This window comes from Beta vulgaris, chromosome 8 (assembly GCF_026745355.1).
Source record: "Beta vulgaris subsp. vulgaris cultivar EL10 chromosome 8, EL10.2, whole genome shotgun sequence".
Lineage (NCBI taxonomy): Eukaryota > Viridiplantae > Streptophyta > Magnoliopsida > Caryophyllales > Amaranthaceae > Beta > Beta vulgaris.
Window position 1 is genome coordinate 56,930,260 of NC_079209.1, and position 142,820 is coordinate 57,073,079.

At 34.7% G+C, this 142,820-nt stretch overlaps 15 protein-coding genes across 42 annotated transcripts; 9 read left to right on the forward strand and 6 right to left on the reverse strand.

Annotated features, from left to right (window-relative positions):
* Positions 1–3,063: 3,063 nt before the first annotated feature.
* LOC104902087 (protein kinase PINOID 2) lies at positions 3,064–5,931 on the reverse strand. The gene is made up of 2 exons (XM_010689753.4): positions 5,052–5,931; positions 3,064–4,234 (listed from the first exon to the last, which is right to left on the reverse strand). The coding sequence occupies exons 1-2, from the start codon at positions 5,660–5,662 to the stop codon at positions 3,268–3,270; spliced, it is 1,578 nt and encodes a 525-aa protein (XP_010688055.2). The 5' UTR covers positions 5,663–5,931; the 3' UTR covers positions 3,064–3,267.
* Positions 5,932–18,199: 12,268 nt separating this feature from the next.
* LOC104902088 (uncharacterized) lies at positions 18,200–20,653 on the forward strand. 2 transcript variants are annotated; one of them, XM_048635230.2, is made up of 3 exons: positions 18,780–19,030; positions 19,808–19,956; positions 20,368–20,653. In XM_048635230.2, exons 1-3 carry the CDS (start codon positions 18,902–18,904, stop codon positions 20,408–20,410), a joined length of 321 nt encoding a protein of 106 aa, XP_048491187.1. In that variant the 5' UTR covers positions 18,780–18,901; the 3' UTR covers positions 20,411–20,653. The 2 variants fall into 2 exon arrangements, with proteins under 2 accessions (XP_057247323.1, XP_048491187.1); XM_057391340.1 differs by lacking the exon at positions 19,808–19,956 and having other exon boundaries at positions 18,200–19,030.
* Positions 20,654–22,715: 2,062 nt separating this feature from the next.
* On the forward strand, positions 22,716–23,387 carry LOC130589949 (uncharacterized). The gene has a single exon (XM_057391607.1). It carries the CDS (start codon positions 22,716–22,718, stop codon positions 23,385–23,387), a length of 672 nt encoding a protein of 223 aa, XP_057247590.1.
* A 1,971-nt stretch (positions 23,388–25,358) lies between these two features.
* On the forward strand, positions 25,359–34,228 carry LOC109133528 (uncharacterized). 4 transcript variants are annotated; one of them, XM_019251431.3, is made up of 3 exons: positions 30,613–30,855; positions 32,445–32,581; positions 32,680–34,228. In XM_019251431.3, exon 3 carries the CDS (start codon positions 32,710–32,712, stop codon positions 33,724–33,726), a length of 1,017 nt encoding a protein of 338 aa, XP_019106976.2. In that variant the 5' UTR covers positions 30,613–30,855; positions 32,445–32,581; positions 32,680–32,709; the 3' UTR covers positions 33,727–34,228. The 4 variants fall into 4 exon arrangements, with proteins under 4 accessions (XP_048490243.1, XP_019106976.2, XP_048490242.1 ...); XM_048634285.2 differs by having other exon boundaries at positions 32,445–32,502; XM_048634286.2 differs by lacking the exons at positions 30,613–30,855; positions 32,445–32,581 and adding an exon at positions 25,359–25,375.
* Positions 34,229–35,128: 900 nt separating this feature from the next.
* LOC104902091 (pentatricopeptide repeat-containing protein At1g19720) lies at positions 35,129–40,884 on the forward strand. 4 transcript variants are annotated; one of them, XM_010689762.4, is made up of 4 exons: positions 35,129–37,507; positions 37,587–37,970; positions 39,630–39,715; positions 40,484–40,884. In XM_010689762.4, exon 1 carries the CDS (start codon positions 35,308–35,310, stop codon positions 37,471–37,473), a length of 2,166 nt encoding a protein of 721 aa, XP_010688064.2. In that variant the 5' UTR covers positions 35,129–35,307; the 3' UTR covers positions 37,474–37,507; positions 37,587–37,970; positions 39,630–39,715; positions 40,484–40,884. The 4 variants fall into 4 exon arrangements, with proteins under 4 accessions (XP_010688064.2, XP_010688065.2, XP_048490239.1 ...); XM_010689763.4 differs by having other exon boundaries at positions 35,129–37,371; XM_048634282.2 differs by having other exon boundaries at positions 35,129–37,970; positions 40,444–40,884.
* A 1,754-nt stretch (positions 40,885–42,638) lies between these two features.
* Positions 42,639–49,020, forward strand: LOC104902092 (deSI-like protein At4g17486). Of its 2 annotated transcripts, none has more exons than XM_010689765.4 (4): positions 42,639–43,100; positions 47,479–47,766; positions 48,410–48,490; positions 48,595–49,020. In XM_010689765.4, exons 1-4 carry the CDS (start codon positions 42,962–42,964, stop codon positions 48,735–48,737), a joined length of 651 nt encoding a protein of 216 aa, XP_010688067.1. In that variant the 5' UTR covers positions 42,639–42,961; the 3' UTR covers positions 48,738–49,020. The 2 variants fall into 2 exon arrangements, with proteins under 2 accessions (XP_010688067.1, XP_010688066.1); XM_010689764.4 differs by having other exon boundaries at positions 42,640–43,100; positions 48,592–49,020.
* Positions 49,021–49,985: 965 nt separating this feature from the next.
* On the reverse strand, positions 49,986–56,909 carry LOC104902093 (uncharacterized). 6 transcript variants are annotated; one of them, XM_010689768.4, is made up of 10 exons: positions 56,727–56,909; positions 56,289–56,340; positions 55,193–55,319; positions 54,312–54,348; positions 54,147–54,216; positions 53,076–53,180; positions 51,206–51,356; positions 51,022–51,101; positions 50,433–50,526; positions 49,986–50,338 (listed from the first exon to the last, which is right to left on the reverse strand). In XM_010689768.4, the coding sequence occupies exons 2-10, from the start codon at positions 56,317–56,319 to the stop codon at positions 50,260–50,262; spliced, it is 774 nt and encodes a 257-aa protein (XP_010688070.2). In that variant the 5' UTR covers positions 56,320–56,340; positions 56,727–56,909; the 3' UTR covers positions 49,986–50,259. The 6 variants fall into 6 exon arrangements, with proteins under 6 accessions (XP_010688070.2, XP_010688073.2, XP_010688068.2 ...); XM_010689771.3 differs by having other exon boundaries at positions 55,193–55,307; positions 56,727–56,879; XM_010689766.4 differs by lacking the exon at positions 56,727–56,909 and adding an exon at positions 56,577–56,712.
* Positions 56,910–62,454: 5,545 nt separating this feature from the next.
* Positions 62,455–66,438, reverse strand: LOC130589950 (uncharacterized). The gene has a single exon (XM_057391608.1). The coding sequence runs from the start codon at positions 66,436–66,438 to the stop codon at positions 62,455–62,457; it is 3,984 nt and encodes a 1,327-aa protein (XP_057247591.1).
* A 5,102-nt stretch (positions 66,439–71,540) lies between these two features.
* On the forward strand, positions 71,541–74,751 carry LOC104902095 (uncharacterized). The gene is made up of 3 exons (XM_010689774.4): positions 71,541–71,857; positions 72,033–73,282; positions 74,331–74,751. The coding sequence occupies exons 2-3, from the start codon at positions 72,060–72,062 to the stop codon at positions 74,338–74,340; spliced, it is 1,233 nt and encodes a 410-aa protein (XP_010688076.1). The 5' UTR covers positions 71,541–71,857; positions 72,033–72,059; the 3' UTR covers positions 74,341–74,751.
* Positions 74,752–76,652: 1,901 nt separating this feature from the next.
* On the forward strand, positions 76,653–77,072 carry LOC104902096 (vegetative cell wall protein gp1). The gene has a single exon (XM_010689775.2). It carries the CDS (start codon positions 76,653–76,655, stop codon positions 77,070–77,072), a length of 420 nt encoding a protein of 139 aa, XP_010688077.1.
* Positions 77,073–77,623: 551 nt separating this feature from the next.
* On the reverse strand, positions 77,624–81,595 carry LOC104902098 (probable receptor-like protein kinase At5g20050). Of its 2 annotated transcripts, none has more exons than XM_019251439.3 (2): positions 80,207–81,595; positions 77,624–78,019 (listed from the first exon to the last, which is right to left on the reverse strand). In XM_019251439.3, the coding sequence occupies exon 1, from the start codon at positions 81,593–81,595 to the stop codon at positions 80,252–80,254; it is 1,344 nt and encodes a 447-aa protein (XP_019106984.2). In that variant the 3' UTR covers positions 77,624–78,019; positions 80,207–80,251. The 2 variants fall into 2 exon arrangements, with proteins under 2 accessions (XP_019106984.2, XP_010688079.2); XM_010689777.4 differs by having other exon boundaries at positions 77,624–78,048.
* On the reverse strand, positions 81,558–86,826 carry LOC104902097 (probable receptor-like protein kinase At5g20050). Of its 4 annotated transcripts, none has more exons than XR_007268758.1 (3): positions 83,032–86,826; positions 82,114–82,193; positions 81,558–81,693 (listed from the first exon to the last, which is right to left on the reverse strand). XR_007268758.1 is itself a non-coding variant. In XM_048634423.1 (2 exons), the coding sequence occupies exons 1-2, from the start codon at positions 84,281–84,283 to the stop codon at positions 82,174–82,176; spliced, it is 1,272 nt and encodes a 423-aa protein (XP_048490380.1). In that variant the 5' UTR covers positions 84,284–86,826; the 3' UTR covers positions 82,082–82,173. The 4 variants fall into 4 exon arrangements, 2 of the variants coding, with proteins under 2 accessions (XP_048490380.1, XP_048490376.1); XR_007268757.1 differs by lacking the exon at positions 81,558–81,693 and adding an exon at positions 81,889–82,002; XM_048634423.1 differs by lacking the exon at positions 81,558–81,693 and having other exon boundaries at positions 82,082–82,193.
* A 2,956-nt stretch (positions 86,827–89,782) lies between these two features.
* Positions 89,783–98,684, forward strand: LOC104902100 (protein arginine N-methyltransferase PRMT10). The gene is made up of 8 exons (XM_010689778.4): positions 89,783–90,089; positions 92,045–92,237; positions 92,329–92,434; positions 93,609–93,798; positions 95,181–95,366; positions 95,456–95,539; positions 97,519–97,746; positions 98,276–98,684. Exons 1-7 carry the CDS (start codon positions 89,883–89,885, stop codon positions 97,693–97,695), a joined length of 1,143 nt encoding a protein of 380 aa, XP_010688080.2. The 5' UTR covers positions 89,783–89,882; the 3' UTR covers positions 97,696–97,746; positions 98,276–98,684.
* A 1,801-nt stretch (positions 98,685–100,485) lies between these two features.
* LOC104902101 (B3 domain-containing protein Os01g0234100) lies at positions 100,486–105,382 on the reverse strand. Of its 3 annotated transcripts, none has more exons than XM_057391149.1 (10): positions 105,071–105,382; positions 104,840–104,950; positions 103,851–103,888; positions 103,643–103,732; positions 103,402–103,491; positions 102,993–103,073; positions 102,673–102,823; positions 102,353–102,559; positions 101,771–101,861; positions 100,486–101,533 (listed from the first exon to the last, which is right to left on the reverse strand). In XM_057391149.1, exons 1-10 carry the CDS (start codon positions 105,071–105,073, stop codon positions 100,869–100,871), a joined length of 1,527 nt encoding a protein of 508 aa, XP_057247132.1. In that variant the 5' UTR covers positions 105,074–105,382; the 3' UTR covers positions 100,486–100,868. The 3 variants fall into 3 exon arrangements, with proteins under 3 accessions (XP_057247132.1, XP_010688081.2, XP_057247131.1); XM_010689779.3 differs by having other exon boundaries at positions 102,993–103,076; XM_057391148.1 differs by having other exon boundaries at positions 102,993–103,076; positions 104,840–104,946; positions 105,070–105,382.
* An 18,138-nt stretch (positions 105,383–123,520) lies between these two features.
* LOC104902102 (hypothetical protein) lies at positions 123,521–133,438 on the forward strand. Of its 9 annotated transcripts, none has more exons than XR_007268739.2 (7): positions 123,522–124,112; positions 124,749–125,194; positions 125,685–126,346; positions 127,230–127,509; positions 132,462–132,563; positions 132,630–132,704; positions 133,125–133,438. XR_007268739.2 is itself a non-coding variant. In XM_010689783.4 (3 exons), the coding sequence occupies exons 2-3, from the start codon at positions 124,793–124,795 to the stop codon at positions 126,522–126,524; spliced, it is 1,242 nt and encodes a 413-aa protein (XP_010688085.2). In that variant the 5' UTR covers positions 123,521–124,112; positions 124,749–124,792; the 3' UTR covers positions 126,525–126,750. The 9 variants fall into 9 exon arrangements, 1 of the variants encoding a protein (XP_010688085.2); XR_007268740.2 differs by having other exon boundaries at positions 132,638–132,704; XR_791308.4 differs by having other exon boundaries at positions 127,230–127,481.
* Positions 133,439–142,820: the final 9,382 nt, after the last annotated feature.

Genomic DNA, 142,820 nt, shown 5'->3' on the forward strand with positions numbered 1-142,820 from the left:
ATTTTCTACATTCATTATTTGTTCTTTCTCACATCCGTTATAACATAGCGATATGTGCTTGTAAAGATAAATTTGAGCAATTCAATCTCAATTTTTGAATACTAAAACTTGTTAATATGTTTCTTGATAGTTGCAATTTTTTGACTTTTATATTTATCATTAAAAACTTCGACCATTGAAATAATATGTTTCTATTATTTAAAATTACAAAAGTTGATATTTTGAAAATATACATTGACATCACTAAACTAACAAAATTTCACATAATTACCCATTTATAAAAATAAAATAGACACTTACCAGTCAATTCTAGTGCAATTTTTTCTACCTTTTCATAAACCTTCAAGATTTTAAGTCAATTTTGAACGAATTTTATTATATACAATTAATGTTGCGTATTTATTTTAAATATGATTAATGATATGTGATCATAAAAGTTGTCCATGGTGGTCAAAAAATCAATGAAATAAATGTAAGAATATCACTCTCTAGGTAAGCTGAGGTAGGAGGTTTCATGTGATTGAGATAATGAAAGAGTGCATTTGATGGATATGTAATTCGATGGGCCACGACTCACGAGCAACATATGATGCCATAAATTTTCTTCACAAAACTGAAATGTACAAATATCATTGCATCTAAGAAACAATTACAACCTAAGACTTGTTATAGAGGTGGAAAATAATGAAACTTTAATTTTAGGAAGGACGACTTATCAAACTTAACGTCAAAAATTCGACAAGGGACCTCAATACAACATATATTTCCATATTACAAACAATTAAACCATACTTTATCTTCCATGTTAATCTTTTTGCTTACAAGAGATCCTACTATGTTCTTTTGATTTTCCTTTACATGCTGTATAACAATATCCATCGTGTCAACTCTATGATGCGTAAGTTAATTAATTATTTCACAAAAGTTGGATTTATATGGTCATGTAACATTATTAACGTGGTATAATAACTTATAGTTCAACAATTAAAAGAACTTCTTCCCTTATTTCTTTTATATTGGGGGTTTTTAGGTTGTGATTTCATGAATGAATTTAATATCATTATATAGAAAAAACAAATTTTGTTTGAGGTAATCTCGTGTAAAATCTTTCAATACAGGTTTTTCATCTCCTTTTATGTAATGTACGGGGTTTTAAGCATATTTTAAATGAAACAATAAAGTAAAAAAATTTAAATATAAATTTTCAGATATATAGCAATGTAGTTCTCATGCTAACTGTATGGGTAGTATCCCAAGTCTATTGTCGGACGCAGCCAGGTGTCCGACATGAAACTCTTCGAGACGCAAACTTATCAGAATGGGCCAAGCCGTCCCTGTTAGTGGATCGGGATGGTGCTCGCGCCCACCAAAAAGGGCAAGATTAGGGAATCTTCCCTCTTGTGAAGACTCACCTTAGTCTTACACGTGTCAAAGGATTATGCATCCTGTTAGATAAACAGTACTCCTATAAATGGCCAAATGGTACTGTTCTGCAGGTACATTCTCTCACATACTAAAATTAGCTTATATATCTCTCTCTAGCTTTCTCTCTCTAAATCCTTGGCGGACATCTACTAACTTGAGCGTTGGAGGGGGTTTCCTAGCTCGCATCCCCCGAGGATAGCTCACGTTTGTTCTCTTGCAGCTCACCACTCTCAAACAACCCTGGCCTCGATTACTGACTGACTTCTCCCAGGTCCGCCACCATTTCAATACCGAAACACTAACATTGTTTCATTCCAAAATTCGAACTAAACACCTCCACATCAAGCATTGGAACCCTTTCCCAAAAAAGTTACCATAGTAATTAAAGAACATAAAATTTGACCCTACCAAAATGAAAAATGACAATAAAATTTGTCAAAAAAACAAACTCATGATGAAAAAAGTGGAAGAACAATCAGAGAAAGGTGGGAAGGGCCATGATGGGCCTGTGTTAGCCAGCCTCTCTTTCTCTTATATCAATGAAAGAAAACGAAGGAAAGGCTGGGATACCAAAGTGCCTAGATGAGTTAAAAGATAGAACAAATTAACAAAAAGAAAAAACCCTTTGGTCATAATATACACCAACTTTACAGAAAATTTAATTTATATCCTCACATTTATTATTTATATACTCTTATGTTTGTTTAGATACTTTATAGTGTTTTATAGAGTTTATATTATTTTTTTGCATTTGTTTATTGCAATCACATTTTTTCTTTTTTCCCCTACTTGAGTAGAATCATAATTGTGACCACATGATGCAATGAAACCTCATGGGGAAACCATTGACGCAATTATGGACCTTCTTCCACCTTTTACCTTTTCTTTAATCAAACAATTGTAAATTTTCCAACATATTTTGATGAGAGATTAAACAAATATATTAAGTGATGATCTAGAGGAGGAATCATGGCTAATGTACAGCTTGTATCATAGAAATCAATATACTCTTTTGAAATTAATTACAACAAAAATAATAAAAGATTTTTTCCTTATCGCTATTTTTTTTAAATTTTGCGATTGCAATTTTCATATAATATAAGTTGCATTATTAGAATAACATTGTATGTAAAATGATAGTATGGACTTTTACCAGTCGTAGGCATGTATTGTAAATACTATATATATTAAATGTCAGGGTTAACCTAATCAGGTTAACACAATTATTCTCCACACTTGTACGTGCATAATGAACTTAAAATTACTTATTGTTATACTAATCATGTTCTTTAAAAAAATTGACAAAAAGAAAGTACAATTTTTTTCTTTTTCTTCTGAATTTCATATTTCTATTTTTAATTTTCATTTCATATTTCTATTCTTAGTCGTTTTTCAAAAGATTGAAGAAAAAGAAAACAACATATCATAAGATGTTTGAGAGAAACTAGCTAGTTGTATAATTTCTGAAAATGTTTTGGTTTAAGATTGACTATTTTTTTACATGCCATGCATTACAATAAAGCAAGTGGTTCACAGAGTAAATTAAAGAATAAACACAACTATAAATGAGTCAACACATCATAATTACGAGTCACTAAGATAATATGAGAACTGATTTTGGACCAAGTAAGAAAAATATATAATAATAATAAGTTAGATAAATGAGAAAGAATTGAGGAGATGATCTCTCTCTTTAATCTATGATTATACATATGATGATAAACATAGTGGTGATATAGAGCTACTAATCCACTACCATTAATCAACTTATATTATCATCTATTAAGACCCTATAATAAAGTAAACTAATTATTTACAGTTCCAAAAAAAAAAGTAAGTATCTTAAAAGTAATCAAAATGATGATGAGGAATTTGATATGGTTCTTGCCTCTCTTTCTTGCTTAGTGCTTTTGGCATATTGAGACCTCTTTGATAACTACTACTACAATTACTACTAGCACTTTTTCTTATCTTGTCATTGTGAACTTGTTCCTTAGGCACCAAAGGTGGTTTAACTGACCTAATTAAGGCCCAATTAACACCCTTGAAGAACTCATGTCTTTTGATCTCATTTGAACCAGTTAAGCTCCCAATCCTTTTTTTAGGGTTTTTCACTAGAAGCTTACAAATAAGATCTTGAACTTTCATCATTTCTTCATATTCTTTCGCGCTATTTAGACTCACCCTAGGAAACGTTACTGGTTGTTTCAAAATATTGATGAGTGTTTTCTCATTGTTTTCACCCTTAAAAGGTGTCCTTCCATATAACATCTCATAAAGGAACACTCCAAAGGTCCACCAATCGACAGCACTTCCATGACCGAGTCCAGATATGACCTCCGGAGCCAAGTACTCGTGGGTACCCACGAAGGACTTGGACCGAGCATTAATAGGCTCGGCCACTAACTCCGTGTCAAAGATTTCATTATCATTACCATTACCATCACCACCACCATCATCGGAATCGCTATTAATGCGATCACCATTGGCTTTTTCTCTTATTGTGGTTGTGTTTTTAGGGGATTTCTTCTTCCTTCTCTTGTTATTGGAAAAACAAGACAAGACAGGCTGTATGGGAGTAACACAAGAAGGGGTGGAACACCTTCCATAAGTGTTCTTCTCAATGGAAGCTGGCAGCTTTTGTTTTAACAACTTTGGGACCACGTCACACTTGAGTGAAAGATCAAAGTCAGAAAGCATAATGTGACCATCCTCTCTTACTAGTACATTTTCTGGCTTAAGATCCCTATATATGATTCCCATCATGTGTAGATACTCCAAGGCTAAAAGTGTCTCCGCAGCATAAAACCTATTTAAAAATAAAAATATGTCAATGGTACTTTCCCAAAAAAAAAAAAAAAAGAATGTAACACAATAAAGTATTGAGTAATTATTTCTTCTACAATGTTTTTAATCATCAAGAACCAAAACAATGAACCAACTATAAAAACAATAAAATTTATAAAATGTACTTAATTAAGACGACTACACCGTCCGAATTTACTCATCATGTTGTTAATAAATTACATTTTTGTTATACAAATTAATTCTTATGCTAATTATGATACATGATATACAAATTTCATGCATGCCTCATAGGTAATCACAATATATTCTCAAATTATAATTATTTTGCTTAAACAAGATCATGACATTACATATATATAGTGAGAAAGACTATTCATGCTAATAAAACAAAAACACCAAAAAGCATCACATGCATGAAACTATGCATCTAATGCACATAGTAACAATTCAAGCATCATGTATGTAAATATGTACTTTAATGCATAACTTGAAATACATAGTAACAATTCTCAAACCTTACTATGATCAACATCATCAATAACACGTACAATTAGTACTATCAACTAATTGTAACAAGAATGTCTTGACCTAGTGATTAAGATTGAGAAGCTGTAAACGATAGGTCACATGCTCGAACCCCCTCCCCTTCTTTGTACTGCCTTCGTGGCTCATATGGATAAAAAATAAACTATCAACTAATTGTCAATTTTTACATATAAACTTACATCACATATAGACATCCAACCCCCAAATCAAAATCATTTTTTAGATAAATTAGATAATAGGTAATAACACAATAATGGAAAAAAAAAACTTACTTAGAAGAAGTGATATGAAAAGTCCTATTAGGTTGGCGAAGTCTAAGAGCATACAAATCACCACCAGAGCAAAATTCCATGACTAAACAAGAATAATGAGAAGCTTGAAAATCAGCATATAAAGTAGGCAAAAAAGGATGATCCAACATCCCTAATATATCCTTTTCCATATCTGCCCTAATAAGCTTATTCCTTATAGCTAAAGCCTCTCTATCAACCACCTTCATGGCATAATAGCACGGCGGTGCGGCGGCGGTGGCGGTGGTGGCAGGACTTCTTATTTGGCATAAGTAAACATTGCCTAAATCACCTCCTCCTACACGTTTAATGATACGGAAGTGCTCGAGGCCGACACGGCCTCCGGCCACCTGCCTCCGCAACCCCTTTATCGCCTCCCAAGCCGCTTGTTGCGCCTTGTGAGGCTTTGTAGACGGAGAAGAAAGAGATATATTGCTTGAAAAACTGCTTCGCCTACTTAAACTTAGACTACTAAGGTTTAAGTTTAGGTTTAGGTTTAGGTTTAGACTCATCCAACTATGGCTAGAATCTGGCATTGTTATGGAGGATGAACAACTACTTTCTTCATCATATCCATATGAGTCTGCTGCCATTGATTTTTTTTGTTTTTAACTATATAGTATATATGTATGTAATTAATAATATTCAGGTGAGAGAAACTGAAAGATAGATTTGGTGAAGAAGAGAAGTTAAAGAGAGAGTATAGTGGTGGGAGTTTTGTTTTCTTTTTCTTGTGGAGTGGTGAAGTGGGTGTTTATATATAGACATGAGTTTGTAATAGAGGATACTCAACTAACATTACTTGGTTTCTAAATTATTACATATCTTACCTTGCTTTTTGGGAAATTTGGAATAATAAAAAGTTAGTTTTGGGTGTCTTTTCATATTATTAATATAAGATTTAAGTAACTTTGTTCTTTAATGATTTGAAATTTGTAGGTAAGGTATTTTTTTGGTAATTGAGTCTTTACATGATCTATTACGAGTTCTATTTATATGTTAAGTTTCACATTTTTTCGTAATTAAGAGCTTTACATTTCACCTGCCACTTGATTTTTCTTATCGTACCTCATTATATACGGTCAAAGTTTATAAATTTTGAATTTTTTTTTGCAAAAAAGGTTCAATATTATTTATACATCATTACATGAGAGATATTATTTAATTTTTGTTATATATTTCTGAAATATTGGAATATATATATGCTTATTTCGTTTCTTTTAAAATTACAATATACTAGAGTTTAGCTTGTCGAGTCGGACTTGAAAATTAATTATGTCAAAATTGTACTGATTTATAGATTCTAATAGTACTACTTACTAGTTATTAGTGTTCATTGATGATTGTAGGAATGGGAGAAAACACGATTATAACTTATAAGGAGCCTTTTTTTGGTTTTCAAATTTAACAAGGATTAAAAGTATAAAGTTGGCATGCTTTAAGCAGTAGTAGTTGAGAGATATGCTATTATCTACCACATTATATCACCATATTGCCCAATTATCTTCCACACTATCATATAAAGTGTGTGATCTTGTATCTACATTCCTACCTAGCTTGCTAAGCTTAGAGTGGTCCTCAATTTGATGGTGGTGGTGGTTTTAATGTCTTGTTGGACATCATTTTTACTAGCTAGTTAATCATAGGTTTCGTTGTGTATATATATTGCTATGATTATTTGATGACACTTTTTTGAGTAGGTATAGATCAATTGAGATGAGAAGTTCAATCAAAGATTCCTTATATATGTGGTGTTCTTGTATTTACTAAAAAATTTATGTCCTACAATCAATTTTTTATCAAAAAATCTACACTACCACATCGGTGCAAAAGTTTCTGATTATATCCTATCGTAATCTCTTTTTGTTAATAAATTATGTTAAAGAGATGTTGTATACTCTTGGTATAAATTTTGGATTTGATATTATCTGATGGTTGATATCGCTATACTCGATTGCTAATGAAATTGAAAGATTTAAAAAGAACTCTAATTCAATCCATGTATGGCTTATTTTCTTGACATTTTCAGTTATAGCATCTGAAGTACAATCCTTATTTAACAGTTAGGGGATAGCTTTGTAGTCATCAATGCGATATTATCCTATTCCTTAGTGAAATTGCTACACTAGCTTATAGTAGATATTCAACGGCGCTCTATTGACTTTTTACTAATTCCGATTTAACATATTTTTTGAGAATAAATCAAATTGCTAATTGACTAGCTAATAACGGGCTATATATTTATTTATAATAAGTCAATAACTCCCTCAAGAAGATAGTATATCCTAATCTTGAATATTTGCTAACTTGTATATACATAGATTAAGCATCTATTTGAATATCCTCACTGTTTTTTTTTTTTTTTTAAAAGAGAGATTGTCACATTTAAATGTTGTGGTCAAACTATTTCATTACTTTTGCTCTTTTAATCTCTCTTTTCAGACACTATTTTGTACTTGATATTTTAGAAATACATTATTATTCAACATAACATAACATAGTTAATTTCATTGAACTATAGTATCTTCTGGACAGCTGACGGTCAAAGGGGTTTGTCGCTTGTGCTAAAAGTTGCGACATTGGTTACCAAGAAATGTTATTCTTTTAGGCCGATGAATAATTAAAAATAGGATAAAAGAGGTTTTAAAGCTAAAACCTTCTCTTGAAGAAAGAGCATATGATGGATGGACTGATGGACCATATCCTAAACAAATTTGTTCATACCTTTTTGTATCTTTAGTTTACTAAGGCTACTTTTTAATTATCACCGAAACAATTTACATTAAACTAATTGTACTAGTAAAAAGCTAAGCATATCCCTCAACACGTAAAGTTAGGAAAGAAATTTCATAGTGATTTCCATTTTTCAACACAAATTCGATCAAGAAATCTAAGAATATGAATTAGCTAGGTTCATAAATTTTCACTTTGTTGATGTCTGATATCTTAATCGATAAAAAAAAAAATTATGAAGCGGTATGAAGATTTATAGATAAATTTCTTTGATACTTATAACACTGGTTTATAACATATAGTACACGCAACTCCTGTAAAGTATTGGGCTATATAAAAACCCAACTCATAAGAAAACTCTAGCCTTTCAAACTAAAAACTAGAAACTAGAAATTTTAAAATCGGTGTGATAAGATTGAAAACCTCAACCATCATTGAGAGGTGAAAGCTCTTCCAAATCGAGCTCTTGCTTTATGCTTAGAATATTGCCTACATACTTACCCTCTATTGAACTCTAACAATTGAAAAGACTACTACTTAGGTATTCACTGTGTAGGTTATGAACTAAAAACAATTTTATGTAATTAAGTAGATAGAGAAAGAAAATTGAAAAATTGTTTATACATTTGATAAGAAGAAAGGTATTTATCATCACAAAAAAGAAAATCGATAAAGAAATAAACTAATCCCCCTAAAAAATAATCAAACATAGCATAACGACAATTTTCTAACTTACATACATAATACACCACTACATAGGAAAATATCAAATTTCGGCTAGTTCGGTCGTAAATCCTTCTAATAAACTACCTAATTGTATATCGAAATTTCATATTCACACTACATTGTGTAAATAATAACTCCTCTAATTGAGAGAAACAACATACTAACTAATGAAATACAATAAAACTAATTCTAATCAATAAACAAAAATTAAATTTTGGTATTTGAAATAATGAAATGTGGGAGAAGCATCGTATGATTTTAGATTCCATAGAAAGCACATGTAGTGCCCGTGCCACATTTATAAGCACCTCTTTCTATCTCACAAATATTTAGGTGCCTTTTTGTGCGTGGTTTAGTAAATATACCCTTTGTGATTTACCTTTTTATGTGCATGTGAACCCATTAGAGAGACTTCTGTAAAAAAAATACAAAAGACCTTCCAAATCTGTGACTCAGGATTTGCCCCAGGTTTTCCACCAATAGATCTCTACTCTTCTTATATTAATATTATTAGTATTATATTATTAATGCATTTTATTATTAACTAATCTAAGATTAGAGGTACATGTTTTATCTTTTCATGCATGATAATAGTAGGAATTAACTAGCTAACTTCACTAGCTAAGTAAGTAATCTAGCTTGTAGTATCATGATCATATGATCCTAGATCTGTTGAGCTAATTTGAAGCAAAGTGCATTTTCATTTTTGTATGTATAAACTATTCATGGTCTATTATTGTCAAAATTATTGTGGAGTAGATGTGTTAATGATATTAAGGTCCCTCATGGAAATTAAAGATTCATTAGCACTAATTGGCACGTAGTTAATCCACCTAAATTGGAGTTATTGCGGATGTAAATTCTTTTAGGTATACTTTTTTGTATATAACATCATGACTTGCCCTAATTGGAGATTTGAATTCTTTTAGGTATACTTGTTTGTATTGTTGGAGTTTATAAGAATTTATAGTAGAAACTCATGAAAGTTTGCTTCAAAAGAATATGAAGAGTCTATTTTATCTTTTGTCTCACATTGAAAGAATGTAACGGAAGAGTATGATTTATAACCATTACTCTTCATCTACCCTTTGAGTTGAGTAGCAATAAGGCTTTTAGTGGGTATGTGGTGATGTGTGGTTATCATGCGCCGCCAACCCAGTCCGGGCCTTGGGTCTTGGGGAATAAACTTAACTATCTTTTTAGGTCAATTATTTGTCAGCATTTAATGGTCGTTTTTAATCAATAATTATACTGCCCGTTTTTTTCACGTTATCAGCTATAATCTGATCGCGTTAGTTTCCCATTTTTCTTATAAATACTATAACATTGTTTTGGTATTCCTGGAGGACACAATCACAGTTGTCAGATAAGTTTATCTTAGTTGTTACCAGCTTTCATTCCTACATGTATAACATTAATCAACACAAGAGGATAATTAAACCAATGAATTTGAAAAGTTGAAATGATGATACACAAAAGAGCTCAATTACATGGTTGAGCTTAACTACCAATGAATTAAGTAGTAGGGAGGGTTTTTTTTTTTAAAAAAAATGTACAAATATGAATTAGAATGTTGGTTCACATTGTGGGAGATAGTTAGGGGACCATATCACATAAATCTGATGAGAGCGTCAGAGTAAGTTATGTTAAGTGGGTTGGATCGATGAGGTAAAACTTTGATTCTACATAACTGAAAACTAATTTTAAACCGACTAAAATAATGCACATAAATATTCTTCAAGGACTTATCGTGGAGTAGTTAAGATTTTAAATGTATGGGATCATATTTCACGAGAGGAAATTTACATCTCAAGTTATGAGGTCATGTGCATCATTAATGTCTTGACACATTAGTCATTCATGTAAACTCTTTGGCACATAGAATAATGTCACAAGGACATTGATGTCGATCACTAATCATGAATAACAAATTGCACGATATCAACAAAATTAGCTAACATCCAATTGACATTCCTTGTACATAAGCGCATTTCTTTACAAAGTAATATGATTGTATCATCAAAATAGTTTTTAGCTAGTTGATTTAGTCCATCCACGAATTATTGCTAACCAATTATTGAAGGAGAAGAATATTTGCATGAACCTTATATCAAAATTAATTTGGAAAACAAAAAAAAAAAAAAAAAAAAAAAAAACAAGACGAAATCATGTCAAATAAGGTCATGGTCTCATGCATGTATAGGACGTTTTGGTTTTAGCAAGAGCAAAAGAATAGGTAGATGGATTGAGGTACATGCAACTGTATAAGGACCCAACATTGTCCCCCTAAAAAGTTTTAGGGTTCTTAAATTCAAAAATACCCTGAATTTTGTGTTTGAATCTTTATCGTAAATGATAAAATGTCTTTCAGAAAAAATCATCTCAATACTCCCCCTTTGTTGTGCATGATCTTATCACCTCTTTTCTTTTGGTTGCAATTTCTGGCAGCACACCCAGCAAAAATTTCGCTGCACTACAACTCCTTTGGACTACTCACTGGCAGCCCATCACTCTACAGTTCAACCCATACAATATACACCTACCTCTTTCTAAAAGGATTTTAACAGGGTTGTGTAATTATAAATTCTTGTATCAGACAGTTTGACGATCATATCAATTACTAATGTATGAAAATTCAAACAAAAAGCCTCCAACGTTAAAAGGAAATATCTTAAGGTTAATGGAATACAACAAATAATTATTCATAACATAATAACATGTACGATTAATCACATATCATGAATTGCGTCTCTCTACTAATCTATGATTGGTTATGAATAAGGTACTAATTCTAAGATTGATGATAAGACAAGTCTCTCTACTACTCTAAGACCGGCAATGATCTATATATTTTACAATATTAACATCTAGTCTTCCCTCTGGAATAGGAGTTATTCACCGTTAAATTATTTTTATTATACCCTCACTTAAATTACGGGATAGGAATTTGCGTAGCACAACTGTTTTCTTCAACGATTTGGTAACAAACATATATTTTGTCCTACTTATTTATTTGATTACCTATACAACTCAATCTTATTGGTTGACGTCAATTATTCTAGCTCTTTTTAAAAAAACAAAAAGTTTATTTAAATCTAATGGTGTGAACCAATAATATTGAATGGCACATACAATGATACAAAAAAGTGTGATAGAAGATCGACTCTTCCTGAATTTTTTTTGGGATTTTTTAGGTTTTATTGTTAATATACTTCGTCATAGCAAAAAAAATTGAAAACAACACAAAGGAAAATGACATAGGTGCATTGTAATCCGCTTATGAATTTTCTCTTTTTTGTCCATGATATCACAACAAGAGAATTGATCATGTAAGATGAGGTTTCCAGTCGTTAATGAGCTATTTTTCATCGCAAAAGGCCTTTTTCGACGAGAAACGTGTACGGTCGTCACTTGTCGCAAAAACTTCATAACCAGTTCTAGGGGGTCGTAGTAATTAATCTTTTGGACGAGATTGAATTATCGTCGTTATCGACCAATATCTATGACCATAATTCTGGTCGTAACTCTTATTTTTGGAAATCCAGAGTACCATATACTTTAGCGATTAATTTGCTTCTTGCCGTTATTGGATATCTTTTGCGACTAGATTTGTGATAGCTGTTATATATTTAAAAAATAGAGATAACTTCATTTACGACCAGATCTTGTCATAGTTCTTATGATCTAATAGTCATATTATCTTTTTGTTAATTTGAGCATATACTCAAATTGTACATAAGTATACCACAAGTCCACAACCCACATCGAATTTGAACCCACAACCTGTGTGCACTTGCACAATGCTTAACCTATTAAGCAAGTAGGTTACGTGGGAGCATAAATTGTCAAGGCAGTAAGAATAATAACATAACTTTAATATGAAAGCAAATGAGCTCATTGTGCCTAGTGTATCACACATCATCAATGGTAAAGTATAAACATCTTACCTATTTCCATTTAAAGCTCTTGTTATAATTGATCCTCTGAAATCTAAAGTGTCCTACAACTTCATCACACATCTATATAGACATGTGAAAAGTGTCCTATAACTTCCTCACATATTGCCTTCCAGTCCTTGAATAATGAATACTATTGAAATGTAATTATTAAACTGCATAATCTTTGTGTTTTTGAAACTTCAAAAGTGCTCTGGTACTTGAATAAAGTTAAATGTGGATTGCAATTGATGGTTGCAGTTTTTATTTTATTCAATCTATTTTTTAAAACTTGATGTTTACCACATAAGGTGATAGAGAAAAGTGATGAAGAGAGGAGCTTCAAAAATTGTTCCATATATATAATTACTGTGAGTAAGATATCTATTCTAATATATTAAAAGGTGTTCTTAACGAATGAGTCATGCCGACTAGGTTGTTTTACTACATGTGATCCGTAAAAAAAATAGAATTGCATTGTATAGGATTTTATCCTATGATTTCAAGTTTATATGCTAAAATTTTAACCACGCACTAAACCAAATGATATAGTCGTGCGACAAACTAGTTAGTGTTAATAATATGCATCACTCATTATTCACATAGTGCACGACTGTGTATATATAATTGTTAGGAAATCATATGTGAAACTACATCGACTCTATAGTCGATTTAATACATGATTGCATAAGATTTTTTTTTTTTTGGGTGGGCTGTGAAATCATTGTTTGCTTAACGTGTGACCATATATATATGAACAACTTAAAAGCTTGGCTTTTTTTTTGGCACAAGTATACCGATTTATAAGTATACTGGTGGTATGAGTAATTTAACCGAACATAAGGGTTTGTTTTCTTCGGCATAAAACAACTGAACTGAACTGAATTGAACTGAACTGAAATGAACAATGATATATATATGAGAGTTAAAGTATTGTCCAGAGCTGAACTGAACTAAATTGAACTGAACTAAACTGAAAATAAGTTGGGGAGAACAGGCCTAAGTTTGATCAAATGAATTATAGATAAGAAGCTACCTTTGAAAAGTAGGAAATGTGTTTTTGACAGTGAGTAAGAGTGAAAAGCTACATATAGGAAAATGAGACATAAAAGAATGTCACCAAGCTTTTGTATTCTATCTAATCTGCATGTATTCCAGCTTCCACTCAAATTATGCACTGAGAGCAAAAGTTTGAACAGTGCTGACAACCCCACAACATGAATATTTATCTTAACTAATATTTATATTAACTATAACCCTAAAATATATTTGTGGTAACAACTAACAATTATACAGAAGTATCTTAAAACATTACATAAAATAAAAGAAAAAGAAGCATGAACTTCAGTGAAAGTGAGCAATTTTCAGATGAGGGACATAGATGCTAATACAGGGAACTATGCATATATCTAATCTTGTTTGGTGTCCACTATTTGGATGCATGTAATTATGGGCAGCTTCAAGTAATGGGGTCCAAATGCATTCATGTCTTTGCGCCCCTACATCATCAATTCTATCTTTGACATATTATAAGTATATATTTATCACATTTGTAGATGACCTTATTAAATTGTTGGCATATGTATCAAGATATTCTTCTTTTTTCTGGATCTTCATAAGTATGGTAAACTAATGGTAGTATGTGTAAATATTGATCTCAAAAGATGAGAATTAAGGTTGGTCTAGTTGGTTGGAGGCGCTGAGCCCTTTTATGATTTCTATAACAAATATTAGATCTTTGCGCTTTATAAAGTGGGTTATGTGGTTCAAACTTTTCCACTTGTAAGATCTTGATCTTATCTTAAAAAGAAGATATCATACAGATATATATTATTATTATACATATAAATAGGGGTGTAAATGATGCTAGTTGAGCTCGAGTTTGGATAAGCTTGACTCAAACTTGAAAACTCAAAGTCAATCTCCATTCGATTAAAAAACTCACGAGTTTGGAGAAGGTGGTTTGTGACAAAAAAATAGTATTCTTAAAAGGTGGTTTTTGATAAATTTTCCAAAAAAAGAAAATTATCATGAAGATATATACTACTATTATACTAACAACTAAGAACCTTTGAAATGAAATGTGAGAGTTTAACCATCAATCCACTACAATTTTAATGTTTAATATTTTAAATTAAAACATAACAAAGTCTTATAATTATATGTGATTATGAAGGCATAAACATTGCATTTTGATTTCTAACACTTTTATTAAAGTAATAACATTCTCTTATCCCAATTCCATTGACATTGTTATTGTTATATATCCCCAATTTGTTGGAAGTTTTTTAAAAAACAATTTATCATGCCATAACGTCTATTTTCCAATTTCACACTAGAAAGAAAATTACGAAAAACTAATAAAATCAATTATAAAAATTCTTAATAATAATAATAATATATTTGATAATTGTAATTTTCTAGAAATCACCGGGCCAAAAATACTAGTTAGATATGAAAAAACAATATGACATTCCTCCATATTACTTATTATGGCATACGTGGATTCTTATTAATTCTATTTAAAAACCCAAAGAAAAAAATGAAATTAATTTCCTCATGTGAGGATTTTTGGTTTTGTAGAGTCTATCATTTAAGCTTGATGTGTCTAGTTGGTCGGGAACATAACAAGACTATGAAAACATTAAGTTATTCATCAAGAAGTAACATCAACAGAAAAAGTTGGTTGGTACATGTATGTGAAGTCTAGTAAAGGTTCAATGCAATCAAATTCTTGTCTACGTCTTTCAATTTTTAAAGCATTCTTTATTCTTACTTTGATTAAACATTACATGTCTTATCTTAGCTACTTTGAGAAATTAATCAATAAGTTCTATTAAACGAACACTAATTAGAAAATAATGGAAAAAAAGAATTTCGAGAACTTCTCAAACATGTTATTATCAATAACTAGTTTTTGGATCTGATTTTTGGCTTCACGGGTAAAACCAAGAATTAAAATTGTAACAATTATCTCTTGATCATTTATTTTTAGTTATCAAAGTTAAGTATATATTTAGTTTTAAAAAGTGAATTGAAATATTCCTTCCCTTACTTATTTATGTTTCTTGTTGGAATCTTAACACTATTTAAAATAATATAATTTTTTTAAAATTTTTCTTCATATATGAGAAAAACATAATCATTTGAAGTTTTATTTAATTAATCTCAATTAGTATTATGATAATATCAAGTATTTGTAACAGTGAAGGTTCAATGCAATCTTAGTGTTTTCCCTTAGCTAAATGAAGTATCTTTTAAATGGAAGATTCATTTTCGTTGGAGGCAAATACTTTTCATTTGAAAGCCTGTGGATATGTAAAGGCCCATAATTTAGATGTTTTGGCCCATTTCATAGCTTTTTATCAAAGAAAGAAAGTTTGTAAACACATGTTGGCAAAAGAAGTCCTCATCTTCGTAGCTTTCTTTGATATTCTTTTCCTACTTATGTTCAGCTTTTTAAAATTAACTTCAACCATAAAAAATCAGTTAAATTTTGTTGCTAATCCAGCTCTTATTGTTAGTAATGTCATTTTTCTATCAAGAAAATGGAATGTTACTCTCCTTAATGACTTAGTCCTGTCCACCCATATAGTTCACTTGATATTAGGGATTTATCCTACCCCATATGTTCCTTGTTGGGGGTTTACTAGCTCTGGTGAATTTTCGGTTGGAACAACTATTTGGCTAGCTCATGGAATTAAGACTACCACTATCCCTTTGCATTTTAATTGGATATGGAAAAATAATGAATCCCCTAAAGTACAAATTTTTCTATCGCAATGTCTACAAAATGGTCTGCCATTGAAATTAAATTTAGTTAACCGCCAAATCACTAATGACGCTCTTTGCTCCCTTTGCAAATCTGATAATGAGACTCTTAACCATTTATTTTTTACATGCTCTACAATTGGTCATTATTTGAATTCAAATTCTATACGACCAAAAACACGGCATATAGTGCCTCAAGATCTTGTACAAAGCCTAGCATCTCTCTGTAATTGTTCTGTTACAATTTGTGGAGCATTTGGAAGGAATGCAATTCAATAGTCTTTGAGGAAAATTTGCTTAATTTAAATCGTATTTATTACATAGCCTAACATCTGTACTTGGAATGGACTGCTCGAACTATTATGGATTTTTTCTTTACTATTACTTCACTTCCTTGTCGCAGGTTCCCTACTTACATTGCACTAGCTGGCAGCCTCATCCCTCTGGATGCTTCAAGCTAAACTTTGATGGTTCTGTTATTGGCTGCTCAGCTGATGCCGGTGTTGCCATTCATAACTTTGCCGACCTTCTTTTGGCCGCACAAGCTTATCGATTTGGCCAAAACTTAGCTTTCGTTGGTGAAGCATGGGGATTAAGAAATTGACTTATACTTGTCATTCATCAGCATATTCAAGATCTATATATTGAAGGAGACAATCAAGTAGTTATAAGAGTGCTGCAAGGGGATTATACTTGTCCTTGGACTATCCAAACACTCATTGACGACATTCAGCAGTTGCTTCGTCAGTTTAGATTATACACTATTAAGCATATATTTTGGAAAGCTATTCAGGTAGCAAATCTACTATAAAAAAGGTCATAATATTTCTACTGCATCGATTAACGTGGATGTTTTAAAAGCACCTTCGTTAAATAAAATTGTTCTTCTAGATTTGTTAGGACTTAGGAGTCTTCCTTGAGAGAAGGGTGTCCTAATTTTCCTTATGTATCAAAAAAATATAACAACCCAAACTATTATAATATTGTGTGCTAAGAAAATATCTAAGAAGAGGATTAAGGCTCTGTTCTTTTGCACTGAATTAATAAAATTCAGTTCAGTTCATTTCAGACAAATTCATTTCAGTTTAGTTTAGTTTAGGAAAATCCAGTTCAGTTAGTTTCCTCTCACGTATAGTTTTCATTCACTTCAGTTTTGTTAGTTTACTCTCACAATTTTCATTTACTTCAGTTCAGAAAAATTAAGTTCAATCTAAAAGAACAAAGGAAGTAAGAAGGGCAAAAAGGATGAAAGTAGAAAGTTTACAGTAAGGTGTTAATATTACATTTGACTTTGAGTCTTACCCAACAAAATGAAGTTAAACTTGGCAAGAATTTGGGCTTATATGACACCTAATCTTATGCAATCTTTTAAGGGCATGGAACCGACTGAACATCTTAAGCATTAGGGGAATTTGTGTTCCTGTGTGGTCCCCTTTTCACCCTAGATGGTCATCAGGTCATGTTGGGTAAACTGTGATATTGCATTAATGTCGGTTAAATGATCGCATCATGTTAAATTCGTATTGGGTTCACCGATAAATAGATTAAATATCCTCAATTCTAACCCAATTCGTTTATCAAACAGGTTATTCAACCTAATTTGGGTTAGTTTATTCAACTCTAACCCAACTTGTTTATCAAACGATATTGCCAGATCAACCCGTTTAGTTAAACGAGTTAAAAACCTTAACCTAAACCCACTAATTTTATGTCTGTTTCGGATCAAGCTAGCAGGTCATGTCAATTACAATGATAACAAATTCACCTTCCAATATTCCGCAAGATTGAATCCTCATGAAAGTATAAATGTGGAGTATATCCAACTACCTTACCAAGTGTTACTACCTCCTCCATTTTTTTATCCACAACACTTTTTTGAAAGGAAAATAATTAATTACTTACAACACTTTTTATTTTTGCTTTTCGTTTCTCTCCAATCACATAGGCCCTTTCTTTTTTTTTGGAAAAATTGTCAAGAATAAGTCAACCTTTGCGTTGACCGCTTTTAACAAGTCAACCTTCATTTATTCCAGTAGCAAGTAAAGCTTGTACATGAATTAGCTTTTAACAAGTTTTTTTACTTATGACCTGAACAACCCCTACAATTTTGTTCAGTTTTAACAGGTGTGTATTCTAGAACTCATTAAATTGTTCTCTAGAACATATTTGCACTGCTTGAATTTTATAAAAGTTCCGTGAGAAACTTAAAACTGAACAAAATTGTAGGGGTTGTTCAGGTCATAAGTAAAAAAACTCGTTAAAAGTTAATTCATGTACAAGCTTTACTTGCTACTGGAATAAATGAAGGTTGACTTGTCAAAAGCGGTCAACGCAAAGGTTGACTTATTCTTGACAATTTTTCCTTTTTTTTTTCCACTCTACCTTTCTTATAACCAAAAACTGTATTGGAGTCGATGAAAAAAAAAAAAGTGTTGCGAATATAAAAAAAAACAAAAGAAAGTGTAAAGTTTATATTATTTAGGCCCAATATGAAGGGACAGCCCATGTATAATATCCAATAATAAAAGTGCCACATTTAACTAAGACCTTCACTCCCGCCAAACCACCATCTATATCGCTCAATTCTCAAACAGCTTTTTTCCGTGGTACAAAAGTTGAAGCCTCCCAAGTGTTTGATAAAAGGTCTCACTGAAAAACAAAATAAACATGAGACTTCCCCAACCATTTCTTGCTGCCATTAAAGCTGGAGCTACTGTTGGTGGTGGACTTATCATTCTCTCACTCGCCGCTTCTTCTACCATCAAGGTCCTTCAATTTGCCACTGAAGCAAAAAGGGTACTCTAATATTTTCCCCTTAGTTTCTTAATCTTGTTAATGATTGAATTCTTATGTAAATATATACACACATGTTATAGAAATAGACCTCCTCTGTCTCGAAAGTCGAAATACTTGTTTTATGATGGGTTGACCGCACTTTTTATAATAAGAGTGAAAAAGTAGATAGAAAAAAGGTTGGTGGATGGACGTAAGTTAGCGTGATAGTTATATGATATACAAATACTTATGTTGTTTTTTTTTACTTGCAACATAGCTACTTGACATGCACTTTGATGAGAAAATTAGATAATGTAAACGGACAAATTAATCAAAGTAATTTAAGACTTAACATCCTAACTAATCCCTCTTATCAATGTTTAAGTTATTTTGATTAATTTGTTCATATACCTTCTCTAATCTTCTCCTTAAATTGTGAGTCAATAAGCTATATTGCAAGTAAGAAGAAACAGAGGAAGTATATGTTATAGAGAAGATCCCTTTGTCTCGAAATATATGCTCCATGGTGGATTGACGCACTTTTTATAATAAGAGTGAAAAAGTAGATAGAAAAAAGTTGGTGGGTGAACGTTAGTTAGCGTGGTACTTTACTTTAATGAATAAATAGAGAGAACAGCATAACTAGAGGAGCAAGTATTTTGAGACAGAGCGATTACTAGAGTAGTGATCTAGCCCGAATGTGGCTGTTGATTTTGATTTAGGCAATTGAATTGTTAGCGTTTGCATAGTTCATTGTTTCTTGTAGTGATTGAAGATTGTTGAATGTTTGTTGTACAGAAAAGCTTAGCAAAACCGTGCCAAGTTTGTAGAGGAAAAGGGTTCCATATATGCAAACTTTGCAAAGGGAATGCTACTATACAATGGTCTCCTTTGTATGATCCCATTCACATCAATCCATGTCAATGTCCCACTTGTGATGGTCATTGGTTAGTCTTCTTGGTTCCTTAATTAGATTGTTCCTTACTTTTACTGCTTTCTCAATCATAACTTGCAAAAAAAATTCAATTCTTTAGTTTTAATGTCTTTTTGCACCAACTTTTTATGCCTATTCATCATGTGAAACTTATAAGAATCTCATCTCAAAGATGGACAAAATATTTTAATTTCTTCAGAAACCGCGGTTTTATGTAGTTAGAAAAACTCGAAAACCTCTCTTTCCATGTCGAAAATATGGAAAATTGCTCGTTTAGTCATGATATGAAGAAGTATATGGCATCTTGATGATGCTCACATTCAATAGGATCATGCTATTTTAAATGGAATGTGACACTGGGGGGATTTGTGGGTTAGCATTTTTATCAAATGGTGATGATTTTTGTGCTTTATTTGCATTTCAGCATACAACGGTGTCTCAACTGTTTGGGGAAAGAATCTTACTGATGCTGAAAAACGTGAGTGATGCAAGTGGGATTGTGTGCTTTCCAGTGTCTATGTGCTTGCAAGTTAGCTTTATATTAATGGATTCCAATGCTCGAAACTTGTATTGTTGTACAGCTTCAATGGTATGTACCATCTAAAGATCAAGCTAAGAGTAAATATATCCTGCTATTGGACTCTAATTTGCTTGAATTGCGAAATGTACATATTTGAATTCTTTTCTTATTTGGTGATTTGTATCTTTGAGTTCAAAATGTTCACATTGTGGTTATGGATAAAAAAAAATTAGAAGTTATGAGTTAGCAATATGAAAAGACACATGGACCTAAACAGGAAGCACTTGTAATTTCAGTGTTAGCTAGGACTATGTGACAATAACTTTATTCGTGGGTTTTGCAACACAAGATCCCGCTCGATTGTATTATAGTCATTGTTGGATATATATTTCTAGTTTCATTTTTAGTTAGATCAAAATAATATCATTCCTTAGTAGTCCTCTTTCCACATACATAAGGATTGTGTTTATCACGCTATGGGAGTTGGACATATACGAGACTGTTTCATTTCATTTGATACCTAAGTGATGATGACAGTGAGTTTAAAGCAAGGAAAAGAGGGTGCCTAGGATTGATATTAGATCGGGCTGACTTGAGGTATGTCACGACCCAATATGGAAAAAGCATATTGTGACATGGGACACGAAGCAAACACGACAAGATATTGTGCAAGGTATGTCAAGACCCAGAAAAAGCATATTGTGACATGGGGCACGAAGCAAACACGACATGATATTGTGCATGTTGGATCATTGATCATACTAAGTCCATATTTTTTTATGGAAATCAGGATATGAAATATTCTTCAATTTACATATTTAAGCACTCACACGAGGCACACTGAGCTTGTGTTGTGGTTGGGCCTTGATTTATGTGTAGCATGCACGACACAACCAGCTTGAAACGAGCACGATGAAATGCCATCTTTTAGTTCTTCGATTTGGCACCTTTTTGTCTTCATGAATAACCGATAATGTTTGTACACTATAGCCATGACAAGATAGGTAAGTGAAAATCATTTATTCATGCATATTTGGAAAAGCCAGTGCAAGTATCTGACGTTTGAAAGAAACTTGCTCCAGATTCTAGGTCTCGTTCTCTTTGATTCTATCGCTTTCATGTTTCCTTTCAAAATTCGCCTAACATAGGTGGCATCTTGTACATAAAAATGGAAAGGAAATGAGAGCAAAATCACACAGAAGAAATTTGGTAGTTTATTGGTTCGGTTAGTTATCTGATTTCTCTGCATAGTTTTGTTGGGCTCGGAAAATTTCATATTAGCAAAGAAGGAATTAAATATCAGTTAGCAAGAATCATGGGATTGGCATTGACTTTGGGTATAACTGTTGGAGGAAAATAAGGAGGAAGTTAGAGATAATCAAGGCACTACCTATCTTCAAGAGAGTTTGGAAGCATCTTTGAAGGATATCCCACCTATATATATATGTAGTTCAATGTAACCCTAGTTTCTCTTCTACTACTTCTCTCTCCACGCACACATTCATGTTCTTTATTCTCTACTCTAATATTTTCCATAGTGGCACAAGAAAGCTTGATATTGTATTCTACCCTTGTATTGACGCCGTCGGCATATTAGTGGATTGGTGATCAAGAGCATCACCCGCGGTTTTTCCCAAATTTGGGTTTTCCGCGTCAACAATTCATTTGTCTTTTTATTATTTTATTTCCTTTACATATTTAATTTATCCGTTAATGTTGATTGCCATAGTGTAAAGATCTCGTTGTTGGTTCCCTTTTCCTTTTGCGTACTTGGTACAAAATTGGCATAAACAATTTGGCGCCCACCGTGGGGCCACAGCAAGATCTCTATACATCCTTTGGCAATCACGTTTTTTCGTTTCATCTTATCTACGTAAGTTTTCCGTACTTTTCCATCCTTTCGTGTTTTCAATGGCAGGACAACGGGTCACCACCCAAGAGGTCATTGATGAGCTCAACCGCGTCAAGGCGGAGATGGCGATATTGAAAGAAAGTTATGTCGCGTCCTGTATGGAGAATCAAAGCCTGAAATCTGCTCAAAAGTCCAAAGGCTCTAAGCGCCGCAACATAGACGACGCCGTCATCGAGCATGACGCCGTCATCGGGCATGACGCGTCATCGGCGTGACGCCGACATCGAGCAGCGTCTTCAGCGACTAGAAGACATGATCGCCAAATCCCCGGCGTCCCTCGTCCTATGGAGAAAGCGACGCCGGCAGCTATGCGGACTCACCTTTTGCTGATTTTATTGCCATGGTCGAGGTTCCAAAGCGGTTCTCCGTCCCAACCATGAAGATGTACGACGGCACTACAGATCCAAATGACCACGTCGCCCAATACAAACAACTGATGATGACCATCTCAATTCCTCGTAGCATGCGCGAGGCATGCATGTGTAAAGGATTCGGATCGACGTTGACTGGACCAGCCCTGCAGTGGTTCATCCACCTTGGCAACGGCGCTATCTCTTCCTTTGCTCAATTGATTAATATTTTTAATTTACAGTTTGCTAGTAGTCGTAAGATGGAAAAACAGGCTAGTGACTTACATAGAATCGTGCAAAAATCTGATGAATCCTTGAAAGAGTTTGTTCACAGGTTTAACAGGGAAAAGGTGTCAATTCCAAATTGCGACGTTAAGACGGCGATTGAAGCTTTCCGACGGGGACTGGATGAAGACTCAGATTTGTACAAAGAGCTTACTAAGTATCCATGTCCAACGTTTGAGGATGCTCAAGCCAAAGCCTCGGCCCAGATCCGATTGGAGGAAGACATGCAGTCAAGAAAGGAATTCTATGACGTCGACAGCAGGAAGTCGACGCCAAACGAAGAAAGTTTTTGGCGTCCAAAGCCTTATGATCGTCCACAACAAGTTTATAGCGTCCGTCAGACTCATCAAGCCAACGATTGGCAAAAACGATCCTAACTAGACGTCGCCCAAAAAGTGATGTCGACGTCCACAATTGCGACGGCGTCTGGCAACTGGACGTCGTCCAAAAAGTGACGTCGACGTCAACAATTGCGACGGCGTCTGGCAAGTGGACGTCGTTAATTATTTCATATCTCAAGGAGGTAAGCATGTTCCCTGAAGTTGGAACGTCGTCCATCTAAAACTCTATTACTTTTAATCGTATTATGTTGAGAACAAAAGGGACGCCAACTACATGTAAGTAACCAACAAGTTTGAGTTATTTCATTTCATTTTATTCTCAACATATTATATTTTCATATTTTAAGCGTTATTTCTTTATATTATACTAACTTGAGCATCCTAGGACCGTTGGGGAAGCCAACGACATCTCACCCTTGTTGTATGAAGACAGGTACGGGGACGAGGATTAGTTGACAATCAACTTTGACACAATCGAACTCCACAATGTTCACATTCACCTGACGCCATCATCAGCGTCAATGACGCCATCATCAGCGTCAATGACGCCATCATCGGCGTCGACGACGTCATCACAATTGACGCCGACCCTTATTATGACGGCGACAGTTTTAAGCTGGGGCATCAAGGTTCGACGGCGTTCAGGTGAATACAACGTGACTTCTATACAAAAAGGGACACACACCTTAAGAAGTCATCACAACAACATACAAAACACCACAAGCAATTAATTAGAAGAGGCAAATTAGCCCTTCTTAACAATTAACACTGCAAGTGGTTTCAAACATCAAAGGTACCTACACACATACGTACACACATTCATACAAACATAAGGGCCCTACACTTGACGACATATCCTGGATGACAACGTTTAGTTTTAAAACTAAACCTCTAGTCACGATGGAAAAGTCGTATACATACGCACATACATACTTACAAACATACATTTGATTACACACGGTAAACATATGCAACGACTTTTACACACAAAAAACTAACACTGAAAATTAATTTATCTCCATGGCATCTTTGTCTTCTGCAACAGGGGCATATTCAACAGTTGTCGCCGTCTCAGCAGCGGCAGTGACGCCGTTAGGAAGCAGGTCGTCAAGAGTTCTAAAAACAGCCAGGAGTTTATGGACGTCGTCATCTGGCGTCCTGACGCGTCTGATGTCCATGACGCCGTCTGACGTCCCTTGACGATTTTGGCGTCATCAAGGATGACGGCGACAGTAGTCATCACATCACGTGACGGCGGCAGACGACATAGTGTTCTCTGATAACGACGTCGGCGTCCGAAATGAACAAACTTGAAGCCATTTGAAGGAGAAGATTAAGGGAATAGTGTAATTGATGCCACTTCCCAAGACGGTTGAGCAAGTGTCATCAATTAGGGGCAATTGTTGGGCCCGGAAAATTTCATATTAGCAAAGAAGGAATTAAATATCAGTTAACAAGAATCATGGGATTGGCATTGACTTTGGGTATAACTGTTGGAGGAAAATAAGGAGGAAGTTAGAGATAATCAAGGCACTACCTATCTTCAAGGGAGTTTGGAAGCATCTTTGAAGGATATCCCACCTATATATATAGTAGTTCAATGTAACCTAGTTTTCTTCTACTACTTCTCTCTCCCGCACACATTCATGTTCTTTATTCTCTACTCTAATATTTTCCATAGTGGCACAAGAAAGCTTGATATTGTATTCTACCCTTGTATGACGCCGTCGGCATATTAGTGGATTGGTGATCAAGAGCATCACCCGCGGTTTTTCCCAATTTGGGTTTTCCGCGTCAACAATTCATTTGTCTTTTTATTATTTTATTTCCTTTACATATTTAATTTATCCGTTAATGTTGATTGCCATAGTGTAAAGATCTCGTTGTTGGTTCCCTTTTCCTTTTGCGTACTTGGTACAAAATTGGCATAAACAAGTTTGATGTTTACTCCTTCGGAATTTTGATGTGGGAACTCTGGACGGGGGAGGAACCATATGCAGGCATGCGTTCAGGAGACATAATAGGTATGTATGCTTTCTTTACTCTTACTTTGCCATGCTGAACATGAATGTCATACAGAAGATATTTGAAGAGCAACATTATGTTCTGTTTCATGCTGCAACTGATCGCCAAAACTTCAACATACAAAAATTTTAACGGTTTATTAGGTAAAACCATGCTACAGATGTAGAATTTGCTAATGATCTATATCTAGCATCAAGTCATATTTAACAAGCTAGTATCCTGTTGGAGCGTCTAACCCATACTTGGCTGCTCCCATAAGGAACAGATGGAGTACTGAACTGCACTCTTATTCTTCTCATCATTATTTCTTTACCATCATTTCTTGAATCAATGCACTCTTCTCATCTCTCAGCTGGGAAAATCAAAGGAACTCTGCAACCTGAAATCCCAAGCTGGTGCGACCCCATATGGAGATCGCTAGTGGAGAAGTGTTGGTCGGCTGATCCTAAGTCTAGACCATCTTTCTCTGATATAGCTAAAGAATTACGGGCCATTTCAGCCAAGATGAATATCAAGTAAAATAGAAAAAACACAAGCAAAATTCCTCTACTCTGTAAATATCTTAGCATGACAGTACCATGAAGTCAGGAACAGGGTGCCTGAGACGCTGCTTTTGCCATCCGGTGCCAAATTATGTGGTTTAACGGCTTTTAGGAACTTAAGCTTCAAGTAGACATTTGAGTTTGTGTTTTGCACCAGTCTGTAAGTAGGGAATTCCTGTTGAAACTTCCAGTGGACAACGTGTGCTCGCTCTCCAACGGGCTATGTGTTAATTGACCAAATGATCAATTTTAGGAAAGGCTTGTGCATATGATCTCTGAGTTCTTGATTCTTTATTTTTTTTCCAACTGTGAACAGTGTGAATCTTGCCTCTATTTTTGTTTATAAATGAGGCTATTCAAAACTTGGCGCCTCTATTGTTGTTTATAATCCATTAAGGCTCATCATAATCCAATCATCCATGCATGGAATATGGCATGGAGTTGAACACTGATTGCCTTATTGGCATGGCATTATATGCCTGCCGCAAAGGGTTTAATTCGGATTATTAATTCAATTTTCCAGCTAAACTAAAGTTGGAGATATATAACACAAAACACAGTACAAACTTAATGCCTAAAGCCCGGAGATTGATACATATATCATTATAACTGTCTATCTTTAGTGGGTGGATTACTCACTGGGTAAACAAAGTTTTTCCCCTAAGCCCAAATGCTAGGCAAACTCTGAAGTTCTTAACGTCCTGAACCTTGAGACTACCTTAAAAATATGGACTTTCAATTCTAGGTACTTCAGTACAATCTCCATGACGAATGCCTAAATGACTCAAGGAAATCTTAAACATATACTCTTCCTTATGAAATGTATCAACTTATGATATGTACAATCTTGCAAAAGGGACTAATAGGAAACTTGGTTTAAATTTCTGATCATATGTAAACAACTTTGGTTAATTTTGTTAATCATATATCTTACGATGAACTACCTTTTATAAAATCATTTTTCGAAATTTTACCTTATAATTTTCTTTAATAAATTTGAAAATACTTTTTATCACCAAATATGTTGTCATAACCTCATGGGGGTACAGTGTAATTTGTCAGCACATTGACTCAAGTTTTTCATGTTCACTATGTATGATTGTACATTTGTACTTGTACGTGTATGTCACTTGCTCTTTGTATACTTCTTTTTTTCTTCGGTTTTTTCACCAGGTACCCCTGTACTTTAACAAAATTCATGGGGTACCCCTAACTTTAAACTAATGCACAAGGTACCCTTATTGTTTCAATAAAATGCACCAAATGCCCTTAATGACTAACGGCGTTAAGTTTCCGTTAGTCATTAATCCTAATTAGCCTTCTAACTCTAATTAAGCCTTCTAACCCTAACACCTCCACACCCACCCCCAACCTAAACCCTAACCCTAACTACCACCCACACACTACATCCTCTTCTACCTTCCCCGGCCCCTCCCCCACCCACTCACCACCACCTGCAACACCCCTCCCCTCCTTTACCCACCCTTCACAGCAACCACCCTTCCCCCACCCCCCCGCATCACCCCTCCCCTCCCACACCCCCACGGCAGCCACCCTCCCCCATCCCTCGTAGCCCTATCCCCTCCCCCATTCCCGTCGATTTCCCCCACCCCCGCGAACGCTGTTCTTAATTTCTCTCTCCTTCTTCTTCATTGATTTTCTTGATTTCAAAAACTGATTTCAAAACTGATTTCGAAAATGATTTCAAAAGGTTTTCGCAAATTTTCGCAAAAGGTTTTCGAAAACCATTTTCAAAAACCTTTTCGAAAATGGTTCTTGATTTCGAAAATGTTTTCGAAAACCATTTTCAAAAACCTTTTCGAAAATGGTTCTTGATTTCGAAAATGTTTTCGAAAACCATTTTCAAAAACCTTTTCGAAAATGATTTTCGAAAATGTTTTCGAAATTGATTTTCGAAAATGATTTTGAAATTGTTTTTTGAAAACAGGTTTTGAAATCAAGAATGGTGGTGGTTGCTGCTAGGGGAGGGGGGTACGCTGTCGGGGGTGGGGTGGGCGCGAGAGGGAGGTGGTTGCCGGCAACGGAGAGGGGTTGCCGGCGAGGGGGAGGGGGCTGGGTGGGGGGCTGGGGTTGTTGGAGGGGTGGTGGGTTAGGGGAGAGGAAGGGAGGTGGTGGTGGTTTGGTGGTGGTTGGGGGTTAGGGTTTCAAGTTATGAAGCTAGGGTTTAGTTAGTTAATTAGGGCTTAATTAGGGCTTAATTAGGGTTTAATTAGGATTAAAGGAGTTAATTAACCCTAATGACTAACGGAAACTTGACACCGTTAGTCATTAAGGGTATTTGGTGCATTTAACTTAAATAATAAGGGTACCTTGTGCATTAGTTTAAAGTTAGGGGTACCCCATGAATTTTGTTAAAGTACAGGGGTACCTGGTGAAAAAACCGAATTTTCTTTTATCGCTCTTTATTTTTCCTTGGTTTTTCATATTAGACTTCCCCAATCCCCATAGTGAAAAATAGAAAGAAAAACATCATATCACCTATATTATAGGAATGGTAACATGTCGGACTTGGACCGGATTATGCATAATCCGACTTCGACCTTACAAGAAGTAGGATTTTAAATTCGACTCCGACACTCGACTCCGAAAATTCGAATCCGACTTAAATCTGGACATCTGACTATGAATCTCACCCGACATGAAATTCGAACATCCGACTCCGAACTCTGTCTAACTTATTTTTCTGCCTATTTTTTATAATAGAATAGTCTTCTATAATACAATAAATCTAATCATTACAATTTATTCTAATAATCATATGGAAATCTTATATAGTACAAATAATCTAAAGATTGCTATTATTTTTAACAATCATTTTTTTCATGGGAAATTCCTATATGATACAATTGGCTGAAAGTTGCAACCATGTTATACATAAATAATACTCCCTCCGTCCCATAATATAAGTCCCCTTTCCTTATAAGGTGTCCCAAAATATAAGTCTTATTTCTATTTTCAATCAATAATTATGCCCAAAATATCCTCATGAAAATAATATAATTTCCAAAATGTCCTCATAATTTCAGCTTTCAATGCACCATCATTAATGACAAAATGGAATCTTTTACCCCATTGAACTACTCTACACATTAAACCATACAACATTAATGTCAGTTTTTATTTTTTATTAAAAAGAAAAACACAATGCAAGTGTTTCCCAATAAAAATGATTATTTTTATTCAAATAAAAGAAGATTCCACTTTACCTTAATTCCCGCGTAAAAACAGAATCAAGACTTATATTATGGGACGGAGGGAGTACATTAACATAAGTAAGAAAAAAAATTGATTGACTCAAAGTCAGAGTCAGATTCGGATTCAGATTATTTTATGAGATCCGACTCCGACCCTCTTCCAACTCGAATTCGGAGTCGGATCACTTTTTTGTCGGAGTTGACTCGGATTTTTTCTTTCAGATCGGAATGAACTAGAATCGGATTCAATCTGAGTTGCCATCCCTATATATATATATATAGATAGTCAACGCTAAAAACATAGGTCAATACAATGAAAAATGTTACTAGTGAAAATGGATGTGGGGCTCGCTTACATGATTAGATGGTAATTGAGTTTGGGTGTTGTTGCGAGGGATCGACTAAACTAAATGTTAAAAGCTGGTCTTATGTTAAAATATTTAAGAATGCTAGGATGCATCACCTCTAAGTTAGTGTCATCTAGTTTCGGAGAACTTTGGAAGAACCACAGATGTTCCCATTAAATTTCAAACGACTCGTTGTCCTTAAAGTATTATGTACTCAATACTATGATGATTGATGTGTAAGTCAAATTACAACAATAGCAACCAAAAACACAACATACCAAGCTTGTGTTGGTGAAGGTGGTGAGGAATTCACATTGTGACTTAGAGGTAGGGATTCCCTCATATCCTCCTACCCTCAAGCGTTGACCTGTGTAGTTGGGCTGATTTACCTAAACGAAATGCAATCCAATATGGTCCTTCTTCTTATCGAGGGGTCCCCAGTGGAGCCCCAAAAAAAAACTAGAAACACAACATAAAATGAAAGTGTTCTTAGTACTAACACATCTACTTCTTAATTATGTGTGTCAATAAGTGTTCAGATCTTTCTGCGATTGAGGGAGTAGCAAGTAGATGTGGAAATATGTTATTCTTAATAATTGTGAAAAAGAAAAATTCACAAGAGATAGCTCAACTATTACCCTTTTTTTTATGAGTCTCCATTATGGATTATTCTCTACAGGTTTCAAGTTTACTATCTTGTGATTTTCATAGGTCACGAGTTACTTATAATTGATTTAGAAAGTAATCTATAATTAGGGATCCTCTTGTGAATTTCTCCTTCTTTTTTTTTCAGCCCAAAAGCTAACCCCTACAAGGCTACTAGCCTGTAGGAAACACACACATTGGCTGGTAAGACATGCATAGCATGTTAAGAAAATACCCCAAGTAAGGATCGAACCGTTGACCTCAAAGGAGCGTCTTGCCACTTGAGCTAACTCCTATTCTTTGTGAATTTCTCCTTCTGAAAATGGGAACTATTTAAATACTTGATTGAAAATCAAACAGAGTAGGCCGTTGAAGTACTCTCAAGCCTTAATTTCTCCGAAATTTTCAAATTCAAAAAAAGTAAAAAAAAACCCTCCCATTTCCACATCAGCACAAAAAGTTGCTTATAAATAAAGTCGGCCTACACTCATCCACCTTTTGTCCATTTTCTCTCTCTTACACCATTTTCTCTTTCTCTCTCTTCTTTCTCTCTCCTCACGGAGAAGAGTTTGTAGAACCAGTGCAACGAAGCATCTCTTCTTTCTCTCTCCTACTACTAGTTGCAGATCAAACAATCTTCAACAATTTGATTTCATTTATTTCGGAAGAATTCAAGTCGTCGTTCGAAAAACCCTAGCTGATTCAAATTAAACCATCTTTAGTTTATCTGGTAATAATTCCTGATTCTAAGAACCCTAATTCTGAACTGATTTCTGTAATTTTGTTTGCAAATGAATTATCTTTTTTTCTCTTCGATAGATCTTTAATTAGGGTTTTGTTCTTTAGTTGTTTGGTCTGGTAGTTGTTGGTTTTAGGCGGTGGACGGTGGTGTTCTGCCGCTGTTGATTGATTGTTGTTTTGAATGAACGAAATGTAAGTTTGAGTAATTTGTATGGTGAAGATGTTTTTAAACTGATAAATTTGCTTCCTAATTGTTGTTTAGCTTTCTTTATTATGTATGTTTAGGTTTTTATTCTTTATGTGGAGATTATTTGTAGTGGATATGTTTGCTTTGATAATATTAGTTTATTCTTTGGTAGTTCGTCGTTGGCGAATTGGTTTGGGTTTTTTCTTGCTTGGTTGTGCTGGAAATTGAAGCAATTTGATTAAGCGAGGAGGCGTAATAAAATGATGGTGATTCGTGGATTTGGTTGTGAATTTTAGTAGAGCTTGGGAACATTGGGGCGTTTAGTTGTATGAAAGCGCTTCGGCGTGCTATCTATCAAGGAAGCGAAAGTTCTACACGATATGTTGCTAAGAGGGCTTAACAAAACTATCAAGGATTTGATCATTTGAAGAATTAAGTGGCTGAAAGATACACCTTTGGTTGGTTACTGCTACAGCAACCTAGTATGGACCATGTCACCATGCCATGATTAGGGTTGGAAAGGCCGAGATGTATGCAGACATTTCCTCTATTTAAAAGTTCACGCTGAATGCTGTGTTTGAGGTTGTCTGGTTTATGTTTTAGCTCAAATTCTCAGCCGGTGTTTATTGTTGTGTCTATGGTGTATTGACATTATAAGAGAAGGTCATGAGAAATGTAATTTGGAATGCCTGCTAATGGAACTATCCAAAAATTTGATGTCATATTAGAGATGTACATGATGGTGCTGCTGTGGGTTCAGCAACAGCCAGTTGGTATAATGACTCATTAGCTAAGGATGTTGGGTGAATGATGAGATTTTCTGTTCGACTCTTGTGGGGGATGTTACCAGAATTCGGCATGTCTTAGTGCTCTTGAGGCCTAGGGTGTCAGTTGCTAACATTTCCTGACTGATGCAATCGGGGTGTCCAGCTCCCTGTGGGGCTTTTTCATGAGGATGTGCATGGTGTTGACATGTTTGGAAGAGGAGTTAACAGTTAGCATTATGTATCTATAGAGATCATACCAAGCTTCAATGATAAATGGGATGATATATAGTTTCTTGAATTTAATTTTTCTTGTCATCATGCATATGTTACGCTTAAATATCATACTGGTATTGTTGCTTTATCTGCAGATCTGCAATGTTGTTTGAACTAAAATGGCTAGTTTAGTTGGCAAGACCTCTTTCTTCATGACATCATGAAGCTTACCCTCCTTTTCCCTTTCCCCTAATGGCTTGGTTGAGTGCTATGCTTATCAATGTGTGCATACTATTTAAGTACTGTTGAGGTCTCGTTTCCTTGAACAATCCTGTAATACCAGATAAGTAGTATATATATATTTCTGCAACATATGGGTCTGCTTTGCTCATTTATGGTTTCCCCATGTAGGGACTAGGGATCATCATGTAATTGGCAGATTTATGGAGTTGATTAGAGCAAGTATTTGGTGAGACTGTCTTAGAGTAACTCATTGTGAGACATCAAGTTAACCATCCAAGAAAGGGGAAATTTTCCCTCAGAATGTTGTGGGAATAGTCTCATACTAGACTTTTTATTTTAACTACTGCTGTTCTATACTTGGGTTAACCTAATCATTTGCATTTGGTCTCTCCATGTGATCTAGGTATCAGAATTTATTTTTTAGCATTTCAACATGCCTAAGACAAGAAGAGATCGTTCTGTTTCTTTTGAGAGGTCTAGAAAGTCACCAGTCCCTTGCAGCTCAAATTTTACATGTGAATCTAAAGCCAAATTTCCTCCAGCAACAGAGGAAGACTTAAAAGAATGGGAGGATGCCAGGTGCTCTGTTTGTATGGAGCATCCTCACAATGCTGTGCTCCTTGTTTGTTCAGCATCTGACAAGGGTTGCCGTCCTTACATGTGTGACACCAGCTATCGACACTCCAATTGTCTTGACCAGTTTCGCAAGTCTTTTGTAGAAGCTCCAACAGAAATACCATCAGAAGAAGGTGCTGAGGCCCCCGTGCAGTCGGTAGACATCGTGGCCGTAGAAACAGTGGTAAGCTCACAGGAAGAAGGGAAATCTCAAGGTTCTAATGCTGCAGACATTGCCAGCATGCATAAACTACAGCAGAAACTTGTTTGTCCTCTATGTCGTGGACAAATTAGTGGGTGGGTTGTTGCAGAGTCAGCTCGTGATTTTATGAATGCCAAAATCAGGAGCTGTGCCTGTGAGACCTGTGAGTTTACTGGCAACTACACTGATCTGAGAAAGCATGCAAGGGTAGACCACCCTCAAGTAAGGCCTTCCGAGGCTGATCCAGAGAGGCAACGTAATTGGAGACGACTTGAGAGGCAAAGGGATATAGCTGATGTGCTTAGTACCATCCAATCTTCCTTTGGTGAAGATCAAGATGATGATACCACTTACCCTGCAGACGACGAGCGTGGTTGGTTCACCATATTTTTCTTCCTTCGGGTTTTTGCTCCATCACCTAGCCCTAGGAGCAGTAGCTGGTCTGGTACATCTAGGGCACGAACTCGAGCACGACCGGGTGGTAGGAGAAGATCTGCTAGGCTACAGAGAGATAATCTTGAGGCTGCACCAAACCCTGCTTCTGTAGAGGTCGAGGATTCCTCTGATGGTGCTTCCGTCACTTGGACCCGCCGTGTGAGAAGACGCCAAAACCCCCCTGATGAGGAAACTTGAGTGCCTACTTGAAAGTTCCATTGGTGCATTCTCTCTCTGGATGGCTCTCAAAAACTGGCTTTGGGCATATTCTTCTTGCTGAGTATCTTTGTTGCAGATTAGCATGTGCCATGTCTTAGTGTAAAATCGACCGTCAGTTCGAGGGACATCCGTACATGGCTTGGGAAGTTCCATTGCTTCACTTTCATATTGGTCCAGAACTGTATTGAAGAACTTTGTTAGTATCCGCTGAATTATCGGTGTATCGTATATGAGTGAGCGGGGTTGTAATTTTCTTCTCGAAAATGTACCAATTTGAGATGCATAGTAATCTATATATGGTTTGCAGTTGCAACCCTGTTTTTCTCTCTTTTTCTTTACTTGTTATTTTCCCCCCTATATTTATTGGTGGTTGAAACTTCCTGTTACTAGTTTTATCCATTTTCCAGTCTCCTTTGATGGAGATATATATATATGTGTATATTACTTCATCTTTCAATAATTAAAGATCATTATTATTGCATCTCTGTAAGGACTAAGGAGTTGCCAATTGTCATGTGCTTTGTCTTGATTGCTGACCTACGTAAGGAGACCTTAAATGATTGATGGGACAATGTGGTTTAAGAATCAAGAATGTCTCCAAGTGTGTTTAATACCTTTCTTTCATTAAGTTTTTAATCGCCTATAAAAGCTTGAGAATAAAGAATAATGTAGGAAGGATAAAACTTATTTTATAAGTGAATGATTTATCCACTACAATTAAATACGAATAATTTAATATGGTAGAAGTCAACTGATCATTAATAATTATTTTTTAATAGTCCAATAGGAGGTGGGTATTCTATATACTGGGTAGAATGTAGATGTAGTTATGTCCGAGTATCGAGGGCTATCAAAAATGTAACTTTGATGTGTCAACACCAGAATTCATAGGTATAATTTCACAATCAAACCACGAAAAAGATTTTTGGGCATGTGCCTACAAATACAAATTCTTAGGCGTTTCTAAAAGCGCTTAGAATTATGGGTTTATAAACACATCTTCTTGCACATTTGTCATTATTAGAGTATAAAATTATTTCTCGTGCTCCAATCAAAACTTAAGCTGATGGTTGGAATCGCATAAATAATTTTATACTATCAGTTATATGATTCTTATACTATTATATGGCGTTTTGAGTGAATGTCATTAATGTACAAGCCAATTTCAAGTTGGATCAGTTTCAATTTAAGTCAATCAAGGATCAAGTCCATTTTAATTTTGGCTTCGTTAGATTGATTCCGATCACACAGAATTTTGAGGTTACTTCGAAGTTTGAGTCTTTATTTTCATGTCCAAATGAAATTTCGAGTTGGGTCAATTTCGCCATGTCTAAATTTTCCATGCCACGTGAACCCCTATAATTTGGATTTGATTTTGGAGGCAAGTGAAGTATTATCATTATACACAACAAAACTTCCCGAACGTTTTCAACCTCTCATGCTCTTATGGAGCAATAAACCTCAGCTCTATAATCTGTCAAAAATTCCCAAACTTTTTCCCCTTAACTCGCAATTTCAACACTTCTTCTCTTCTAATCATTTCCAATAATTTTGTTTGCAATGTCATTACTTCCTTTCACTCCATTTCATAACACTTCTTTCATCATTTCTCTTCACTGTAAGCTCAATTTAGCGCCAAAATTCAAAATTGATGCTTCAGTACCTCAAATTCTGGGTTTTACAAATTTCCCACATCCTAAAAACCAAATTTTCTTGAGAAATCAACATGATAATGGTTTTCGCAATTCCAATCATCAAGTTGGGGAAGATGAATTTGTTGAATGTTTCTCTCTTTTGAACCAAGTTAACACGAACTACAGTAAATCTTACGATTGTAAACAAATTCATGGGCGAATTGTTAAAGTGGGTGCTTTAAAGGTTGATGCTTTTATAGGAAATATGCTAGTGGTTGCGTATGCAAAGAGTCTTTATTTGTTGAATGATGCACAAAAGCTGTTTGATGAAATTCCTAAGAGAACAGTATCCTCACATGCTGCTTTGATCAACTCGTATTGTCGAGCCGAGAAGTGGGTTGATCTTTTTTCAGTTTTTGAGATGATGGTAAATAATGGAATGTTGCCTGATAGATATCTTTTACCAACTATTTTAAAAGCTTGTTCTGTGATGAAAGATGGAAGAATTGGTAGAATGGTTCATGGGTATGCTATGAGGAGGGGGCTTGATGAGGATGTGTTTGTTGGGAATGCTCTTATTGATATGTATACAAATTGTGGGGTATTGAGATTGTCAAACAGTGTTTTCGACATGATGATGGTTAGGGATGTGGTTTCTTGGACTGCCCTTATTGTAGCTTATATGGTTAATGGTCTTGTTGGAGAGGCGATGGACACGTTTTGCAGGATGGAGTTGGAAGGTGTGGAAGCCGATTTGATTTCGTGGAATGCGCTTCTCTCTGGCCTTGCCATGAATGGAGAAATTGAATTGGCTCTGGAAATTCTAGAAGAGATGCAAAGGAAAGGGGTGAGGCCACTAGAGAACACTTGGAATGGAATAATCTCAGGCTTTAATCAGAACGAATTTTATAGAGATGCTTTAGATGCATTTTTTAAGATGATTTGGACTTTCTTAACACCTAATGTCTTGACAATTGTCAGCATTCTACCAGCTTGTGCGGGCATGAAGGATCTAGATTTAGGAAAAGCTATTCATGGACATGCTATTAAACTTGGCCTTCATGGGGATCCTCATGTTGATGGATCATTAATTGGTATGTATTGGAAATGCGGAAGGATTGATGATGCCGAAAATATTTTCATCAGGATAAAGCACAAAAGCACTTTTATATGCAATGAGATGGTCGCAGCTTACATGAGTGAGGGAAATGTGGTATCAGCTCTTACACTTTTTGAATCCATGAAAGACTCTGGTCCAACACCTGATGTTATTACTTATAACACAATGCTTGCTGCCTGTTTTAGAGATGGCAGAACTGAGGAAGTATATCAATTGCTGTATGAAATGTCTGAGATGGGTCTGCTACCAAATGTTGTCACGTTCAACATTTTAATATCTGGTTATCAGCAATCTGGCCTTAGTCATGAAGCTCTGAATTTTTTTCAGGCCATGCAATCGCCTCATTGTGGTAACTTTCTTTCACAAATATTACGGTATTCAATTCAACCAAATCCTGTCGCTGTTACTGGTGCTCTTGCAGCTTGCGCTGATTTAGGTTCATCACGCCATGGGAAGGAACTTCATGCTTATATAATCAGGAAAGGGTTTGACTCTAATATATTTGTTTCAAGTGCACTGGTTGATATGTATGCAAAATGCAGTGATATAAACTCAGCAATAGAAGTTTTCTGGAGAGCAAGAAACAGGAATACAGTTACTTGGAACACATTGATGGCAGGTTACATCAACAGAAGGCAGGAACATGAGGCACTCAATCTCTTTGATAGAATGCTGAAAGAAGGAATTGAACCAAGCCCTGTTACTTTTATGATACTCTTTCCTGCCTGTGAAGAATTAGGAGCTGTTAGATTAGGAAGAGAGATGTATGGATACCTTCTGAAGAATCAGTTTGATGACTGCGATAATCACCTTCCAAGTCCTTTGATAGACATGTATGCTAAATGTGGCACCATATGGGAGGCTGAAAGGGTATTTGATCCCAAACTACAATTTGAGAATAAATTTAAAGGCAATTTTTTAATGAAATGCATTCAATATACTTCTTTTGTACCTATTTGTGGACACTTTTAGAACCTGTAGAAGAAATATTGGAGCTGCTCAAAAGGTGGTATTACATGTAACAGAACATAACATCAATGATGAACATTTTTTTTATATCTCTAACATTTGGCGTCTTTTTGTAGTATGAGATATAATGATGTGAATGGTTTCACAAAGCATTTATGTTCAGAGATGCCCATAACAACAAGACATTGATGAAGGAAAATCAGACAAGGCTGTACCGGTATTGAAATTGAGATAAGAAAGAAGGATGCATGTGATATTAATGGCTACTGGAGGGAAGGAAAGAAGAGGATTGAAAAAACAATACTACAACCACAATATCTCTGAAAACCTCCATCAAAGCGAATTCTCATTGCTTCCTTTGGTAATTCTCTTTAAGCTCCAAAATCATAAGGACGCTGCTTGCTCCGGTAATTCTCTTTGAATGTAACAAAAGCCAGGGAGTGGTGAGTCAAATTGGAAGAACTTTTGTAACTGCAATCTTGATTCTGCTTGGCTCACAGGTAATTCTTTCTTCCTTAATTTAAATATTGAACGAGATTTTTTCGGTCTAATGCTGCATAGCACACATTTATTTGAGCTGTCCTTTTATACATGCACTTTGTTCCCAGAGACTTCTTTGGCGTATAATGGTAGCCTAGGTGCACTGTTGAGGAGCTAAATACCAATGAACTTATTCAATGATGGAAGTGTTAATACGCAGTATATGGTCCATTTTTTATGAAATTTGTTAAGACTTAAGAATCAAAGTGCTGCTATTATATTTTAATCTATTATGGTAATTTCTAATATATTTAGATGCTCAAAGTGTAGTGTCGTAAGGATCTGTAAAGGCTAGGAGGGTCACCTTAACTCTCAAGGATAATGGCTGTGGATTAGAGAAGAAATCTTCTACTTATGAATGGAGGAGGAAGAGAAGGGGATTTATTCAGAAAATTGTAGAGAAGCAATACCTTGGGAGAGGGTTTACCACTCGCATGTAAAAATTTGTATTGTCCTGATTACCATGATAGCAATACAGATCTATCTTATGTCCTTGTTCTATGTGTGCTCATCCTTAATCAGTGCACCATAAACTGAGTTGTGAAAATTGAACCACTGTGAGTCTGTGACATGGTCAGTGCCATGATCAGTGATCACTGCCTAGATGAAGCAACACTATTGCTTAAACAGTTCTGAACGGAAAGTCTAAAATTCTTTTAGGGCGTATTAAATATAGGATTCTTTAGTTCCACATATACTTGTTCAGTTCAAAATTAGTTGCAACATTCACTATTACATACTGTTGCTGCTCTTGTATGTAGTGGCTATCTTTTGTTTCTTCTGCAGCTGTTACTGCTATGTGTATGACTGCTCTTTTTTTCTCTCTCTTAAGGAGTTGGTTACTATTGGTATACTTGTGGCAGGTGTTGTTGTTTCTGTAGTTTTTCTCAGTGTTGTTTCTTTGACCAGCACCCACCAAAAGTACATAACTTACCTGCTTTTTAAGGCTTGATGGTTCTGGAGTTGGACATGGGCCAGGGTGGGATGAGAGGCATGGTGGTGGGCTATGATCAGTGCGTGGACATCGTTTTCAAAAATTAGCAGGAGCCCGGCACGATAGGCTGGCCAACTCATTTTTAATCAAAAAGGGAAAAAGTAAAATTCTTTAGGGGCCTGTCCATGCCTCCTTTTGGAGAATTGGGATGAGTCCAGAGCGACAGACGCGGCAAGACTTTTCCTTGGCCTGTGCAAGGTCCTGACTGTGCCGAACTGTAAATGGTTGTGGAAATTTTTTGACTTTTTATCTGCTTTTTTGTTTAGCTTTGTAATCTGTTGTCTAATAATTTTCTGTAGATGCTGAAGGGTGTTCCTATGTGTCAGTTCAATCTTTTTGGCAACAAGAAATTTTTACTGTTCAATTGGCGTAACCAAAACTAGGAGTTCTCTGTTTCTTAGATTTCTTGCAGAGATGGAAAGAATGGATAGCTTGTTTCCTATTTGGCATAATTATGTCAGTATAATGTGCAATTTGCAAAGTTGACTTCTTTGAGTTGCTGTAGCCTGTAATTGTTTTATTGAGTTCTCAATGTTTGAGCATCTGCTAACTATGTAGCTTCTAATTAAATTTTAGTTGTTTATAATTATCCATTGAAGTTTAATTTTGATGTCATATTGTGCAGCCAAAAGTCATTTTTCCTTGGAGGCTAAATCTTTGAGGGAGACATGGAGTGCTTAAGCATGTTGGCAAAAAAATCAGGCGATCTTGGTATGAACTGAAAGATACTCCCTCTCTCCCATTTTATTTATCTTGTGTTGCCTTTATGGAAGTTGATGTTAAAAATCTTTGACCATATATTCTCGCCAATATATGATTAAATCATCATCACGTGGGGATGGGGTATTGTGAGATTCATTCTAATATGTATCATCAGACTATCAACTTTTTAAAACTGATGTTTACTTGCACGCAGTAAAAGATGTAAATGGTCAAAGGTGTGTAGGGAAGACTGTGAATGTTACCTCTAGAAAGATTAAAATGGTTCTGGAGAGTACATTTTATTTCTCTGCAATATTGTAGTATATGCTTCACTCTAATGATAGATCACAACTTGGAGACCAAGCAATGTGGTCTCTCTTGAGAGAACCAATACCTTCGATTTACACCTGGGATGAGCATATATGTTGTTTGCTTTTGGATTCTTTCAGAATCCTAGATGATGTTGCTGTTATGTTTAGTATTAAGCAGTGTAGCAATTATGTTGCTGTTTATCTGCAGAACTTGCTGTGTTATTCAAACTGAAAATGGTAAAAACAATAGATTGTACCAGGTTTCATTTGGTTTGTCGTGGGTTGAAATAATAGAAATCACAGCAACCTACAGCTGAAAAGCTTTGCATATCAGCAAACCTAAGACTAGAAGAGATCACTCTCTCTCTATGAGCTTGACCTTTGATCGTTCTGTCATTTTTTTCTTGCTCAATCTGTTTGTTGCAGTTTAGCATGGATCTTAGTATTATGATGTTACCTTTCTCAGGCATTTGAGGTAACCCGAAGGCCTACCGGAGACTAGAGAATCCCATAATCTGCCCTTTTGGGACTTCGAATCAATGATTTCGGGCAACTTCTGTGCTTCTTCTGTCAAACTGGGTTCGATATTCAAGCAGCTCTTTGTTAAGATCCAGTTGATGCCATCCTATGCATTACAGATGCATTATCATTTATCAAATCGTCCTCCAATTGGCAGCATGTACAACAAATAGTCCCAATTATCATCTTTAATCTATTACTTCTATTTGAGTGCAGTAATTTCATTCTTTTCTCCTATTCTTTTAATGTATCTAAATTCATCTAACTATTACTCTTTGACATTTTAAGTGTAATCATAGTTATAGTACGAATGAAGTATATATATGATAATTTTGCCAAATGCATCCATTTAAAGTGGTCACTTTGTTAGTTGCAGCCCTTTCATTTCAATATCTTCAATTGCAACCTCAAATAAAGTAAACACTTTTAAGTTGCAACCCGAAAGGTGTGAAGATAAGTTGGGTTTAGGTTGCAACTCAAAAGTGTTCGGTTTATTTGAGGTTGCAATTTGAAGAGATTGCAATCAAAGGGCTGCAGATTGCAATCAAAGGGCTGCAGATTGCAATCAAAGGGCTGCAATTAACAAATTGGTTACTTTGAACGACTGCATTTGTCAAAAAATCTATAATAAAATAACAAGGTTTGAAATTAATACACGCATCACTTGCATATAAGACTAGTATATTCATGTTGACACAGTACTTTGGACTTCCTTGCCGTCTTGTTAGCCGCCAAAAGGTTTGACTGGAGAATTGGTAGGAAAATGTGGTCCAAAGAATCTTTCTAATTAACCTAGTTGTATTAATGAATGAAGACTATTTTGCACTGCAGAAAGTTAGGGGAAAAGGCGAGTTTAGGACTTCATTTTAAGCCACTTGCAACTTATTAGGGTGGGGTTCCAACTTCAAAGGATTAGCCGACTAGATTGGTCTACGATTTCTTGACGTTGAATTTTAGTTGTGTTAACATTATCAGCAAGATAAGTTGAATCATACTATGCAATATTATTTTCATAGATTTTAAAGCATTCATGATATAAATGTTTTGAAATACTAGTAACTCAAGAATTTGTAATACAATGAATGAGTGGAACATTTTAGTAGTACTTGAGCAATTCATGCTATGAACTTATTAGGTCTGATCAGGTGTATTATGTCCAAATAAGTATAAAGTTGTATCAGGGCTGATTAAATCTAGTAAGTTTAAGTGAATAGAATGCACCCTAAGTGCATGAATAAAATTAATGGTAGAATTTGGATATTAGCTAACTACACTTATTACCAAATTAAGAGATATGCTTAGTTATACACTTCTAATAATTTTAGCAAACATAAGTGTGTAAAAAGAAGAAATGGAGAAGAGTTTTAGGAGACAGTAAAATCTAATCAATTATTTTTACTAATTAATCCCTGTTTTTCAACTAACACTCATAATATTTGGGTCAAATTTTAATCATTTAAAATCCTTGATACACACTAATAAAAAATTTAAATAAAACGGATTTATTAAAGAAATTTGTTTGAATAATCTAATATATATTAAAAAAATATTATCGAAACCGATCTTATAAAACATGTGTCTTATATTAAAAAAAACAAAAGATTTTATATTTAATACTTCATTCATTTTAAAATAGTTGCACCGTTTGCTTTTTCACATTTGTCAAGATGGTTTTTTTAACGTTAATATCTCTAATTGCGTATAAGTAAAAATTATAAAAAGTTGATATTTGAAATTCTCGTGTTGAGAAGAATTTTACAAGATCCCACTTGACCATGTTTTTTCTCATATAATAGTGAAAGAAAGCTTGTCAAAATTGATCGATAAATAGTGACCAGATGCTAAATGGTGCAATTATTTTAAAACGGATGAAGTATTCAAGAGTCTACCCTAAAGATTTTGGCACAAGATGAGCAATCTCTTGTCAAATGTGTACAAATACAAAGGCCAATACAAAAAAAATCACATTTTTGGCTGGCATTTGGGAAGCCTGGGTCCCAAAATTACATAATTGGTAGTCCAAGGCCCAGGCACGTTCAAGCATTCCTTGAAGATTTAAGATTTGTACCCAAAACTGTTTATTTCTTCTTCTTCTTTCTTTTTTTATTTTTTATTTTTTATTTCAATCTTATTATTATATTTGGAATTTGTAAACAATTTCTCTCCTTTCTGCTTTCTCTTTCTCTTTCTCTCTCCTCCACACCCATCTGCAGGGCTGGCTGATCTCAGAAGCTCTGTATTGTTACTGGGTTGTCGGAGAATTGTAGAATTTACATTCCCAGAATTCAAAGTTTTATTCTTGGAGAAGATTTTTCATTGAATTTTGAGGAATTTTATTTAGGAGATTTTATTAAAAGAAAGGAGGGAAAAAAGAAAAAAGGGGGGTTCTTCAAAACAAAAACAAAAAAGGGGGAAAAATTCAAATATGGGTAATGAAGAATCAAGAACTGGTAAAAATAATGGAGGAATTGAAACTCCGGTGGTGTTAAATGTGTATGATCTTACCCCTCTTAATCATTACACCTATTGGTTTGGTTTTGGAATTTTTCATTCGGGCATTGAAGGTTATTTCTTTTCTTTTTTTTGGCTATTATTTGAACTTTTTTTTGATTGATTTGGTTATTTATTTTTGTTTTTGTATTGATTTTTTGTATTTTTCTGATCTGGGTGTTATTTATTATGATCTTTTAGTATGGTGATTTTGTCTCTAATTTGACAATATGATGGTGATTGTGTTGCTTGGGAGGGAAGTTGATTTGGTTTTTGGCTAAATTGGTGTTGCAGTTGTTTGAGTTTCCTTATGTTGTCAAATTGATTTTATAGTTGAACTGTGTAAGAGGATATTAGTATTTTGTTGGGGAGTTGTAGATTTGTGTATTGATAAGAACATTCACTATTTATTGAAGGGTGAAGCTCGATCTCGAACTATGTTCAGAAGAGATACCATGAATGTGATGGCAGAGATTGCCCTACTAGTGAGTAGATTTTCTATAGTAGTCATTTTGGATGGTACATCTTTTTTGGTATGTCCAGATAACAAGTTGGAGCCGAACTGAAACATTCTGGAGTGATAAAGATAGTCATTAAAAGATTATGTTGCATGATGTTCACTAAAATAACCTAATGTTGGTAATATAGTGGAGGTACCATTTAATAGGCTCAGTTGAAGTTGTTGACACAATGAGGATGGAAGAAGAGCTATGTATTTATGATGCTTATCTTTGGGATGATTGTAGGCCAGTAGTTACCAGAATATGCATATAAATGAGTGAATTTTGTATTGGGATACATTGGTAAGAAATGTGGATTAACATCAATTCAAGTTAGGGTTAGGAGCCGCTTTAGTGAATTTGAAAGAGATACTGGGCCAACAATTTCAATGTTAAGGTGTACACTTCACATATATAGGTATAATAAATGAAAGGATTGTGGTTTTTCTAAAAAAGTTATGGCAGTTAACATTAGACTTAGCCTATCACGCTCGCAAGGTTGAGGGCTCCCTGTTTTTATACTCATTATCAGGAAACAATATCTTGGCCATTCCGTTATTGAACGGCCACTTTGTAACGGACATAAGAGTGGGTGTTCCGTTATGTAACGGTGATTTGTATTTCACACCTGCAGCGCTCATCATTGGCTGTGGTCCAAAAGTTTTACACTTAGGATTTTTATGGTGATAGTATCGTATTCAACCGGGGATTGTGGCTGAAATTTTTTCTATGACTCGGAGATCAATTTTCAACTTTGTGCTTTTATGTGGATCTCTTATGTGAAAAGCTCTGACTGGAAATATTGATGATATGTGTTCATTGAGGGATGGAGGACAGGACGGAGAGTCGAAGTCATGCATTTCTGTCATATTTCTGTTGCAAGTTCATATGATGAAGCAGGTGATCTTGCATTGAGGTGAAAATTAAGGAATATGGAAGGACAAAAGGACGCTTTATAAGCAGACTAGAAAAGGAAAGTTTTGAATAAGCTGATAGTTTCTAACCATTATGAGCTTCCATGATATGATAAAATGCAAAGAATTGCTTTTTATCTGTGACACAAATGTTTAGATATGCTGTTAATCCGAAGAGTTATATATAAACAAATATAAAACTCTAATTCTGCGAGTGTTTCCCTAAATCCATGTTTAAGCTTAGATTTAAGTGTAACAAACTCAGAATGATTTATAAACTCCTATTCATTACCTCAACCTTCCTTTTCTAGTCCCAGTTAAATCTTGTCAGGATTCTATCCAGGAGAAACCAGTCCATTATCTACTTTTCTAGTGGTATCTAGTGTATAATGTATTTCCTATGTACACGTTCTTGACACTTAAGAAAGTGGATCTAATAGTAGTCTTTTCGATTAGATATGTAGTAACGAATACCATCCAAGAGAAAAATAGTAGCCAAGATCTTCACGTAATCATGCAACTTATATCACTCCCAAGAGCAAATCCTGACAACATCCAGTACTAGGCAGTAGACAAGAATCAGAAGTTAGACCAAACAGACTCTATACACCGAGACTTCTGTTAGACCAAACGGACTCTGTACACTGAGACTCTAACGTTAAGAACATGCTATGGACATGTTGCATGTTGGCAAACGCATCTCAATGCCCTTTGGCGTTTTCACTTGCTCCCACGTATGCCAACCCATATCACCTTGTGTGTCCCAACCTCCTTGTCGGGCTTACTTCTAACACTACAATAAAGCACTCTATGCTTGTAATCGAGTTCAAATGTCAAGTAGCTCATATAGCTGAAACAGCTATGTTAAATGTGGAATGAGTCCCTGCAGACTAAACACACTTTTTTGAATACTTAACACTTGCAAACACATATATAGCCTTTGTTTGAAATGATCAGTAAATTTCTGAGATGTTGTCAATATAAAGTTGTCAACTTTCAAGAAGAACAATTTCACAACACTATGAAATTTGTAGCAGCCTCGCTGAGAGCGTATCTGACATTTTCTGTGATGACATGTGGAGTCATAAGTTGGCAAACCTGGCATAAGTCTCTTGGGAAATGCAATACCATCAGCAAGGTAACTTGGTGTTGTCTCTAGGTAATTTTCCTTAGTCCCCCACCCAACTCCCAAATGCTTGGCCTACAAATTTTGATAAGTTGTCCCTTGAGAGGTATGGCTGAGTAGGGTCCTCACTATATCTGTGAACATTTACAAAAAAGGAAAAAACAAAGAGAGACAAGTGAATAGAAATGTGCACTGGGTTTCAAAATTTAGTGGGAAGTGATTTAGTTAATGTTTTAGGAGTATTTCACTATATTGTTGCCTTCAATCTCAAATCAAGATTTGCTTAATATCTTTCTTCCTTCACATGTTCAGGAGTTTCTTTTTTCCTTTTTTCTTTTGGGGTGGACTGTGGGGTGGAAGGAAGAGGCAAGCATTGTTGTGATTGTAAAGGTTGGTGTATCTGGAGTTGATCTTGTCTCAGAATGAGGCTTCAAGTAAGATTTCATGGGATCTAGATTATCTGATTACATACTAAATGCTCTTAATTGCTTCATTGTTCCCACATCTTGGCTTCGTTGTCTGTACTTTGATGGGTATGAATTGCTGAAACTTCCTGATTGGGCTATAATATAATAGTATCTTAGACCGAATCATGATGCAAACAAGATACCCCAAGTTTGCATTGCTTACCATTGTAATTCCCCAGCCAAATCTAGAATGATTATCCTTATCTTACCCACCTCTTCAGATCTTTTTCTGCTCCCCTGGAAGGCTGGGCCCAAAAAGGAAGAAAATTCTCTAAGACTCTGAAGTTATGAATGATAAGTTCTTTTAATAAGCAATCTTTTGAGGTGGGAAAAAGCTTTTCCTAGAATAATATGTGCAGATGTATGTGCAAGATAGTTGGGGGGATCAATGAAGTAGATATTTCTTCATAAATTTATTGGCAACCTCCAAATTAGAAGCATTATGACAAGTGAAATGCCATAAATTAATTTTATATCGTATTCTTCAAGTTAATTGGTATTATATCAATTCAGAAAAAGATGATTGTGTCTTGGACATTGATGTTTCCTGGTTCTGATTGATTTATACCATCATGTATATAAAAGGTGTGGTTGAGGTTCACTTCAGGGACTAAGGGAACGGCTTGCCCTTAATGGTTCTGGGAAAAAGTAATTTTGCTGTAGCACAGTTGATGCACCTTAGGGCACTTTAGGCTCCTGAGACACCAATGATGAACCTTTTAGATGCCTACTTATATTATTGTAGCTCTGAGTCGTTTAATTGAATAGATGTGACCATTTGTATCTATATGCATCAGGATCCCAATTCATGAATCTCTCGGTTCGAAAAATAAAAATAAGAGGATCGAACCATTTCTTCTGACTCTTTTTAATTCGATAGTGATGTGCCCCAGTTTTTCTTTTATATTCATAAGGATGTCCCAAAGTCTTTCTTATACTCCCACGTACACCATATTTCCTTTTAAATACTTTCTGAGATGTGCCTAGATGTTGCAAATTCCCTGCATTTCTAGAATTAGTGTGATTTCCTACAACACAATTTATAATCATGGATATAATGTGTTCATATAGGTTTAGGTTTCCAAAGTCAGGACAGAATTATCCTATTTCTTGTTTTAACTAGATTTCTTAATACATGTGTTTTGTCATCTTTGGCAAATGTTTTTAGTGGACTAAGTATTTGATATGGTTAAATTAGCACTATTTGTAGCCATAGGTAATGATATGGGTTAATTTTCTTTATGGTAACTTCTTTTTGCTTTTAAATTTGGAAATTTGTAACTTACATGGCCTCGGCAAACACCTTTGTCTCTACTCTATTGCTTCATGCCTAAGATACAACACTCGTCTTACCTTAGTGCACTCTGTGTTTTTAAGACATTCACTTATACTTTCACTTCCTCTTAAATTCTTAATTAAACCTCGTGTGCCTTTCGTGCAAACAGTCCATGGCATGGAGTATGGATTTGGAGCCCATGATTTCCCAGCTAGTGGGGTTTTTGAAGTGGAACCAAGGTGCTGTCCAGGTTTTATTTATAGATCTTCTATCTCACTAGGTCGGACAAGTATGTCCCAATCAGAGTTCCGGACTTTCATTGAGAGAATCGCCTCTGAGTATCATGGAGATACTTATCATCTCATCACCAAAAACTGCAACCATTTCACAGATGACATTGCCTCTAGATTGACTGACAACAGAATCCCTGGATGGGTCAACCGTCTTGCCCGAGCTGGTATGCCACTGTTCCTTGAACTTCCTTTTTTTAGATCTGGTTTTGCTTCCTTATAATGAGATGTAGCAACTTGAGTTGAAAAGTCCTCATGTAGCTACTGAAAGGTTACTTATGCATGTTTCCTATGTTTAAATATAGGTTTCTTTATACTGCATTATTTCTGTTTTTGATTTCTCTTATTGCATTCTCCTGAATCACAATTTTGTGATATTTGATATCTTTCGGGCATGTTAGACATGTGTTGTTTAGTTGTTCCAACTTCAAACTATTTTTCAAGTAGTGGCTAGCAAATAAAGATCGAGATATATGACTAGTAAAATGTAAGTACTTGGCTGCTTCATAGGCTTACAAGCTGAAATTTTGGTTTCTTTTTCTGATATATACACATTTTGTTGCTGCAACAACATGAATGACTACTGATACGTGAGTACGTGACCATCAGGTGAATGGTTCCAAACATAGATTTAATACCCTTGAGGGGTTAAGTAATTTCAACTTTGGTGCTGAGTTTTTCCAGGCTCGAGAATATGAATACAAAAGGAAACTCACACTATTCTAGCTTAGAAACATGTTACTAGTATTATTGCAACACTGTCATATTCAGAATGAGCTGATATATAAAATGCAATTTGGGTGGTTTTAGGTAACGTATGTAGCTGCCTGCTTCCTGAAAGCCTGCAAGTAACAACTGTTAAACAGTTGCCTGAGTACCATGAATGCTTAGGTAAGTACTATAGTTTACAGAAACATTCTTTCGTCATTAATTTGACCACCATTATCAGTTTTTCTTTATTTTGAACCTACGGGTTGTTTTTGTTGGCTTAGAAGATGGAACGGAGTCCTCCTCGGTAGACAGTCCTCATGAACACACTGAAAGTGAAGATACTGATCAAGATAAGGTTCTGCTGCTATCACCAAAACCCGGATATGCTGATGTTGCCTTCATTAGGGAAGTAGAAGAACATAGGTGAAATAGTTCAGTTAGCTTCTTCTTAGAAGGCCGCTTCTCGCTCTTGCTAGCGCAGAGACCTCTATTTGAGGAGCTCATGTAGTCCCTCCATTTTCGTTGTTTCCTGAAATTATCATCCTCTCTTTTTTGTATATTTTTGGCCTCTTATCTTCTTATTGGAATTAGTGAATTGTATCATTATTTCTGATTGTTAGTGCTTTTGCCAAAAACTGAGGCTGGGCAACAGATGGTGAAATTGTAATATATTGCTTTGAGGGCTTTCTGAACTTTCTGCCCTCTTGTGAGTTGTGATGCATGATGATTTTAATTCCTATTTGTTCATGCAAATTTTAGGAAAAACAATGTTGTGGGACATAAAAAGAAAGAAACTACTTCCTTCGTTTTTTTTTTACTTGCAACACTTTCCTAAAAGGGAAATAATTAATTACTTGCAGCATTTTCTACTTTTGCTTTTCCTTTCTCTCTATCTCTCTCCAATCATATGGGGCCCTCCTTTTTTTCTCTCAAACTCTCTCCTACCCAAATTTTGCATTGAAATTGATAAAAAAAAAGTGTTGCAAGTAAAAAAAACGGAGCAAGTATTCTATTTTATATTAAAGTTGAATGTATGTGTGAGGGAAATTTAGTGGTCCCATTCCAAATATAAAAACAAAAAAAATGAGTAAACTAATAAAGAACATCCCAAAAAGAAATACGGACAAACTAATAAAGACCGCGGGACACGGGTATCTTTCGTCAATATGAAATGTTGCCTCTATCTCGAAATACTAGTAACCGGCAAATTCTACTGTACTAAAAATTGTAATTTGCAATAGTACTTAACGTTTTAACCCATATTCAATGATATCATTCAATTTTGTCCACTGTCTCATGTTGTTGGCAGGGATAGGTAAACGATGCACATATATATTTGCAAAATGTTTTTATCTCAAAATGACATTTTCCTTTTATGAAAGCAACTTTAGTACCTAAAAGCTCTTCCCTCAAAAAGGTAGTTACCATATGCTAAATCATGATATTAGTACATTATCAGCTATCTACAGACGAGCCATTACTGGCGTATTGCATAATCCTAGACCAGTGCTTCACCCCCCCTTCACAACAGTTAGTATCTAACTACCACCATTGCCATAAGTATTAGTAAAGGATGATAATTTAAATTTTAGACCAGTTAATATCAAGGGAAAATGCTAATTCAAGATATTAAATGAAGCTATAAAACTCGCTATGATAGCCACAAATCAACATCTACCCCAAAGCACAAACAATTACATTTTAATTAAACAATTGAGAACCTTCACAACTTTTTCTCTAACCAATAAAAAATGCATCACCAAAATACCAGTCAAGCTGGCAATTGAAAGTGCAAAATATGGTTAGTTCATCATCATCGTCGAATCCAGATACGAACTAACAACATATGAAACTAAGATATATAATCTCCACCATAAAAGAGTAACCTAAATCTTATAAATGAATTCCCCCTGCTCTTTTATCAGTTTTCCGCCGCATGCATGTGGTTATTAAGCATCAAGATTTAATTTTGTTTTGAGCCAACTACAGATATCCTGTATCTCTTCAGGATGAGTGTAGTGGCCAAGCCTGCAAATCAACAGAAGGTACAGTTTCAACATGCTAAATATTGGCCACCAGAAATTTAAATGAAATGAAAAATGCAAGATGCTTGCATCTTTACCCAGCATAGGATTTGAATGTGACATCACCGAACCCACTGGAATTGAGCACTCGTGAAGACTTCTCGCCAAACTTGTATTGAACGACATCGTCAACTGCAATTACAAAATACTTTACGTTTATAATCTATACTAGTGGAGTTGGTTGATGTGTTAGTGTTTTAAGCTTTTAATCACCATATGATTCAAAATGTATTTGGTTTGGAGAAAAACATTTTTCCAGAATAAGGGAAAGGATAAAAAATAGTTCTCCCAAGAATTGAGACATTTTACAGTTACTTTCCACATAAAGAAATGCCACATTGTCCTCCCTATTCCTAATTTTCGCTCCTCTTTCTCTCCTCCCATCCATTTCCCTATTTCCATTCTTCCCCAACTTACCTTGCAAGGAACCAAACCAAAACAAATTTATAATTGTGGTCTCCCCTAATGTTTTGTGTCCAGACTCCAACCATTATTTGCTACTGGGAATATTATGTCCATTGTCCAATCAAACGGATAAAAACCTTGATAGACCAGAGTTCATTTACCATTTCCTTGCAACCAAGAGTGCTCAAAAGAGCCTAAAAGCTTTGAGTACTACTTCTGTACCTTTTCCATGACAAAGCAATATGGGTATGGATGCAGCACGATTTGTAGCCTCATTAGCAGCTAGCTTGTTGCTTAAGCTCCTGAAAAAAGGCCCAAAAGAGGGTTAGCGTGAAGTGAGGATATTCCTAAAAGGATGACAGTAACAGGTGATATATCACATATATGTAAAGGAGAGGAGCCAAACTTAGCACAAGGAAGCCAGCCACTTAGCCCAAGAACAGCACTCAATTTGACTGGGAACTCCTTGTCGTTAGCATATTTCCCAGAAACATGGCATATTGCAGTATGAAGGGCCACTGCTGCACCCATACTGAACCCACCAACAGCAAGCTTAACTGCATTGTAGAGCACCAGACATGTTAACTCTACAGTTCAACAACTCATGCTCATTCTTAATAAAACAGCTTTATTACATCATCTCAAAGGTAACAAGGATATATAGGCATTTCAATACATCAAAACAACGAAATGATGATACAAAAGGCATTTGAGAAATATTTAAATGACAGCAGGGTCTTTTTGGGGAGAGACAGGGGGTTTAGAATATGCGAAAGCAGTTAAAGATAACATCAAGCAAAAACTGAAGAAAAGAAAGATACTCTGTCAATAATAATGTTGGCATACTACTGTATAATGTCTGAGAAAAATATAACTCCCTATACTTGATTTTCTCATTCCATATTCCATTCAGGGCTATTTTAGAACTCACACCAGATGCCACTTGATATAAATTGGCAATCTAACAAGGCTAGTTTGGTTTCTACTATTTAATTGGTTAATCGGTCAATAATTGTAATTTCACATAATAATCCATCCCTTAGAAGACAAATGTCAACAAATTACTAAATTCAATTCAGGGTAGTAAAAGGACCACAAACGTGAACCTAATAAATCCGTGAAGTAGATTTAAGAAGAAATCTCTTATAGCAGCAGGGCATTGACAAAAGAGCAAGGTAAGATCATTGCCTGCTCTCTATCAATCACTGAAAAAAGGACCTGAAAGATGGCATAGAGGAAAGTGTACAGCAATGTGTTCACCAATTTTTCCTTTTATCATGCTCAATCTAGTGAGTAGACAGAGCTTCTTCCTTTCTCCACTTGGTGGCTGATTTTTAAAAAAAAGGGATTGCAGACAATGGCTAAGGGACCGTGGCTCCAACACAAGAGTTTACAGGTCACCAAAACTGATGTAAAATCCTTGCAACTGAAGAGCTACAGGACTGGATACAGTTCATCTATTAGCTTTAGAAAATGAAAGGCTAGAAACAGTCAGCAATACTAAAATAAATAAACAATTTTCAGGAAAGGTATCAAATAAGGTGATTAGGTAAGAATAGATGGATTAGAAGAAACAAAAGAAATCCAGCTACTGAGGTTTAGTCACCAAATTCTATTCTTCGCTCAAGTCTCACCTAAATCCATTCCTTACTCTCTTCGCCACCTCTAGCCAGCTGCATAAGCCATGATCTATGATGCTCTAACAGGTATCTTTCATCCATCATTTTCTCTCCCAACACCACTTTTATCATTCCTTTAGTGGCAAAAGATGTATTAGCCAAACCTAGTTAAAGTCGAGGACCAGTATATCTAGACATCTCAAAACCTCAGGAATCAATAAAAATCTGTATCAAGTGGTGCTCGTTGTATCATAATGTTGTTTAATTTCTCCCACAACAATTGAAAAGCTGCCATATCTGATCAACCAGACAGCATAGAGAACTAGAGAGATACAAGTCTTATTGATGTCAAGTAATCATTGGATTATTCAGCAATGGGCTCATTGACCTCACCTGCGATTGGCCAGGTAGATTGATCGAATCTACAGTTACGCAGATGGCTCTTTGAATTCTTAAAAAACAACTATGATAAAGGGTTAATTTAGCCATTCGCATAGTCAAGCTAAAAAAAAATCGTGTGAAAATTAGGAATGTAGAAGTACAGGCTCCCGAACATATGCTATCTGAATATTAATAGACTCCCTTATAACTCTTTATGGCAGAGAGAAGCACCCAAATAATGTCAGAAAGGACACAAAGCAAGATAGAGAAACCTACTGTCTGTGGGTTCAGTAGACAACAAATTCACCACATGTGCTGCTGTAGCATCCAGTCCCTCCTGATCATCTGGAGCATCTTCAGATAAGTCTTGAACATCAAACCCTGATTTAATTCGCATTGCAACCGATTATGTCAGCATTGCAAAACTGCAAAAAGTCAGCTGTGGTCCATAACAGCTAATTAGCAATCTCTTATCAATTGACACATAGACAGAATGCATTAAAAATCATTTGCTAAACTGGTCATGCAAGTATACACATAGAATCCATGAGCAACTAAGCAAGGTAAAGACATTGTGCAACTCACTGCACATAAATACATAATGCACAGCAAACTGGAGCGCAAAAGGGCCAAATATTATCTAAAAACAGACACACACTTCAAATACTTAAAAAGTGATAGTTCCAATGATTATTGATTTTGTGCATGACTTCATTACATTAAAAGAGATTTATGCATTACATAATTAAAAGGTAACAAATATGAAAATCAGTTTCTCTGAACTAGCAACAAGCACCACCAGTAATCAGTGATTTATTCATATTCTAACAGATTAATGCACCTGATGAAAAAAGTTCATTAACTGTGAAATTCCATAACCATCTAAACATGTTGCAATCATACACTAAAAGCGCAGTACATAGTAATTAGTCTACATATTTGGCACATTCATAAATTTGGATGCTACTGCTTGTCCCTCCTTGATCTTATAAACTACGCTGCAGTGTATTTCAATGATTATGTAACTATACAATATACATTAACATGTACACTCCAATAATTTCAATTTTAACAGAAGGTAGTATAACGTACAAACCACCACTCATAGCTACAAGTGCATACACCATATGCGCAAAGATATAATTACCACCCCATGAGGATATCAGAAATGCTACACATGTAAATAAATAAATGAAGTATGCATCTGCTCCATCTAGAAGCTGTTTCTCAAGGAGTTTCCCCTTCCAAACAAATAATCCTTTCTGGTATTTGAGAACACTCACTGAGAGGCTATTGCACATGGAAAAAACACTATGTAACAATAAGATCAGGGGTATTTAAACTCACAAGCTGTAGACGGAAAGCCACCAAATAAACTAATAGGTCGTGAAGGAGCAGTGGGACAGATCCATTTAATCTGTAATACAAACATTTACCACAAAAAAAAAGACCAATCAAGATACAAGCAAAGCATGAGTTAACATAAAACCATGTTCAATTTTAAATTCTCACATTAGGCAGAGAAAGGGTCTCCAAAATTTGTGACCAGCTGCCAGAAGAAACAGATAACAACGTTAGACAACGATTCATCATCTAGAACATAAAATGAACCCACACAACCAAACACCCAATATGATAACCAAGCCACACCATCTAGAACTGATGTCGTCTTGTCATTCATGTTCTTGAGTTGGAGTTTTGGTGCATGAAAATAGACCATAATCCTCAACATAGGTAGCCCTTTTTAGCTTGAAAGAGTAATTAGGCATTTAAAAGATGACACCTTTTATCCATTGCTATTGTTATCCCCATTCTAGTTTGTTGAAGTTCATGATTTATTTGAGTGGTGAAGCCCATATCCTAATCCTTCTAATATTATCGTAAATCCTTGTTCGTCATCTTGTTCTCTTTAGTTAATCATTACATAGCATAAGAAAAACCCGAATTTCAATCACCATTGCCCTAACTTAGCTTATTTAACATTAGCTTATTGGTGTTTAATCTTGTCTCTCTGTGGATTCGACCCTTGCTCGTCCTTTCTATTTAATTAGAGAGAACGAGTTAGGTTTATCTTTGTTAGGCGCGACAACGGCCTATCAATCATCTAGAAGACTAGAACATTAAACGAATCCACAAAACCGAACACCCAGTGTGATAACCAAGCCACACCCACCAAAAAGAAAAGAGAGTAAACATGGCACCGCATACTGTTGTTACTTCTAAAACTAGTTTTAGCATGTTAAAATACGTGAAAGCAAAAAAATTAGTGGAAGCAAGTCTTGGCACTAGAGGAATCAAGACATGGACCATAAGAGAAATGTGAAAAGATATAAAAGCGAAAATTCAACAATGCCTATGAGAAATAAGATAGCATTTATATCCAGAAATAGTACCTTCCACCATTATCACCAAGGCCATGTAGCCACACTACAGTAGCCTGGTGCTTGCCTTTGGGCCTAACCACATAAGTCCGTCCAAATTCGAAAGCCTTTCTTGCAGCATTACCACCTATAAGTGGAACTAACCAAAAAATCAGTAGATGACTACATTTACTTCGCTAATCTATGTGAAAAGATTATAGGTTCATCTAATAGTATATCTCATGTCAGTCAAAAGAAGCTTGATGCTTCAAAAACTCCCTACATTCGGTAAACAACCAGTTGAAACAAAAAGATAACGGAGACACAACTGAAGATTTCCCAAGAAACAAAGACACCAGCTTTACTACTCTGACACTCCCAATACCATATCCAACATGTAGCCAAGACATAAAATTACAGTGCTTGGGCATTCTCATTGAAATTTGAAACAGAATAACAACTTAAAAGGCCTTCATGTGACAATGTCGAATAAGTATACAAGTATCACAATTCAAAGAGTCCGTGTAACATAGTACACATGTTATATCTCCCTATGTCATTTTTGTATCTTCAAGAGCATTTATGCCACACGCTAGAGAAGTTCTCTTAGGTAGCTTCCTATAAAACTTATTGGGCAAGTGTTGGACACATCCCAACAGGACAGGACAACTAAAGATTGACACCAATTTTCCATTCTTGTCCCCGTCTATATTCTTGTTATTCCCGTATCCCTCTCAATGTGACCTAGTCATAAAGTATATCTCCACCACTCAATTAAGATGGAAAAAATAGCTAAACTTGTTTGTCACAAAGCTTAATGTAAGATTCTAACTATAAATATACAATTGCATTGGCAATACCAAAAGAGGAGGTATTCATGCATCAGAAATATATATGTGTCCTTATATCCCATCATTCTCAAATATTCGTAATCTTTCGACAGAAGGAGTAGTTTTTAAAATGAACACAACACCCACTCAGATATCTTCATATCTAAAGATATCATCACAATAGTTTGCTTCATCAAGTTCTGCTTCCAAATTAGAAAATTCACGTTTTCCAACAATTAACTCCGAAAATTCAAAAATTGGTATAATAATTGAAGATAAAAAGAGTCCAAGCAACTAACCTGAACCTGCAGAAGTGCCACTGAAGCTCATACTTGTAATCCTATATATTTTCTGCAGAATTAAACCAACATAAAAGTTAAAAAAAAAAAAAAAAAAAGAAATTCATAATCATACAATTACACCATAATCAAACAATCGAAGATAAAGATCAATGCAACAACAATCTCAGAAGTCAACGACCAAAAAAATCGTAAAAAGACCAGAAAATTTCACCCCGAAAAAATTAGAAATTGTACTTTATGGAACTCAAAAATCTAGTAGATGCGCATCTAGATTGAGTGAATTACACGAAATGGGATCGAAAAGTGGTGGTGAGGATGCAAAGCAATCGAATTAAAGTGATACATTAGAATGACGAAGATTGTAAAAATAAAATCAAAAGAGGGGAAATAAAATGCGGAAAATTAGGGTTTAAGAGAAGATGATTGAAGACAAACCTGAAGAAAGGAAGGACGGAGAAACGAAAGAGAGTGAAGAAAAATCTGCGTGTATGTGAGCGTGTGAGTTAGTGTGACTGTGTTACTGTGTATGTGTGTGTCTTTCTCTTTCTCTTTCTCTTTCTGAGTTTGCCAAGTTTGTGGCGTGGTGTACGTACGTGTGTGCTTGTCCTTTTCTAACGTTCGTTTTCATTCCTCATTCAATGGTATTCCACTATTTCCACATGAAGTAGACAATGGTTGTTTCTAAATTTTGTTTATCCATATGACCCACGAATGCGATACAAAGTACAAAGAAAGGGAGGGGGATCCGAACATGTGATCAATTATTTACAACACCTCAATCTTAATCACTAGGCCAAAACAAAACATCATTGGTAATGGTTGTTTCTATATGGTAGTATGAGAATCCATTTCTTGGGATCTATTCGGGAAAAGTAATTTGTTTGCTATAACTTATCAGCTTTTTGTGTTGAGGTAGTTGTTAGCTTTTAGCTGTAAAATTAATTGGCTAAAGTATAAGTGTTCGGTAATCATAATTGTTGATTAAATTTTGACGTTTAAATAATATGTAAAACTGGTAGTTTTTGACAAAAGATATTCAAAAGTTAATAATTTTATCTTTAGACAAAAGCTATTTCAAAAAACTATTTTGGTGAACATTAATATAATTTTTCACAAAACTTCGAATTTGTATCGAATAGATTCTTACTGCCTGTTTAGTAGTTGGTTATAAACGATGGTCTGGTAATGGGAATAAATTTGAATGTAAATTTGTGAATAAAATCATTATTTATTCCCATAACAATGCTAATTTATCCTAAAGTGTCTATTTTTCTTTTTAAATTTTTTTTCTCATCCAATACCACCTTTTTTTTTTTAGGGGAAACAAGTAGTGCATTAACTCCATCAGTACATAAGGAGATACAACACTGGGGCAATGAAATTTCCATCGTTGTTCATAACCAAATGGCACTACTTTGGCAAGGTAATGAGCTACAGCATTCCCATCCCGCCTTACATGAGAAAAATTAATAACATTAAACCACGAACAAAGACTAACAATATCACCAAGAATAGCGTCCAAATCCGAGTGAAACAAAACTGCCGAGGATAAGCGAGATACAAGCACCTGGGCATCTGTTTCAATAATCACCTCCTTCAAGCCATGATGCTTCGCCCAAAGAACCGCCATGAATATTGCTTTGGCCTCAGCTACATCGGGTGGCCACCACGCCCTGGTTCTTCACCAACCCGCCTGGAGGAACGACCATTTGTTAGGACTAGGCGTGGCTTGCTTTCGAGAGCCACCTTTGTAGGTGTTATGAGTGGTAATGAAAATTGTTTTCCCTTGGATAAAAAAGCACAAGCTTATGGATGAGATTCTTTACCCATGGAGAAAGAAACACAAACTTGGGAATTGTAGTTGCCTCTCCATGGAGATTTTATTTAGGTGTGTCCACAAAAAATCGAAAAATCGTATCGAGAAATTAAAAATCGGTGAAAATGGATGGTAATCGTACCAAAACAATAGGGATAAAACGGATTGGTTATCGAACCGGTAAAAAATTACGGTTAAATGGTACAGTTATGGTTATGATTTTTTTATAAAATGATTAACCGAAAAACCGAATATATTTATTTTATTTTATTTTTATTCAATTTTTAATGATAATTAGGTAATTAATTGTTAGTAAGTAGTATTATTTTCTTAAAATAAGAAATCAGTACTGCTAATTGCTAACTGCTTCTACCAAGGCCCAAAAGTTTGTAAACTATCTGCCATTATCATCCTTGAAGGTTGTTTATAAACTATTTGCCTTTTTCATCATTAAAGGTTGTAACTTGTAATAGTAGTGTATTCTTTATTTTAACTATCTGCCTTCTTTTACTTGAAGGTTGTAGTACCTAGTCTTTAGTTATATGCAATGGCATATGCTTGAAGGTTGTAAACTAAACTATTTGCCTAGGTGTATTAATGTTTATTGTTTTAAGTTGGTAGTGAACTTTGTGGTATGGTATTAAACATTAATGCTATATTATTTATGTTGAGAAAAAGTAAAAATTCAATATATAAATTAAGCACAATAAATTAATGAAACTTGAAGAACGGTTAATAATTAACCGAAAAATCGTACCGAATAATCAGTTAAATGTTAAGCAGTTACCGGTTTGAACGGTGACGGTTCACGAAAATGGCAAACCAAAACTTCTGGTTATCAAATCGAATATTTTTTGGGGGCGGTTAACTACCCATGAACACCCCTAATTTTAAGGGCGTTTTCCTTGTAACATTATACTTAAAATTCATTCACATTACCACCATTTTTATTAACGATTATCAAAGTGGGTCGTTAATGTTTTTTAATGGTATTGAATAATAAACCTTGATTTTGTTTTTAATTTGGTTTATAGATGGATAATTCTCGTGTTTAAGTGATTCTCTTACCTTTTGTGAAATTTCTTTCTTCCATCATTTTTAGATGGATTAGTCTTGTGTTTGAGTGTTCATAAGTAGGGATGGCAATGGGTCTCGGACCCGACCCAGACCCGCTAGGACCCGACCCATTTATAAGGGTCTGGGTCCAGAAATTTTAGACCCAATGGGTCCGGGTCGGGTCCGGGTCCCGAAGAGCATGGGTCAGGTCTGGGTTCGGGTCCGCATATGCTAGACCCAGACCCGCCCCGCGGACCCATTTACATATTAGAATTTTTTTCTTTTTTTACGTAAACTCTAAAATTTTATGAGTTGTGATTTTGTGAAGTCATTAGTGTTGTAACTCCACTAAGACATGTAACTTTATAAGTTGTAACATTTTAATATATTATGAGTTAATTCTTAAAATTTTATTTAGAGAATGCTTTAACCATGGATACAAGAACCTATGTATATTAGGGCGAAATTTTTTAATTACATATATTAAAAAATGTGATGAAAACTTAAAACTAAAAAGTACCTATTTAGGACCCAGTAAGGACCCATGGACCCGCTAGACCCAGCGGGTCTGGGTCTGGATCTGAAAAATCTAGACCCGACGGGTCTGGGTCGGGTCTGGGTCTGTGAAAAATAATCGGGTCTGGGTCTGGGTCTAGGCGGACCCGCCCCATTGCCATCCCTATTCATAAGTGCACCCAATAATTAAAGATATGGAGACGTATTCTAGTTGTGTACGTGTTGATATTAGGAAAATATTGTACAATTTACAAGTTTATAATTTATTACAAACCTCATAGTCCATTAATAAACTAATAGCAAACTTATAGCTAGGCCATATTTCATCACAACATAATGTAACAAATACATGAGTATTATTCTAATAATACACAAACAGGTTCAGTTCAACAACAAAGAATACAACAACAACACTTAAGCACTGGTTTTTTTTTAAAAAAAACAAAAACCAGTTAAGCATTTAAGTCTAATCCATAATTTACATAATACAAGGCATATTACAATTCAAATATATTTGGATCCAATCTGATACGAAAATTCAATTTTTGAAAAATCTCAACTCGAATCCGACTCAAATTACTAATTTTGATTAGGTTGGATGGAATTTCGGGTTGATATCTAGAAAAAAAAAGTCCTTCTCCTTACAATTAAAAACAAAAAAAAATTACACTTATTTTTTTTAAAGTAAGAGAAGCTCATAATATTTTAAAAATATACTAAAGTTCATAATAAGTTTTGAAAAGTTTGAGAAAACTAAGAAAAAATAAGGAAAAATAAAATAAGATAAGTTTTAGAAAAATAAGCTAAATAGTAAATAAAGACCGTTAATGCATATATAATGTTAATTGTTAGGCCAAGTGTGCCTAGTGTGGTTAATAAAAACTAGAAATAGCAAGATGTTATGTCATGCCTTATCTAACCAATATTAAAATTATTAGTTAGATCGATAAACTCTATGGTCACCCAAGTACAATTTTATAGATTAAAAAAAAAAAGGTATGAAACTATGAACGGTCTTTTAGAAAGATTTAAACATTTGTAAAAAGCTTAGTAAAATAAAAGGAACATCTTGACAAATATAATAATAAACCAATCGATGATTATTATTATTATTATTATTATTATTATTATTATTATTATTATTATTATTATTATTATTATTATTATTATTATTATTATTATTATTATTATTATTATTATTATGATAATAATTATTATTATATTACTTTTATTATAGCTAATAAACTCGAGATAATACCCAATTGAAGTCGTAAATCAATTCATTATAAAACATAGCTTGAATTGAAAATAAAAGTATTAATATATTACAATCCATATCAATTCGATCGAGTTCAGTTCGAATCAATATTAACTCATGCAAGAATTAGTTTAGCCCGATTACAAGTCAGGTTTGCGAACTTGGACCGACTTCAACTATATTCAAGTCATTCTAGAATATTAGCCATTTGATTTTATTCTAGGTCACATACTTTCGAATCAAATCAAATCACATCACAAGTTAAATAACTCGATTCATGTAAATCGTGCCACTTTTGTCTAGTTTATTTCAACTCAAGTAGATTTCCACAAGAGTAAGCAAAGATCAATGTAAACAAGCAGGAAACCACTGAATTGTAAGAAAAAAAAAAGGAGGAAACAAGAAAGTTATACCAATAAAGAAAAGAAAAGCTTGTCCAAAGTTAAACTAATGGAGTGATGGACCATTTTTTTTGCTTTTATAAAGTCACCTTACCCTCATAATAATACTAAAAAATACACTATCTAAAAAGTTCCACGTAAAGTAACATGATCAATAGTTGTACACCACCATTTTATACTTCTATAAAGTCTTCATTTTTCCACTTATCTTAGTTCAGTCATTCATTTACTTGTTCACAAAAAAATGAATTCAATCAATGTAGAAAAAATCCAAGCTTTAAAAAGATACAAACAAGATCAATATAAGAAAACCCTAATTTTTTACCCATTAGTAGGTTTTGCATGTGTTATATTTTGCACAAGTCCATTTTGGTTTCCTGCTTTATATTCATATATCAAGGTTTTTATGTGTGTTTCTATTCCTAGAATTATGGGTTTTTTCTTGAGTGCTAAGTCTCTATTTATAGTGGGGAATTTGATTGTTATTTTTCTTCTTGGGGAGTTTAAAATCAAGCCTACTAGTAGGAAAATCAATGTTAGTGGGTGTAAAAAGGTGAAAAAATTAAGGGTAAAAAAGTTGCCGGAAATTACAGTTAAAGAGGCGGTTACGGTGGTTGAAGAGGCGGTTACGGTGGTTGAAGAGGCGGTTGCGGTGGTTGAAGAGGCGGTTGTGGTGGTTGATGCGGCGGAGGGGCAACGCGGAGGTGGTGGTGAGGAGGAGAAAGTGGTGGTTGCGACGACGACGACGGCGGAGGCGAAGGAATTAATTCCTGTTTTGTCAACAGAAGAATTGAATAGAAGAGCTGATGATTTTATTGCAATGGTAAATAAGCAAATTAGGCTTGAAGCTGTTGAGATGTAGTTCTTCTTATTTTTGTCAATTTTGTAGATTATTGATAAAGTTATGCACAAAAGTTGCAAATGAAATATAGTGGTATGTATGATCTAATTATCTAAGATAGGATAGTGTTCTTAAATGAGAGATGCTGATCCAAAGAGAGAAGAATGTCCTAAGGAAAGACATGTCATATGATCATGTCTATGTTTTTCTTTTTTATGGATTCTTCACTTTTGTTTTTTCCAATCTTTTTTTTTTTTTTTGACGGGCAAAATCAATTACACATTCAAATTACTTAAATCAAACATTACATCCCCCAATACTCCCGGGGGAACTTCTTCAATCCACACTCTCATCTCACTGTACTCCCTGCTTAGGTGAGCAAGTTTATGAGCAGCTCGATTTCCATTCCTACCAACATGATTAAAAATTAACCTACGACAAACACACACAAGATTTAAAATGTCCGCTACAATATTACCAAAGCTAGTATTTTCCTTCATCCCTTTTTTAAGATGGTTGATAAGCTTCAGGTTGTCACTCTCCACAACAAGGTCTCGAAGGCCCGCTTCAATGGCGATTTCTACAGCATGACGAAGGGCGACAGCCTCCGCTTCATCCACTGCCATTCCTCCATTTCCCAACCACACCGTGGCTGCCATAACTTCCCCCAGCCAGTCTCTCATAATCCCCCCACAACCGATTGTACCATCTTCAAACACCGCTGCGTCCGAGTTGACCTTGAACCATCCATCACTCGGGGCTTTCCATCGGTTTTCTCCACCTCTACATACCAGCGAGGCCACCTTGTCGTTGTCCTGTGCTTCCTGAAATTCTCCCACCCTACATTGCGCTCGTTCCACTACTGTCATAGCATCGAGTTTCCGGTTTTCAAATACCCACGAGTTTCGTGCCAGCCAAATACCCCATAGGAGGCTCCAAAAGAGCGCCCACCATGCTTCATCCGTATACTTAAGGATCAAACATGCTACCCACTCCATGATAGAAGTGCCCATACCCTCCTTGAACACGAGTCTTAAAGGAGAGATCTTCCATACTACCTGAGCAGAGGGGCACAAAACCAGTGCATGAAAGGGCGTCTCCACATCACTTCCACACATAGGACATATATTATCCACCACACAGCCCCTTCGTGAGAGATTGTCGCGCATTGGTAGCCCGTTATGCAGTGCTTTCCACCCAAAATGCCGCACTTTATTTGGGACAAGTGCAGACCATAGTTTTTTCCAGACCTGCTTTGTAACATCAGTTGACGCCGTGGCTTTGTTAGTTTTCCTTTGTGCTAACTCCACATAATAAGCGCTTCGGACCGAGAATTCTCCATTTTTCGTGTGAGACCAACACCATTTATCTTCACAGTGTCGTATCGGCAAAGGGATACGCATAATTTCATCCACTTCCCATTTTGATAGCCACCTCTCAAGTTCCCCCTTTTGCCAACCCCGCTCTCCTATAAACTCGTTCACCATTTGTGGCCTATTATCTCTCCTTTCTTGTGGTATAACACGGTATCTAGGCAGTGTAGGTACCCAGGGGTCATCCCATATATCAATGTGCAGACCATTCCCCACCACTTTCCGGATGCCCTTGTCAAGTAAATCGCGAGCCGATAGGATGGATTTCCACGTGAAACTCGCCATTGGACTTACCTTTACCTTCATTAAAGTTGTGTTAGGGAAATATTTGTTCTTTAACACCTTTGCCATTAACGACTCCGGGTATTTTAGGACTCTCCACGCTTGCTTCGCTAACATAGCTTTATTGAACACCACAAGGTTTCGCATACCTAGCCCCCCTTCATTCTTCGAACCATACATTTTTTCCCAAGCCACCCAAGCCATTTTCTTTTCTTCCTTCTTCTGCCCCCAGAAAAAACTTCTACATAATTTTTCAATCTCATTCAGGATACTCACCGGTATGTTGAAACATTGCATCGCATATGTGGGGATGGCTTGTGCGACTGCTTTAATTAACACCTCTCTCCCCGCTTGTGATAAAAAACTTTCTTTCCACCCCTTTAGCTTTTTCAGAACTCTTTCTTGAATACACTGAAAAACTCGCTTCTTTGAGCTACCAATGTAGGTTGGTAATCCCAAATACTTTTCATGCTCTTCCACCGCCTTAAAAGTTAACTTCATCTGAAGGGTATCTTGCTTCTCTTGCTCAATGTTTCGGCTGAAAGAAACTTGCGATTTTTCCATATTCAATTTTTGCCCTGACGCTGCCTCATAGGTGCCCAGAATGTCTAATATCTTTTCAACTTCCTCTTCATTCGCTCTAGTGAACAGTAAGCTGTCATCTGCAAAGAATAGGTGCGAGATCGAATTGACTCTCTTCCCTATCTTTAACCCATGGATTTCTCTCTTGGCCTCCGCATCTCGTAAGAGAGAGGAGAGTCCCTCCGCACATATAATAAATAAGAACGGAGAGAGGGGGTCCCCTTGCCTGAGCCCCCTTGATGGAGTAAAACGTCGAGCTGGTTGTCCATTCACAAGAAGAGAGAAGGATGATGTTTTCACACATGAGATAATGAGATGCACAAAATTCACCGGAAAACCCAACTTAAGCATCATTTGTTCCAGGAAATCCCACTCCACTCTATCATACGCCTTACTCATGTCCAGCTTAAGTCCCATATACCCAGTTTTGCCCTTTTTCTTCTTTCTCAAAAAATGAAAACACTCATAGGCCACAAGAATATTATCTGTTATCAATCTCCCCGGTACAAAACCACTCTGTGACTCATGAATAACAACAGGCAAAACTCTTTTTAATCTATTTGCTAGGACTTTTGACACCAACTTATACAGTACATTGCAGAGGCTAATAGGTCTAAAATCAACAGGGGATTCACACACTTTCTTTTTTGGAATTAAGACTATATGCGTATGGTTTAAAGGCCTCACATCCCCACCATGGTTTAAGATATCTAAAACCTTCTCAGTTACATCTAACCCAACAATATCCCAGAACTTTTGATAAAAAAGAGCACACATACCATCGGGACCTGGAGCTTTTGTAGGATGCATCTGTGATAGGGCCTCCTGAACTTCCTCACGTGTATACTCCGCCTTTAACATCTCTTGTAAACCTGTCGGCACCTTCTCTTTAATAATTTCTAAAACCGGGTCCATCTCCACACAATCATTAGCACTAAAGAGGGTCTCAAAGTGTTGGGTGAGCACTTCCGCAATCTCAGTTTCCTCCTCATATTCTATGCCCCCCGCATCTGTAATTTTTGTAATGGAATTCCGAGTTTGACGTTGTTTTGCTTTGGCATGGAAAAATTTTGTATTGCGGTCTCCATACTTAAGCCAATCTTGTCTACTTCTTTGTCTCCAATACACCTCTTCCCGACTTTCCATTTCATCCATACGAGCATCTATCATGCGCATTTGGGCGATGGCTTCCGGTGTTTGTGGACCCTCCATCAAGGATCGCATTTGGTCCTGGTATCCACGCATTTCTTTCGCAAAATGCCCGAACTTTCCTTTACTCCATTCTCGCAGTTTTGTTGCTGTTCGTACCAAGTTTTCTTTAGCATCTGCTCCCTTACACCACGCTGCCTTTATGATATCGTCACATGCACCGTCTTTGGTCCACATCTCCTCAAATCGAAAAATGCGAGTTTTTTTCCGGTCCCGCGGAGTAGTTAAGCTTGTTCGAAGGGTCATCAATATGGGCAGATGGTCCGATCTTCGCTTCTCCAAATGTGTCACAAAAGATCCCCCAAAGATATCTTTCCACTCTTGATTCGCGCAACAACGATCCAACCTCTCTTGAAGATTTTTTTCTCCCCCTTGGTTGTTCGTCCAGGTGAAGGGGTGGCCCACATAATGCATATCATCAAGCTGACACACGTCCATGGCATTTCTGAGAATTGCCGCATCTTCATATCGAAATTCACTTCCTCCCTGTTTCTCATTGGACCACATCATCAGGTTAAGATCTCCTCCACACAGCCATGGAACTCCAGTCCCATCATGAAGGTTAACCATCAACTCACCTGTTTTCACCTTATTAACTTCCTCGGGCCATCCATAAATACCGGTAAAGCGCCATTCTGGCATTATCGCACTCGCTATAAGCGCATCAATATGATGGAGCGAGAAATGTTGGACCTTTACCTCCCACTCCTCATGCCACAATAAGGCTAAGCCACCCCGCCTTCCTCGTCCCTCCCCTTCACAATCTACAGCCACCATTCCTTTAAAATTCAATTTTCTACGAACACGTTCCATTTCACCTTGCTTTAGTTTCGTTTCCTGCAAAAAGATCAACATAGGATGCTCATTTATCACAACACGCCGCAGCGCATTGACTGCCGGGACGCTTCCCAAACCCCGACAGTTCCATAGTAGGATGTGCTTCATTGGTCACCAAGGGCCCAAGTAGTGGGGCCCGCCACATTATTGGTACATTCTTCAGCTGTTTGTATCCTACTCAAAGTCGTCGCATTATGCTTTGGTCTTTTATTCTCCCCTTCGACCTCACGCTGTATCTCCTCCTCATCTCCTCTTTCCTTCCTCCTAGTCCCTGTCAGAAGCATATCCACTTTTTTTCCCCCACTCCCTTTTTTACCAATCCGCTTCCACCCCTTCGCCTTCATCGTGTCCTGCATGATTAAATCCATTCCATCAAATTGGCTATGATCCTCCTTATCACCCTCTTGCCCCTGCATATTAAGCACTTGTCGCAGAATCTCTTTTTTCCCTTCACTGATTTGGTCTCTCTTAGCCTCTATATTATATCTCTCCAGATCTTCTTCAGCGTCTAGTGATACTACCGTGGCTCCATCTGGCTTCCCTTCACTGCCCCCTGAGCTATCTGCTCCCTTCACATCCAACACACTCAGGGCCCTTTTACTACCATGGGTTTCATCAAGTCTCGCGTCACTATGCGGGGTCTCACTTTTAAGCATCCGATTATCCCACCTTCCTTCTTTAAGGTCGCCATTATCCGCATACTTCCCTCCTTCCTTCACTACAACCTGTTCACACTCAACATTTAGTATTTCACCTCCGTGCTCCCTCGCGCACTTTGAGGCCAACCCTTCTACTTCCCTCCCTCCCTTTTGAACACCCTCACTGCTTCCCGTTTGTGCAAGCTCTCGAGGAACATGTATTGCCAGAGAATGTTCCTCCCTTCTCCACCTTGTCTCCTTGGTCACAGTCGTCATAGCTTCCTTATTTTTTCCGTCATCCCGTTGCATTATCACTTGCTCTTCACGCACCCTCCCCAGAGATGAGAACGACAAAGCTTTTCGGCATTTGGCGAACGTTGATGCCTCCTCCTGCATTTTTAATCTCCCTCTACGAGGAGATGCACGAAGCCATACCCCCCACTGTTTTTCCATACTTCGGTTTTCCTCGAGGGCCGATTCACAATCCCTTTCAATATGACCAATGATACCACAGAAATAACAGAAAGTAGGGAGCCTTTCATATTTAAATTCAATTAAAGAGATGCCCCCAGCCTTGTTTTTAATGCGCTGAATTCTTCGCAACGGTTTTCTAATATCGAGTATTATTCGAACTCGCGCAGACTTATCCCACGCGATCCCATCTGTTTCAACCTCCATAACTTCCCCTAGGGCATTAGCAATTGTTCTCACATGTTTTTCAGATCTACTGTCTAATGGCAAATTGTAAATTCTAACCCAAAAGGGGCAGTGAGTTAATTGAATATTCGAAGGTTGCACACTACCTTCAATTTCCTTTAGTAATACTAGATGTTGATCGAAAGTCCAGGGACTCCCGTCAAGCACTTTAGCTTTATCTCTAGCATGAACAAACTGAATAACAAACAAACTGTTTTCAATCGAACGAAAAATCACACCTTTAGAAACTGCCCAGATTTGTGTCATGGTTCGTTTGAAAGCATCAAAATTATACGGTCGGTCCGTCAAAACCTTCCCAACAATAGCCAACGATAAATCCTTTGCGTAATTGTCATCCTCCTCTTCGTTTAGGGTAACAATTTGATCCTCCTCCTCTGTAATGTTTAAATTAGCACACCGTTCTACAAGATCATCAGCCATGCCGGCTGTAATCTTGCCCACCCAGGGGTCACGATGCTTGAAAAATCAAGTAAAACACTCAAACCCTAGCAAGCACGGGGAAACCCTAGCAGAGCATGGGAGAGACTCCTTTCAATGTTAACATTGAAAATCCAATCTTAAATAACGAATTTTGACCATTTCTTTTTTTACTTATTGGAGTTTGGAGCATATATGACTATGAGTATTATTAATGTTGTAACGTTACTCTTATGGAAGTACTTTTGTAATGTCAATTAAAGTGGATAGAGAAGGTTGTAATGTCACACATTACACTAAACAAGCCCTTTAAGGCCTTGTTATTATGAAGATAAAGGATTCCCCTAAAAAAAAGTACATAAAGAATTCATATACTACATTTTAATAAATTAAGTTAAGAAAAGACAAGTAATATCTATATTTTTTTTCAAAAAACCTCTCTCTCGATAGTCAATAGATAGCATTCGACAAAAATCATTGTTCATAAACTAAAAATAATACAAGTGTTGAGACTAATGTATAATTATTAGTTACTATTCTAAATTTTTTTAAAGGTAATTAGGGAGAAACATTACAAGCCCTAGGATAAAAGAAAACCTTTAATGCATCGTTTACAAAGCTGGAATAAAGGATAGAGTTTATAGTTTCATACGATAATTAAAAGTACAAGTTTAGAGAAAACATATCATGCATGTAAAGTACTGAAAAAAGAAAGAAAAAAAAAGAGGTATTTATTTTAAACTAAAAATAACAATTGTTAAGATAAAAATATTAAGGTACTAAAAAAGCTTTTAAGGATGTTTTGAAAAGTGAAATTTATCTATTAAAAAAAGGATTTATATATACTTATAAGATATGTGTTGTATCATCCACCTCTATTATTATTATCCAAAATAGTTTCCACACACTTTTACACCATTGAAATCAACTCAAATTAGAAAACGGAGCTATATGTAATATTTTATAATTTTCGTTACTTACCATTGTATACGCGAAAAATATATTTTTAAAAATAACTTTACCATTATTGATTTTAAAAATCTATATCAATAAATTAGAAATAATATTGGCATCCTCCTTAACCACCAAGTCCCTTCTTTGATGTCCGTTTCTAAAACTATGATGACTACTTCTATAAAAGGTTTATGAAAATAACATACATAGTTTTTAAAATTATTGATCATTGATATTATTCATATCATACAAGTGACACAATATTTTTAATTATTAATGACCATATATTATACATTATTTATTTAAATCTTACTAGAGGCACTTTGGGGCGGGAATTCTTTATCGATTAATATCCCTGGCCTCCACTTCTAAAAGGTATTGTCTATGTAGTCGAGTCACATTAACCTATGCGAGATTTCGATCGAAATAGGACACTTTTCTTTTTCAATCAAAAAAGATTCAATACTATTTATGAACCATGTAATATATTGTACTTATTAATTAAATAATAATCTTAATTGAAACTTATCAAACTTGATTAAATCGGATTTAAACCACTTTTCCCTTAACGTAATAACTGCAACAAATTAATATTATTTATTAGGTATAAAATGTTCATATGTTGCAGTTATTATGTTACGGAGTAGTAAATCTCATAGAAGCTTATCCAAACTTATTCAATGAAGTATAAAACATACTCCCTCCATTTTCAAATATATGCTCCATTTAACGAGTAAATGCATAATTTATTGGACAAATTGACAGGAACAGTCCCAACTATGGGTGTTCCGCCATTTTCAGTCCCAACTAAAGATTATTTCTAAGTAGCCCCAACTTTGGGGTATGTTTTTACAAAAATGGTCCCAGTTGACTGGTGACCCATTTTACCGATTAATCTTTGTTTTTACTTTCTTTTTTTACGTGGTTTACTACCTTCTTCCTCCCATTTCTCTCTCCTTATGACCTTCTCCCAGCAGGCTCCCTCCTTCGTCCCTGCCACCCCCTCTTCCCTTTTCCCTCCTTGGCTTCCTCCCGCATTCCTCCCCTGCCACCTTGCATAAATAAAGGAAATCTCGTAACTCGTCGGAAGAAAAAAAAAAAGACGAAACTCACCACTCACCACTCACTCGCAACTTCCATTTTCAGTCTCTTTTCCTCTCTCAAAATCTCACCGGAAAGCACCGACAAAGGAATCCTCAAAGTTCCATTACCACTCTCTCCTCTGCTTTATTTCGATACCAAAACACCAACACCGCCGTGCAAACCATGTCCGCCCACCTCGAACCACCGCAAGCACCATCCTTCACTTGCTGCCGTAAATCCACGACCACTGGTGCATCACTGCGTGCCACTCTCTCGCGTCCCAGCCGCAACCCTACTCTCACATGCACACACACTTTCTCTCTCTCACTACTCTCTATCTCCCTCTTTGCATCTTCTCTCATATTGACCCGGTTGCGCTACCACCCAGACCATCATCCCGTGTCCTCGATACGCCACCTTGCCTCCCAGACGCCGCGATCATCTGTCGCTGCCACCTTATTCATCTCCTGTCGTGCGCCCCCCTTAAAGAGTTGGGGAGGGGGGGTCGTAGGGGTGGCAGGTTTGGGTGGGGGTTGGGGTGGTGATGGGGGTGAGAATTTGGAGGGTGGGGGATGGGAGGGGTGGATGCCTATTAGAGGAGATAGAAAATAAAATTTGGGAATAAAATGAAATAAAATTTGTTTTACCTGTTGTAGCAGGTCATTAACCTGTTGGGACCAAATTTAACAAAAAGGATACAATGTTGGGATTGCTCATTGCTCATAAATAATCTTCAGTTGAAACTGAAAATAGCGAAGCACCCATAGTTAGAAGTTAGAACTATTCCTGTCAATTTATCCTAATTTATTTTGGTCAATTTTTTGATTATTAATGACCATATATTATATATTTAAATTCCACTAGAGGCACTTTGGGGTAGGAATCCTTTACCCAATTGCAAATTACTATCTCCCCACTCCTTAAGGGTCTTGTTTATGTAGTCGAGTGATTGAGTCAGATTAACCTGTGCAAGATTCCGATCGAATAGGGCACTTCTCCTTTTCAATCAGAAAAAAGATTTAATGCTATTTATGAACCATGCAATATATTGTATTGAACAATAATCTTAATTGAAACTTACCAAATTTGATTAAATTATATTTAAATCATTTTCCTCATAATATAACACATAATAACTGCAACACATGAATATTATTTATAAAGTATAAAATATTCATATGGTGCGGTTATTATGTTTTGGAGAAAGTAGTAAATTTCATAGAAGAATAAAGTATAAAACTTATTCCCTTCATTTTCAAATATGTGCTCCATTTAATGAGTAAATCCATTATTTATTTTCACAAAAAATTGAGAAAAGATGATAAGTCTTCATACCCTCAATCAATATGTACAACTCTGAACTCTTTACCTCTCGCTATATTCATGAAATTCCTGTTTTTCATCTAAAAATCTACAAATTATCACAACAAACCCAATTTCCAAATTTCATAAAATCATAATCAAATCACCTTTCATATCCCACTCAATTTGAGTAACAGATTACAAGAGTGATAAAAAAAAAGGGATTGCGGGCGAATAAACTTTCACGACGACACCAGAAACTTCGATCTTCCGACAATTTAAAGGTTCGTTTACGATTAATTTTTTACATAAGCGTTAAAATTGAAACAATTAGGGTTTTGATTTTGTATATCGGCAATCTAGGGTTTACTTTGATTTTGATTATACTTAGTAATTTTTATTATTGATGTTGTTCTTCGGTCTTCGTATAAATAATTAGGGTTTTAAATGATTAATTAGGGTTTTGAGAAAGAAAATTCTGCAAAAATGGACCTTGTAAAACAAGAGATCATGAAAAAGAGACAGGCACTAGCTGAAGAAAGTGGTGGGAAGAAACGTTTTTTTAAGCGTACTGAGGTTGAGCAGAAACGCCTTCAGAAACTGCGTGAGGAAGAGAAACGTGAACTTGAGGAGAAAACCCTTCGCCAGCCGCCGTCCACCACGGCGTCGCTCCTTGACTTAATATACTCTGCAAAATCGAACACCGATTCGGGGAATAAAACTGTAACCTTAACTACTGATGAACAGAATAATATTAATGAACTGAACTTCCCGAAGCAAGAAGTGATTCGGCGTCTTAGGTTGCTTAAACAGCCGATCACGCTTTTTGGAGAGGATGATGAGGCTCGTTTAGATCGGTTTAAGGATGTGTTGAAGACGGGGATCTTTGAGGTTGACAGTGACATAACGGAGGGGCAAACGAATGATTTCTTGCGAGATATTGCTGAGCTGAAGAAGAGGCAGAAAACAGGGATTATGAGTGACCGGAAGAGGAAAAGTGAGGAGTTAGAGGATGGAGAGACGGATAAAGGGGATGAGGATTTGAGTGGGGAATGGGATGGTGCCTCTTCTGGAGTGGATGCTGAGAAAGATATGAAACTAATGAAAGCCAACTTTGAGGATTTGTGTGAGGAGGATAAGATTTTGGTATTCTTTAAGAGGTTGTTAAATGAATGGAGGCAAGAGTTGAATGCTGAGATGCAAGATATGGAGAGGAGGACTGCAAAAGGGAAGCAGATGGTTGCCACTTTTAAGCAGTGTGCTCGGTACTTGACTCCGTTGTTTAAGTGTTGTAGGAAGAGAGGCCTGCCGGATGATATAAAGAGAGCGTTAATGTTGGTTGTCAATTGCTGTTTGGAGAGAGACTATCGAACCGCTGTGGATTGCTATATTAAGCTGGCTATTGGAAATGCACCTTGGCCCATCGGGGTTACTATGGTTGGTATTCATGAACGTTCTGCTCGAGAGAAAATTTATACCAATAGTGTTGCCCATATCATGAATGATGAAACTACTCGTAAATACCTGCAATCTGTCAAACGGCTTGTGACTTTTTGTCAACGCAAATATCCAACTGTGCCATCTAGATCGATTGAATTCAATAGCTTGGCAAATGGTAGTGATCTGCACGCTCTGCTAATGGATGAGCAACATGGAGGAGGAGGGAGTCAAGATTCAGAGGAAAGGCTTCGGTTAATGCCTGGTCCAAGGTAATAGCTCTCCCCCCCCCCCCCCCGGGTTGTTTTTTGAAATCTGTTCTTTACATGGAAGTTGAAACTGTTGTTTCAGTTGATCAGGCCTTTGTATAGGGGTGTTTTAATCCGTAAAGGGTGCTTGTATTTTTGTAGACATTGTCGATGCCAACCCCTTTGTTGTTATCAATTGGATGTTTATGCTATCTGCCCAGGGCCCAAGCCTTCGTTGTAACGTTTGTGATTCTGAAGTCTAAACTAGCAAAATTGTTAAGTTCAAGTAATTTTTTGGCATGGGACTGTTGTTTCAATCGGTATAGCCTATCAGTTGGGATGTTTCAATCTATGCTTTGCCTTGTTCGGCTTTATTTTCATAGTTAGCGCATTCATCCTAGTTAGCAGCTCCAGCTCCGTATCAAGGTCACGATCGATATCGTCACTCGTACAGAAATCTGCTTGTTCCTTTTGAACTGACCTGACAGATCACCTTATCATTGTATCTGTTCAGATTTCAGAGATTTTAGTATTCTTGTGGTCTTTGCATTATAAGTAATAGTGGAAATTGAGGTTCATACAGCCATCTCATAATTACTAGAGATAATATGTTTTGCTTATTTCTTTGGAGCAATTCTAATTATTGGGCTATCTATCTCATATTTTGAACCTCGTCCTTTTTTTTGGTCACTCTGATAACATTATTTCATGCTTGTCTTGCAAATGCTTGAAGAAATAGAATCTAGACAAGTTTGTGAGCTTATAAAGTGATTCCTGAGTTCATGTGTTTCTTTCTAAAAAGTCAAAGGTACATTTTAACTGAAGAGTAGCTTTATTGTTGGTTGCCTTTGACTTGTATGTCACTTGGAACTCAGAATTAGCTCCCGATGGTCTACGGCGAACAATATCTACTTAAAATGCTTAAGTTGCTAGCATTATTCCCATTCCCTAACCCTTGTTGGGATACAAATTTTGCTCTTAATGTGAAGCTTATTCAGTAATGAGGTCTTGGCTGGCATCAAAAGATCCCATATGTTATCATGCTTAACCACCTTATTTGTTGTGTTATCAGTGACGAGTGAAGATTGGATCCTTGTGGTGGCCAGCCATCTGTTAGACGTGAACTTTTTTGAACCCAAGGTGCCCGCTGATCGTGGTGATTACTAGAGAATGTCAGATTGTGAGAACTTCTTTGCTTAGCTGCCTGAATTGCCTCTCTTGGAGTTGCTGTAGCTCACTCTGTACTTCATTGCAAGATTTAACTGATCAGGTCACTGTCTTCACTAAATCCTGATGCATCATTAGCTTTTATGTAACAGAAAGTATCGAGTGATCAGATATGGGGACAATCTTCTAATTCTGATGATCTTTATGTTTCATGTCATGTATCTGTTGCCATGTTGATATTTTTGTCAGCTATATTGTAAAACCTATGCCTTTCCGCCCCTTTTCTCGTTTTCTAATATAAATTATCAGAATAGCAGAACTTATTATGTTTTCTGGAGTAATTTCAAGATCTTTAGACAACAAATACAAGTTTCTTAGTCTGTCACATTTTGCTGCTGCTTGTAAAGCTAGTTCCGTTTTAGCTAACTGCTAAGCTCATTTTTCGTCTGTTTACCTTATTAATGAACTGATTTCTGTAAAATTCGAAGTTTAGTTGATAAAGTGTGTTGGAACTTGAACATGTGTGCTTCATTCATGACTGAATTCTTCTAAGTGTGCTTTTGAACAGCTTTCTTAGAATGAAGCTCTGTGTTTTCTTGAAAGATTTTGGACTTACATAACTACTTATACTTGGAACTTCTATATCTTTTATTGTTTGTGATGTGCTGACTGACATTGATACTTATCTGTAAGTTTTTTTTTTTAGTTTAATTAAACAACTACAAAACTGCTCAATCATTTATACTTCCTCAATTCTAAATTGCTACATATGAGCTTGGCGTACAATTTAAGGAATGAGGAAAAATGACGAAAATGGGACTATATGCCCATATGATTATAGGAAGGGAAGAGTAAGAAGGGTGATTGTGAAACATCCAAAAGAGGAAGTTATAGCAACGTCAAAAAGACGGAGGAAGTAGTACTTAAATGGGTTGAGATCGCTTGAAGTGTAACGCACTTAGCACTTGTTCCTGATTGAACATGGATATGGTGATACTTAACTCTGTTGACTTGGTATAGGAGTGTGTCAAGGCAATCTAAATGAGTAGATTAATACAAACCATTGATTGTTTGAGTTCGGCTATTTAGAGAATTGTTCTCCAGGGAATATGCATCTATATGTTGAGGTATGTATCTTTGGAGTATAAGCTAACCAAGATCCATCGACTATGGGTGTAATCAATAATGAGCAAAATACTTGTGTGTGTTGCAGTGGATAAATAAATAAAAGTGGGTGTAAAAAGCTGGAATAGGAAGGGAGTTTTCCTGGTTAAGATGAACAAAACTTTATTTTCTTACCAGAAGCAACCCCCGATCAATTAAAACTTAATTTTCTTCTAGCTCTTCCATAAGTTCCATGTGGGACGAATGACTTTTTATTTTCGAAAAACTAGAATTTCTAAAACAAGTTTTATAAGATCTCATTATCGTTGTGTAATAATTTATGATAAGATGAGGATAAGTTTCTGCTCTAAATGGGTCACTGATAGTAAAAGTGATCCCTTCGAGGAAAAGGGTGACTTCTTCTATTAAAAGTAATTCATTTGAGATTAAAAGTGATCCCAATTTAATAAGTGATGCTTTTAGGATAAAATTTGAGATGATATTATTTATTTTAAAGGCGGTTTTAAACAAGGATTACAAGTTTCAGGTCTCCTTTCTATTTTAGGAACATATACTTCATATAAAATTACAAATCGAAATGTATTTTCAACCTTTTGGGTTAATGCCTTTAACCTTCTTCAGTGGATAAGCAAGCAACTATTTTCTATGTGGGATAAGTTTTTTCATTAAATCATTATCGATTTACCTATTATTTTTCTTCATGTCTAACGTATAAGGAAAAAAAGAAATTATTTGGAGATAGCACCTTTGGACAATTACTTCATCCATTTCGTTTTAAATGCAACAGGGTATTTTTTGTGAGATATAAAATATTCATTTGTTGTATTTTAAATGAAATGGAGGAAGTAATTTAGATTAAATTTTTATCCTAAGTTTAAGATAACACCTTTAAACATATAATTTGGTGGATTAAATTTTTATCCCAAGTTACTTAGCAAAAGGGGAAAAATTTAGTCTTGAAACTTGAAGGAGAATCAAGGAAGTTGAGCTACAAATTTGTTTTTCTCAACCAACTCTATTTCTTCTTCTCATCATCCACATTCTCCATCTATATAATTCCAGCTCTAAACAAAGTTCAGTAACTTCTTGCTTATCCAAAACCATGGGTGATCTTACTTACTACAAACGCCATCACTCCTCATTAGCATTAACTGTCATACTAATTTCGTTATCATTGATGTGTCACCATGGAATCCACGTGGTGGCGCGTCATCTCATCGAAACAAGCCTTTCGAAAGATTACCCTGAAGTTCCTGATACTGAGGTACCTGATGATCCTGTTGATGAGAACCCTGCTCCTGTTGTACCTGATGATCCTGTAGATGAGAACCCTGCTCCTGTTTTACCTGATGATCCTGTTGATGAGAACCCTGCTCCTGTTTTACCACAAAATCCTTTTTTGCCTCAGCCTGATTACCCAGAAGTTCCTGGAGATCTGCCTGAACAAATGTCGTCGTCTCCTGAGTTACCATTGCCCACGTTTCCTACAATCTCAACTCAGGCCATGACTGCTAAACCTTAGTCCAACTGATGTGATCAGTTACTAAGTACCATAAGAGTACTATGAATCCTGTGTTTTCTGATGCTCTCTTGATATGAGTTATGACTTATGAGTTGCTTTTATTTTTAGCATTTGTTGTCAATGTTGAAGTTATAATATTGTTAATCTGTGACATGTAGATTCTGTGTAGTTGGTGGTACCGTTGTTGTTACTTGTATCTATAAAAGTATTTTGAGGTTTCTGAAATCTAATAGTTGCACTTGAGAAGCATGATCATGAAAAATATTTGATACTAATAGGAGAAACTCCAAAATTATAACGTCATAACGTGATACGTGAACGTTACATATCACAATGGCGTATTTATATATACAACGAAATTAAGTATGCCACCCTTTATATAAGAAATAGAATCAAAGTTAAAACCAGTATCTGTAATTGCATCTCTATTCTTCCCCAACATCAAAATACCACTAAAAACCAGTGAAAACTTTTTTTTTTTTGGCCTTTTTGGTCAATAATCTTGGATGGCCGTGAAATAAGCAAATTTGCAAATTTGGTCAGAAACTCAATAAAAGGGTCTAGTCATATTACATCAGGTTATGTCAAACTTTTCATCAATGTTAAGAGACTTACATAGCTATAGTATTTCACTTGAATAAAATCTAATGAGGCTAAATGGAAAACTGTTTGATGATAAACATGTGAGGGAATAATTTGGTATATTTACTTGGTATGTGTCTCACACTAAATCCTCTCATGTTTACTGGTGAACTTATCACCTTTTAACCCTTTTTCAATCTAAATTTACAAAGCAAACGACGAAAGAATATATATCAACCAATATACTAAACAATAATGAATCAATATGTCAAAGGAAAGGGTAAAAAAATAGGCTCCAACTGTTCCAAATGGAGGAGATTCACCCTGGAGTTCTCAGGGCCGGATCGAGCAAATTTAACGCTATCCTGAAACAGCACCATCTCAACAGTGTTACCTAAACGCAAAAACCAAAATGGTCGACGTTAGAATTTATTCCATGAAGCTAAATGATGGTATCATTCATAAGAACTATATAAAGATCAGTGTAATGGATGTAAAAGATGGTAAAATTCTTATAAACTGTGCTATATGTTTCCAGTAGATCCCATTGAAAGTTAAAGCTGCAGTTCATTTTGCATATCCTTCAGACAACATCAGAGAGACAGATACACTGTTTGCAGACCTTAAGAATCAGGTTGTCACTCATAAAAAACATTCTATCTTGAGTATTATGCAAATTGCAGAAGTTTTTAACATGATTTCAGATAATCAACTTGCTAGAAAAAGGTTAACATCAACTTAATGTACACATGCATCTGCAATTCTGCATAATGCAATAATACAAGTCTAACCAAAGTCTGAGTACCAAACAGGTATCAATGCCGTTTGCCATTTTTTTTAGTAAAATTAGTCATGCACTCATGCTACTTATGTTAAACTTGAAAACTAGTAGTTGTTTTTCATGGTTAAACTTGAAAACTTGAAGCCTTGTTTTTAGTTTTTTTAATAAACTGAAGAACTCAAAACTCACAACAAAGATGAGCAGATAATGTCCTGAGGTTTTGGTAGACATAAGTAGCCCGACTAGCGGCCTTCGAAATGATCAAGAATTTTATACAGATAGTCCGATTAACGCAAACTATGTGATACAATTAAGAATTCATGATTTCATCAGTTCATGTGATATTCATCACAAGCTTGAGCTATATATGAGCTTGCCAAACCTTTTCAAACCAAAATCCTTAGCTAGAAGGTGGGCTTATAATCTCAACAAGGTCAAAAGAAGTAAGATAGTTATGTAAGAAGAATATTATGTTATTTTCCAGCTACAATCACATACTTACAGGGAAGCCACTTATTAATGGGCATATGCTGAATTATTACACTGGTATGCATTTGCTAATCTGAAATTTTGATAGTTGACTTTTTATATTTGAAACATGCCAACTTTCATACTGCTGTGTCAAGGATCTGAAAATTTGAATTATTATATATTATATATATATATATATATATATATATATATATATATATATATATAAATGACTCGGGAGGAAAAACCCTAAAAGAGAAATTTACATATGTCATGCTTATTAGATGATGAATAATGTCAACCAAAGACTTAAAAGTTTATGTAAATATTTTCATCATAATGGTGCAAAATTGAAGATTTGGAATGATTCCATCAAGCGTGAACCCAACTTCTTTTATTCTTTTGAAAAAGTGTATGTTCAGGACTCAGGTATCAGATCCGTGAATAAACAATGGCAGATGGTAGAATCATGTACTTATCCACATGATATTTCAAATATAGATTCCACTCATTTCAATTTGACCTTATGCTTTGAAGAGCTAAGCTAAGACTTTGTCCAACCGACTCGGGTACCCGTGTCTAATATGAGTGTGTATTCAAGTATTAGATTCGAGTATTTTACAAAAATTATGAAAATAAAGTTGAAGTGTCTCAACATAGATTCCTCTCATTTTTAATTGACCTTATGCTCTAAAGAACTAGAAGGAAATTGTAGTGTTTCTAAGCTAAGACCTTGTGAAACCCATACATGCCTAATATGGGTACATCTTTCACAGACTCGACTTTTTTTTAAAAGTCAGTACCTATATCAAAGTGTCGAGGATTAGGCAATGATATGTTTAAAAGATAATGAGAGTTTGAGCAACATAGGGTCTAGGAACAAGGATAGATGTTGAATTGTATGGTTAACTCTATAATTTAATGGGCAACTTTTCTTAAGTAGCCTAAGTACTACGCATAAAAGGTTAAATCTCAAAGAGATAAACAGGTGGAATTCAACAAGAAATGACTGCGTTGGTTGTCTTATGGTATTACTATTAGATCTGGTTCATCCAAGAATTTGAATGAATAAACATATGAGAGAAAACTTCTCTCTTTTCAAACTAAGTTTGTCTTATTCACATTGATCAAGTAAATATGAGTATTTATTGCAGACTTTGAAGGTTTAAGCAACAACATATATTTCAGAGTTAAAAATAAAACAAGTCCAATTTTAAAGGAGAGGAAACCAATATGCCATGGATTGGACAAAAATAGAACAACAAAAAAAAGTTGATACAGATGAACAGAAGACAATTACCTCTTTTAGCTGCAAATGTATCAGGTTTGTGCAATATCTGATTAATTATCGGCCTGACAAAAGTGTACCATGCTCAAAACCTGATGAACTTGCAACTGTATTGCAATCTGATAAAACTACTCCTGTAGCTTTTAGCCTGCCCTTTCCAGGGCCTTTATCCTTGTCAATGGATAGCAGATCAACAATGATCATTTCAGTTTCGGGGGGCTCGTCCACTCGTAAGTGTCCTTCAAGCATATCAACCACCTGAGCCATGGTAGGCCTACGCCGAGGCTTCTCTTGAATGCACCATAACGCAATGTACACCAATTTCTTAACCTGTCTTTCATCAATGCGTGGCCTTCCTTCCAATAGTCTTTGATCAACCACTGACAAAAATTTTCCTTGTTTTAAATTTTCCATCACAATCTTTGGAAAATATTCGTATTTCCTAGAGGATCGATCCTTGCTATCATCAAGAACGCGCACACTTCTCCTTCCTCCAATCATTTCAAGAAGCACCATTCCATAGCTATAAACGTCAGATTTTGAGGAAATCCCATTTTCTAAAAGCCATTCGGGTGCCAAATACCCTTTAGTCCCGCGAATATTAGTAATAATCCTGCTCTCATCTCGTCCCATCAACTTAGCTAGCCCAAAATCTGACACAACTGCTCGGTAATTGTCATCGAGCAGTATATTCTCGGGTTTTACATCAAGATGCAATATCTTTGACCGACAATCATGGTGCAAGTAAGAAAGAGCCTTAGCCACATCGATGGCAACAGCATACCTTAGGTGCCAAGGAAGAATACCCCCTGGTCGGTTTCTCTTGTCTCTCCTCGAAAAAATCCAACCATCCAAGGATCCATTTTGAACGAATTCATAAATAAGAAACCTTGGCCCCCCAGTAACAATACAATAACCATATAATCTTACTAAGTTAATGTGTTGTATACTTCCAATTGCTCCAACTTCTGACAGAAATTCCTTCTCCCCACGTTCCTGACTTTCTATCCGTTTCACAGCAACACATGTACCATCACCTAAGATTCCTTTGAAAACGCTCCCTGATGCTCCTCGACCAATCAGAGCATTGAAGTTATCAGTCGCCAACTCAAGCTCTTTCTGTCGAAACTTTGTAGGAACACCTGCCACTTTTCGCAGGAAGCTGCAGGGGACTGATAGTTCCCTTGACATCACATGTTTCTGTGGCAAGATATGAGCCGATCCCTTGGATCGTCTTCTGATTAGCCATATGAAGATGGCAAAGATAACTATAATACATGCACCAAATACACAAAAGAACTCCCAGGTGCGTCCAAGGTATAACGCAGATACAGTAATCAAGGAGATGAGAGCTATCACCAGCACCAGAACAAGTATCTTAGATCTCTTGTCATCCATCATAGCCTCAAAAGCTATAATAATAAGATGTAATTTGAGGAAGAAAGTAATCTTCCTTCTTTTTTCATCATTTTTTCAAGGACATATAGTGACTCTTTCTCCTGCATGACAGAATATAAAAAGTACAACCATATAAAATTATTCAATTCAATGTTTGTCCAAGTCAATGATATCTTCAGATCCTCTCTAATATCAACTTCTTTGATTTAGTCACTTCTGCATTTCTCTTTCTATTATTTTATTCTGTTGTTATTGGAATGGAAGTGTTCAGCAGCATAAACTGGAAACATTAAGGGTAAGTTGACCTTGCCATTTAAGATAGTGCAAGACGTGAATGGTAGCATATGTGTAAGATCCAACTCATCCAAAATCAAGGCTCCCACTTCCATATGATGCTAAAACATCTCCAACTAGAATTAAAAATAAATACGCCGTAAAGACTTCTCAAATTGCCAACAAAATAAATCATCACCAACTTCATACCAGAAGAGTGAACAGGATTAAAAGTGTGATAAATTTACCTGTGACTCGCTCAGCATAGTTTATGCAACTCCTGCTCGTCATTTAGACTACACCAAACATCAAGACACTTCAAGTTGAACTAAAAAAAAAGTTGAGAAAGCTCTGTGAATATAGCATGATCCAACTCATACGCATATCAGAGCCTGATAACATAGCTTGTAATTGGCACAATATTTTCGACTCCTTGAACTGCTTCTATGCACATAATTAAAACCAAACTACAATCTTATTATCATAATCTTTCACAATCTCATTTCCACTTGTAACTAAACTACAATTAGAAAATGCTCCTTTGAGTTTTCTTTATGATTTCAGCAGTGAGATTGAGCCTTGCCACATTAACAAAGCACCAGCATAAACAATTGTAGCAAGTAGATACATAACCTGATAAATAGCATATCCATATTTACAAGCTACTCATTCCATTACCAAATACCAAACAATGGTTGGTCCATTGGTAAGGGTTCCTTTCTCACTCAAACCCTAATAATAGTTGCACTTTGAGGGTGGGAATTCTCTTACTCTTCCCCCCACTCCCAAAGGGCCTATCCTGTAGACTTGGCCGAATTAACTCGTGCTATACTAAATCATACCTCTTTGAAGGATAAAAAATGCATTTGTAACCATAAAAGCTAGAGACAGCTACACCGATTCGTAAAATAAGAAAACATCAGACAGATAAAGTGTCAGCAAAGACAATGCCAAATGAGATTCTGAGTCCAACAAAAAGCACACAGTGAGCGGTAAATATTAGGAAAGAAATGGCAGAAGAAACTATTGAAATATTTACCAAGGCAACTAACCCAAAATGGCCAATGGCAATCACTAAATTACGATCTGACAAAAGTCACACATTTGTTGTAAGCTCAACTCTCAAATGTACAATGATGATGTTGTAGCAACTATAGGAGCTTTACCGTTAGGAGGTTGAGAGATATGCAAAGCAGCTTTTTTCTCTGTCTTGAGTAGCAAAAGATCGTGGAGGAACATTTTGGTTTCTGGGGGCTCATCTACACACAAACGACCTTCGAGCATGTTAACCACCTGACCCGTGTTAGGCCTAATCTTGACCTTCTCTTGAATGCACCACAATGCTATGTAGATTAGTCTTCTTAGCTCATCTTCATCAATGACTGATCCTTCTTCCAAGAGTCTTTTGTCAACCACCTCCATGATCTTCCCTGCTTTCAATTTCTCAAAAACAGTTTTGGGGAAATATTCCCATGATTGCATATCAGGAGGCATTGTGGACTTTCCCTCGCCATCTCCACAAGACAACATGAGGACATTCCTCCGACCTCCAATCATTTCAAGGAGCAGCATTCCGTAACTATAAACATCAGTTTTTGCAGAAACTCCTTTCTCTAAGATCCACTCAGGGGCCAAGTACCCCCTAGTCCCTCGGATTCTTGTAACGACCATACTTTCCTCTTTACCCATTAACTTTGCCAGCCCAAAATCTGATACAATTGCTCGATAATTATCATCAAGAAGTATATTTTCTGGCTTAACATCAAGGTGCAGAATCCTTGACTGACAATCATTGTGGAGGTAATGGAGGGCCCTGGCCACGTCGATGGCTACTTGATGCCTTACTTTCCAGGGCAAGCAACCACCTTGCAGCTGCTTTTTGTCGTGTTCCCGAGGGAAAATCCAACGATCCAACGATCCATTTTGGACAAACTCATAAACAAGGAAGCGAGGTCCTTTTGGGATGATGCAATAACCATACACACGTACAAGGTTCGCGTGCTGCACACACCCAATTGCAGCTACTTCAGCTCGAAATTCCTTCTCTCCGCGTTCCTGGCCTTCCATCCTCTTCACAGCAATGCAAGTCCCATCCTTCAGTATTCCTCTAAAGACACACCCTGATCCTCCTTGGCCCACAATCGAGCTGAAATTATCTGTAGCTACCATAAGTTCTTCATATAGGAACTTTGTTGGAAGGCCTGACCCTTTCTCAAAACTAGTAACTTCCTTGTTTCTGGACAGCTTTTCTTGTTGTATGATCACCCATACAATTATGACCAAGGTCAATACTGTACAAATTCCGAGGACAGTGAAGAAAATCCAGGATGCTTTCAAGAAAACAGCAACAACAATGACCAGGATGAGGAGGGCAGTGAGCAAGAAAAAAGCAAGCGCCCTAAATTTCTTTTGTTCCATGCTTGGTTGATATGCTCTCTCAAAAACTTTTCTCTGGAAGTTATATACTTACTTTGCCACCATATAAATTATGAACAAAGCAAGCACCCATGTTTCCTTATGACAAAGATCGACACTCGGTAGTAAAATCAAATTTCCCATTCATTCTAATGAAGCCCTTGTCTTTGCCAGAACCCGGATATAATGGAAGACGATATCAAGATGCTACTCGAAGCTGTGACAAGCTCATCAGAGAATAGTTAACTACTTTTCCTCTATGAAAAACATGTTTTAGTCCATTGTCTAATGTCCCAGATTCTCGATGATTATTCTGATTCTTTCTTCTATGCTAATGAGTCCATCAAACAGATGACATCAGATAAAGAGTTTGACCATTCACTCTGTGTTATTCAGAAGGTATATACAATAGAATATAACTCATGCCTCATGGTACCAGACTACCAGCTCCATTGACTTGATCAAATATACAACCATGTCTCCTATAATAAAACAGCTATTTCTCCACTAATTAACAACACTAATAATTCAGGCAAGCGATTATAATATAGCAACACTAGATTAATCAGGAGTTAGGACCAAGTTGTCAGCCACAGAATCCAGTAGATACAAAGCATACCAAGAATGAAGCCTCATGTTATGCAAAACAAAGTACAATATAAAGATATTCTTAAAACAAAGTACAACAAAATGATTTGGGGCCAAGGGACAAGTTTGAATATGTACAAAATTAATATTCTGAAAAGAGAGTTAAGGAGGATGTTACAACTTCCAAGTACTATGAGGATTGAGGAACTCCAAGTTCATCCTTATGATTGGTATGAAAAGTCCACTCCTGGGTACTTTATTCCCAAACTGAATATCATATTTCCTCAAACTATTATTTCTGGTTTGACTGTCTTTTGAGTCTAAAAACATTTCAACATGAACTTCATGATAATTTTTCATCATCCAGCTTGAGCAAGAATCATAAGGCCTACTTCCTCCGTTCTTTTTCTATAATTTTAACAATGGGTTTGGTCAGGAATTTCAAAGAAATGAAAAAGATGAGTAGTTTACAACAAAAGTACCCCTTTAATTATTCAGAGTAGCTGAGAAATAAAAGTAAAAACAACTTTATGAGGCAATATGAGTAATTAATGATGGTTTGAGTGAGATAAAGTAAGACCAATATTATCAATTGAAGTTGATTTATCAAAAATGGAATTGTTGCAATATATGTAAAACTACTCAAAGTAGTAATTATTACAATAGAAAAAGAACCGGTGAAGTATTTCTTAAATATTCCTTTCCGAAGTTGCATTATCCATGGAAAGAAATTCCATTCTTACAAATAAATGCTCAACACCCAACTAGGCTTACAAAAGTGTCTGTGATAAAATGCTTTTGGGTCGTCTCATACCTTGTGATTGGTGTTTATCTCCAAAATTTGGAGATTTTGACTTTTGGTAAAATATACTTACATTTTTTTTTGGGACCCTCTTCCGAAAACCCCATATTAAGATGAATTTCCTCTGTGTTGTCCTTGCACATACTCATCCAGAGGCCCAACAAAAAAAATTCTTGCCAACCAACTAGTTGAGTTGAGTACCAAACAGACTCCACCAAGGTAATTTGGTACATGTACCTCTTCTATTTAGTACCATTTGGCTATGTTACTCAGACACGGATTGAGTGTCTACTCGGATACGGGTGTCCAAGTGTCCGACTCGGCTATTTCATAAAAAAAAGACAAGTTTTTAGTTTAAAATGAAGTATCCAAGTGAAGTATCGTGTCGTGTACGACACGACACCCGGTTTTTGAGGTAAATGAAGGTGTCGGAGTAACGTAGCCATTTGGTACTTATGCCTCTTTTAAGTTAATGGTACTACCTAAGTACCAATCTATACTAATATATGAAAAGGCGTTCCATATAAAATATACTTTTCCACATGGAACCTCATTAGCTATCACATATGTTTAACAAGAAATATGTAACTAAGAACATAAACATACATAACAAACTAATCCAAAAAATATAAGTTTAAAACATAGCAGTATTATTCGAAGTAAAAACTGAGAAGCATCGTCCGAGCTACACACTAGTTGATAATGAAATGGTGTTACCTTATTACGAATTAGAAGAAGATGCATAGATATGAAAATACCAAAAATAGCCATGTTGGAGTCTTTTGGAGATAAATAATTTCTCAACAAAAAACCCCTAAACTATCCAACTTTCAAAAGCAATAAAATAAGAGCAACGAACAAAAACAAATCGAATAGTATGGAGTACTTGAAATAAAACAATGGTGGACAAGTAAGACTAAACTAAGAAGAACCATTGTAATTTGTAAAGTTTAATTTTCCGCAAATAATACTAATATTTGGTTCTTATGTAACTTTTTTCCAATAAAAATTGGTACTATCTGAATTATCAAATATTTTGCAGGACTAGTTTTTACTTACCTGATGGAAAATTAAATTACCAATTGTGTCGCCTTCAAATCTTTTGTTGCGGGTTTGTGAGACGTTGTCCTTGCGTTGGTTCATACCCGTAATTAAGTTGATTTCATAAAGGCTACTTATTTCATCTTATTCTTTAAAGTTTTTTACGGCCATATATCAGGGTAATAGGACATTTAGTAGGGATATATCTCACTAATTTTTTTTAGGATATACCAACTTAACTTTAAGTTTTGTTAAAAAGTATCAAAAATACTATTTTCGGCGAGAAATCCAAATTTCCGGTTTTTGACTTGCTTAATTACTCTTTGTATAGTGTGTGATATTCAATTGTTTCTATTACATTCATTTTCCTCTAACTTCATCACCGTCACTTTGTGGTTCACTCGCGAGTTCCTACCAAGTCAAAGGTCGGAAATTTGACTTTCTTGCCGAAAATAGTGTTTTTAGTACCTTTTAATAAAACTTAAATTTAGGTTGGTATATCCCCACCAAAAAAATTAGTGAGGTATATCCCCACAAAACGCCCTATTATCCTGGTATATCCCTGCGAAAAACTCTATTCTTTAGGATGAACTCTTCACCTTTTTTATTGAGATAAATTTATAAGAAACTATCTTTTTTCTATTCCAATAATAACCATTTTGGATAGTGTCACATCTATTACAATAATTCCACTTTTGATAAAAAAACAATTTTAATTTACAATATTACCCTCATTTTATTTTACTAAAACCATCTTTAATTACTCATTTTGACTTATATAGTTGCTTTAATTTTACTTTATTAAGAATTGATTTTTCTCCTATTCCAGTTCATTAAAGAGGTATATTAATGCTCAACTATCCACTTTTTTCACTGCCTTAAAAGTCGTTCTCAAACATATTGTTGCAATAGAAAAGAACAGAGATAGTAAAGAGGAGTAAACAAACTCTTACTTGATAGCGAGGGATAACTAGCTCAATTGGTTAGAGCTTTCCTCCCTTCGATACCAATAGATTGGATATTGAAACTTTTTTTAAAAAAGTGAAAAGATGAGAAAGAAAATGGTTAGGGTATTTAGATTCTAGGAGTGTGTGTTATGCACATTTCATTGCAAATTGGCCTATATTTGGTGTTAGTTTTGGCAAACAAAGCATTGAATAAACCTTTAAGAAATAAACCTTTAATTTTTATTTTTTTTACAGCCATAAACCTTTAATTTTGAGAATGAGGAACTTTTGTTGTTAAAGTAAAATGCTTGAACATGATTGTTTCTGCTAAAAACAGTATTGTGGAAGTAGATAGCAAGTCGGACTTTATCAACGGTATGGATTTGTGGAATGTGATGTCAAATTTCCAAAATGGTAGTCACCTGCAAAACAAGAAAACTAGCCCGAAGGATTTGGGGACGAATACTCTCCAATGCTTAAGTCAGTCGAATGGACAATAAAAAGTCAGAGAGTGTAGAGAATTACCAAATGTGAATTTGTTTTGTTGTTTAAGTTACCAATACACAACTTAATTGCTTTCGTCGTGACATGTGCCTAGGTCGATCTCTAAACTCCAACAAATTGCCCCCCTAACCTATTATTTTATTCGTAAAATAATGGATTTTGATCTAATTTTGGGACAAGGACTGTTGGGCCATCATATTTGGACAGCCCACTTGAATGATTGACAATTGCTTTTGGGGTAAGCTAGTCACAATTATGGGGAAAATGAATTTTCCCCACGTCAAATTGGTGCGGTTTAGATAAGTTTACACGCCTCAAACGGTCTCAAAGTCTCAATTACTCCTTTTTTGAAAGATACGAATATTTGTAACTTTCAATCTATTTTCCAAAAGAAATCTTGTATAATCTATAACATGTCATAAATACAAAAAAAAAATCGTCGTTGTCTAAGGAATTTTGCTTGTCACCCTCCTTTTTTTTGTCTGTCACCACTTCACCTCGTACATGCTTAACAAGTTATAAGTCGTGCAAAGATTAATATATCTTGTTGAAGAAAAGAAAGGGAATAATAAGATACCATATAGAAAGAATCTTAGGATGGACCAAAGACTAGAATGGAGATAACATACGTTTATTTCATATAAGGAATTATTAGGAAACCTTTAAGTAGGATTGCATAAGGCTGCCTCATATTACAACCCTTATTTTCAAACTTAAAAGTATATTTCAGTTTAATTCAGTTATATTCAATTAATTTCCCACATAAGTTTAATTCAGTTTAATTAGCTTAACCTAACTCACAAGTTCACTTCAATTCCCCTCATAAGTTAAGTCCAATTAGTTTTTTTTTTTTAATTTTTTGAAGGGGAAACTGAAGCATTAATCAAGGAACAAAGTGTCTAAAAGTTCATAGCGGAATATTTACACAAGACAGGATTGTACCCAAACTCGTTCAACACCAAAAAGCACTAACTTAGTCATATGACGGACAACATAATTCCCATCTCTTCTTACATGAGACCATAAAACAAATTTTTAAGAAACATCCAATTAATCTACCCTTATGAATTTAGTTAAGTTTGATTAATTTCAGAGGGAGATGTGGTAGTTCAGTGAACTCCGAATTCAAGGATATTGTTGATTGTTCGAATCTTCATCCTAACAATATGTTGGGAGCATTTACTTATGAACTGTTTAGCCTTTTATGCCTTGAAAAGACATTTTGTAAACAGTTCGAGCCTTTTTGTGGGTTAGGAGGTGCTTGAGGGCGCACATTGTGTTTTCCATTATATTGATTTTTTTTGCCGTTAGCTTGAGAAGACAATTTCGAGTCTTTTCCCGCCACTAGTAGTTTGGCGGTGTTTGTTATTTTTTTTTTTTTTGACGAGAAGCGGTGTTTGTTATTCGAACCAATTATCTTCACTTAAAAAAAAAAGTGTGGTTGATTTCATTTCATCCAAAATTTTAGGCTCACTCTTTTTTTTTTTTTTTTTTTTTTTTTTTTGTTGTTGAAAAGGCTCACTCTAAAAAGTCTAAAAAAACAACATTTTGATACAAAGGGTCCCACCTTAAAAAAAATCACCACAATAGTTGAAGAGAGTATAAAAACCCAGTTGCCCTAAACTTATTTCCCTCTTCAGTCTCCCTCAATTTTCTCTCTCCTCTTAAGTCCCAACTACAGTTGAAGACTCCACACACAGTAGAGAGAAAAAAACTTAACATGGGAAGCTCAACTGTTAATGGCGGCGGAGAGCGTGGTGGCTTAGCCAACGGTGTTGCAGGAACAGTGGACAAAGGTGTGGATTATGCCAACTATTTCTGCACATATTCTTTCTTATACCATCAAAAAGAAATGCTCTCTGATCGTGTTCGAATGGATGCTTACTTCAATTCTATTTTTCAGAACAAACATCATTTTGTTGGAAAGGTTTAATCTTTTTTCTCATGCTTCTTTTTTCATGTTTATTACTTTTGTTTGTGAGAAATAACTCCATTTTGTTTATGAAATTGTGGGGTTTTAGGAGTATTTTTTTGGGGTTTTATTTATGTTTGAATTTATATGCTGTATTTGTGGAGGAAAGAATGGTGGGTTTTGTAATTGATGTTGAAATGTTCATTGTCAAGAATGATTTACTTTGCTCTTTGAAAAGGAATAGAGAGTAATGTTGCATTTTGGTATGATTGTAGGATTATGAATTTTGAATTTTTTTAGGGTTTCTTTGATGCGAAATAATGGTTATGGGTAAAGGATGTTTTGGGTTGCTATAAATTCTTATGTCATTTTGTGTGGGTTAGGAGGTGCTTGAGGGCGCACATTGTGTCTTTCATTATATTGATTTTTTTGCTGTTAGCTTGAGAAGACAATTTCAAGCCTTTTTCCGCCACTAGTAGTTATACACGATATCGTTTAGTGGCTGGGCTAAGCTCAACCGGACGTTCATGGTTAAAGAAATTAAGGATTGATGACTTTCTTTTGTGCCCTATTATTTTAGGTGTGGTAAGCTCAAGCAGGCAGTATATGTGATGTAGGATTTTTTATTTTTGAAAAAGAGTAAAGAAAGTCATTGTAGGTAGCAGCATTAATGTATTTCCTCAAGCAAAGATAACACCTCTTTGAAGAAAGGTGTTATCTCAGCTACATAAACAATAACACCTGTTCGAGAAAGGTTTTATCTTAGCCATATGTGATAATCCCATATTCATGGCTTAGCGAAGAAATTAGCAACAAAATACATACCTCCAAACAAAAACATAAAATGACCTTCCCTCAAAACTTACCATAAATATACATGGAGTAACATGTAGATGCTCATACATTAACCAGAAAGAGCACAAACCCCCTATAAATTGAAGCACAAAACACAAACAAGTAAGTGGTGCCAATATGTCATTCTAAGCATGTCAGCATATGTAAGAACAAACAATGAGCAACATGGGCCATTAGATTAAACTTCATACTATTAGTGCTTAACAGTAAGTACTAAGAATTACCTCCCTGAGAGATCAACAAGAGTTTGTGTGCAACGTTAGTGTATCAGGGTTTGTGGTTGGGAGGTTTTGAACTTGATTTCTCCACAACCAGAAACATGAGCAGCGCTATGAGGTCTACCACCTCAAGGTCAAATTCCGAGCCAATAACCCCGAAGTTTCGGGATCCGATTTAAAACACTATGTCAAACAAAAGAAGACGTGAAATATACTCGAATTTTCGACATCGTCCAAATTTTCGACATATTGGACGAGAAAGGGTGCCATCCGTTTCCCATCATCGGTAGGGAATAGGGATGATGATGCAGCATGCTTCTTTTCTTATCGTCAATGTCCATGTCCGTCGCAACGGCTTTTAGCTTTGCAATGGATATGCAATCCTCTTTTAATGTTATATTTCTCATACATCTTACCTGCTGAACAACCGTTCCAAGGCATCACTGTGATGGGATTTTGAGTTAAGCAATGATTTCCCTGAATTGACAAGTTAGTCAAGAAAAGAATATCTTTTAATCTGATGTTCATTTTGTAATTATCACTGGATACTCTGAAAACATGTTGAAGAGTGTCATACTTGGACAATAATATTTCAACCATCGGAAGTAAAAAGTCTGAACTTGACACCTTCAAGAATTGAGCTTACCACACCCAGTTTGCCTGTTAGCTTAAGTGGACAATTTTAAGTCTTTAATATTGCCTGGTTAAGCTTACCACAACCAAAATAATTTTTTTAATTGTAAAGGTTGAAGATGTGGTTACAAATGTTCCTAAATGGAGGAAGAGCCTTTTTTTCAGTGAACGTGTTCTATATGCTTGTCATATAATCATTTGGTTGCTCACAGAAGTTTGATTCCGGGTCTGATATAAGCGTGATTTCTTTTGTGGTGGAAAAAGACTGTGTTGGATGTAGGAACTGGTAGTGGTATTCTTGCAATATGGTCAGCTCAAGCAGGTGCACGGAAGGTCTATGCAGTTGAAGCTACAAAGATGACTGAGCATGCTCGGCAGCTTGTTAAAGCAAATGGCCTTGAGGGTGTTGTTGAAGTCATCGAGGGATCTATGGAAGATATCTCTCTTCCTGAAAAAGGTTTTTGTTTTTTTTTCACTTTGTGGATTTCTACCCCTCCCCCCTTGGTAAGTGGAATGTTATATAACTCGTGATGCTATTGGATGAGCAGTTGATGTAATTATATCAGAGTGGATGGGATACTTCCTTTTGCGCGAGTCCATGTTTGATTCTGTGATTTGTGCCCGCGATCGATGGCTGAAGCCTACAGGAGTTATGTAAGTCATATATAAGTTTGTGGCTTCTTGCTGATTTCCGTTGTTGCTTATGTATATTTGTATAATGTGGACATTACTTCAACTTATAGTTTCTTATGGAGAATATTAAGACGCTAGCTGTATAACTAAGAATCAATGAATTATATTGGCTGAACATCAATTTCTTCACAAGTTACCACCACCATCATCCCAAAATATTAGGCCATTTATTTTAATATAGTAAGTTGAAAACCTCTTTGTTCTATACTTCTATCTAATGTTCTTTACCTCTCTGTGTGAGTTTGAGTAACCATACACTCTTATGTGAGTCTATGCAACAATTAAAGAATGTATTGTTGACAACATTTATAATTGCTTTTCTCGATTGATAGACTAACACTCACATTCTAAAGGAGACAACGTGGTAATCTATCAGTTTGAGTTCCATAGATAAGATTGGCCAATTGTATGTCCTTGTAAAATTTCCGGTGTGTAAGGTAACTGTGCAGATTGTGGTGTATGCTTCTACTGTAGTTGCTTGTTAGCTTTTCACTTAAGATAAAATGATGTATCATTTATTAGTATATTGGGGTGACGACTTGCGATAGTTGGAATTTTGGGGAAGTTTACGTAATCGAAGCTTTGTGATTGAATATGGAGTTGGTTCAGCTGCTTTTGCTTTAAAATCTAGAAATTGTGTAGACTTAATGGTCTAACAAGCAGATTTGAGATTTAGTTGCATGAAACTGTGCACTTAAGACAAGGTTTAAATTCTTGGTGATCAATGAAGTTGAAGATGGTTGCTTTCAATTATCAAACTAATTATCCTTCGTAACCTTTGGCAGTTGAAGTTGAAGACGGTTGCTTTCAATTATCAAATTATTTATCCTTCGCAACCTTTGGCAGTTTTGTTGCATGAAATATTGACGATTTATTTTCGTTCGACGACTTCAGTTCCAGGACTACTATTTATTTGCTTAGAGAGGTTTATATAGAAGTGTATTTACAGGAACTCAAAGAGGCTATTTTCTGGTGGATGCTTCAATCAAATTGTTATACATGCAACTTTTTCTCATAGATGTCTCTTCTCATTTAGATATTATACATTGCTCTACTTATATTTGTCATAAAATTGTCGCGTTCTAGCATAACATCCTTATGATAATTACGTAACTGTTTTTTTTTGGAGTTGTAGGTATCCAAGTCATGCACGCATATGGTTGGCTCCTATAAAGTCTCACTTGATAGATCAGAAAAGGGATCACTATGATGGAGCTATGGAAGAATGGTGTGGTTTTGTTGATGACACTAAGAACTCTTATGGTGTAGATATGAGTAGTCTCACAGAACCCTTTACTGAGGAGCAGAGAAAATACTACCTACAGGTCAGTGGTAAAACTGTTCTAACGGGATGGATATATATCTGTTTTACTGAAACCTGAGTATCGATGGTCATTTCTTTCCTCAATTGCATTCGAATAATGAAAAGATACAATATTGTTTATCTTTTTGAGGAGGGTTTTGATTTTGGAATCTTGCTCTGTTCATGCTCTTAAACATATCGCCAATGGATTTAGAATTAACTGTTTTTCACGTCTACAAGTTCCGTTTCCCTTGTACTTCCTCCTGGTTCATATGCATATTGAGAATTATGTGTGTTATCCCATGAGTACTTTCTTCGTGTCTATGTCATATGATTGTGTGCTTTTGACCATGTGCTTTTGTGGTTATTTGGTGCCTCAGTGCAGGCCATGTTATTTTGGGATGCACACAGAACTAATTGACACGTCAGGTTCATGTGGGTTTTAGGCTGGGTGAGCGTGTGTCAGCGGATGATGATGGAGCTAGTCAGCAAGCCAACATCACCATCCAACCGTGCATTATTTATTTATTGTATTAGGTAGACCCAACCCATATAAGCAAATGGGTAACAAACTAACAATATCGCAAAAAATGGACGGAGGAAGTGTTTTTTTTTCAATTTTTTTTTTTTTTTTTTGCTTTGGGGGTTACCACAACCTTAGCATCGTTCCTACTCTGGTGCATAGTTGCAGACAGCATTTTCTAGTCACTCTGGCCTGTCTGGGAAAAGGTGCTAGTAGCAAATTGAGAGAATAGTGATGAAATTTGTGTTTAATCAAGCATGGAATATGTTATGTGAATAGCCAAAGTAATGCATCTATGCTATCAAACTTGCTTTTTCTTCACTTATCTAGACTAAACCATTCACTATTTAAGATATGAGCACTGGTGAAAAGCTGTCCATAATAATACATGTTTGCTGGTGAAGACGCATTACCTTCAACATTCATATTTGACATTCAATGCTAAATTACATACAAAGTACTAGTAACAAATGATAGAATAGTAATGAAATTTGTGAATAATCCAGTATGGAATATGTTTTGTGGATACCCAAAGTAATGCATCTATGAGATCAAACTTGCATTTTCTTCATTAGATTAGGCTTAAACCCATTACCATCTACTATGTAAGGTATGAGCACTGATGAATAGTTGTCCATAATAATAAATATTTGCAAGTGAAGATGCATTATCTTCGACATTCATATGTGACATTCGCTGCCAAATTACATACAAACTGCATTTCTGTTCCCTCAAATTATTGCCTTAACTAAAGTATGTGTAAATATCAATAGTTATGCAAATAGATGAGGTCCTGTTCCTTTTCTATCATTATACGCGTATCTTCCTTGTGCTTTCTTTAGCTGTCATAATTTGCTGAAAGTGAGCACTTATAATTTCAGACTTCATTGTGGAACAACCTTAATCCTGATCAAGTCATCGGAACAGCTGCTATTATCAAGGAGATTGATTGTTTGACTGCCACAGTAGATGATATCCTTACTATTGAAACTGATTTTTCCTCATCAATCTTGGGTGAGGATACAAAGTTCTCTGGCTTCGGAGGCTGGTTTGATGTTCATTTCCGCGTGAGTTGAACTTCATTTCTGTCCAGAGTATGCTTGATTCCTCTAAGAATTGCCTTGATACTTATTTGCTGTATGGTTTCGTATCTCAGGGAAGAAGTGAAAGTCCAGCTACAGCTGAGATTGAGCTGACAACGGCCCCCAGTGTTCAAAATGGCACACATTGGGGTCAGCAAGTAAGTAGAGCAATATGTAGGGATAGATCATCTTGGAACTTTATTTATACCTGTATTGGTTAGAAGTTGGGTACTAGACCATGAGTAGATCAAGTCTCTATTATCCTGTCTTTTCTGTTTTACCTCATTTGCTTTCTAGCATAAGTACTTTACTAAATAGGAGTATCAGTTACTGCCACTTCTATTAATTTTAAAATGAGTACCAGCAGGCCTAGATCAGTGTTACCTTATTTGTGGTGTGACAGTATTGCTACCTGATTTTGTTGAATAGCCTAGAAATATACCACTTTCGTGTACACCTTTTTCACATTGTAGTTAATAGTTAGTGAAGGGTTCAGGGGGAATTAGGTAATGCTGGCCTAGTACGTACTCAGAGATGAATAGCACTTCATAGATATTCATTGCAAAAAAAGAAAAGATAGAAAGAAGAGAAATTAGAGAATATTTCTAGATTGTTTGGACTTTGCTGCCAAAGCAAGCACTTTTTCCTGGTAGGAGACGTATATATTATATCCTCATGATGAAGATAAGACTATATGTACTTCACAAAAAAAAGACAACTATAATTTCCTATAGGATAAGCTTAAGTGCATCAGGAAAAGAAAACTTAAGTAGTGATTTATTGAGTAATAAAATGGCCATTCTTCAAGTATGAGACATATTTTAGCATTTTTATCATTTGAAAAAAGAAGGATAATTTACTTTGTAGGGGCAATTGCTGGGGCATATACATATGTGAGTCTCCCTCTATTCCAAAATATTTGCCTACCTCTAAATTTGTGATTCACAGCGCGCGCGCGCGCACACACACACACACACACATATATATATATATATATATATATATATATATATATATATATATATATATATATATATATATATATATAAAAGTGAGTTCATATGAGAATGCATACTTACATGAGAAGTGAGAATGGATTTTACACGCTATAACTCTAATGAACAAGTGATGTAACTCTAATGAAAAAGTGATGTAACTCCAAAAAAACAAAAATTCGGAAAAAAAATTCGAATTTTTTTTTGTTTTTTTTTGGGCTTGAATTTTTTTCAAGGGTATAACTCTAATGAATAAGTGTTGTAACTCTAATCCAATCGAGTGGTTGAGATTCATTCTCATTTCTCATGTAAGGAGTATTCTCATGTGATCCTCCCCCTATATATATATATAGAAGTGAATTCATATGAGAATGCATACTTATATGAGAAATGAGAATGATATTGACGCGCTATAACTCTTATGAATAAGTGTTGTAACTCTAATGAAAGAGTGATATAACTCAAAGAAAAAAGAATATTAGAAAAAAAATTCAAAATTTGAATTTTATTTTTGGCTCTAATTTTTTAGGTGGGTATAACTCTAATGAACAAGTATTGTAACTCTAATCCAATCGTGTGGTTGAGATTTATTCTCATTTCTCATGTAAGGAGCATTCTCATGTGATCTTGCCCTTATATATATATAATAGAGATAGAGGCAAGATCACATGAGAATGCTCCTTACATGAGAAATGAGAATGAATCTCAATCACACGACTGGTTTAGAGTTACAACACTTATTCATTAGAGTTATATCCCTCTAAAAAATTTTGAATTCAAAGAAAAAATTGTTTTTTTTTGAATTTTTTTTTCAAATATTTTGTTTTTGGAGTTACATCACTTTTTCATTAGAGTTACGTCACTTATTCATGAGAGTTATAGCGTGTAAAATTCATTCTCATTTATCATATAAAGTATGGATTCTCATATGAACTCACTTTTATATATATATATATATATATATATTATATATAATATATATATATATATATATATATACATACATATACATACATACATACATATAGATACATATATATATATCAGGGACCTGGCCACCAGGGTTCTGAACTTGCCTCTCATTATATGCTATCAAATGATGTCATTCAGGATCTGATTCTATTTTTTTTTGTCAATCTCAGGTCTTCCTCTTGAATTCTCCTATCAGAAGTTGTAAAGGCGATGGTATGAATGTTAATTTTGTGATGAGTCGCTCTAAAGAAAACCATCGACTGTTAGAGGTTGACTTGGGGTGTGAGTTCAAACTAGTTTCTGGCAAGTCGCTCCAGTCATTCAGGAAGAAGTTCTTCATAGAGTGAGGAAGAAAATGGATAGAGCATTCTTCTTAGTACTAAGGAGCATTACTAAAGGTAAATGTAGAATGATTTCAGAATTGGAGCTTTTTTTGATCCAGGAATAATATGCTGTATAACACTATAAACGAATTTAGGTTGTTTTATACTCCTGTCCTGAAGCTAAGTGAACTTATACTCCACTTTGGGATGTCTGAGAGTTAATTAAACATATGACTTTTGTTAAGTTTTTTTTTTCTCTCTTCATTGTCTTTGTAGTTAACCACTCCCAATCGCACTATTTTTTCTCCTTTCTTAAATCTCCGTGCCCTTGAGCAATGTTCACTTAGCTTTGGGACAGAGGAAGTATCCATATTAATTGTTACGTGTGAGGCTATCTAGCAAAGTGTTAGACGTTGGTCTCGTAACTAGGGCAATATCTTACCTGGATAGCGAAGCTATTTCCTTGATCCCTTAACTTGGTCCTCGTACATTATGTTGGATTTCTAGAGTTGGCTATTTTAAGTCTTTTTGTGGGTTGGTTATTTTTTGGTTGCTGTGGCTAGTATATTTTACGTGATCTTGATTCTCTGCTTTCTTTCTTCAGATCTCCTTTGACTCAGAAGACATAAAAACAGAAGTCTGATACACTGTTTATGTTTTGGTGGGGTATATTGCGCGGTGAACTTTTCAAATGCCAGAGAGGTATTTACTCTTTGAACTCAAGCTTTCCAGCTGCTTCAATGGATTATGTCGCGATGATTTGTGTTAACCTGAACGACTACAAGGATCCTACATTATTTCCAACACGATTGAGTTTATCTGTGTCGTTGCTGAAGCCAAGCTGATGGCGAGGCAATTATATAATTTTGGCGTCGAAAGATGTAATGCATAATAACAATACAATAGCAAATATCTGTGAAATGGCTAATTTTGATGCTGCAGTAGTTTTGTAGTAATTGACAGTCCATGTATAATTCCTCAGAGCATTATACTGATGAATGCTGATTGCTGAATTCTCGTTTCCAGTTTTCAAAAAATTATGTACCTTTCAACTGATAATGCAAGCAAATATTGCCAAAAAAAGGTGTCTGGGTATTAATAAATTGTTAAATGATGCATTTTCTATACATAAAAATTAAAATCAACTAATTCTAATTTTAGAACTTATGTTGGTCAACATTAAGATCATTCAATTTGTCTTGAATAAAAATTTAAAACAAATCTTCTTTATGAATTCTAAATAGTTCCTTGCAACTAATGTTTAGTACATAATGGTCCAAACTCCGGAAATGTTTTCTTCATAAGATCACAACGCTGAGCAGTAGGTGAAAATCTAATGATGTAGGCATAACCTTTGATCAATTTTGAGATTGAATCTCGCCTCTTGTAAAAAGGAATTTCTAATATTTTCCCTCCTTGCAAGTGAGTTCATTTTACTTTTTTTTTTTTTAAGAAATAAGAACATAACGTATGACTTACGACTTGTAAAACATAATGTATTAGAGCGTATACGATATAAAGTCTTTATTATAAAAAAAATCCATTAGTATCTCCTTTTTCCACAGAATAAGGGTTTCTGATATCAGAAGAATCATGAATATGATATAGTAATGATGAAGGTGAAGTGAGCTTGAAGGATTTGACTTGAGCCAAAATCTTTAAAAGTGCTCTACCACAAACAAAAATATGAAATGAAAGTGGTAAACATACATACATGTATAATTATGATCCATTTTTCAGTAAACAACTGTATTAACTGAAATAAATAATGTGAATTATCTCAACATGTTTATTTCCCCTTAAAAACCTCTCTATATACATTTCATTTTACGAATACAACATCAACCCTTCAACTTTCTGAGAAAAAGCTAAAAAAAGAAAAACAAAACTGCAAAAATGAGTTAAAATCAGCCAAGTGTTTGGTGGTGCTAGCCATGGTTATACTTATCCTTCATGGATTATTTGGTGGGGGCGGGATAGGTCAACCTTGACCCTAGTTTTTTCTTGTGTAGGAGCTACCATAACCCTTATTAGACGATGGTAAACCTCGTTTGTACTCTTTATAGTTTGTTTTTAAGTTTTTATTTACAACAAGGCTTTCTATTCTAACGGAGAGTTGTTTATTCATGTAATGTGTTATATGTAAGTACTCGTATGTTGAGTTGTCAATTCTTCATCTACAATAATATTAAGTTCTAGGCCAAAAGTACTACTGTAAAAAAAAAAAACTCTAGTAAAAGGTTGTAGCTATGTGAAAGAAGATTTGCAAATTTGTTAGATTTTTATCAATGATCATGATTTTGCCATAATAGATTTTTGTTTGATCCATTTTGATGTGTATTTGTTGGTTTTGCTTTATTTTGTAAATGTAGTATGATTTTAAATCAATGAATTAATTTTTATTTTAAAAAAACACATGAATTTATTTTCAATCCAAGACTACTTTACACAAGGTAGTACTATATAGTATGTTTTATTTTAGCCTAGCTATATAAATCCATATATTATCCGTCAGGCTTTTATGTATTATCATGAACCAGTATATCAGTATCAGCATAGCTATATAAATTCATTTAACACACTTCTTTGTGATCATTGGATATCTCTTGTATTAAGTACAAATGGCTATGCTAGTTAGGTACTACCGTACTACCTTGTTTTGCCTGAAGATTTCACACACTTCGTTTGGTGTTACCCTTGAAGAAAAAAAAAATTGATAGAGGGAAGGACGGCAGTGCAGCGGCGGTGCATCAGCATCCACCACCTTACCAGGGTGGCAAAGGGTTTAGGATTTTGTTTTAGGCTCATTATACCTGCTAGAAAAAGATTAAATCTAATAGAACTCAATATTGAAAGTTGAACTATTACAGAACAGCAGCTATTTCCTTGATATTCAACCATATAACACTACTGTCCAGAAAATATCAACAACATTAACCATATGCTGAAGAAGTGAAGATTATCAGCAATCAGCATATTTCTCTGATCTACAAATGTGACATGTGAACCTGTGATTTTAGCTATACAAAAACTTTCCCTTCCTTAGGAATATACATGATTACATGTCCAAAAATTTATACAAAAAACTGCCGCGCAAAAAGAGCCTCCAAGTTTCGAATTTTGGGGACAAAAGAAACTGCTCTGTAGTCTTTGCTTGGCTGCTTGCATATCAACTGATATATAGTAGTATTCAAATGTTAAACAGCAGCAATTCCCAGTTTCCGAGCACTTGCCATCTTTATCTCGGCATCCATCTCAAAATTGATCTTCTCCATTATATCTTTAAGCTGTGTGAATTTATCTTCAATCGCCTTCATTCTCTCCCCAGCTAAAGTTCTCTTGATTATACTTTCTTTCAACCTGTTTGATTCATCAGCTTTAAGTTCCAAAGCTCGGCCTAGAAGTTGGTTGATGCGAGCAAGCAAGAAATCTACTTTCATGCCTAGCAACTCAAATCCCTTCAATGTTTTTTCCCAAATCTGAAGATCTTCATGTGAGGTAGATCCGTTCTTCCATGATTTGATGGCATCTGCAATGTTGATGGTCTCCGAAATAATCCCAACTACCAAATTACAGTTCAGTCCCTTAAGAAAAGTCTCGTGCAAAAAAGATCTTTCGCAACAGCAAAGCTCGTAGTACTTCTTTCTAGTAGTGTCAGAGAACTTGGAGTCTATTATGAGGCCATCGACAATGATGTTAAAGTTCTCAAAGCTTTCAACTCTTTCAAAGTCTATGTCAGAATCTGAGAAACGCAGCCCGTCAAGTACTTCAGATCCCAAATCAACGTCACTGCTGCTTTGAGACAGGTAGTCCACCATAGGGTAGTTATCTTCTATTTGCAGCACCTTTTGAGTATTTTCTTCTGTTATTAGATGGTTGAAAAGTTATGGAAATCAGTGACAATCTTTCATTATGCAGCACTTCATACATAACGAGTCCAACTTAGACCAAACGAATTGGTGGAGAGCAAGGGAGTGAAAATATGTCATAACACAAAGTTTATTAATGTCATTGCACCATCTGTGCTTCACCAAACTGTTGTTTTTTAGTATTTTTCACATGAAATACATAGCATTGTCATAGGAGTGAGCTATATTACCTAATTTTTGCTGTCCAAGACCAGGATCCAAGGTTAAAAGACTTAAAGCTCCATCAACTTCACCAAAATCGTGTTCTCTTACAATATATATCTGTAGAACAATTGCATATGTGAGGTGAAAAAGTATCGTAACCAGTGAAAGACACTAGGCTTCAAAAAGTATGTATGCAAGAATTAAGAGAACTCATTGGCCTCATTTGTTTGGCATATGATAATTAGAAGACGACGAGATTGTTTGGTTGACAAATCCATATAAGGTTGTACTTAAGAAATAGGGGAATTCGCTTATCTAGTCCCCCCTAGCCCCTAGGTAGATTCGACTTCTTCTAGTCAAACCAATCAAGTCTCTACTCTACTCAGGAATGGAACTTCTTCAAGAATTTCTTAGCAAGAGCTGCCTAGTGCAATCACAACTCACGACTGGTAATCAGCTAAGCATGGCCAGACCAAAAATTTAAAACGAATTCACTGTTTGTGTGTGTGATTTATATCCAAATATGCCTGTTTGAACTCATGTCAAAACCAGCTTATACACACGAAAAAAGAAACTTCAAGAATAAAGTATGAAATTGAGAAGCTTGCCTTAAATTTTGCAGGGGCAATTAGATGGAAAACCAACATATCGCCCTCAAGTAACTTATGCTCAATAGAAAACCCCCTCCATCCACCACTCAGACCAACTTTCCCAGCTAAATAAACTGTGCTAGATTCTTTTCCAGCTTCATCCACTAACACTACTTTACAGTCACACATAGGGAGATGATCATCACAAAATTTCTTCGGCAGACCCTATCCATCACAAAAGCAAGCAACATTAAGATACATACACATATATACCTAGCACTAGTTATGCCATAAATCTGTTAGCTTTTGATATGTCAACCATGTTTTTGCTCGCTTACCAACCAAAACCCCCCAGAAACATGCGATTTCATCATCAGTTTGACAAAGCTAGGATATTCAGTTGACAGATTTGCTTGGATCTCTTCTGCTCGCTTCATGGGAGACGACTTTCTACCCGTTGATATAGGATCACTTAAGTCCAAACTTTGACTGTCCATATGTAGCATCATTAGTATGCACAAGTACACAGTGATGAGAGACGAGGAAGTGATTTACAATTAAAACAATGTGAACAAATCTAAATAGAGAAAGTAGTAGACAATGACAAAATAAGATATGTCAGCACATAAAAAGCTAGAAATTTAGTTGATGCACTTACAGTTTTTGAGCTCCTGGATTACTAGTAGCCTTCCTATTCTCATTGTTGCATGAAGCAATGCTTTTGATCCTCTTCGGTTTACTTCTTCGATAAGATCCATATCGCACAATTTCATCAAATCAAGAAAACAGTAAATAAGGAGGATATAATACAGGGGACAATTGGTAGTTTTTTCTATACTTTGTAGTTTGCACATCCTCCATTTTAATAGTTGTAATCAAAGGAAATGGCATGCATATTTAGAATAGTATACATGTATGTTGAAATTATTAAACAAAGCACATGTGAGGAGGAACATGAGGTGGATATCCTACCATCATCACCAAGAACTACCTCGTTGGTAAGCTGATTTTATTTGTCAAAATGCAAAATGCACAAGTCGAAGTTAATTTCACATGGAGGGATTTACCTTTCCTTATTTGTTGGTTGAATGCAAACAATGAGTTCTCTATCATCTTCGGAGAACTCATCATCACTAATGACCCTCCCCCGCTTATGGCTTCGAGAAAAGAATTTCAAGCATAAGATCACAATGTAGCAATAAACGTGACCAAATATCAAAACAAACATAAAAATATCTAATCTAGTTGCATTTCACACACTTAGAAAGTGATAAATGCATTATACTACTAAATTAAAATCGAGCTTACCTTCCATATTTCGTTCGATTTTGCGAAGACTTGGATATTATAATATCTTCAGATAGTGTGTCATCACTTATGTCCTTTGATGGCTTGGCGCTTCATCAATCATTTTGTATCAAACATGACTTAGTTAGCATTTAGAGCAAACAAGCTATCTAAGAATATGGAGTATTTAGTTCAGAGAAAATGAACTTAATTTGGGTTGATTGTTTACCTTTCACATTCCACTGGAATTTCTGGACACAATGATACCTGTGCATAAAGAGCATATTAATATTGGCCCGAATTTTTTTTAAAGTTAATTTATTATGTAATTCAAGTCCATTGGATTAAACAATGGAAGATCCCTTGGGGTCTTAGACCATCTCTAATGACTAATATCATCGAATATACGAATTTGGACTTTCGATTTTTTAGTTCCGCCTTTATCAACCATTGTTTCGGGGAAGCAAATCAAGCTGCGGATATTATGGCTAATCTTGGTCATTCTAAACCCACAATATCTCATTGATTCTCTACTCCTTCCTCCTAAGTCCTAGGTTGTTAATTGTAAACTGTAATCATAATTTTTATTTGCTAATAAGAAACAAAAGATAATAGGTTAAAGTTCAATTAGTTTCCACATTTCCTTTACTTTAACAGAAATTATATACCCTTTACTCCACTTTCCTTAGTGCGGTGGATAATGATTAATGACATGGTAATGGACTAATGGTAATGTGCAGTTGATTAGTGTTTAAAGTTCCCGGAAAAAAATTACTTCCCACAAAAAAATGATCAGAAACTAATGTCCTAGTGAAATAATTTTTCAACCCTCTTCACCCACAAAAAAATACATATTTCCACCGTTTCAATTTTAGTTGCTAGTAAGTTTCAATTTAGTTGTCACACTTTCATTTTAGATAATAACTTCTCTGTATCTCTCTCCTCTCCAGAAATTTCCTAGCAATCTGTGATTTTAAAAGAGTCACAACTAAATTGAAACGGAGAAAGTACAAAAATTGACATCGAGCTTCAGAAATTGCTGAGCAAACACAACTAAAATCCCAAAAAATTATAGAAAAAAAACACCATTATATTTCCATTTCTACAAGTAAATGTAGGACGATTTCTTATGACGATTCATGTTAGCCGACACCAAATCATTTTATGAACTAAAGCTTGTTGTTGTTGCAATAAAATTTAGGAGGTACATAAACTTACAACAAGTTGATTTTGATTTTCATGATCATCATCTTGCAGCATAGAAAGTCTTTTAGCAACTAATGACAACTTCAATTCCTTCTTTGAAATTGCTGATTTACACTTTCCTTGCTAACCCACAAAGATAAACAACAGAGTTAGTAAAAACAGAACAAAAAAAAACCCACTTAGCTAAATTTCAACCCAGAAAAAAAATCAGCAAAACCCATAAATGAGGAGAGTGAAACCAACCATGGTGGAAATTCAGGTAGGAGAAGAATGATCAATTACAATATTTTTTGCTCTTTTTTTATAAGTTTTTTTGAAGGTTTAAAGATGTGAAGAAGGATATAAAAAGGAGGGAATTTGGGGAGGAGAGAGAAAGTGTTTATGGGTGTTTCTAAGTACAGAAAGAGACCGTTTGGATTTGAATTTGGGTATGTTTTCAAGGAGAATTCAACTATTTAAGCAAGTACAGTATGATGAGGTTGTGATGGGATGAGTATGGAGTTTTTCTTTCATTTTTGACAACACTATGCTAATATAGTGCTCGCCCATTTGGTGAGGTAAAAAACTCGTATAAATCGGGTGTACCCAATAGATGTTATATAAGTTGTAATAATTATAAATTTTACTATTTTGTCTTTTTTTTTTTTTTTTTTTTGAATAGTAAAATTTTCTCTCTCATAATTGCTTTATTTTCTCTATTTTTAAGTTCTTACTTTTTTCTTTTTGAGGGGAAACGGTGAAACATTTTATTAACTCATATCCATCTCCGCCAAGGCTAACACACCTTGCGAAAAAAAACCAACAAACAACTGTTCAATACCATTATCTGGATTACATCTAGCAACTAAATGAGCCACCGCGTTCCCACCCCTTTTTAACATGAGAAATAGAGAAAGAAGAGAAATCAACACCTAACATAAGAACATCTTCATATAAGAGCTCAATGGGAGACCGACCAAACTTCTTCGAATCAACCGCTTTTGCCAAGTTCAAAGCATCAGTTTCAAGTTGATTGTACTATTGAACCTGTTAGAGAAGATTAAGATTATATTGTCAGTTTTGATATAATGTGTTTGTTTGTGGTATAGTGTGTTTGTCTGTGCTATTGTATATTTATCTGTGATATTGTTTCTTTGTGTTGTAATGTGTTTGTGATATAGTGTATTTCTTTCTGCAATAGTGTATTTGTTTGTGATATGGTGTATTTCTTTCTGACAATAGTGTATTTGTTTATGATATAATGTGTTTCTGTGTAATATAATTGATTGTACAATTGAACTTGTTATAGAATATTAGGATAATATTGTCAGTTTCGACATAGTGTGTTTGTATGTGGTATAGTGTGTTTTTATGTGCTATAATGTTTTTTTTTTTTTTTGCAAGAGCTATTGTAATAGTGTTTCTTTGTGTTAGTGTATTTGTTAATGATAGTGTATTCCTCTCTATTTAGTGTATATGTTTGTGATATAGTGGATTTATGTGTATTATAATAGTGTGTGTCTCAGATTCATGTGCATGAGCCTCATGCACACTGATTTTACCGTGAACTAGGTCCATACAAATCGGATTGTTTGGTGGTGGTCATAAATGATAGTAATAGTAGTACATGTTGACATAATTTTCTAATAAAGGAATTTTCATGTTAATATTACCAAACTTGTGGTATTGATTGGTAATACAACTTTACCAAGCAGGTCATATACAATGAAGATAATATTAGTATATTTCTTAATACATTAAAAGTACAATGTGTGTCAAATTTTAAATTTTGGATTATAAAAAAAATATATTAACACATTAACATTATTGATATAAAATCAAACACCCCTTTTCAATAAGTTGTGTTTTTAATATTGGTCTCCATTGACTTTAGTTTCTTTGCATCTAGACAAGAGTTTATATTTGCTCTGTTTGGCATTACTAGTTGAAAATAAACTGAAACTGATAAGTTAACTGAAACTAATAAGGTGGTGAAACTGATAAGGTGCTGAAACTGATAAGGTAACTACTAGTTTAACTGTTTGGCAAAATCAGTTGATTAAGTTGATAAATTACTTTAGCAAAATTAGTTGTTGTCAAAATTTTGGAAATATTTTCCAAAATTTAAGTCACCTGATTGTGAAAAGGTAATTTTTTTAACTTATTATTTAAGTCATACCCACCTGAAATTTTATTTCAGGTTCTCCCCAAACACTACTAATCATTTTAGCACCTAAAATATGTTAGCATCTTATCATTTAAGGTAGCTAAAATGCTTCCCCAAACAGAACCATTTTGTATTAATTAGTTAGCTTAATGAATAGTAACTATGTGTTATAATCTTATCTTTTACTATATATGTATTAATAGTTAATAAGTTCATGTTTTTACCATGACCTTTAAAGTAAGGATTTTACATGGTGTTTAAATCTAATATGAGTTATATTCGGCGTATGACTTATTTTGTTATTCGTATAAATATGAGGTGTTTAACATCATTCAAGGGTTAAAAATTATATAAAAAAGAGTAACATAGTTACTATCCAATTACATATCTAATACTCAAATGGCCAGAATGCAGACTTCGCCGCCCTTCTTTCCCTTTACCCCTCCCTCCTTCTCACTCAACCACCACTAACTCCATCGCATCCCAGAAACACCATTTACGCACCCAAATACACCTCTCAAACAAAATTCTACCTAATTCTGCAACCTGCCAATATATGTCCTAACTCAATAGATATCATAGTTTCAATTTTGATGCGAAAGAAATCTAAAACAAGCTATGATAACACAAAATTAAGTACATTCATAGAATAATAATCAGGATTTACGATAAAAGTTGAGGACTTTGAAACAAACCAAGAATGACAAGAACAAGTGTGTGCTGAACGCTGATTTTTTTTTTTGTATGTCTTATCTGTTACTTCGGATAAGTGGCCCACTCGGGTTAATTTTGCCGGCGGTGACGCACCTGGTTGGACGGTTTAGGTGCCCGCGGACGTCTTTGGTGGTCAGAACTGTTGAAGTGAAAAGGAAATGAGGGTTGTTTAATAATGAAGAAGAAGAGAAAGTGAGAGAAAGCAGAGGTTAGTGTTTTGTTTTCTTTTCAGTTGGACTTTGTTTTCTTTCAGTTGGACTTTGTTTTTCTTTGAGTTAGACTTTGTTTTCTTTCAGTTGGACTTTGTTTTCTTTCAGTTGGACTTTGTTTCGTAATATGTATACCAACTGAAACAAATAATGGACCAACTGAAACAAAAACTGGACCAACTGAAAGAAACAATGGGCCAACTGAAAGAAATAATGGACTACCTGAAAGAAAATGAAGACTACCTGAAAAAATTAAGACTAACTGAAAAGAAATTGGAACCACCTGAAAGTCGTCCGACCAAAGATTATGGTTGGACGAGTCCGACACAATACATTCTCTAAAAAAATATACATAGGATGAGTCAATATCTATTAATATAAAAATAGTATATAGGGCCTAATTTTTGGTGGCCCTGTGCGGTTGTCTATGTCGCACATGCTTAACGCCGCCCTTGCATAAAATTGTTCCTACTATGCCTAACAATAACAGTTCTATCTAGGCTCAAAGTAGTTTCTTGAGTTCCTTTATCCATCAACTCATGCTTCTCCTAATTCCAACAAGGAGCACTTCATCACCCAGCATGTTTTGCCATGTTGTCCAAATTCATATTATTATACTGTCATTGAAGATGATATATACATGATGAAGCTGCAAAATGTTGTGCTAGTACTTCCCGTTTCCATCTTTAGGATAGGATTCCTAATTCTTGTTTACTGTTTTGTCTATTCTACTATCTTCTTTTCCCCAGGTCACTATGAAACAGAAGACGCGAAAATAATAAGCTATATTGCTTATTTCTTGGATGTTTAGAGTTTTACTTGTTGTCTTAAATGTTTGAGAGGTGGTTAACTTTCGAACTTAGAAAGAATTCTCCTGCTTTGTCATAAAACATAGTGTTTGTACATTTATTAACAATAGTCTTTCTGTAATCATAATATTAGATCGAGGTGGTTTATCCAAATATGTAAAAGATTCTAGCCGCACTTAAAAGCCGTATTCCTCAATAAGTGGATCCCGCTCTAATAGCTCCAACGTTATTTGTTTAGAGGTGTTCTTGGTTTATGCATTAGAGGTGTCCTTGGCTTAAATTTTTGTGGGAGTCGAACAGCTTAATTACTTTTTTAGTGTACAATGCCTCTAAGTTAAAGAGAATGTTGGGATAAGGATATGGAATTGGCGAGTGGGATGAGAATAAAATTATTGGTTACCCTTTGTAATCCATATGGGAGTAAATTGGAATATACTTCCTCCGATAAGAAATAGTTGCACCATTTCTATTTTGTGCACTATTCACATCTTACACTTACATTGTCTTTGGTGATTTATATTTTAGGAAAAATATAGTCATGTGGGATCTTGTTAGATTTGTCTCGATGTAAATTTTTTTAATATCAACTTTTTATAATTTTTACTTATTGATAATTAAAGATATTAATGGTTGAAATCATACATCGGCATGCGTGAAAAGTAGAAACGGTGTAACTATTTCTAAACGGAGGAAGTATATGACAATTGAAAAAGTTACTAAGATAAGTTCACTAATTTTTTCACTCATTTCTCTTCGGATGAGTAAAGTGTCTTTTCTACCTAATCAGTATCCCTCTTCCTTGTGTGTGCGTGTGGAGGGGAATAATGCTTTTATATCCCCAAGATAACATCCTTCTGATCCTCATCTTTTTATAATAATCTCCATTCCTCTTATAATTCTTCTCCCACTAAAAAAACATAAAAGTTCCAACATCTCCACAACCCTATCCTATCCTATCCTTATAATTACCCTTTATTAGGTTGATAATGAGTCTGACAAGCTCGCGAACAGTTCGGGCTCGACTCGTCAAAGCTCGGATCGTTGTGAGTTCGGGCTCGGCTCGAAAAGCTCATGAAGAACTCGATTATTATTGTATAGTAAAAAAATATTTTATATAAAAAAAAAATTTATATTGGAATAATCAATGATGATAAAATCATTGAAATCACTTTGATTTTTCGCAAAATAAAATTTCCAAACAAGCGAGCCCATAATCGAACTCGAGTTCAAGCCGAGCCTGAAAACGAGCTCGAGCCTACTTGAGCTTACAAGCAGAACTCGAGCAACAAAAATTAATCACGAGCTCGAGCCGAGCTCAGCTCCTCCAAGTAAGCTCGCCGAGCTCACGAGTCGAGCCCATGAAACGTTAAACGAGCTTGAGCCGAGCCTAGTGCTAATCGAACTCGGCTCGTTCGATAAGCGCCCCTACCTCTTATCGCCATTTATATAAGTAAAAAAAAAAAATCCTAAAACACCCATTATAAATCTCACAAATGCTGAAAGTTCTCCGGCAATATATATACCAATCATAACATTTTATTGATCCAGCAGCCCTCTCCCCCGAAGTCTCGGTACCATCCGTGTCAATGACCAATAATACGACGACTATAAATTAGAACATCCACAATTGGTTTTGTATATGTAGGAAATAAATTTCCCTGTTTTCCTTCCATTCTAAGACTAGTCAAGTGGTAAATTCCTAGAATTTTTTCTCAAAAAAGATATCAACTTAAACAATAATAAAATCCAATCCTTATTATTCATCAACCTAATCTACCTTATATCTTCCATTTGCTAAAAGGGAATAGAATACTTCAAACATGTTACCATGAAAACGTTCATATTAGTCTTTAACATACATGCAAGCTTATATTATACTTCATCCGTTCTATGATATTGTGTTTGTTTCTTTTTTATATGATTTTTAAGACGTAACTTTGATATTTAATATTTTCAATTTCATATTAATAATAAAAAAAAAGGTTAATATCATGAAACTACACATTAAGACGAATCTAACAAGATCCCACATAGACACTATATAGATTATGAGACGGATGGAGTATAAAAAATCTTCCTAGTTAGGCGGTATGTTACATCAAAACCACTCGTTTTTGTACCCAATCACCCATTTATTTAATCAAAGTCAAAACCTCAGAATCTGGTCCTCTTATTTTCATTGAAAGCAAAGTTGTTTGCTTCCTTCTATTAGTCCTCAAAACTTCATTCTGTTCCCTCCTACATAATAAGTTCAACATCTATGTCTTTTTTTCTCTCATCTGATCTCTGAAAACATATCCATCTTTTCTTGATACCTGGCTTATGATATAGCACCATCTTTACTCAGCTCTTCTCGACTAATTGTTGTTGTCGTCGTCGTCGTCGTTAACTTGTGAAAAATGTATAGATCAGCTAGCGCTACACGGTTTTCCGATGAGTTTCCAGGTTCTGATGCCGAAGAGTTGCCGCTTTACAGACCATTTTCTGAAGTTAGCAAGAAGGAGAGTGGTCTGCAGAGGAAGTTAAGCATTCCTGCAGAACATTTTATACATTTTATACCAGTTCTTCTTATTCTATGTTGCTTTATTCTTTGGTTTAATTCTCATCCTATTGAGAAAATCTGAATATTTGGTGAACTTTTTTTGATATTTGTTGAGGATGTATTATGGACTAATTGTGTTAGTTACCATCCCTGATTCTAATGTTTATTTCAGGGCAAAGATTTAGTTGGTGGTGTTATTGTATTCAACTATTGAATCAATGTAAGACATTTGAAAAAAAAAGTTTATCTTGCTGATTGTTAAGTAACTTGTAATCTAGAACTATTTATCTGTCATCTCTTTTGAATTTCCTAATATATGCTCAAATTATCAAGGATATCTTGATCTGGTGGTTAAGATTGAGGTAATGTGAACGATATGTTATATGTTCAAATCCCCCTCCGCTTCTTTATATTTTGTACTCTGCTGTCGTAGTTTATATGGATAAAAAAATATATACTTTAATTAAATTAATTGTCACGTTGATAGTGTAATTTGTCGTACGGGCGATGATGGTGATTATACAGTTAACTCCCCCTGAGCAACAAAAATAAATTTGGATTGGATGGGGGAGTATGAAAACGAAAAAGTGTCGGTTAACTTTGATTAGAGGTTTTGCAAATTGTTCTCATAATGCTACTTGCCAAGAATCTAGGGTCTAGGTGTTTGTTGTTGATGAGACAATTAATGCAAGCAATAACTATGAGGAAGTAATATGGTGAAGTTGAAATACAAGGGTAAATTGTATTTCGGTTGATGTGACTTTTACCTACTTTTAAAAGACGGATAATGTTACATTTATTCAGTGGGTAGTTAAACCACAAAAAATATAATATTAAAAAACTATTAGAACCGATGAGTTGAATTCCACTATTTATTTATTTTTATTAATAGTGGGTTGTTGAGCCACTAAGTAGATAAAGTTTTTTCCTTAAACGACTTGGAGTTTTTGTATCTATCTTGAAGGAGGAAGAACATGAAAGAAAGTGAGAAAGAGAGAAAGTGTCCGCTAACGGTGCATTGGTATGTTACGATGATATGATAGTACTTGGGGTTTTGAGACATTATGTGCGCATTTTTATATGAGCCCTACAATAATAATGAATTAATGATACTTAAAAAGTAGATCGTACAAAATTAGGTTAAAGAAAGATACAATAAAGAATCGATAGGAATCCTGCTAGAAATCAAGGTTTGCTTGCTTGGGCCAATGCTCAAAATTGGGTGAAAGTACTTTCATAGTTCCTTACACATGCATAGATCTCCATTTGACAAATCTCTGATGATTATGAATCTTTCATCCTTTCACTCAAAGGCTCAAATCAAATACTTGGTTAGTGTTTAAATGAGCTCCAACATAACAACATGTCCTCTTGAGCCATATGCTGAAAAATGGGCAGGAACTTTTATGAAGGTTTGCCTGCTTGAAAAAGTTCACTCAACGTCTCAACCCAAAAAAACATGATTTTCTATTGCATTATCCAAGGCCCAAATAACAAATAATAAAATTGTAGCACTACTTGTGAAAGTCAAGAGAATGCCCTTTTGTAGACTTGGTAACAATGAAATTGGTTCATCTCATACTTAGCAACCAAAAGAGTTTGGTCCTTCAACCTATTTGCTTGAGTTGGAAATATGTAATTGTCCATATGACATTTGTCCATTTATTATACATCTTGATGTGCTATTTTTATTATAATCTAATACACATTTATTATACATCTTGATGTGCTATTTTTATTATAATCTAATACATACTCTTTTGATACATATAATAAGTAATAAGAACTTAAATTGCTCATTTGGGAAAAAATATTTATTCGATTTCAATTGTGTACAAGGTGGGATCGCCTTTACATCCCCAACTTATCAAGGTTTCTCCTTAAAAAAAATCGATTTTAAAGTAAGGGTACTATGTGGTATATGACAAAATTTGCAAATTTGTGTAATCCATATTACCTATACTATAGTACATTAGTATTAAACTAAAAACCACTCTTAAAAGAGATTGTATTTTTTGAAATCAATGTTTTTTTCAACTCTTTTTACATTTCACTCTGTTTATTTTATTTATTTATGCTGATTTCTTGATTTCTAAGAATTTTCTCTTTTTTTTTTTATCGAATTTACTGTTTTGTAAGTGTTTGTACTTTCAACCCCATTTTTTTTTTCAATTTTTTTTTTACTCTTTACTTTTCATTTATAAAATTTCTAATTTTTAGATGTCAATATATATATATATATATATATATGTATATATATATATATATATATATATATATATATATATATATATATATATATATATATATATGTATATATATATATATATATATATGTATATATATATATGTATATATATATATAATTCACTTTTAAGTTGTTTTGTCTCATCTCGTAATTATGACAACAATTCATTTCAATAAATGTATAACATAACTTTTACATATATAAAACACATATTATTCTCACTTTTAACACAACAACCTCACGTTTAAGCAAGACTTTTTAAAACGAAGATCTCAAGGAAGGTGTACCCGTACACCTAGGTATCAAAGACTTGTTGTAAGAAAATGTTGCGACAAACTATCTTCTAAAGCAAACATGTTCTAAGAAACTAATTTTGACCATATTTCAACTGTTGATCACCTTTTTAAATGTTTGCATTGGAATTTTAAATACAATTTTTTTTAATGTAAGATAAATATAAGCATTAATAATTAGAATTTCGGTAAATGCCAATAATTTGAATATAGATATTGGATATTAGAGATTAATTTATAATTATCCAGAAATATTTCATATTCATTTAATTCCATGGGTCAAACATTACCTAATATTTATATCTTTTGATCCAATGTTCTCAATGACATACGTAAGGGAGTAATATTGAGATAATTTAATTACAATGAGCTATTACATAATTTCCTAACTCGAACCAAACTACCTATTTCCTAACTCAAAATAATCTATCTATTTAACATCACCTTAGTTATAATTTTCATCATCAACACTATCCTTTTATATTAGGAAATATTATTAACAATTTTCAAGTACAAGATTCTTTAACCTGCACAAACCCTAATACTTCCAAAAGCTAACCATAATACAAACATGACGAAGTATTACATAATGTAGTTAGTTATACTATAAAACAAAATGAAGTAATTAAGCTGAAGCCAAAGATTAGTAGTAAACGTGCCTTATGTACCAATCTTAGCTTTAGTAGTTATATATACGTTTCTCAATTTCCAAGCTTCATCAATATCTCCTTTTATACGTCTACTTTTTCAAGGTCTTTTTGCTTCCTCATTTCTAGCTCTCTTATTGGTTTTTTTGATATATACTTCATCATATAGTTTTCAACTTTTGATTGCCCACTTTTTTGGTTGTCATTGCATGCATGTATTACTTGAAAGGCAAAAATTTGTAACAGAAACAAAGTATATATAACGGTTCCTAGTGGCATTAATCCCTCGTTATGACGGCATAATGTAAACATGAATCTATGACCACTAAAATTTGTGTCATTATATACCTTAACTAAATTGTAGGAAATAACGACAATTCTTCAAGAACATATCCACCTGCAAAAGGGTTAATTAGCATGCATAGGATTCTTGTTTCACCAATAAAATGTAAATAAACTCCTTTTTAAATATTAGAAGTCGGGACGTTTCAAACAATTTAGGAGTCATGTGCCATGCATCAAGCATATGGGCCCTATAGAGATGTGAAATGGATTTCTAATCCCCTATTATTAATAATTTATTTATTTATTTTATTAGAAATGATTGGAAAATGAATTACGTTTCTTACATACTTCAATGTTATTTGCATTTTTAGGAAGGAGACAAGTTAGATTTAAAAGAATATATAGTAAAGATATACCAATAATAAAACTAGAATAAGCTATGAAATATGAAAAAAAAAAACATATATGGATTAGCGGCAAAAAGTTTAGGTTAACAAATGTATTTTCCTTCTAAACTCATCAAAGAACCTAAAAATTAAGAAAATAAAATATAGGTGCGTAGAACCCCTTAAAATTGGAGGTAATGAGCGATCGCTCACTTTACTCATGTATCTGAGATTCCTCTGATTAGAAGGATCGAGATTATTAAAGAAAGAAAGAACACAAATCATTCTATTCCCTTTCCTCCCCTCTTGATATATTCAAATAAGGGAAAAGAAATCTCCTCCTTCTTCTTCCCTACCTTCCCTTCAAAACATATAAAAAAAATTTGTCTTAAGCGTTTTATACTAAAGTTTGACGAGAGGAGGAAAATATAACATACCCATATACACGCATGACCAACCACATACCATATGAGTATGCACCATCATACAATAAATTCACTAGCTAATTATAAATAATAATGAAAGTGATTTGCAATTTACTTAAACAAGCATATTTATTTCGCCTCAAATCAAATTAGGGGACTATCGACTTTAATTAAAATCAATATGGTACTTCAAATAGCATGCATCTCAAAAACAATATTGGATTTTTTTGTCATTCTTCTCCATCCTTTTTTTCACCATTTAATTGAAACTTCACGTGGTATCTATCAATTTTTTTTTTCTAAATATGCTAATTTTGAAAAAAGATCAACGAACTTACCCGTTAGAATCTTAAAAGAACTTTACTTATTAGTGATAAATTGAGCATCCCTCGTTTGTCACATGGGATAATATATCAGTTCATGCGACGAGCATAATAATGAAGAGGATAAAAAAGAATCCAGCAAAAGGAGTATCAATCTCTTTAATACATTCTCTACTTTTTATTCTAAGCAATCTCTTTCATCGACTCTTTATTCATTCACTGCAGTTTAGTTGCTAATGAAAGCCTCTTATTAGTTACTAGCATACATGCATATGCATGCAAAACACTTAAACACACTTCATCCTTGTAATTGCAACGATACAATTTTGTAATCGACTAGCTGAGTATTAACAACTTGACTCACTCGCTCGCTCAATCGCTCATTTATGGAATGAAAGGTCAAATTCGAGGTTAATTAACTATTAAAGAATAACTAATAATTTTCTCTCTCCCCTATCCTCCTGAGCTCGTATCTTTGTGACATCCTATAATATTTTATCCACAATTCACGGGCTCGGCACGCGAGCTTGGGAAAATGATGGGCCAGGACAAGCCCGAGTCTGTGAGTGGCAGGCCAGATTGTGCCGGGCTTGAAATTTCCAGATTTTGTCCACTGTCCGGCCCACGACCACGGGTCAGGCTCGTACCTCATGCGGGCCTGGGCCGTGTTTTATGTTATTATTTTGGATTTTCGACATTTTTAGGCTAAAAACAAAGGAAAGGGGTGGCCGGTCCACGGACCATCTAGACGGCCGGTTCGTGCTGGTGCGGGCTTGAAATAAAATTTCTTGACCGTGATAGGCCCATGGTCCACGTAGCGGACAACAGGTAGGTTGGGCCTCGAGCAGGCTCGTGTAGAGCCGGGCCCAAATCGTGCCAGCCGGCCCGCGTGCTGGTCTGCCCCACCTCTATCTCTCCACCTTTACATACGACCAAACTCAATTATGAGGACTATGCTAATGCTTCATCTTTGATCTACCACGCACCAAAGTTGTACTTTGAAATCATCGGGGTTAGATTATACGAGCCCATCAACCCACAATTACAAAATAGGCGTGGCTACTCCTCTAGTAATGGAAATAGTTACCCTACTTGGTCTTCATCAACATTCTATACCAATATTACCAATATCCTTGATAAGTATATCCGGCCATTTTTTTTTACAACGAGGAAAATGTGCATTAATTAAAAAAGAAAGTACATCCTAATGCTAATAAAACCAACAACACAAATAAACTAAACTAAGCGATACTCGCTCTTACATACATAACAATTATTGCAAAACCAAAAAAAATTAAGTTAGGATAAAACTGCTCGATTTGAGAGTCTGAGATGATAGATAACTGTAGTAAAACTCTTCTGTTGGTGGATGATGATCGCCAAAACCCTGACGAAAGGATAGGGCTGATTTCACAAGCGGACCAACAAAGTAACAACGAGATTAGGAACTCGCAACAGGATCCATCCCATTGACCTTTTGTCACATAGGATTCTACAACTGGGTTTCCTGGGAGAGTCACATTCCTTTATGACTCAATTACCCTTTTGGAAAGATATTTCAGGCTTCTCCTTTGATGAAAAGCTCAACCGCGTTGATGCGCTATAAACCCAATTGACAATTTGGGGAGCCGCCTTCAGATATCATTTTGTCACGGTAATGATGAATGAAATCATTACCAAGCGAGATCGAAATCTAACCATTGTTAGATCTCAAAGAACCATCCGATTTTCAAACTCAGATAAAACAAACCCCATCTAAGAAATCTCTTGCAACGCAACCCTAACCAACTAGATAAACCAGAGCCAACATATATATTGAAGACAAAGACTATCTCCAACAATTAACAAAAGTATCAAGCATGTGAGCAAATAATTTGCATGTTGCTATATGTTCTCCTCCCTCCTAAGCAATTGACACAAATTAACGATAAAAATGTTGGTGTTAAGATTTGAACCCTCAACCTCTCCTTTGAGATAAAAATGCACTAACCAATTCATCTACAAGCTCATATAAAGTAATTATGTTTCTTAAGTGGACACACCAATTCGACTCCTATATTAATTGACTTATTATCAAGTAAATGAGTAATATACTAATATATCACCATATTACAAGTTATATTACCTATCAAGTTTCCGTTTTATCATAATATATAGTGATAATAAAACATCAAATCAATTTTACTACATTATAAAAATCTTTAATGATCTCACCAAACTTTAACTTATGCTTAGCCTTTTACAAGATATATAACGTGTATTTATGAAAACACAAATATTAACTATTTGAAGGAGAAATTTGAGAAAACTATATTGTAGTTAATTTAAATTAATGTATAAATAGGAACGGGAATGTAACGTGTATTTATGAACCGAAAAATGATATTCAGATTAACTAATTTAAAGGACCGATCCATTGTATGATATGAATTTGTGAGACGCGGGACTATTTGTCTTAAATAGACACTTATAAATTTTTATATATGAGTGATCTATTAAAAAAATACCCTTTAGACCCATGTAATATTTTGTCCTAAATGGAGTCACTTTTACTTATATTCAAGTGACTCATATAAGGTAAGCAACTATTCCTGATTTATAAATAGCTTATTTTGACTTAAAAGAGTGACCCATTTTGCGAAGAAGCTAATGATATCACAATAAATTTATTATGCACCCGATACTCAATACTAATTGAAAGTTATGAAGCATTGGAGGTAGTTACGTGTCGTCTAAATGCATACGTTGATATAGAGACATGTATTCCAATTAATTTCATAAAAAAATTAACAAACAAATTATACACAATGACCCGAGATATCACCCGATGCAACAACTAATATACTTTTAAAAACTGTTGTCTATATTTTGGGAGTAATGTTAGATATTAACATAACTTATAATTGTAAGGACAATGATGTCACAAACTATGTTGTTACAATCATAATAGATTGGTGGACTTAAAATCTTGTTATCAACTTGTAGCATAAACATATACTATGTCCTACTAACCCAATAGTTCTTTAAGAGAAAAAATTCATGGTGCTAAGCATATGTGTCATCAAACATATTAGTCACAGTCACCAATGGTTGCCTCTAATATTTCTAATAAAACCCTAATCAAACGTTTTGCAATTTGCCAGTTTGAAATATATTTTAGGGGAGTTTCAAACATACTTCTATACTTGCATAAATTTCTTGCTATAAGAGAACCATGTGGGATTTTAATGGTTGGGGTTCACACCTCCCAACTTGTTGGTCGGGTGTTCGACTCTCATTAACCCTAATTTGAGAAGTTTGTGTAAATATTTGCTTTTGGGTATATATTCTCACTTTTCAGTCTCTTTTCTTATGGGTTGGAATTCCCCTTCTTACCCCCAACTCATGAGGGCTGATCCTGTTTGGACCAGTTAATTACCGAATAAAAAAAAATTCTGCTAGCTATACATGGACCCAAAATGAAGTAAAAAAAAAATCAAAAATAAAATATGAAGAATATACTTTTTTTTGAGGGGTAATATGAAGAATATATTTTATGCTGGTGTAAAAATTACTTAAAAACTAATGTTGGTTATTTTGGTGCTTATGCAAGCAATTGTTAGTCTTTTGTGTACTGTGATGCAAACAACTTAGAATTACATGCATATGGTAAGATGGACCCAATACCCAAGTTGGTTGGCTTATCTCTTCCAGGCTGCTATTTGATTTTGACCTCTTCTTTTGCTAATTCATAAGCATATTAAACACTTTTAGACTTTCCTTTGTCTTTTCTAGATTTTTTCTGTTATTCTTATTAGTCGTCAAATGACAGCAAATAAGAAAACATAAGTGCAACTATTAACTCTCCAATTTTAGTAATGACTTCATTTGTAAATTATTAATCATTAGAACAAGTAGTATATTGCTAAATACTCCTGTTAAATTATAGTTTTTTTTTTCTTTTTTTGCTTTCAAAGCTAAATTTAAATGGTATATTGATATCTACATTTGGCCGGTTTGCTATTTATATCTAGGTGTTGTGTTTTGGTAGCTACTAGCTAGCATGTTGTAGTTTGCAGACTTGTAGTTGTAGCCTATTTCAAAAAGATTCGAAATCACTAGACCAACCTTGATTTTCATATATATATCTGTATATGTGTTGCTTGTGCAAGTGTATTTGTGCATGATTTTGTTAAATACGTCTTGACATGTAACTTCATATACCAACTTTTAATCAGCTTTAAATATGTATATACTTCTTTCATTTCTTTTTAATCTACACACTTTTTTTTAGGTCTGTTTTTTTTTAATCTACACACTATTGTTTTTCTATTCTTAATAAAATGTCTCATCTACTTTCCTCTTTTCCCGCTCGTAGTATCCCAAAGTGAAGTGAGTGAGTAATCTAATAACACTTTTTAGGCCGGGGATGGGCAATTATATTCTTCATTTGTGAATATTTTACTTTAAATTAATGATACCAAATATCACTTGATACCGTTCTTTGTTTAGGAAAACGTCTTTTAATATATTAAGGATTTTTTGGTTAAAACACCCTTATGTTTGGTGATTTTTAAAACAATCCCCCTTTTGTTTTTTTTTTTGAAATGAACCCCCAAACGTTTTATAAAAATTTTGGTTGCACCCCCAAAACCTGACTTCCGTCAAATCCAGACGTTTGTGGGGACCACTTCATCCCCAAATCAGGATATTCCCTCTCTCACAACGGTCATTTTCCGCCACCCCCAAATTGAAGCTGCTAATCCAAAATTTCGAACGGAGAATTGCAATTCCACTCTCAATTGACAATTCCTGACATCCTTCAAATCAAGTAAGTGTTACATTCATTTATCGGCGTTAAATTTTGGGTAATTTTGCGATTCTAGGGTTTATTTGCTTATTTTAATTTGGGTTAATTGTTCAATTAGGGTTATGGCAACCAAATGCAATTGTCCAATTCCTCCTAAGATTTTGAAGTCATGGATGCATGACAATCGTGGGAGGAGTTTCTGTGCCTGCAAATTCTAAGGTTTTCATACTGGAAAAGAAGGGTGTGGATTCTTTGGATGGGTTGACAAGAATTAGGAGGAGTGATAGAGGTTGTTGACACATGAAGTGGTGCTGGAGAAGAGGTTGTTGACACATGAAGTAACGTTTTAAAGACTGAAATCGCAAGGATTCAAGACACTAAGCCAAATGTGGAAATTTTGTGGTGTTGAACAAAAAATGAGGAGCATCAAAAAGGTAAAAGGCACCAGTCTCCAAGATGACGAGTGAGAGAGTGAGTGTTGGATGAGAGAGACTGAAAGAGAAGATGAAAGGGTGTAGATGATGACAAGAAAGAGATGCTGAATTTCTGACTGAAGCAAGTGAGAGAGATGAAATCAGAAACGAAGGAATTAAATAAGAGAGATGAAGAGGTTAGTTGAAGGGTTTTATTACCCAAGGATACAAATGTCATTTCACGCAACATTTGGGAGGGAAAATGGAAAAAAGGGCCCCACAAACGTCTGGATTTGACGGAAGTTAGGTTTTGGGGGTGCAACCAAAATTTTTATAAAACGTTTGGGGGTTCATTTCAAAAAAAAAAACAAAAGGGGGATTGTTTTAAAATTCACCAAACGTAAGGGTGTTTTAACCAAAAAATCCATATATTAATGTAGATTAATTATAGATATTAATGGTTATTAATATATAGTAGTAGTAATCTATACAAATATATTATAAGTCGTGTCAATTAACAAAAGTAAAATTAACTTGTAACAAGATTTGAATCCATGACATCTTACTATTATACATGACACAATTACCATCTCAACCAACTTTTAATCATAATTTAAGTGTCCACATACATTATTATATTTGTACCTCTTAAATATTGATTTTTTTAATATATTTTAATGAAAATGAAAAAAAAACATATCAAATTTGAAAAACAATATCAACCTGGGATAACGCTCGGACCGAAAATACTAGTTTATATTAAAACAAAGAAAGTAGAACAACTTATGAAAGCTTGGGAAAGTATATTAGGTTAAATAACTGATATTGATGTTATACTAATGATACATGGTTGAATAAGCAAGTTTACCTATTCAATTCAAAGTAAAACACGGTTGTTACATTTAATGTCAAGCATTCCATAAGGCCAATTTATAAGTTAGATCATACTTCATATGATATTGTGTATAGGTTTGGTCGTTTGGACCATCCTTGTGTGGATACGGATACCGGTCGATTTCAGAACAATCATAATCCTTTGTGTGGATTGAAAAATAAATCATATCAACAAATGATAACCTCAATAACAATTGTAGGGTTTTCTTTTTAAAAAAATCAATTTGAAAATTTGCTTAGGTCAGTAGATCACTATGATTTATATGTTGACTTTAAATATGGACAAGTCAAGAATTACATTTTTTTAGTAGAAAATAAGTACAACCTTCTTTATACGTACAAGTTCGACTAAGTAATTTTAATATACTCATTCTGGAAGAATTCCACCCTACTAGAGGCTCTTTACGGGTGAAATTTCCTTATCATCTTCCCACTTTCAAAGAGTCTTGGCTATACAATTGAGTCGGATTAACCTGTGCAAGGTTTTGGTTAATTAGGGTATTTCTCCTTATTAATCAAAAATTAAAAAAAAATCAAACATAAAAGTTATCTCCTAATCCAACTAACATAATTCAACTTATATATATGTTAATCAAACTCTACTTTTTTTTTTTTTTTGTTGCTAAGAAATGACTGTGTCATTTTTTTTCAATTGAATTATTATCTATTTTAAACATACAAAATGGGCTCTTTCTTTTTTGAGGGGTAAATAATGGGCACTTAGTCACTTACAGTTTGTTTGGTAGAAAGAATTTGGAAGAAAAAAAAAGGAAGTAGAAGAAAATTTGTTATTTTTCAATATTTGGTTCACTAAAACTCAAGTGTCAACTAATGAAATAATATGATATCATATAAGATTTATTGAAACAAAGAAGAAATTACTTCTATGTCATCACGCCAAATCCAAATTGATTTTCATTTATACCAACAATATCTTCTTTTAGTAGTAGTGACATACAAATATTTACAAACTTGAATTCACATGCAAATGGTGATATAACCAGAAATTAGTTCAAACAAAAACCAAATCAAATTACCTCAAAACAAATCAAACTCTCAACCTTTTTAATTTAATAAAATTAAACAAATTGAAGCCTAAATTCTTTTCACAAGTCCATCATATTTCATTCTAACCCAACACTATCCCTAAACACCTCACATCAACTAAGTCATTCCTTCTCTTTTCCTTCCTTTGTTCCCTTCGAATCTCGAACTACTGCAGACAATTTTTTTCAAAAATCCAGCAGTCTTATCGAATAGACTAAACGAGTCACTAAATTAATTAAACTAGTCACTAAATAAATAAAGAATGTGTACACTGAATGGATTATATTGGTCACTACATTCGAAAAATATATTTTGTTATCTTCTAATTGAACTTGCACCGTTGCTTAATTCTAAATCAAAATTATTAGTCGATCTCTTTTACTACCTCTGATCTTTATCAGTTTACCCGTAATTTACCCATTTCTTTTGTTTTTATTTTTGGAATGAGACCACTAACTTTCCATCACAAACACATTCAACTTTTTCTCTTTCTTTCTATGTCCCACAACATTATTTTTCCAAAATCTACATACAAAAGAAACGGATAAACTAATAAAAGATCAAATTTGACTAATTTACAAGATCAACCATCCAATAAATACAACATCAAAATTGCGAATCCCTTAAAGAATTAGGATTTGGTGTTTATAACCTACACAATCCTTTACAATTAAAATCCACTTCAACAAGCTATTCTTAGGCTATTCACTATTGACAACTTGTCATACAAAGTAAATTCATTATTCTCATCACCTTCAAATACATTTATTTATTATATTAAATTAGAAAAAAAAAACAATTTTCATACCCCAATTAAAAAGCAAAAAAAATGATAAGTATATTCTCATATAAAATTCTTTAATATATATATATATATAATCTTTTTTTTTTTGTTCTTCTTCACATCCAAAATTAAGGCCACCAAAAAAAAAAAAAAAAACCACAAACTTCTCCCACCAGCAAACAAACAAACAAACAAAAGGCAAACCCCCCTTCTTCTTATTCTTCTTCTTCACCAAACTAAACAACAACATCAAACATTATTTCACAAACTTTATTTTTCCTCAGAAAATTAAATTACAATAAAGATCAGATTAATTCTCTTCCAAATTTAGGTAATTTTTACTTTCTATTGTTTGAAATTTCTCAATTTTGTATTCAATTTTATGTTGTTTTAATTACAAGCATTATTTTTTTAGTTCAATTTGATCGATTATGCTTTACATTCTTCCGATTTATGCTTACTAATTTTGATTTTCTTATGTTTTTTTTAGCTGATTGTTTCTTTGAATTGATGATTTCTGTTAATTTGTAGTTGTAGATGAACTTCAAGAAAAAAAATTTGGATTTTGAATTTTTTGTCCGTTAATATATATAGTTGGCTGAATTTTAATTTTTTTTTTTTGAAAAAAAAATGTGATCATCGTCTGGTTTCACTGATGAATTCACTTTTTTGGGGGATTTTTTAATATTTTTTTTAGTTATTAAGGAAAGAAAGGGGAATTGTTGGTAATTAGTTTAATTTGTGTATTTATTATTTTGTCTGTGTTATTAGCTTAAGTTTGATTTTATTAAAGATTAGTTAGACATGATTCATTTTTGAGTATTGTTTATGCATGTAAGTTTTCTGACATAGTTGAAACATATATGTATTAAGCTGATCTTGTTTTGGTAATTAGTTTTTTATGTGGTTGATTTTGCTTGTTTGTTCAAGATTTGTTCTGAAATTTAGGATTCATTTCTTGTAACAGGTGTTTCTGATTGGAATTTGGTATAGAAGAGGGTGAAATATATAATGAGATTCAAAAAGGGTACCAAAGTGGAGGTATTGACCCAAAAGGAGGTATCATCAGGATCTTGGCGTTGCGCCGAGATAGTGGGTGGTAATGGTCATAACTATGCTGTTAAGTATGAAGGGGATATGGAGCTGTTAGGGAAAGCAAAGGTCGAAAGAGTGCCTCGGAAAACGGTTAGGCCTTGCCCTCCTCCGGTGGATGTTTTGCAGGATTGGGTATCTGGTGATGTTGTTGAGGTTTTCCACAGCTTTTCTTGGAAAATGGCCTCAGTTGTAAAGGTGCTGGGATATCATTACCTTTTGGTTAGGCTACTTGGATCGTCAATTGAACTTAAAGCAAATATGTTTGATGTTCGAGCAAGACTTTGCTGGCAGGATGATGAATGGATTGTGATTGGAAAGGTATATTGTATATACACATTACTCTTTGATATATTCTTCTTTTGAAACTTGAACTGTTTGATTTAGTTGTCTAACAACTTGGATCGTATTGATCATTGCTTTTCTAAATAAAAAATATGGAACTTGATGTAGTATTAAGGTCTTATGTCCAAAGATTTTCTTTAATCTAAAACCATTATGTCATTGCATATTTGGATGGTTTATCATTCAGGCAATCACAATAAGTTTTAAGTATATTATTCTTTCCTCTTTTGTGTTTATCATGTTGGGGGAGGGGGGGGGGTGGTGGGTGGGGGAGGGCCGGAGGGATAGTTTGTTAAAGAGCTGTAGTCCGCTGATACAAAAAGTAGGAAACTTATTAATTTTTACCAGAAATTGGTTGTTTGCTACTTTTATTGTATTTATCTATCTATTTGCAGTGCATGGGATGGCACAATACCCTTTTTGGACTTGTGTAGCTTATTAAATCAATTTGCTTGTCTTGATGTAGGCTTCTAATAAATGTGAAGATTTGAGGTTCAGGATTCCGTCATCTCAAATGGTTAATAATCAGTTGCAGAAATCTGATGTTATTGTGGGAAGACATATGAAGGGTTACCATTTTGGTACTAGAAATACCAGTAAGGCCCTCGATTCTAATGTGATTGCTTCCAGAACTCTGAAAAGGAAGCAATCTGATTGCCATCTTCAGATTGAAGCATATGCAGGACCCAGGCAGAGATCTAGAGTGGAAAAAAGAGAGGACATGTGGCATCAGTTCAATGTTATGCAACATCCACAATTACCTGAAAAGGTAGATGACGTTGCTTCTTCACGAGAATTGCTGCATGAAAAATGCATGCACCGTTCTTTTATCAACAGAGTAACTGGATGTTCTGAGTTGATTTTGGAGAGGGAGAAAACAGATGGTGCTGTTGGATGTTCACGTTCAATAAGCTTAGAATCAGATGATGATAATAGTGTCTCGTCTTCTGTTGCTAGTTGTAGTGTCTATGGGAATTACTCCCATAAATTGCATCGTATTTTTGCCACAGGTCCTTTTGAAGATAATGACAGTCAACATAGTGACGCTGAGTCTTCTTGTCAGTTGAGACCTGACGAAAGAAATTCTTTTCTTTCTGCAAAAAAGGAGTTGTCAGAAGAAATACATAGGTTAGAATTGCATGCCTATCATTGTACCATAGGGGCATTGCATGCATCTGGTCCATTAAGTTGGGAACAGGAACTATTATTGACAAACCTTCGCCATTCACTGCATATATCAATTGATGAGCATTTGAAGGAGATAAAGAACTTGGTTTCATCTAGAACCTGCATTCCTTCTAGTTGACAAGCTCTAGTTTTTTCTCCAATATTTCATCAATTAGCACAACAGATTTTAGGTCCTTTAAATTTCTGTTGCAAGTGTAAGAAGCAAACCGAGTTGTGTCTTCCGCTGCCTGTGTATTAATCATTTGATATTTCAATGTTTTACTTACAAATACTTGTATCTGGTACTATGAGAAAGCAATGAATGTTTTGAAGTTCTGAGTTAATTGATTTACACTGTTCGTCTCTGTCTCTTTGTCTATTTTTCCCCAGTCCTGGCTCTGTCACAGAATTTTGCTGTCCTAAGGTTTGCGTCCTGAAATTTGATGCCGGTTTTATGCTCATTAACTGTTAATTCATTTTGAGCAATATGTTTTTTTTTTCAATGGCCACAACATATGTGATCACATTTATACTAATTTCCGGTTTGCTAAGAATTCAGATTACAATTTGTTTAATTGGGGAAGCGCAATTACATTCTTGTTTAACAATTGTATTTAGATCCGTGTATATAATTGATCTTAGATACTTTATGTTATGGTGTCGTCATCTGTGCCTCTGTAGTTGATGCAGTGACCTATGCCTTTGCCATCTTACTGTTTCTCTTGTTAAAGCAGTCATATGTGCTTTTATTCATGGCAATATGACCTGTTTCATTTAGCCACAGAAAGAGAAGCAAAGAGTTATTCTTTAAGGATACTATTGATACTTCCCCCTGCATTTCCAGGGCCATAGTAGGGGGCTTATGCACCTTGGTTCCAGATGCAAAAAGATGATACTGGGATCTGCCACCTTTCTTTTGGTGTGACTGCCAGTATCTGCATCAAATTCCTTGCTCTAGAAGCTTATGATGCTATTGATATCTCTGTTACGCATGGCTGGCTGCTGCATTCTTCCATATGGGCCCATGTTAGAGCCCTGAATGCTTGTCTGCTGAAGGATGTAAAGCTAGAACCTTGTGTCTGCATTCTGCAACAAGGTATCCAAATTTGTTGATGCTTAAAAAGGTTCATTCCGATCTTTACATTGGATGAGAATTCTAATTCTATCTTATCCTTTTGATGTGTGCGAAAATTGTTGAGTTTATACTGTCTTATCAGTTACTTGTATGCCTCTGATTGCTTTGTGGTGTTCTCTATTTTATGGTAACTCCCTCGTCACATTGTAATTTGGAGATAAGGAATCTTTCATGTCATCAATGAAGATGAAAAATATGTGACTAGGACAACTATTTAGATATGAGGTTTAGCTATTTGAAACAGATCCTTTTATAGAACAGGATGATATACTCTTACCAGAATAGTTAGAAACTAATAATAGTGTTGATTGCCATGTACTTATTGAAGGAAAGGATCTAAATGGTACGCCAGCTAGAGATTGAAAGACATATGATAATTTTGGTAATAGATATTACGAACGAAATTTAAGGACTGCGTAGAAATTGAGAGTTTCTTTTCCGTGCAAATTGTCTGATGAGTTTTCATCTTTCTTGATGGGATATATCATAATGTGATAGATTTCTTTGCTTTACGTGTTGAGAGGCTTACTTACCAATGCTGGATGCCTATTTACACGACCTTGATATCTGGTTTGGATCCCAAAAAGAATGAACATATGATTGTAATTATCTCAGCATGGATTCTCTTTCAGTCTAGTAAACAGTGTATCTGCATGGTCGGTCGTAGATATATTACTTTTGAGTTTTGACTATTTAAGTTTCATAGTGACTTCTGCATTTTCTTTAGTCTCATTGTAAAGGATGCCTTCCCATATTCATCGAGTTCTGTTCATCACAGAGTTTGCTGTAAGACTAACTTCAACTCTAATAACCCCTCCTTAATTTTCTCTGACGTGGTTTGATTATCTCTCTCTGCAAGCCATTAGAAAAAAAAAATGTGATTCTGTCCAGATATCATATATGGAGAATGTAGCTTAATATTGAGATTCATGTGTTGGAAGTAGTAGCAGTAGCCAGTAACTGATAAGAAAATGGAGCTGGTGACATATTGTTTAAGTTTTGTTGACCAAAATATTCAGTATCATCTAGAATACTGAAGTTTGCTTGTGAGTCTCAAGTTTCTCCAAGTTTAGTGGTTTTGCTATTTGAGGAAGACGATGTAATAGAACTTTGAGAAGTGCTTGCTTATTAGCTTCTGTTCTCTCTATTCCTTAAGCTGTACTTTGTTACACAACCTTTCTCTATTTCTTTAGCTTACATAAGTGATCAGCAAAGCTAAATATGTGTTTCTTGCGTACTCATCCTTGCCGTTTTGATACTGTTGGGGTTTTGGATAAAGAGCAGTGATATTGGAATGTAGTGGTGTACATTGCTTATGTATTAAGAGGCATTGTCTTACTTTGGCCTTTTTTTATCTTTCTGTGTTAAACTTTCGTTGATGCTTCGGGGTTGTCTTTCTTTGAAGTGGTGTATATTGAAGTGCATTTGGGGGGGGGGGAGGTGGAACAGAGCAGTGCTAAAATGTTAGTTTGCTGCTTCTCCTGTTAATTGTACTACCAATTGTGTGACTGTCCATCATTGATCGTCTTATTCTGGCCTTTATCTTAAAGGGTTGAACTATCCCTCTTACCTGTTTACCAAAATCTTTCTGTGGAGCTACTTATATTGAAGAGGGAGAGGAAAAGGGAGAGGGAGAGGGAGAGGGAGAGGGGAGGTGGAACAGAGAAGCTCCAAATGTTTAGTTCTCTGCTTTTCCTGTTTGCCTTACTACCAGGCTGTTTTACTATGGGTCCATCATTCTGTTGGGTTCTGCTTTTATATTATGTTCGACTGTAGTAATCATACAGAATTTAGTCAGTTGGTTTACTCTGGAGTACAATAGATAGTGAACAGTGCACTGCAGACACAGCTTCTAGTTGTGCTGTGTGGCTTATCCCTCCTTGAGGCTCTGGCTTTCTATCTTTCCTTGATAATGTGCTTTTTAGATGCATTGTTTGCAAGTTAAGCTCATTTTAGATGTGGATATCAAAATAATAGATTCGTAAGAGAAGTAATATCATCGAATCTGTGTAAGATGGATTTGAAGTATCTCTTTCCTTTTTCATGGCGAGTCTTCTTCGATCATGACATTGGATGGACTTTATCTGCATAAAGATTGTCATGTCTGGGTACTTGTCCATTGTTCTTTCCTTCTGTTTGTGAATCTGATCCACCCTCCTCTAGAGTTTCTCCGTGGATCATTTTACTGAAGGAACCTTCTAAAGCATAGATCTGCAATTAAGGGTTTTGGAATGTGATTGCTTTCTATTTCTGGCTTTCATTTATACTTCCTCCATTCTTTTATCATCTCTACATATGGTAAGTGCACAAATATTAAGGCAATGTAAAAAAGTAGAGACAATATCGAAGACAAGTGATCCCCACTAGGCCACTACCATGTGAAATAGTAAATATGTGAGTGGGAGAAACTAATAAAAATAGATATGTAGTGATTAATACCAAACGTCCAATGAGAAATTTAGTGAATTTTTTAGAATGAAGTATTGTGTAAGTGGTGCTTAATGACTGATGAGGATGTAGGTATTGTTTCCTTTGTTCATTTACCAGAGCCAGAATTTCACTGTATGGATTATTATTTTGTTTTCTATTATTTAACTTTGAATAGAACCTTTACCATTGATCATTCCAGTCTAATTCTTTTTTGAGACAAAGTCTTTGATTCTATTGATATTTGACATATTTCTTTAGGCTGAATCTTGGTTTCTCTGGTGGAAAATCTATTTTTGACTATCAGATTTCATCATGTGTTCTGACTGAGAAGGTGTCTACTTTTGTTGATTCTATAAGCCTTAGGAGCTATGCAGCTACTATTTCTCAAGGTCATATTTGACATTGATGGTCAAAGCTTACTGAATATGACCAGTACCTTGTCAACATATGTGTTGACTATTGGGTAATACTGTTATAATATGAAAGTTGCATTGCTGGATTTAACGAGAACTTTAGCATTTCATAATTTTTACTAAGATATTTGATAAAATAACGGTAAATTGGTATTGTTAGATCAGACAAGTCAAATGTGTCCCTGTTAATGTAAAACAAAAAGGAGTATAATTCTGCAGATGAGTTCTTACATCTGTTTAATTATGTTTGTGGTCTGTGGACTAAACTTAGTTAAGTTTAATGCTACCCCCATCCTAAATAAAATATATATTCATTCTGGTAGGTTCTAAATCTGTTGGTTCTTTTCTCTTCTGGAAAGTATTCACTTTTCTTATTGCATCCTCTGTAGATGATTTCCTTAAAATTTATTTCAAAGTTGGTCATGTGGAATTAGAAATGCAGATAAACTTTGTAGTTCAATAGATTGGATCTGTCATCTGTACTATTATCGTGTTCTCCAAGTTGCTTTAAGAAACCTGACAAGTAAAATACGTATTATTTGGGTATCTGTTGTGAGAGGTATGGATCTAACCAACAAGCAAATGTATCCTCTGTGGCTCTCTTGACTCTTGTGAACAGTTTTTCAATGAGTCAAGATTCAAATTGGGCTGTGGCTGTTATATATATGGGATGATTGCGGGTCATCTAAGTGTGTGTAAATGTGTGAGGTGCACTGAGTTATTGCTTTCACGCCTCTTGGCCAGGTGATCTGGTTGAGGCATTCCCAGGGGCCAAACTCCAAAGGCACTTGGGGTGCTAGAAAATGTGCTCCTTACATCTCTTTGGCGCATGCAATTAACTCTTACCTCATATCTAGGCCTTGAACACATACTGCACCGCATGTCTTTTAAGACATTATATCTTGTGAAAATTTTCCTGTAAAGCATATACGCCTGTATATTCTTTTGCAGATTGACTTGAGTATATATATTGTCAAATGTCTTTAGCAGATTTTACTTCATTACAACTCTATTGATGTTTATCTTATTAGAATTGTCTTTGGGGGTTAATACAGCTCATAGCATTTGCCTCATAATTTCCTATTCTCAACTCACACATCATATCCCATTTTTTCTCTTATTTGAGGCTGTAGTGTTAGTTCGAGATACTTTCTACTACCTGTATGGACATGAGGATCTCGGTGTCTTTGCCCTGGCTTTGTTCGTTAAGAGTTAGTTCCAGGTGCTATGCGTCTTACATGCTGAAATTGATGTATTTTGGGCGCAAGTCAATGTTTTACCCCTTCTTTTGCCATTTATACTGGCAGATCAGCAGTTAAACCCTGGTAGCCCAGATACTGGTGGAAGATTTTCTCTGATCTTGTGTTAATACCCTAAAAAAAAGTCCTTAAATCCAATTTCTCAAGGATAGATTTTTACTTGTTCAAACCCTTGTGTATAATGTCCTCTAGAATCTTCTAAAAGCGATTGAAACGAGATCTTTTAAAGAACAAGTGCAGAGTAGTTTGCCGTTACTTTTGTTATTGAACTGCTGAAGCAAATATAAAGCAGTGTTTACCTGTCTTGAGACTGAGAAATGTCTTTAAACTAGTTTTTCCAAATTGGTGATTTCAGTTGCGATTTCTTCTTATATAATAGATTATAATCTTTGAAAAAGATATAATAAGCATTTGATGTGAAAGAAAAATGCTGTTTTGATTATGCACTGATGCATTATGTAATTCATCTGTAAGATAGCTATGTGCTTCTCCTATCTGAATTACAGCTTCTGCTCCAGAGTAACTGTCTCTTTTTCAAATGATGCTACAAATTTAGAAGATGATGCTTTTTTATTATGGTGGTATGACAATATAGTTAAAGTTTATAGCAAGAAGGTATCGCAAAATTAGATGCACAGATAGAACATGAGATAGTTTTCTATCAAGGGGACAGGGTTAACTAGCTGCTCTATATTGTTTTTAAATTTGGTTCTTAAAGCTGTAGTATGTTCTCTGTTATTTTTTTTTAATTGCTTTCCATTTTTTGCTACTTGAGTCGCTAGAAATCAGTCAGCTTGATTGTCAAGATTTTCAGTAACTCTTTTAATTGATCATTGTAGGTATTCTAACATGCTTAGTAACATGACCAAACTCTTGTGCTTCAGCACCTTGGAATGTTATAATTTTGTCATTTCTGGCGATTCTGGAGGATAATAAAAATAGTAAGTCCAGTTTACCAGGTTAACATCTATATCATGGGTACAACTAACTTTATGAACCTTGAGAAGTTTTGCAGATCATAATCAAGGTGCCAACACCTTTTTTGAGCATTTTTGGCCCCAGATAACGATCTCCTTGCTCAGGTCAGTATTCTGTATCGAAGAACAAGCGAATTTTGTATGTTCTAGGTAAAAGTATGATTTTATGACACTAAGTTGAGTAGTACTTGAAAATGTTCCTATCTTTTGTTTCAATTAAGATTTATTTCCCCACCAAATGGCCAGCTTTTTTGTCTAATAACTCCATTTTGATTGATTGCTGCTTCCATGTGATGATGCCCCTTTTCCTTATTCTCTTAATAGAGGGACTGTGAAGGAAGTTATATATTGGGGAATGTTTGCATTTATTAGGTTTTACATTAGATTGTTCTTCTATATATAGTATCTCTAGACGTGGAGACTTTTGAGCCTTTCAGACAAAATGACAGTTAGTTTTCAAGATTTTGTTATTATTGTGTTGTCAATATTAAAAACCTGATCAAGTTGGCAAACTGGTTGTTCTAGGGGTACTTAAACAGTTGCAAACTTGCAATTGCTCCCTGTAGCCGTCAACACTACTTGAAGAAGTCCAGCAGCGAAGGCGATTAATGGCGAGTTAGTAGTTAAGAATGTAACTATCCATGGAAGGTTTCGTACCCGGAATTTAGCTACCTCATTATGAGATCAAGGCTTATATTTCACAGAAGATTTTTCTTTCAGCATCTTTCATGTGGGAAAACGATGTAAACATGTGTGTTCATTTAAGTGATTCAAATTGAGTTGTCACTACTGTCATACTATTAATTCAAATTACACATAATCCTTTTTCCGATGTAAAATAGCTATTGTTAGTTGTTTAAATAAGGTAAGATTATTCAAGTAACCATTACATTGACATTCTCGCCCTTTTATTTCCGGAATTATGGTCGAGCTAGTAAGGTAAAGAATGTCAATTTATCGTCGAGAATAGTTAGGTAAGTAGCCTATCAATATGGTATAGTAGTAGGCCATGGATATCACTTTCTAACTTTGAGATCCTCTTTTAGTGAAGTTGTGTAGTTAACTCACACAGCTCACCAGTCAGAACAGAGTATGATATCAACCACCTTCACAGATAATATGCAACTTGATTTCTAGGATAGAAAAAACCTAAATGGCTAACTACCTAGCTATCTAACACTTGTTTAAATAAATAAAAAATTCGAAATCATTGAATAATCCATCAAAAAAGTCATTGAATAGGATGGTAAATATCACTCGACGAGTAAGGTTTTCCTCATACGCTGAATTTAATTTATTATTTTGCTAAAATGGAACTTGTCTTTTTTAAATTTAACTTATCTCTATTTTTGTTATAAAAAAAAACTTATTTTTGTTAATTCATAATTAATAAACTTATTTTTTTCAACTTAACATATTTTTGTTGAAATGACCTTAACTTATCTTGGTTTTTGTCAAAAAGAAAAAAACTTATCTTTGTTGAACTTGTATTTGATAAACTTATGTTTTTTTAACTTGACTTATTTTTTGTTGAATTAAACTTATTTTTGTGATAAATATAAATATAGAATAGCTTATAGCTCAATAGATTGATAACATTGACCCCTTCAAAAAATATAATTAATGTCCTTAATTTTCTCCTGCATGTGATATACTACAAAATCAAATTATCATATTCTTGCATGTAATATAAAAAACTCATACATATACTTGAATCATATTGCTTGATAAATTGCCTGAATAAAATTTGTTTCATAAAGATAGAATTGAACTACAAATTAATCAACCACTAGAAGAATCCAATGCTATCTATTTTTATTAACAAATCATGTTATATGTACGTTGTATTAACAAATTCATGTGAATCACGAGTGTAAAAATAACAAAACATGGTTAGTGATAAATACCTAAAAATTGATTTTACATTGGAATGTAATAGTAGGACGATTAAATGCTAAAATTAGGATCTATGTTGTTAAAGCATATGATAAGACTGATGAAATATGAATAGAAACATGATCCGTGGAATCAGAACAAACTCATTTAACTAGGGTCTATATATATATTGTGTTATAGGCCATTTATTAGCTGGTTTATATTTCTTCCATGAATGAGTTAACATGTGCCATTGACTCTTGTCACCGGAAAATGTGGTAATTTTACTGTGTACCTTAGTGTAATTGCTGCTCAAAATTTGTAGGTCAAACATTTATGATTTATCACTGAATTTTATGGTTTTTAAGTTTGTGCTTTTCATGTCACAAGCATAGTAGGAGCTTTCATGATTGATGACATGCCTTTTTTTTTTTCTGAATTAGTTTAGGGTCTTTTCTGATTGTGATGGGTGATTAAGCTATGTGATCTTTTAGGCACCTTCGTTCTCTTTGGATGTACAATGATAGGATGGAAGAAGGGTGTGGTCTATAAACATTTATTTTAACCCTAGAAAATCAATCATGAGTTAACAATCATGAAGCTTGTACTTGACAATTTGAAACTTTAAACAAAGAAAAAAAAATCAAAGCGTAAATGACTTTAGAGATAAGATATTGTAAGTTTGTACGTAATTTAATGAGTGGAAATCATGCCTAAGAGCGTAATATTTGGCCTAGATGCAATCGTTGACACGAATTGACGTTTGTATAAAAAAAACTTGTCCATATTGGCAACTTTAGACATATAGTAGATTAGTAGATAGCATAATGGTTATCGAAACTTGAAAGATAGTTGAAAATGTCTCGTGCAAATACCAAATTGTTGATGGTAGATAGACTTATTGCTGCTATTTGTAGGCATAAAAGTTGTGATAGGGCATCATGATTTGATTTCAAGTTAGTATGAATAATCATAGTTGGACCAAAATTTATATCATTGAATATATTTGAATGTAATTTTGCTTTGACCCATTTTACATAAGATTTCAATATGGTACAAGATGCATTTCTCCGATAATTATTTTGTCTAGACTAGTACACAACTCCAATTACAATTCAAAAACCAAGTTAACTATAAACTATAGCCCACATGAATATGCATAAATATATATATATATATATATATATATATATATATATAATATATATATATATATATATATATATATATATATATATATATATATATATATTATTTAGAGGATATAAAAAAAAAAAAAAGTAGTTAGTCAAATAAGATATTACTAACTATGAAAACCCATATTACATCGTGTACCTGTAGGTTGTAGGCTTGTAACACCCAAATCGAACCTTCTTACAAACAAAGACAAAAATTAGATATGCTATGCTGACAAGCACAGGAAGAACTTCAAAACACCAAAAAAAAAAATACACCAACATCTAAAGTAAATATTACTGGTATATACATTTTTTTTTTATAAAGGAAATAAAAAACTAGAGAGGGCCCCAAGATTTGGGCCACCCTAAAGCATCCTTGCGTATGATTATAGAAAAAGATAAATGAGAAAAAATATAACCCAAATCTACTTTAAAAGAGGCCAAGCAGTACGGACAAGAGAACAAATCATAGTAGGATTTGATGTGGAAATCTGGTAAGAAAAATCTGAATCTGTATACTAGTATACATGCACAATATCTAATTTTATATTTTGACAATTGATTACTCTTCGTATTGATTGATAATTTTGCTAAAGTAATTATCATATCAAACTAATGGTAAATTGTTTATAATTCTTAACATTTTATAAATATATTCATACTCGTTTAATATCACTGTGGTGTTCAATTTTTTGGTTTTTTTAGTTTTTAAAAGTCATACTCCTTTCGTTTTTTTTAATTGTTACAGTATGTTATGTACTACAGTTTAGGCAATGTCACTTTCAAGTTTTCTGAAAGGTATTTTTTGACTCATTTAATGTAAAATAACGGAAAAATGTTAAAATGTAATTTTTTTTTGGTGAAAGAAGAGAAAAACAAATATAATAGTATTACTTTATGGTGGACCAAGTACCTCAAATAATTTTTTTAACAATGTAGCTATTAATTAAAAAGAAATACCCATTTAAGGAAATTGTAGCAATTAAAAAGAATCGGGAGAGTATATTATATGTCCTCTAATGAACCAAATTAAAGTTAGTCACACTCATTGGAAACATGATGATTTTGGAAACTGACAACTAAAAAATGAAAACAACTTTTTTTTAGTTTTTTGTTTTCGATTGTTAGTTTTCAAAAAAAAAAAAAAAAAAACAAACACTGAAAATAAAAAATGATAACAAACATGCCCTAAGATATATTTTCGTTTTAATAAGTACATAAACCTTCATGCTATTGTTGTTGATCTAATATTTTATGCTTTTACTTTTTCAAGTCTTATAGTACTTAATCTTATGGCTACATAAAACCATCTGTTTTTAATTTAAATATATCTATTTGATCTTTACAAGATTTGAAGTTACGACCTCATGTATGAAAGTTGATGACTTAATGACTAGTCTAATGCATATATGTATTCTACTATTGTTTTTTTATAAAAAAAAAAAACAAGATATAGATATATAGGAGGAAAATCTCAAAACTAAGGTTCCAAACTTCCAATTATTATCAATTTTATAATTTTACTTTGTTACTTTATCAATAAGATGATAAGATAATAATTATTGTTTTATCTAATCATTCGAAACATACATCACTCAGAACAAAAACTAGTTTTTAAATGATGAACTAATAATAATACGAGAAAGACACAAAATAGTTTTTTTTAATATAAGACACAAAGTTTCTTCTTGATTTATGACAGCAGACAGTTCGAAATATAAGTAGTGGAAAAATAAGCTAGCTCAATTATTTGAGAATGATGCCAATTAAAGACTTTTAAAGACCTCTAGGAAAAAAAAAAAAAAAAAAAGGCAACTATAGTCATTATTATGAAGAAATATTATAGCGTACCCCATGATTATGAACTGGCCATGAATATTTTGGTGCAGAATTTGTCTTCTTGTTAACATGTTGATGATGGACCACATTGATGTCTTTAGTTTATTTTGATATGTTTCATTCATGTCGAAGTGAATTAAATTCTCTATATAAATAAATAAAACAACCCAAAAAAAATAAGGGAAGAAATGAAAAAGAAAATGGTGATAGTTGAGACTTGAGAGGGAATATTAATGAAATCTTCGTTTTGTCACATGGATCTTTCTTATCAGATTCATTGCATGTTGAGGTTGACACTCTTTAAATCTCTTTAATTTTATATGGCTTTAATTTGGCTATTAAGAGAATTTATGCCGGTTTTGATTAGGGTGTGTTTGCTAGTCTTAATTTTCAATTTTTTTATTGCCTCATAATTATATCTATACACATATATTTAAGGGCGTGCGAAAACAAGAAATTGTGCCGCATGGCGCTCTTCCGAGGGAGTTTTTATGGCATGTTCTCCCCAACTTATTTTCAGTTCAGCTCAAGTTCAGTTCAGCTCCATTCTTTTATAACCATTTTGTTAAATATTATTATTATGTTAATTGGTATAATTTATTTTACTAATTACTCTTATTATTATTTTTATTATTATATATTTGTACATCATTACTATTAAGTATTATTATTATTATTATTATTATTATTATTATTATTATTATTATTATCATTATTGTGTCTATATATTATTTTTTTTATTATAGTTTTACTCATTATTATTACTATTATTATTAGAAGGAACATGGTTTAGGTCAAAACACAAATAAACCCACGTTTTTTAGCCCATAAACCAATCAAATCGCGTCAAAACGGTTTATGATGTAATTTTCCCGCTGCAATCCGATCATTATTTTTATTACTAAATATTATTATATTATTAAATTTAATTATTAAAATAGTAATATTAATTTACTTCTTAGATATTATTCTTATTATATAATTATCATCAAGTATTAATATATTAATACAAATAATATAAAATAATTATTATTAATTATCATTATTATCATTAATTATTATTATTATTAATTTATGATTATTAATATTATTTATTTATAACTATCATTTAAAAATATCCAAAATACTATTATTATTATTCATTATTATTACTTATCATTATAATTATTATTTAATATTCATATTATTATTAAATATTATTTATATATTTATTACATTTAATAATTTAATTCAATTCAGTTCAGTTCAGTTCAGTTGTTTTATGTCGAAGAGAACAGACCCTTAGTTCATGTAATCCATGTACAATAAAAAAAATAAGAAATTGCATAGTATAGGGTTTGATCTCGAGACCTCAAGTACTTATATTAAAGTTTTAACCACTAGGCTAAGTTGTATTAAGTGTTATTATCATAAAGTATTATATTAATAAATGAAATTTTTTCTTACTCGGGGAATAGCCCGGGCCTAATAACTAGTTGAAATTTGAAAATAAGTGAGGTGGTCCGAAAAATCTTTTGAATTGTTACATGTCCAAAATTATTTTTGATTATTTTGGACTTCTCCGGGCATGACCACATTTTCTCCTGAAAAGTATCTATGATACCGACGTGATTTGTAACGTTGCGCGGATTCTTCGCATAATTTGCATTGCCTCGAAAAACCTTTGAACACCCCCATTTGTTCATTTCTTGTGAAACCCAAAATTGCCTCGAAATGAATGTAAAGACATCCACATATTCATTTCAAGCCACGTGACTCCGTTCTAGTGACCTCTTATGTCCCTATGAGGCATCTCGTGGCGTTCGGAGCTCGGGCCTCGGAAAAGTCCGAAAGCGTGTAATATAACCTTTTTTTGTTGTTTTTGGGACATTATTGGACTTCTCCGGGACTGACCATAATTTCTCCCTAAACATTCCTAGGAAAGTCGACGTGACTTGTAATGTTGCCCGAGTCCTTGGCACCATTTGTGTTGCCTGAAAAAGCCTCTAAACATCCTACTTGTACATTTCTCCTGAAACCCAAAACTACCTCGAAATGATCGTAAAGCCTTCCACATATTCGTTCTAAGCCACATGAATCTTTTCCAACGACCTCCCATGTCCGTAGGAGGCATCTCGTGGAGTTCGGAGCTCGGGCCTCGAGAAAGTCCAAATTAAAGCGTGTATTATAACCTTCAATTTCGGCTGTTTTTGGGACATTTTTGGACTTCTCCGGACCTGACCATATTTTCTTCCGAAACATCCCTAGGAAAGCCCACGTGACTTGTATACGTCGCGCGGGGGCTTGGCACCATTTGTGTTTTCTCAAAAAGCCTTTAAACATCCTATTTGTTCATTTCTCGTGAAACCTAATTTAAAACTGCCTCGAAATGAATGTAAAGCTTTCCACATATTCGTTCCAAGCCACATGACTCCTTTCCAATGACCTCCCATTCCCCTAGGAGGCATCCCGTGGCATTCAGGGCTCGGGCCCCGGAAAAAGTTCCAAAGCGTGTATTATAACCTTCAAATTTGGCTGTTTTTGGGGAATTTTTTTAAACTTTTCCGGGCCTGGTCATATTTTCTCCCGAAACATTCCTAGTAGTGCCAATGTGACTTGTAACGCCGCGCGAGTGATTGACACAATTTGTAGTGTCTCGAAAAGCCTCTGAACACCCCATTTGTTCATTTATCGTGAAATCCAAAATTGCATCGAAATGACATAAAGTCATCCACATATTCGTTCTAAGCCACGTGACTCGTTTCCAATGACCACCCATGTCCCTAAGAGGCGTCTCGCTGTGTTCGGAACTCGAATCCCGGAAAAGTTCGAAAGCGTGTATAATCTAACACAAGACTGATTTAAAGAGTGAAAGAAGTATGTTTTTCTAATCCATTACAAGTTGTCTCTCCTCTACTTGTTTTAACAGTTAAAAAATAAATGATGTTGAAAGAAGATTAATTTTGTACAAAATGTTGCCATACTTCCTCAATTCTACAATATGTTTCTTATTTCTACAATGAACGTTTTGTACCATTAATATCTTTGGTCAGATGTTAGTAAAAGAAATTATAAAAAGTGTTTTTTAGAGACAACCTTTTATAGTTACATTATTGCGAAAAACAACCTTTTAATTTTTTTTTTGCAACATGCAACCTTAAATAAATTTTTTTTTGCGAGATTAAACCTTTTCTATTTTCCCGTCATTGGCCGTTAACTTTTTGTCATTGAGTGTGAGTTGGTTTACCTCCATCTCTTTACATTTCATTTCCCTCCATTTTTAGCTCTATTTCTCTCTCATTTCTCTTATAAAACCGTTCCCCAAATTATTTTGATCACCAAATTTGAAATATCTCTTCCCCTTCAACAAATTTAGGGTTCTTGCTCACCAAATGTGAAATCTCTCTTCCTCTTCAACAATGATGAAATGTGAATGCAGTTTGCGGTGGCTACAAGGACTTATTGGACAGATGATAATCCAGGGAGAAAGTTTTTGGTTGTCAAATTCTATAATCACTAAATTGGACGGAAAGGTTGCAACACCTTCCATTACAGCTGCAAAGGGAGAATGATGATGCCCTACTCTTGCATTGGGTGGCACATTAGAGTGTTAATAGAGGAGAGACAATTGAGGGAGAGAGAGAGAGGATACACAAGAGTTTGTTTTGTTTGATTTAGGGTAGAAAAGGGAGGAAAATTTATTGTAAAAAAGATGGAAGTAAACCAACTCAAAATCAACGACAAAAAGTTAACAGTAAATGACGGAAAATGGAAAAAGTTTCATCTCGCAATTTTTTTTTTTGTTTAAGATTGTAAGTTGCAAAAAAAGCTAGAAGGTTGTTTTTTTGCAAAAAAGTGACTGTAAAAGGTTATTTATGATAAAAAAAAAATTCTATAAAAATTTGATTTTCCTAATGCACACATGTGACGTATCAAATAAGACTCCATATGACTATGTTTTTTCTTTTATATTTGAAATTTCTTTTGAGAACTTTCTTTATCTATAGATAGTGTCCAAATTAGAGATGAAGATTATATTGAAGAATGGAAGGAGTATTTGCTAGGTGGAACCATTATTTTGATTATGGATACAAAGGGTTGTAAGGCATCTTTAGGCCTTCATGCATGGCATGTACTACTTGCTAAATTATAGTAATTATGAATCAGTTTAGCAAATGAACTGATCGATGAGTATTTTGAAACACATGCACATGTCTCTTAAAAAGCCATTTCAAACTATATTAAGGAAGGGGGAAAAACAATTAATTAATTCACAACAAACTTTGCTGCCATTATCACCTCAAAAGAAATAAATTAAATTTTTTTGTAGCAATTAAAATCTCTATGTACTACTACATGATCACAATAAAATGGCTATAATTCGTAGAAATATCCCATATCCGTTGTCGGCAGATGAGTCACCTAACATCTATTTCTTTAATGTCTCTTCACACATTCTTTTCATCATTGTGACACGAAGCTCTTCTTCATCTCAAATTCTCAATCTATACTTGTATTCTGAGATCATTTAAATTAGTATACCATAAGATTTACGGACACTCTATTTGAGTCAACGTTTACCGTTTTCATTTTAGACATTTTTAGAAACTTTTGAAAATTTTCAGAAACTTTAATTTTTTTTAAAAAATGGATAGTAGATTGAAACGAGACCAACATAATTATTTGTTATTGAAAGAAATGTTTTCATCTTTAAATGCTTACTTTTTTCTTTTAATGTCTTTAAATCTCTCAAAGTATAATCTAATCTACTTTAAGAACTTTAAAGTATTGTTCGTCACCATGTCCCGTCACCGTGTTACTTAGGTCACAACTCACACCTTCAACCAGGACAAGAGGAGTTTAAATTGCTTTAATATCTTCCTTGGATTCTCTTATAATCATTGTTTGAGATTATTACATACTCGTTATTTAATTATACTAATATATATAAAATATTGTTATTTAATCTGTCTCAACTTATAAATCGCTTGGAATAGGACTGGTCAAAGTTGTTCTTTAGCAAATATAAATATTAAATTGTGTTAGATATTGTGAAACTCCGTAACTCTAGAGTGAATATATATTGATCAAAATATATAGGGTTACAATAATGAGCAGCAAGTGATAGCCTAGTGATATTGGCATCACTTTCGATCCCAAAGATCAAGGGATCGAGTCTCACCCCTTACAAGGTGGGATCTCTAATTTCCCCGTCCCCTTGTAAGGGACTTCATCGTACCTTTAAAAGAAAAAAAAAATATATATATAGGGTTACAATAATACGAGTTTTAATATCATTAGGAAACTATGTTAAGTATATCCTAAGACAATGAAAAAATATTATCCGAAT

What these genes read in the sequence shown, in the direction of transcription:
- LOC104902087 (XM_010689753.4), bottom strand. Translation starts at nt 5,662, where the DNA reads ATGGCAGCAGACTCATATGGATATGATGAAGAAAGTAGTTGTTCATCC. An exon ending in TTTCATATCACTTCTTCTAA is followed by an intron (nt 4,235 to 5,051) that starts GTAAGTTTTTTT and finishes ATTTTTAAATAG; the next exon opens with GTTTTATGCTGCGGAGACAC.
- LOC104902088 (XM_048635230.2), top strand. Translation starts at nt 18,902, where the DNA reads ATGAGACTTCCCCAACCATTTCTTGCTGCCATTAAAGCTGGAGCTACT. An exon ending in TTGCCACTGAAGCAAAAAGG is followed by an intron (nt 19,031 to 19,807) that starts GTACTCTAATAT and finishes TTTGTTGTACAG; the next exon opens with AAAAGCTTAGCAAAACCGTG. An exon ending in CCCACTTGTGATGGTCATTG is followed by an intron (nt 19,957 to 20,367) that starts GTTAGTCTTCTT and finishes TTTGCATTTCAG; the next exon opens with CATACAACGGTGTCTCAACT.
- LOC130589949 (XM_057391607.1), top strand. Translation starts at nt 22,716, where the DNA reads ATGGTCGAGGTTCCAAAGCGGTTCTCCGTCCCAACCATGAAGATGTAC.
- LOC109133528 (XM_048634286.2), top strand. Translation starts at nt 32,710, where the DNA reads ATGCCTAAGACAAGAAGAGATCGTTCTGTTTCTTTTGAGAGGTCTAGA.
- LOC104902091 (XM_048634282.2), top strand. Translation starts at nt 35,308, where the DNA reads ATGTCATTACTTCCTTTCACTCCATTTCATAACACTTCTTTCATCATT.
- LOC104902092 (XM_010689764.4), top strand. Translation starts at nt 42,962, where the DNA reads ATGGGTAATGAAGAATCAAGAACTGGTAAAAATAATGGAGGAATTGAA. An exon ending in TTTTCATTCGGGCATTGAAG is followed by an intron (nt 43,101 to 47,478) that starts GTTATTTCTTTT and finishes TCGTGCAAACAG; the next exon opens with TCCATGGCATGGAGTATGGA. An exon ending in CAACCGTCTTGCCCGAGCTG is followed by an intron (nt 47,767 to 48,409) that starts GTATGCCACTGT and finishes GGGTGGTTTTAG; the next exon opens with GTAACGTATGTAGCTGCCTG.
- LOC104902093 (XM_010689766.4), bottom strand. Translation starts at nt 56,636, where the DNA reads ATGTATCACTTTAATTCGATTGCTTTGCATCCTCACCACCACTTTTCG. An exon ending in AGACCCTTTCTCTGCCTAAT is followed by an intron (nt 54,217 to 54,311) that starts GTGAGAATTTAA and finishes TTTGTATTACAG; the next exon opens with ATTAAATGGATCTGTCCCAC. An exon ending in ATTGCTTTGTCATGGAAAAG is followed by an intron (nt 50,527 to 51,021) that starts GTACAGAAGTAG and finishes TTGTAATTGCAG; the next exon opens with TTGACGATGTCGTTCAATAC.
- LOC130589950 (XM_057391608.1), bottom strand. Translation starts at nt 66,438, where the DNA reads ATGGAACGTGTTCGTAGAAAATTGAATTTTAAAGGAATGGTGGCTGTA.
- LOC104902095 (XM_010689774.4), top strand. Translation starts at nt 72,060, where the DNA reads ATGGACCTTGTAAAACAAGAGATCATGAAAAAGAGACAGGCACTAGCT.
- LOC104902096 (XM_010689775.2), top strand. Translation starts at nt 76,653, where the DNA reads ATGGGTGATCTTACTTACTACAAACGCCATCACTCCTCATTAGCATTA.
- LOC104902098 (XM_019251439.3), bottom strand. Translation starts at nt 81,595, where the DNA reads ATGATGGATGACAAGAGATCTAAGATACTTGTTCTGGTGCTGGTGATA.
- LOC104902097 (XM_048634419.2), bottom strand. Translation starts at nt 84,283, where the DNA reads ATGGAACAAAAGAAATTTAGGGCGCTTGCTTTTTTCTTGCTCACTGCC.
- LOC104902100 (XM_010689778.4), top strand. Translation starts at nt 89,883, where the DNA reads ATGGGAAGCTCAACTGTTAATGGCGGCGGAGAGCGTGGTGGCTTAGCC. An exon ending in TATCTCTCTTCCTGAAAAAG is followed by an intron (nt 92,238 to 92,328) that starts GTTTTTGTTTTT and finishes TTGGATGAGCAG; the next exon opens with TTGATGTAATTATATCAGAG. An exon ending in GCACACATTGGGGTCAGCAA is followed by an intron (nt 95,540 to 97,518) that starts GTAAGTAGAGCA and finishes TGTCAATCTCAG; the next exon opens with GTCTTCCTCTTGAATTCTCC.
- LOC104902101 (XM_010689779.3), bottom strand. An exon ending in AATCGAACGAAATATGGAAG is followed by an intron (nt 103,492 to 103,642) that starts GTAAGCTCGATT and finishes CTTTTCTCGAAG; the next exon opens with CCATAAGCGGGGGAGGGTCA. An exon ending in AATCCAGGAGCTCAAAAACT is followed by an intron (nt 102,824 to 102,992) that starts GTAAGTGCATCA and finishes ACATATGGACAG; the next exon opens with TCAAAGTTTGGACTTAAGTG.
- LOC104902102 (XM_010689783.4), top strand. Translation starts at nt 124,793, where the DNA reads ATGAGATTCAAAAAGGGTACCAAAGTGGAGGTATTGACCCAAAAGGAG. An exon ending in AATGGATTGTGATTGGAAAG is followed by an intron (nt 125,195 to 125,684) that starts GTATATTGTATA and finishes GTCTTGATGTAG; the next exon opens with GCTTCTAATAAATGTGAAGA.